The following is a 143619-nucleotide window of genomic DNA, read 5'->3' as shown; positions in this document are numbered from 1 at the left end:
GAGTTAGGACTTAGGAGGAGTGACAGAGCAGCTTGGCAGGTACCTGGTGTCTAGCCAGTGTCAAACCACCACAATTTAGAGTAGGCTTCATTCAATTATCACATAATCACATAATGATTTACCTTTCACATATACATTTGCAAAATTCTAAGGCACTGTGAGTTTAAAGACAAAGTCCAACACAACAAGGAGTGGAACAACACACTGAAAGTCGAAAAGCGGCCACAAGATGTGCTTTCAAAACATGAAACTGCTCAGTCAGAAGGAGAAACTTCAGTTCTTTGCAATTAACCCTACTCTAGTAATCTTTCTGCAAGAAGGCACAGACATCTGTTTGTCTTTCCATGCAACATGTGCTGTGGCAGGATGAAAATCAGAAGCAGAGCTAGTTGCCCTTCCAGAAACTCCCAGATCTGATGTAAGATTAGAATATTGGGATATAGACTCTTTGAGGTGGCACAAATAACAGCAGAGAACAAAACACAACCCAAATGTCCCTAAATTCCAGTACAAAAATTGTAGTTAAACCTCCCTTGATATCCTTTAAAACCAACTTTCATTATTTTCTGTGCTTATTCCTTGTGTTCGGTGCAGGTAATTGACTGCTTCTAGGCTTTGAACTAATTATCATTCCGGAAAGCGCTTTCCAAACCACAACTACTTTATGGGCCAGCTCCTGTTCTCAGTGAATCACAGGAGTTCTGTTGGTGACTTTGGTGGGAGAAGGAGCAGTGCTAATGAAGTAGTCATATAAAAGAAAAAAGCAGGGGGAAAAGTAAACTACTTTCCCAGTGCTTTGAGGTTAAGGTTAGAAGTTTGCTATAGTCATTACAGCAAAATGATTTTTCTATAGCTTTTTCTTTAAAATATAAATGCAGCATTGGCTTATTAAGCACATCCTGATCTCTGCCTGTGTACACACTGTTGCTACATATTCTAATTTTGGCAGGAAGCAAATACTGGAGTCTATTTTGCTTTGTATTTGCTAGAGACAATTTTTTTGTCACAGCTCCATGTGACAGATCAGCTATTTCTCTCCTGCTGTTCTCAAAAGAGTTTATAATATCAACCTTAAAAATCACATTTCTTTGGTAAATTTCTCCATGATAAAGTCAGCCATAAAATGGAAGACAAATGCCTTTGGGCTTATGAATTCTTCTTTCTCTCAAGCAGCAAAATGCTGTTATTTTGAGAAGTGTCTGTGTTCATTGTTTCTCTGAAATCTGAACTTTTTCCACTTGGAGACAGCTAACTCTCTGAGAATCTTGCAGAAATGGTATTAGATGTTGATCTCTTTGTAGCAGAGCGGGGGGAAGCAGACAGCCAGACCACATCGATCCGGGCTGCAGGATGTGTTTATTGAAAAATCTATAGGCTCAGCTTAGGGTGTCAGCTGTCAGTCTGCAGAGCATCTGTCAGAGGAGTATTTGCTGCAGTGCTGCTGAATGTGAGTAATGCTTCCACAATGTGGCAGGACAATGCTATAGATTACAGTGGTAATGGAGCACATCCTGAACAGCTGAGCCTGCTCTCTCTCGCTCATTCAACAGCAAGAGCTGCCTCGCTATAAGAGCTTGGGGGATTATGTACTCCAAACAGCTGTCTATAGCACCGTGGATTTATTTGGGCTAAATGAGAACTTGCTTTCTTTAGCTAAATCAAACTTTATCAGACAGTTTTACTGTTGGCAGTTAAAATAAAATGTGTTTGCTGAACAGTAAACACCTTGTTACTGTTAGGAAGGATTATATAAACAAAAGGCATACACAATGAAGTCTTATGCCAGCTGACTTACTGTCAAAATAATATACTGCTGTTAGCGGAATTGTGCTCACTTGAAGGAAATTATAGGCCTAAAAACACATCGTGAATGACAAAGAAGCCATTTTTCCACAAATAATCTTTAAAAAGTTTAATACACTGTGCCTCGTAGAAGTGGTTTCAGAGACCTAGGATGCTGAATCCTCATACAGGAATGTTAGGAAAAACTGGGTGAACTGCCTGAAAGCTTCAAAGGTTTACTGAATTTGCATAATGCACTGGATCAACTAGATTTAACATTTCCCCCTATGAGATATACGGGAGTTTTTTGTCCAGCAAAACTACAAATCCTCCCTTTCAAAATAGGATACACTGTTCTTCTTTCACTTATTACACTATGTAATTTATGCAACTACAGAATGCTCATGAGCAACAAAATATATGTAGCAATCATATTAGACTACTTATGTAGCATAAATCAGCTTCCTTTTACTCCTTGAGAAATTGAAAGTAAGGCGGGTATTCTCTTTTGTAATCACAAGGGTAAAGGCAGGTCCAGGCCCAGCAGAGTCACTGAAAGGAGTTATGGTAACTACAATGAGTTTTGGATTATTCTTCAGAGAGATTGAAAATTAATTTATTTTCTTTGTGTTGAAAACTAAAGTCCCAATCCAGGAAAACATAAGGCTTATGTTACCTGCACTTTCTCACTCCGTTCTGAATTTCACTGTGCAAAAAAGATTTGCATTTCTTCCTACAAATGTACAAACCATTTCTTTTAATTTAAGAGTTAAAACATCAGAATCCATCTGAAATTACCAGGAAATGTCTTCTGCCTGCAGAACCCACTTTGTGACTGTAATATAGACAGGAAAGATTTCTACACTAGGAAAGATGTGCAGTATCTCAAAACTCAAGAGCTGTAACCTGCATTCCAGCTAATGGCTTCTCAAGCATAATTTGAGGAAAGATTTGTTAAGTCTGCAAATTCTTGAATAAAATTCTGTAATTTACACAAATGTGTGTCGTGAAACCCAAGTGAAGCATTTATTAGTATATTTAGGTTTATTCCTTACTATGTCTATGTTTGGAAGGCTTATTTTTCTAGGAGGAGAACATGCTGGAGGTTGAAAAGGGGAATTTTAATGGTGCCTTATAAATTTTCCTTCAGCAAAAACTGGCTCCAGGTGAAGTTAAGATGAAGCTTTCCACACATTTCCCAACAGAATGTCTTGCTTCCTTAATGTTATGCCTGACCTTAGAAATGCCCCTTTTCCACATTCTTACTGAAAAGCTTATAAAATATTATTTTGTGGACAAATACAGAAATTTCTTTGCAATTACTTCTTCCAGTTCTTTAGGAAAACTTGAGGACCCGGCACTAATCCCTCTGTGCTGTTTGTCATGACCGTAGTGTACTAAAATGAAGAGAGGCTCTTAAATCCACCTTCTTACATCTTAGAAAAAAAGTCACAAATGAAAAGATTTCTTCTATTTCATCTTTCAGTAACAGAAAAAGATATCTGGTTAATAAATATTGCTGCTGTAAATTTTAGGACAAGGTCTAGAACTACCATTTTGTTATGTTAAGCAAAAATGGGCATTTAGGAATCTTTCCAGGGGAAATCAAGGGTAAAGTGACTTCATGAGGATTTGTTATTGGTCTTTTTAAAGTATGTATATAATTTATGCTGGTACACAAGTGATTTGCCTGGGCTAATTAATTAGGGTCAAACCCATTATAGGTCCACACTGTTGACCTTTGACATAAACCTGAAGGATCAGGAAAGATGATCACTTATTTTAATTATTTTCTGAATTCAGGTCTTTTTAAAATGAAATCACAGACAGGATATTTTATGGAGAACACGATACCTTAGAATTTAATCCTTCCTTCAAACCAGGCATTAAATGGCTTACTCTTCCAAGAAAAAGTCATTTATGAAACTGCATGCAAATTTTTAGCATGTATCAAATTGCTTTCTCTGGCATGTGATATGGCACAGGCAGAGAACAGTGACAACAGAAGATGCAAAATTAAAGTCAATTCTCCCATGCACTAACATGCTCCAGTGTGAAGCAATTAAAATTTCCTGAACAAGCTGCTCTGTAAAGAACAGGTCAAATAAGGCACAGCTGCCTTCAGATTTATTTCCTTCTGTCCATTGAATTTCTTGGGTTGTAAAAACTCCTGACACTTAGTGAGGAAGATACAACTATTAGGAGCTACTCAGACCCCAACCATCCACTTGGTTCATGCACACTCTTTGGCCAGATGCCTGCTGCTACACAGAGGGTTTAATTGCACAAGTCTGCCTGCCCTCCTGTCTCAGCTATTGCACTGACCTAGCTACTGATTATCACTGCATTTCTAGGAACTTGGTTATCTCCCTGACCCGTAATCCTTTTTCAAATGTGGTTGACATTTGGGAAAGATTTCCAAAGCTAGAAAGAGATAAAGTGTGTGATTGCACAGGCTCATTTCCTTAGGGAAGAGTAATACACAAATACATCTATATGTATTTGCAGTGATTTATCTGGTAACATATGTATCAAAGCTGTAGGTAATTTGAGATTTTGTGGTAACTATAAATGCTGTGTTCAGAGACTAGCAAAGTGAATTGAACTTTAAAAAGTTGAAACACAAAGGAGCTTGAAAAATTCCTACTTTGGGTCTGCTGCCAGAAACATAAAGTATGTTACCTCTAAAAATAAGAGCCCTGTCTTCCAGATGATGTAAGTTTCACCTTTAAACCAGGATCAAACTCTTTTTTTTGTAAGCAATAAATGCACACCTATACTTTGGTTATTATCTCTCATTAGTCTCCATGGGAATTGGGCTCACAGCCTAAAATTCTCTAGCAGAACTCACCATTGCCTCCAGGTAGCTGCTTTTCTGGACTTTCCTGGCCCGCTTTCACCTAACGTTTAACTGTTAGTTAATTTTAAATTCTCTGCAGGGCTGTCATCAGTCTCAGCCATCTTTCACTACCACACCAATGTCCTCGTTGTCCTTCCTCTTGGTCAACATTAGAGCAATGTCTGGCAGTTTTATTCTGCATTGAAGGGAGTCGGTGGTTTGCAGCTGTTCTGGGTTTCTACCTCTGGCAAGCAGAGGAATGCAGATCTTTATTGCTGTTTGCTTTACTGTGTGTTTGGCTGAGCTGTATCTGGTCCATATACCTGCTGCTGTAGTGCTGCCCCTCACTAACACTGGGGGACTTCTCTTGCAAAGTGGCCTTTTCTGTGATTCAAAGGCCTGGCGGTAAGGCCACTCACTAATTCATCAGGTGATTTTAGCCCTCCTATTGCTGCACCTGCAAAAAACACCACCTTGGCTTTGTTGAAAGCAGCATTTACCTTTCTTTCTTAGGTGGTAAAGTCCACAATTGCTGGTCATAGTCTGGCTCCCTGAAACCAGTGTGAAATCAGGGACAGCAAAACACTCAGTTAGATTTGGTTCTGTTAGTTGACTTGAGGTGTTTGCTTCCAAGAGAAAACTTTAGGAAGAAGTTGCTGGCTTGCACACAGAGGAAGGTTGCCCAAGGAAAGAACGTTTCCATCAAAAGGGTTTTTCAGGAAGGCACACAATATCACTTATATTTTCTTTCTGACATGCAAGCAAATTAAGTCATATCAAAGACACTTTATACGTTTTGAATTGCTAAAAGCTCCATAGCTCTTTAAATAATTGCCAGCCAGAATATGGGTTTGCATGTTTTTGGAAATGCACATTAGTCCTGACTCTCCTCCAACTGTAATCAGTGGGAATTTGGCCAACTATATCAAAGGAAACAGCACTGGGACATGGAAGTTTGATGCAGATGACTGATTATTGAAAAATATGTATTTGTATGCATGTGAAATAGGACAGAATAAACCTAGGAATACAACTCCCATTAGATTTAAAGAAATGTTTGGAGTCAATTTTTTTTTCCAATTCTGCTTCAATAGGTCTCGTTTTAAAACTATGAAAATAGTTGCCCTTCTCCATTTCCCAGTTTTCAAGATGGCAAAAGTTTCAGGCAAACCAGGTTGATCTGAGAGATTACCAGCCCTGTGGAAACTGAGAGCATATCAATATGATTAGGACTTTTCTCATGATTACTGAAATGTCAGACTTTTCCCTTGATTTGGCCTCAGATGTAAACTTTGATCCTGAGCCTAAAATATTTTCTATTCTAATGTAGTTATCTCTAACCTGAACCACAACCGGCATGGTGGAATGTGTGCTCTGGGATCTGCAGTGAGCCCTCTCAGCCACACTATCAGCACAGAAAGGCTTTGAGACTGACTTAAGGCACTGGGAAAGTAGCAGTGCCCTTTGTCTCCCTGTATGTAACATCAAGGAAAACTGGCTAAAAGGGGCTGTGAGCACAGCCTTTGGGCAGTGGGCATCTCTCTGCACTGGAGAACAAGAGCTGAATTAATATCTGGAGGGATTCCTTCATGTGTAGGGAAACTCCACCAGAAAGATGCATGGCTACATGCAGGGGATGCATTCACTTTTCCTTTCTCCCCCTCTGCCTTCCTACAGAAGCCCGAATCACAAACCATGCCATTTTTGTCTGAAATGATTTTGAGGGGAATGCTGTGGATTTATGCAGATTACTTTATGCCACTCTTGGCAGTGTCAGCAGGTTTGTGTATGTTTCTGTTTGCAGTGTTCATAAAACCTGGACTATCTGCAGTTGCAAAAATGCACAAATAGACCTGGAGGTGTTTGATTTACTTTCTGAGTCTTGACATTCTGCTAATATGGTGATTCTCACTACCTGTATCCTTTAAACTGTCACAGACAACCCTCAAGGGTTATTAAAAACCTCTTATTAAAAAAAAAAGAGCCTGCACTGCATTGAAACCCCTTAAAATAAATAGAAAACAACCTTTTTTTCCTTCCAAAGCACTCACATTTGTTCTTTCAAAATTAGGATTCAGCAAATAGTTGGAATACATCTGTACTCAGAGGAATCCACATCAGATCATAAATTTGTTCATGTTAAACACAAACATATGAATGCACTCTTATATCCAAGGACTGTGGAAGGGTTTAGAATTTGCACACTTTACTCTGTGTAATGCCAGGGCAATGTTTCACTCATCTATGTAAATAAAAAGCAGGCTTGTTGCATTAAAGGCATAAGTATCCTTATGCTCTGCATAAACATCACAGGATTCAATTTTAAGAAGGAATCACATAATTTGTCATATCTTTTATTGTGATTGACTTCAGTGACAGGCATACACAAACATGTGATTTTCCACTCAGTGTATCAGTGTATATCTTGGTGTTCATTTGCTGCTGCAATAACAGGAAAAAAGATTAACCTCAGATATGCAAATAAGCTTAATTGAATAAAACAAGACAAATTACCCCTTCACTGGAGCAGTTCCTGGTTTGGCGATGCTGCACACACCACAGGAGCACTGGGAAAGGGCTCGTGTTGCTGCCTCTCATTCCTTCCCTGTTTTTCTGAGGTTCATGGCAGAGCTGTACTGGGGTGACAGTACCTCAGCAAAGTCAAAACTGTAGAATGGCATAAGGGGCCCCAAATGTACTATGTTACCCTGCTGCAGCATAATTTAGAGACATGAATTTGCTCCCAAAAGCCCCAGTTTGGCAACTCAAAAGAAAATAAAATACCAACCACCCCTCCCCACCCAAAAACCCCAACCCCAAAACTTCAGCCTTCGCCCTCAAAGTTTATAACCCTTGTCATTGCAAAGAAGAGGCTAAATGTGAAAACAGCTAACACGCAAGGCCCCGGAATGGAGTCTCTGCTAAGATCATTAACCATGTGTTTGTACATTTTCAATGTTGGCTGTTGTGAGGGGACCTCAGGCTTTTGGCTTGCGTGGGCTGGCAGTGCTGGTGGCATGGGAGGTGCCTTCAGAAGACCTCTCTCATGCCAGCTGGGGCTGCTGGAGGAAGTCAAAAAATCATTTGTAGAGCTTGTCCTCAGGCCCTCTACATTGAGGCTATTTATGTTATACCATAAAAAAGCCCCAACAGGGAATGGTTCAGTATGGTCATACTGTTAAAGAAATGTGTCTTAAAAGCAGCCTCCTACTGATGAGGGAAAGAAATCTAGAGGGTAAAAATCCTTCTTAAAGAAGTATCTTTCATTTGTAACTTTCCCACCCCTGAAGATTCCTTCTTCCTCCCTTCCCTGGTAAAACTGGGGAAAAATAGTGGAGTCTGAAAAAATCAATTCTAAAATGTGTGCCAGATGCATACATATTTTTTTATAGGTTTTGTTAGGCTATCTACTTCTTCTGAGAATTGTCTCCTTTGAGTCTATTATTTATCATCTTTTACTAAACAGATAAAGAGGATTTCCTACTTCAAAAAATGTGCAGCTTAGGGCCCAGTAATAAAAAACCTTCCTTATAAGAGGACTCCCATTGAAGCCAAAGGAAATCCTTGTTTGAAAAGCATTTGCAAGATCAACTGCTAGGAAAAGAAAGCAGTGAACAATAGATAGCTGCAATACTGGGGAAAAAACCCCCAAAATTAAAAGATGAGGGATGGTAATATATGATCATGTAAAATTATGAAAGATAATATCTAGGGTCATGACCTTTAAAAACAATTGTCTCTTTTAATTCAGCACTGTATCTACATATGCTGAAGAAGTAGCTATTGATTTTATTAGCCTTGCTAAAATAGTGTTGGAGAAATTACTACAGGAGAAAATAAACTCTAATCTAATCAAGCTAGGGTGTTGTGATCTTCTGCTATGGAATCTTCAGTCCAGGTCTGACTTTGTTTCAGATGAAAATTGCAGTTTGCCCCGGCAGCCAGGAAGGCCAACCATGTCTGGGAGGGCATCAGGCACAGCATCACCAGCTGGGCAAGGGAGGGGATTGTCCTGCTCTGCTCTGGGCTGGGGTGGCCTCACCTCGAGTGCTGGGAGCAGTTTTGGGCACCACAATACAAGAAAGATATGGAGAATGTCCAAAGGAGGGCAACAAAGATGGTGAAAGGCCTTGAGGGGAAGCCATATGAGGAGTGGCTGAGATGACTTGGTCTGTTCAGCCTGGAAGAGACTGAGGGGAGACCTCATTGCAGTCACAACTTCCCCATGAGGGGAACAGGAGGGGCAGACACTGATCTCTGCTCTGTGGTGGGAGTGGCCTGAAGTTGCGTCAGGGGAGGTTTAGGCTGGATATTAAAGAAAGGTTCTTCACCCAGAGGGTGGTTGGGCACTGGAACAGAATCCCCAGGGAAGTGGTCACAGCACCAAGCCTGACAGAGTTCAAGAAGAGTTTGGATAACACTGGCATGTGATGTGGTTCTTGGGATTGTCCCATGCAGAGCCAGGAATTGGATTCGATGATCCTTGTGGGTCCCTTCCAACTCAGGATATTCTATGACTCTATGATTCCACGTAGCAGTCAGGTAGGGCCAATTCCATTACTTTACGCCAACAGAGATATTGATCTCATCTCATAATTTGTTCTTCAGTTTTACTTGGTAATTGTATGGTCTTTGATCAAGATTGCTTCAAGATTTTCTTAGGTGACATGGATTTACTTGGCCAGGCTGGACAGTGCTTTGGCTCTCTGGGCTGAAGTCGATTGATCGTAGAATCACAGAATGGTTTGGGTTGGAAGGGACTTTAAAGAACATCCAGTTCCAGCCTCCCTGCTGTGGGCTGGGACAACTTTCACTAGACCAGGCTGCTCAAAGCTGCATTCAACCTGGCCTTGGACACTTCCAGGGAACAAAATTACTCATTGAAACAAAATTGAAACCTTGAAGGACAGTTGTTCATGGAAAATCTTTCTAGACTTTTAAAATGCTGAGCTGGTCTTTTGCCATCTCTGCCCTTAAAGCAGTAGTAGCCTGTTGTTGTAGCTCTGTGGTGGGCTGAGCACACACACAGGATTGGTCAGCCTCAGTAGGAAAAAATAGTCTGTCTGTAAGTGGGAAAAAAAGAAGTTTCTGAGTGTACAGTCCTTATTCAAGTGAACAACATAAGTAGGTGAAACTTGGGGCAATTATTCCCAAGCTGTATTTAACTTGACTTTTTTTCTTTTTTTTTAAACTACAAGAAGGGATTTTGTGCTCAAAAGTGTGCCCATTTATTCAATACCAGGCAATCTAACAAGATCTTCTAGAAACCTTACTCAATCTTGAAAGGACAATCACCATCACACAGTATCTCTTAGGCTAAATCTGGTCATAATAATCACTGCAAACTGTTTATTCAATAAGCCCCTTTCCTTGGCTCCTGAACAGTTTCTTTATAATCCTGCTTTTGACATCCATAATTCTTGAGTCTGTGAAGTTTGCAAACATATTTGATCTGGGAACAGCACATACAGTGTTTGTACTTGCTACTCTGAATTTGCTTATCCAACGTTTGTGATTGATCATAACTCCATTTTACTTGTTAACTGGATGATTTATGTGTTTATAAAGTGTATCTGCTTCTCTGCTTCCTATGCATTCAACTCAATTTATTTATTAAGCCAACTTCTGCTACTGGCCCAAGATACATGTTCTACAGATATTTACAGAGAAGAATTTCCTTTGAGACCATGCAGAAAATGAAATGCCACTAGAATTCCCCCAAAGCTATTGGAATACTTTTTCTCCTCCCCCAGTATTTAGACACAGGAAAATCCAAGCACCTGAATTCAAACAGTATTAAATATATGTACTTTTGTTACTTCTGTCTCTGTCCTGTCTGTCAAATTCATGCAGTACTACAATATTCTTAAAATAATTCTAGGTCCCAGGATTATTAGTTTGTAAAATGCGTGTGCAATGGCACATTGTAACTGCTGAAGAAAAGGACACCGAAGAGGTTTGGTCAAGACATTACTCTGAGAGTCATACAGTAATTGCTGCACTATGAGAAATCACTTTATTTTTAAGTATTTGGTGCAAATTTCATGTAACTTTCTTGTGCAAGGTGCCCAATATTTTTATCACCCTTGCTAAATCTAACCTCAAGTTTTTAAGTTGTGAGGACCTATGACATTCTTATTAAAAATATAGTGAATAGAAAACTAACTCTGAAATAGGTGGGGGAGGTTAAGAAAAACCTTTGCATGACTGAATGTATTCAACTTTTTCATTCCAGATCTGTAGAGTCTTCCTAAGGAACTGCATTCATGTGTCTTACTTACAAAGTGCCAGATAAAAACATGTCTGCATTCAAGCTTATGAGTCTTCCCTGGACTGCAGCTGAAAGTGAGTACTGTGTTACTGTCATCCACAGATTTGTTTTGGAATGGTCTCCTCCAAAGGCATATATATAAATATATACTTATTGTTATATGTACATGTACATAAATGTACATATCAGCTCACATGCACTCTCATGCTATGGGAAAAAAGCCCAGGCAGTTAAATAATCAGAAGAGATAGACTTTTTCCTATGCACTACTAGAAATTAGAATAAATGTTATTTTACATTTACTGTGGTCTCCTTCAGTTTCATCCTGGATGGTTCTGTTAGCTAAAATACATCTGTTGTCAGCACTATGAAAAAATAAAATCTATGGTTTAAACTTAAAATGTGATGGGATATTGCCTGGAATGTTTTCTCATATACATGGTGTTATCTGAGTCCTTCCTTGGCAAGAATTTCAATCTGAAGACAGTTCTCAGATGGTTTCAGCAGCTTACTTTGCAATGCCTCTGGAAGCAGCACTCTGTTGTCCTCATAAGGAATTCCCCCTCCCTAACCCTTCGAACTTTTTCATCTTTTGGGAAATTCCCATTTGACCGTGAAATCTCCTTCAACTACTATTAGCAGTTCTGGAAGTCAGTTGTAAAAGTACCTATTTACTATGGCACTAGTGACACAATCCATGCCTAGAGGACCCATGTGCATTTTGTCACCCACTGGCCTTCGCTGGTGGCTGCAGCATCCCAAGGTGCAGCCTGGCTAAGCCCGCAGTGAGCACAGAGATCCTGAGCCCTTGTATTTGTTTGTTGTGCTGGGGGAAGCCACTGCCACGAGTTGTGGCACTTCAATATGTGGGAATAGATGAAGCCTTTCACAACCTATAAAGTGCACCTAAAAATAGACCACAATGAAGAGCTATGTCACAAATTTCAGAAGTTTTAAAATTTTTTTTTTTTTTTTTTTTTTTTTTTTTTTTTTTTTTTTTTTTTTTTGAGACCAGCACTCATAAAGCAGCATTGAGAGGACATTACAGTAAGGAAACAAGCAGTAAATTTGTAGGTTTGCCTCTAACAGCTGGTTTGGGAGGGACCAGCCACTAAGACAGAAAAGGAGGAATGTGGGATGGGGGAGTAAAAGGGAGATTGTAATAATACTCATAATTAAAATACTGCATTCTAGCTGCAGATTGCTGGAAGAAACTTGATTCCAAGAAGTGCAAGAGGCCATGAGTTAAAATTCTTTCATAAGCAGGAAGTGAGAGAGGGAAATATAAGGAAATATTTTGTTTATTTTGGCCATCATTCTAAAAAACCTGGCTAAAAGCAAAGAGAAATGAAAGAAAGAGTACTGAAAAATGATGTGTGAAAAGTACCCAGAATTTCTGGAAACTGTGAAGCCTAATTATGAGCACGAATAATTTATTCATGTGTTGTCCCGGAACTAATCAATATTTTGCACTTTATTAGGAATGGAAATTGCGTTGTCTCTTTCAAACATACGGTAGTTGGCTGATTAATTGAGTGGTTTGTTCAGTAGTATGACCAGCTGTTATAAATGGTTTAGTAATTTTTTGGCACTAAAAGCAAATAGGACTTTTTTTGTCTTTTTGGCTGGGCTAAATAGGAGAGCACATAGCCAATAAAACTAGATCTTGTTTCAAATCCTGAATTTTGTTTTGAATGCATAATAACTGTAAATGTGTTGCTGTGTTTCTAAGCAACCTCTCAAGATGCAAAAATAGGTAGTTATTTTGCTATGATTAGAAGTTCTTTTGATGTTGTATTTTGCTTTACCAGTTCCCCTCCAACTAGCTCTAGCCACAGCTAAAGAGAAATTGAGGCCTCCTTGAGGCCTGGTTTTTGAAGATTCTGACATGTATTTTTAGAATAGACCTCTTTTTCTCCTGGAATTACATCAAGGAGGTAACTGGAAAGTGCTAGAGATGCTGAGTACGAGCCCAAACCCTCCAAGGAATATCCCTGCTAACATTAGAGCTGTGCAGCATGTGAACACTATGGGCATTATAAAATGCATGGTGCAGGCTGAGGAGGTGAGTGGAGGTATATTCAAAAGTAGGGAAGGCTGTGTGGCGAGGGGCATGGGACTGCAGTTTCTTCAAAATACTGGATCATCTAAAAAGTTTGAGAATGGCTTGTGGCCATGAGAAACGTGTTTGTCAAAATGCATCCCCAGCTATGGGATGGCATCATTCAAGTGTCAGACTTCCGTTTCGTTACAAAAAGCTGAAGCCCATCCACATTTGTGCTTGATTCCTTGCTGAGCCTGAAGATGTTGTTGGGCTGAAGAATGGCATTGTGTAGTTTCCATTGTCGGCTGTCACACTGTGTATGTTTTGGGACTGATCTGAAGTTTTGTTTGACATCATGACTTTTATAAGAATCAAAACCCCCAAATCCCTCAGATGAAATCCATATGGCTTTGTTCACAGGCTGAAATAAAATCATGCTCACAGCCTTTACTGCAACTGAGGGATATTTGGTGGGAGTAGTTTTTGCTTAATAAAAGCATAACGTTCAAATGCTTGAAATGTGGATATTATTAAGTACCTGCTCTGTGAGAATAACTCAAATGCTGTTTTATTCTCTGCCCCTTTCGTTAGTTCATATGCACAAGAGTCAGATCTGAGGGTGACATGAAGAATGATCTCCGCAGCCTGGCATGGACCCAGGTCCACTCGAACTCTGTTTTGGATATTATTGGGGGTTTGTCTGCCTTTTGGCTCCTTGCAGCTCAGTGCTGAACATTTGGCATAATGTGTGGTAAGGGTTATTACGATACACAGAGGTGAGGTAATTCCCATAATTTCTGCAGTGTAGGCAAGTTTGCTTGGCTGCTAGAGCGGTTAGAGCAGGAAGCTTCCTGGTGTGCCGAGATGCTGATTACTAAGGGTCAGGCCTGTGCTCACCATGACATCATAAAACACAACCGGGGGCTGATTTATTTAAGAACTGTCATGTCACTGGTTTTGCCAGCAGAAAGCCAGAGGACAGAGAGGGTGAGGGGGAGCAGTAGGCTTGCACAATGCAAGATTTATGTCAAGGAAGAAAACACTGATGGCTCCTTTGCCAGGGATGTAAGAAATGTTTTAGTCACCAGTGGGCCTGAGGTATGGGTGGCACTCTTCTTTCGCTGTGTCATTTCCAAAATAAAGAAAACATTAATAGCAAGTCTGGCTGGCAGGAGAGGAAAGACTGAGACAAAGCTCTGGGCAAATATTTAGACCTCCTTAGCCATTGCATTGGGCATATCCAACACTACTTGTCATGTGGAAACACCTGCAGTGTGCACATGCATAGCAGCTTTGTAGTGCCTTCTTAGGCAGTGCAGTGTGGCACGAGAAAGCATTACCAGGTTGTCTTCCAGAAACAGCCATGGACAAATTATGCTTCCAGTGTCCCACTGCTGGGCTTCTGTGCCACCTGCGCCTATTCCTTGTGCAGGACGTGATATGTGGTGCTAGATTAAGCATGCCAAGACTGCTGGATACTACTGCAAACACTGTTTGAGTGATGCAGAACTGGCATATAGATGGTGTTAACCTGACCGGTTCTGTAATAACTTCTCAGAGAAATATATTCCTTTCTTTGTCCTCACAAAAATTGTGTTTGGGTCTTGAAGATCAACACACAAGACACACCCCCCCAAATTTAAAATTAAATTAATAAGACTCAAGCACTATAAAAGCAATGGAAGTTTCCATTTGAATGAGACTGTAGCATGAGTAAGGGAATATATTTATAAGTGGACAATGCAAATCTCCATACTGATAGGGTACATCTCAGCTTTTCCATACATGCAGTTGTAAAAACATGTGCTGAGTATAGCCGACATCTCACTTTAAGACCATTTTCCTGACTTGATTCACTAGATTTCAGCTTCAGCTCTTTAGCTTGTTGCCTGGAAAATGTATCACTGCTTTTTATGCCAAAGAGTGCTCAGTGTTTGGTTTGATACCCTACTGACTAAGTTATTTTTGTAGTTCTAGTACTTCCTTCATCTGGCTGCCTCAAACCCTTTTCAAATGTGAGTTAGCACTTGCAACAGGCAGGTGGTACTGTTATGAAAACAGATGAGACAGGCAGCTTCACTCATTTCCCTGAAGACCCTGAAATACAGGGCCATAAATGCAAAAAAGGGTAGTCCAGCTTCTCTGCTCTGGTCAGAAGATGGCAAAACCCCTCAATTTCTGTAGTAATCTACAAAGAATCTGTTTTGAAAACCTATGGCTGTTTTGAGAGCCTATGGCTGTTAGAAGGAGAAAATAACAACAAACACCAACTAATTGCAAGTGGGTACAAACCCCCAGATTTTTCAAGTATGTGGGATCTCTCTGGGTCAGTTCAGAGCAGCCCTTTGGGACCTAAGTGCCTAATTAATTAATTAACTTTATGTAGACTTTTACAAGCTATATAGATCACCATATTTCTCCACCTCTTTCCCTTCTCCTCAAGATTTCCTGCATCCAGAGTTGATTAGTTTGGAAAGGTGAAGCTTTCTGGGACTGCAGAGGAAAGCCAATGTTGGCAATATCAGAAGGAGTAATTGATGTACTCTATGTTTTGATTATTTGTTAATGCTCTAAAAGAACAGTTTCACTGTCTATTCATTTAGAGCTTACAAATGGCAGCTCTGCTGCCTGGTAACTTAAATAAGTAGTTCTGCTGAAATGAGCTTGGTAGAAGAAATCTTCCAAAGAGCAAGTCTGAACTGGGTTAATATACACACCTGAGTTTTAGAAGGAGATTTCTGGGGAATAGAGTGAAGAAATTATTCCCCTTAAAGGAGGATTTATCAACCACTCTTGAATTCACTGTTACACATTTTTCATCTTTGAGTTAAAATCCTGCTTCAAGGATAAGGGCTTGCAACAAACATGTATTTTATCCATAGGTTGCTCCTATACTCAGTTAAAGGTAGGGGGCATAACAACTAAATGTTTTTGTTCATTTTGTACTTGAGAAATGGATAGAAGAATTTTGATGAGAGTGCGTTGGTACCTTTCAGCACTGTTACCACAGGGATGCCAGGTAATGTTTTCCTTTCCATACTGCACGCAGCAAAGACAAGTGGACAATATTAGGTAGGTGCTAGAATCCCTTGTTTGCTTTTGTTACTTGTGATGATACCCTGAGCCAGGAAAAGAAACAAATGTGTGGCCTGCATGTTTCCCTTTGGATGTGCTGACAGCAGGCACCTTTTGGGTAAAGGAGAGGAGACATCTCTATCCAGACCCCATTCTGTCAGGGTGTGACATTGCCATTCCCACTCGGGTCCCAGCACCTTTGCTCTGTTTAAAAATGCTTAATCTAAAAACACAGCGTGTGTATTTGTTGCAGAAGGGTTTTTTTCATATATCCTGAAAATTCTCTGGATTGCTCAGAGCAGTTTCCAGCTCTACATCAGAGGAAGGTTTGACTTGAGAGAGGAGCGGACAATTGAGGCTCTAGTTGAAGTTAGTGGGAACTCAAGACATTTATCTTACAAATCAGAATCTACCTGTCTCTAGTGTTAACTCTTTTGATTTGAGAAACATTTAGGCCTTGTCAGGATAGTTTCATTAAAACAGCGAAAAACCACACCCTGTGTAATTTAAACTTTCCTCCTTGTTGCAATCCTGTATTTTTATGGACAGTATATGGGAAATCCTGTGTTTCCACATGCAGTGGGTGGATTTGGGTTTTTTTGTTTTCTTAGCAATAAAAGGCTGCTTTTGCTGGGTACCTTGCTTTTAGCCTTATTCAGGGCTGAAGGACTGGGGCCAAGCTGTGAGCTGGCAGCAGCCAGAGGGTTGTGGCTGGTTAGCAGAGTCACAGCTTGGCTGTGCCTTCCCCTGCTCCTTCCCTGGGGCTGCTCAGTGTCCATTGTGTCCTGGGGGCTGGTAGAGACCAGTGACAAGAGTCCAGGTAGGTACAGTCCTGGTGAGAGAGTGGTAGAGGTTAAAATCAGTCCCCTGTCCTTTCCTCAGAGGACTGGAGGTGTTCAGCACTGGTTGAGCAAATAATTGCTGTGCTGAGAGATGTGGCAGGGTTACTGCCCAGCAGACTATTAAAGAATTTTGTTTCTTCAAATAGAATACACCCTTAGACTCTGTATTTGGGCCAGACAGGAAAGAACACAGGGGCCAGACAGAGAAGGGCTTTTTTTAAAATCTCATTCCTCTGAATTTCTGTGTGGTTTTAGTCGGCAAGCACATATTTAATACATGGGCTATAACGGGCCTCCCTAAGTCAATGCAAAGAAATTGTATCTTAATTAGCATTAGTCATTACAAAATCACCACAAAGGACAAATTTTGCTCAATTTTAGCAGTCCCAATGACAGCCTGTATATAAATCACAGTATTTTCCTTAAATTCACAGTCTTTGTTTCAGGGCTCAGTTGTGTAGTAATGCAACTGGAGAATTGCTCCCTGGATATTAAGTAGATGAAGATATTTTTGTTAATGTGAAAAAAATTTAAAGGATTTATGTCAATGATCCCTGTATCCCTTTTGACCCCAGCTAATTTAAATCTTAGGCTACTGAACTTTATACTGGTAGTATCATTAATTTGCATTATCGCCTTCTTTTTTTCCTTTAAATGAATTGAAGGCCAAGAACTGGCAAACTCACTCACTAAATGGTGACTTGAGTTGGTAGTGACCCTTGGCTGTCTGAAATCAGATGCCCAGAAATACAAGAGGATTTTTCCAATCTTGATCAATGCTGTGTGCAAACCCTGTTTATTTAAATAACAGCAGATAGTTGAATGTTCATCATTCAAAGGGAACTTTTTATAACTTTTTCCTCTAGGTTTGGGCTTGCTTTCTGATCCTACTGCTCAAATAAACAGCAGGGTTTGTTGGTCTTTACATACCAGCAGTTTAAGTTCTAAAGCCACTTCTACTGACCTGAGATCAGATAAATACTCTCCTGGGAAGTTTTAAGTTTTTTTCTGACATTCAGTTGGATTAGGAAGGGTAAAATGTTGAGAAAAACCAGAAAAACGTGGAGATGTTTCTTTCCCTGTGACATGATTGACCCTTGTTCTTTGCCCTGGAAAAAAGGTTGAGTGAGCTTTTTTGCATGGTGTGTAAAAATGGTCGAGCAGCTTTTTTCTTGTGAAGAAGCCTAAACCAATCTACTTCAGTTCTGTGGTCATAGAAGACCCCAGTGTGAGCTTCACTGGAATTACCAGAGAAACCGAGTGAGCTTCAGCAAGTATCAGATAGGTCCAGAAAGCAAAAATTTAGGATAGGGCTTAGGCTTTTAAACCACCCCCAACAACCAAACAAAAAACCCCCAAACACAAAACAACCAAACATAAAAGCCCAACAACTTGCAGATCAGCTACACTGTCTTCCCAAGTCAGCTTGGAAAATATTGGTAATCAGGAAGGATCTCTTGCTTCTAGTTCTCACAGCACAGTAAAAATATAGTCAGTGATTGTAGAGCTAAGGAAAAATAGATCTTCATGCATTTTGGAAAGGATGTGGGTGTGGCTGGAAATGAGGGATACTTCACCAAAACAAAGCTTATTTTGATGTAAATAAAGAGTACTTGAGTGGACTAGACAGAGGGCATCTATGTAGTTTAATGTGCTGCTATATAATTCTTCTTTCTGCCTCCTCCTACTCTTTTACTTCAGTGTTTTCTTGGACAAGTATTTCCTGATCTAAATTAAAGGAATAATATTTTATACTCACTGGAATACTTGCCTGTTTTACATCTCTGGATGAACATTAAAAATGTGCATTACTGCTTTTTTCTTCTTTCTTGCTGTATGTATTTGAGTGCCAGAGTTATCAGTTCTGGTTTTCCCAATGCTGGAAAATGAATTTGCTTCAAATTATAACTGTTTGAATGGGACCAGTGCACAAATGAATGTCATTACTGTGTGTCTATAATAGGGCCAAACCTCTGATCTCAAAATCAGTTTTGAAAATGAAGAGTTGACTCTAATAACTTCAGTCAAATCACCTTGGATTTACACCAGGGGAGAAGAAATCAGAATCTGGACTTTCATGTTTGGTCTGGGAAGCATTTTGAAATTCTTGTGGATGAAGGATACTAAAAATGTATGTTATTATCATGTTATTCTTTTTCCATATCCCACTTCACATCATAGGACTGACCATATATCTTAGGATTGTTCAACCCACACTTTTCCTAAATGTTACCCTTTTAATCTGATGATTATAGCTTGTTCATGTCATAAATCTACAGTTAGGTTAAGCAATCATGAAACCATTCTCTTCAGTAGTGTCCTGGGAAATGTGAATGAAATCTATTCCACCACTTTTTGAACTAGAATATGGGAAGTCAGTGTTTCTTCCTATTTTAAATTTATCCAGCCGTTTCTTGCCAGTAGTTTACTCGAAAACTTCTTAATGCACAGTCTGCAAACTTGGCCTGGGCATCTGAGGAAACTTTGTATATGTTAAACATTTGCTAATAATAGTCCCAAGCAAACTGCAAGAGGAGAAACTGCTGGCTTAATGTATAGTAAATACAATAAACAGCTAGTGGAATAAATGACCTTTGGAAAGATAAGAAACAATGCTGAAGTCAGTGCTCACTATTGTGCAATCCCATGGAGTTGCCTCTTCAGAAACTTTTGGATGATCAACTTAGAACTGTCCTCAGGCTTGCAGCTTCTTTGTTTGGATCTGGCAGTCCATGAATGCATATCTGCAAAGTAAAGCTTAACAATTTAATGGAAAACTGAAGGTTAAAGATTAAATGGATGAAAAGGGGGTTTTAATGTAGATGCATGAAGCTGTGGTTCTGGAGCAAACACACCTGAGCCCAACCCTAAGTCTGGGGGGACCCCACAGCTGGGGGTTATGGGGAGCTGCAGCCTCGGGTATGTAGGGCCTCTGATCCCACCCCTACTGAAATCGGGGGGAAACTGACTGTCAGTTTAGCTTAAATTTCTCTCTATCTGGCCAGGTCCAGGAAAGTATATTTAAAGTACATTTTCAGCCATGGGCTTTGGCCTTTTTGACCAGAACTTGCATTATTCTCCTGCTTGATATATGGACCTCAAATTTTGTCCCAGCAGTGCGGTTTTCAAGCTTTAAAAATAAGTTGACTAGCCCAAAATCTTTTTTTTTTTTTTTTTTTTTTTTTTTTTTTTTTTTTTTTTTTGCATGGCTGAGTTGATCTTAAAGGGATGATCAGAATGAAACTTTGTAGCTCTTTCAAACTTTTTGGGGTTTTATGGCTTTTTGGCTCTTGAGTTAATAGTTCAGAAAAAAACTCTGGAAAACACAAAACATTTCAGCTCTTCTCATACGTAGTTAAATTTTCTGGAATAATGACAAACTGTGTTCATTACTACAACTATCTGAACTCGAACTAAGACAAGCCAGGAATAACAGCACTAAATACCTTTCCAGGAGTAGGGTCTTTTAATATCCCCTGCTAATACATTTGTAACAAAAGGATCATGCCTGAATCTTCTACAGTGCTTTTGCTCTTGGAGTGTTTTACGTAAAAGACTGGTGATGCTAAGCTCCTGTTAAATGAGGAATCACGGTACAGCGTGATGGGAAGGTTATCCAGCAGACTAATGGCAGGAGTGAGACTAAAGCTGACTCTTCTGTGGTGAGTTAGCTGTTACACCAGTGCCTGGCTAGTGCCGTTTATTGTCAGAGACAGACCTCAGTCTGCCCGTGCACACTCTGTTCCTACTGCTCCATCTAAAGGGGGAGGAGCTGCCTCACCTCCTCTTGAGGTTTGTACCATCTCTTGAAATGAAAACTCACTTCTCAATTTAAACTCTGCTCAAGAGAAGACTAAAACTAAAACTATATGACTAAACGTCAAACATGACTGGGGAAGAAGGGAAAGGATCCAATACTAAGAGTGTCTCAATTGGTTGGCAGTTTGTCTAAGACTCCATAAAAAAGAGGGGGTGGGGGGGAAACACCAAACTGTGACCTGTAATTGATAATGGGTATCATTGAAGGCCTTGGAACATAGTGTTCTATGTAAAAACAAGCACAGTTTAGTTTGTTTGATGAGGCATAGAAGCCAAATGGCAATATGTGTGTCTGTGTTCACTAAAGATCAAGTACAACTTCTTGTCTTGCAGACATAGCAAGACAGGCAGAGGAGAGTATTACCTTGAAGGTCCTTAAAAAATGAGCAGCAGCCAAGCAACAGTTTCCTTTACTACTATCGTGTTCAAAAATGATAATTTCTAATGCATAATGAAATGTATATACTTTGCACATAGTCTTTTACAAATAAAGTAGTTGTGATGGGAGATATCTCTACTTGCTTCTAGTAGTGCAGAACAGCTTTCCCACAGGTGACAGCTACAGAAAGCCATCTCTAGCCAGTCCTGGCTATTGAATTCCACATTTAAATCCATCCTTTTACATTCTAAATGGAGGAAACAACAAGTCTAGTTGCATCGGTGGGTATTTCAAATAACCCTTTTAATAAATCTTTTCCAGGCCTATCAGTTTCTTCCAGGCTTTTGCCCTGCAAAAGAGTTGTATTATATAAACAGGAAACATATAGGAACTTGCTAATTGCTGGTTTATTTTTCTGGTTTATTTTTCTTCTGCAGCAATGTAGGCTGCTTTTCTTATTGTCACAGGAGGGATCAAATTACAGCATGGAGCTTGGATGCTAGAGAAAAATGTTAAAGCAGTGACCTCGTTCAGGCTGGAGGAAGTGGGGAAGGTTAGGTCTCTGCTCTGTAGATAAAGCCCATGAGTTGTTTCTTTTAAAACTTCCTTATAAACCTTGTTGAAAAGATAGTCCCAAAAATCAAGAGACAATTGTTTTTTTGGAAAACTGCTTTTATATCACAAGGTGATGCTTAATGCTGTGGGTTTTAAAGATGGTGTTGCCTGTGCTGGCCAGCATATCTGTGAGTGCTGCACAGCATTAAAGATTTTTTTTTCTGGCTGTGCTGGAATCCATATGTAGATGCCACTTTAGCCTTGTTTTCTTGAGATAGATTCTCTCTGAAGCCTTGTGGCAATAATGCTAACACACAAACACAAAAATACCCAGATAATATTAGAGCTGGCTCTTACTTGAAGAAAAGATAGAGGAAAGGCTGGTCATGGATAAAGATACTTGGAGGCAGCCCTGTAAACCACTTGAGGATCTCCTGTTCCCAGATCAGAAAATGTCCCATTCAACCAGGACGAGTCCTTTTGTGTGATCCTTTAATCACGGACCAGGAACAGCTTTTAAACACGTTGTAACCTTTATTTTGGGACTAGGTGCTTGGTACAATTATTCTAGCTTCTGAATTTGACTATTTCAAGGTTCTCTACCACAAGCAGAGGGCTCTCAGCATTTTCTTTTTTTTTTTTTTTTTGGTGGTGTTGTCTGAGGGATTGTGACTGGTTCTTGTGTTGTCCCTTTTTGGCTTTGCTGTTGCTAGCAAGCACTGTGAACCAGCTGGAAAAAATCCTTGATAAACATAACAATCATGTATTGATACAGAGTTTGCTTCCCTGATGCATCACAGAAGATGCTTGCAGAGTTCGTGCTACAGTGGACTGATATATGACTGAATTTAATGTATGCCCCTGGATTCATATCTGAGAAAATATGTAGTGTTATTGCCCTGCTAATAATAGTTTCCTTGTTTGCCAAGAAGGAAAATGATCATTGCTGGGATCTTTAGGAGTCATCATAAATTAGCTGGAAAATAACCCCATATGTGAAGTGCTGGAGTGTTTCTTGGAGCATGCTCAGTCAGTCTCCGCGAGGAAGCACACCCCTCCTTGTAGCTGTTCTAGGAAAACAGAGGTGTGAATATTTTCCTGAGAGAAAGGGGGTTTGTTGTTGATAGGGTACTATCAGTGCCAGAATATCATATGCTTTTGCAATATATTTACTGGCATTTAGAAGGCCTGAGGAGAGAAGTGATTCCAAGGAGAGATGTGTTACAGAAAACAGTCGGTGAATCAAAGTGAAGAAGTGGAGCTAATGAGACAGAGTGATGATACAATGAGGAGTTTACCAGTAATCCTCAGGCAGTGCTTTTTGCTCCCTTCTGAAATTCTGTCAAATTCTCTCACTGTTACAGTAAAACATTTCTGAAATGAAGACCAAGGCTCCATGTAAAATAAAAGTAAATCATGGGCTATAATGAGGAACTCCTCAAACATTTCAAAAAGTAACAACCAAGTAGCAGGGAATTTTATACTAACCTGGTACTTCTGGTTGGTTACAGTTATTGATATAAAAACTTCCTTGGAGGTCTATGGCTCTCTTAGGATGGCCACCTCATATACTGAATTGTGTGTTTCCCAGGCAACAAATGCATTTTGCTTCTGTGCTTCAAGTTTATTTAGGGAGAAATGAGCCCGTCAGGATGTAGGGGACCTAAAAAGGGGAAGGAAGGGAATAGTTGCAATATGAGAATATCAAACAACAAGGAAGAATAGCTGTTTTTCTTGCCCAGAGCTGGGTCCTGCATACCTCAGTCCAGGGCAGCCTCAGTGAAGCTGGTAGAGAAACCCATGCAAGATGAGTGAAGCTGGCTCCAAATTGGAGGTATTTATCTGAAAATGCCTTAGAAGTAGAAAATCTATCAGATTTCAGTTAAAATAACAATTCTTTGCAGCTCTGCCAAATGTCTGCAGGCTTCTGGTGATTTATTGTTCAACCAATTCATGGAGAAAGCTGAGCTCTGCCTTCCCCTCTTTCCATGCCAAACAGAGGAACCTTCACAAGACCTTGGCACTTGTCAGATTTAAATCCTTAGGGCAGTATTTCTCACCTCAAGTGCAAAATTCACCACTTCCCTGTGAAAATCGGTCTGGGTGAGAACTGCACATGGAGCAGAGCTCACTACTGGCGTTTATACAAGATTGATTATGTGGGTTTTGGGTTTGCGCTTGGTAGTGTCAGAAATTGGGGGGAGGAGGGGAAACTGCGAATTATCCTCCACCCCTTTTCCCAATAAACTTAAAATAGCTGTGTTAGAGAGCAATCTGGGCCTGCCTAATCTCAGTACTGGTTTTGAGAAATAATCCCATTCCCACTCTCTCAGCTTCTTTGAAACATAATGAATTGGAATTACATGTAAATGCCAGCAGTAGTTCAAAGGGACACTGAAGCACGTCTGCTTTCTAATTAGTATTGCAGTGTGTGGCCTGTAAACTTGATGATAAATGAAGCAACTGGCCATCAGTGGCTTCAATTAGATGGCAGTAAAAATGGTAACAAAATAGAGTCGCCAGCAAGGAAATTTGCTCTGAAAAGCGCTTGCTGTGGGTGGACTTCAAGCTTTGCAATGAATTGGGGCGAATTGGCTTGTTTGTTCATTGTTTCTCGGGGCAGTGCAACTGCCTAATTAGAGAGAGCTTTCCAGGGCCCAAGGAAAATAGGAAGAGAAGATGTGACATAGTTCATCTCTCAGAGCACCTGTCTCCCCACACCACACAAACCACTGCGGGGAGAGCAGACACTTCTCTTGCTCCTCTTTTTGGAAGAGGACCAACTTGTTTTGTACTGACTAGCAGGTATTTTCTTAAGACTTGGATCACAGAGCATGTCTCAGACATTGATTGACAAACCAAACTTCAGCAGAGCCTTCTCAGACCCTTTTCTTGAAGCAAGAATCAGAAGTCAGGAGCTGGCTTGGAGCTGGCATTGTACTGGGAAGAGAAGTAAAAGGCAGTGAGCCCTGCAACTGCTGAGCCAGCAGTGCTTCCCAGCTATGCCTCACTGTGTAGTGCATGGCTGTGTTGGTTTTGACACTTAAGTGAGGGAAAATAAGAATGGTATGGTACTTTTCCTAATGAGAGATTCACCAATATTTTCCCACTTTGCCCAGACAGTATTTTATTCCAGGACTCTCCCCTCTGTATAAACAGGACAACTTAACTGCTACCAAAAGTACACAACAGGGAAAAGAGCCAGGCTGGTGGTAAAAACTGTTTTCTGTCTGCTATTCTGAATACATTTGTCTGTCACCACCTGTAAAGTCATGCCTCTCAGTGGTGATTATCATTATTTTAGTGGGAGACATAGAGGCTGTCTCACTTTCCATAAATGCTTCTCAAAGATGAGGAAGACACACAAATAAGATAGAAGCAAAGTGTGAAAAAACAAGGGATTTTCAAATTGGGCTTTACGTTTTCAATTAGGCGACTTTGTTATTGAAAACAAGGAGCCAATTTGTCAGAAGCAAAGGCTAATTTGTCTTCACCTCTAAAGACCAGAGGGAAACAATACATCCTGCTCAGTCCAGACCCTCTGGGGAAAACTGAAAGGGCTGCCCAGTGCCAATTCTCCCAATTCAGCCTCTCTAGGAACTACTGTACATTTTTAAGAGGATGATGATTATTCCTTTCCAATTATTATGGTTCCCTAAAATGCATCCTAATTGAAATACAGCAACTAGATGGGGGCAGGGGTGAAGAATAAAGCTATTGTAATATCAACACATGTTATGTGATTCAGGAATAAGCTACGGAGAGCTGGGGTCTGGCCCTCTGAAAAATTCATTTTTGAATGTGTTAAGCCCATCTGCTTCCAGGAAAGATATTGTATTTCAGTACAGATTTTACCAGAATGATACCAAGATGATTTGGATAGTGTCTGTGAAAACTGAAAATTCAGTTTCAAAGTTTAAAAATACTACTGTGACACACTGTAACACTAAATTTCCTTAATTTTTTGGCATCTCAGGGCTGACTGCTCCAGTGGCACTTCACTCCCGGTACATTCATTGCACAGCACGCTTGACATTTTACTTAAAGCAAAACAGAAATTTTACCTGCCTGTCTGTGGTGCCGGATGTGCCTGCCCATGCCTCAAGGAACCCTGTGTATTGGCTCTGCCCGGAGCAGGCTGGGAGGGACTCCTGCTGGCATCAGCCAGCTGTGGTTCAGACCCACACTGGGCTCTGCAAGGACAAGTGGACTCTCAGGAGATAAAAACAAATGTCCTAGAAGGCTGGAAGGGACCACAGTGGCTCATCTGGTCCAACCTTCCTGCTCCAGCAGGGTCATCCCAGAGCACATGGCACAGGATTTCGTCCAGACAGTTCTTGAGTATCTCCAGACAGCTCTTGAGTATCTCCAGTGAGGGCGACTCCACAACCTCTCTGGGCAATCTGTTCCAGTGCTTGGTCACCTGCACAGCAAAAACGTTCTTCCTCATGTTCAGGTGGAACTTCTGTGCATCAGTTTCTGCCCATTGTCTCTTGTCCTTTTGCTCAGCACCACTGAGCAGAGCCTGGATCCATCCTCTGACACTTCCCTTCAGGCACTGACAGACATTGATGAGGGCCCCTCTCAGTCATCTCTTCAAGCTCAGGAGGTCCCTTGGCATTGCTGCTTTTCTCTGGCTAAAGACCAACTATCCTGTGTGCTCAGAATTGTACCTTTTTCAAAATGACACATTTCCAACAGTAACCTGCTTCTTGATTGATTTATTTTCTTCAGAGAGTTGCTTTTAAACTTTCAGTGCTGCTGCCTCAGTTCCCTGTACAGTGGAGCTGTGGTGTTCAGAAAGGCTTTGTGGTATTTCAAAGAACAATCTACCATTTTGCTTCTCTTCAGGGAAGTGTGAACCAATGCAGTGAGCAATCCTGGCTGACATCTAAATTCTTAATGAGAGGAGTATGTTCTTGCAGAGCAGAGAGAAATAACTGAGGCTGCATTGCATCCCCTGCTAGTTGTGGTTATTATCAGTATACATATATTACTAGCAAACTGCTGGGCTGGACGTTTAGCCCATAAACTAAAAATACTTTTATGTTTTGCTCCTCTGTTTGAGGATTTGCAATTGGAAAAAAATAAGGTTGTTATTTAAAAACAGGCTGCTAAAATGAGACACATAAAATACTGCAGTATTTTTATTATATATAAAATGAAGTCTCTGCATTTGTTTTTTATTACTGCGTTACACACAACAAATGAATATGCTCTGAGCCAACAATTTCTACTGTTACACATGTGCACTGTGTTCCTCTGACTGCAGAGGGTTTTGACTAAGCCCTTCTAACCAGTTGAAAGAGTAGGCTGAATGATATTAGCTTAAGCAATGAGAGTCAACAGGAAATGGGGGATTTGGGATCTGAATAGTGAAATGAGTCTTGGAGTGTGTCATTTGCACAATGGCAGTTCTTGGCATCCAGTGGCTTTGTGCTAAACATTAGAGTTTATTCCTTAAAAATCTCCAATTTGGGGAATGTGTGGTGGGCTTGAAAAAGCTCAGAGCCTCTTGCCTGAACGACACCACTGGGGCTGGAGGTCAGATGAAGACTTTAATCACTCCCAGTCATCTGCTTTGAATGGTTCAACAGGAATGAGTTAGAGAGCATTGCAGTGAGCAATGCCAGCCTGCAAGACATTTTGAATCACTGGTACTTTAAGACCGGTAAAATCTTAGAGCCAACAATATAAAAAATATTAGTATGCTCTTACTGTTTTATCTGCAGGGGTGACACAATACCTTGCCTACCCACTCCATAGCTCCCTGTAGGGCAGTAACTGAGTGCCAGCTAAAATTGCCTAGGAAAACAATTTTTTGTTTTGGATTCGTTGCAGAAGGACAATCAAAACAGAAGAAAGAACAAAGTTTCCTCATCTTGAAGTAGCTTCAAGGAAACATGCAAGGTCTGGGACTCCTTTTGCTTAGTTCAATATTAGAGTGTTGCGTCTTTGGAAATATTCCTGATTCATGTCAGTGGAAGCCAGGAAAGATTAAGGTCTGAGAACTTCATTCAGGGGTGCATAATGGAGTAGACCAGCAATCACAAATCTTCCAATATTGGAGGAGAACAAAACTTTTCACTGCAAAACTGTAGCTGGACGCAAGCACAGAGTAGAGGTTTGTCACATCAGAGAGCCTTCAAAAATATGTAAAGCAAACAAAATTAAGATCAAAGAGAAATTTGGAAAGGTGGTTTTCAAAGGATCTGAGCATTCCTTTTTTTCTTCTTCTTCTTTTTAGTGTCCTTATCCACTGACTATGGCAACACCCTAAAGATAGGAAGGAAGTCCATGACCCTTTCCATGTTGGTTCAGAGTGAAGAATTAAACTGTGTAAAGAATAAACCATGTTGTCAAGCAAAAGCTTGACTCATCCTGCATGCCAATATTAAAGTGTACTGATCCCATTTCACTGTGATCTTTATCTATAGCAGTGCCTTGAACCTGCATTAATTTCAATTTGGTTCTGAACCCTTCAGTCCCAGTTCATGATGAGCTTAATTCTCATGTTCCTTCAGTGGGTATTGTCTTCTTGCTGTTACTACTTGCTGAAAGCAACAGGAACAAAGACTGGAAATGCTTCTGCCTGGCCCTGGTTTACCATTCTCCCTGTTTATGCAAGATGGGATGTTCAGGATGAGTCCCTAGTTCTTTGCCATCATGGTGTCTTTCAGAGTGAGTTGTAAATCTGTTATCACTCCAGAGGGATTAGTTATCGTTGTGTCTGATTGCAAGATTAAAGCATGATTAAGAATGTGGCAGGGGGTGTAAAGTTCATAACATGAAGAGAAACCTTATTCCAGGATTAGACTATTACCCACCACAGGCTGTTTCTCCATGGATTCACCGCCAAATGGCTTGGTCAAATGCTCATTCCTTGACTCCCTTTATTCTCCGGACAGGTGAAAATTGAACTTAGTTGTAGAAAATGAACATAGCAGCCAAGGAATTAGTGCATAGAAATTAAAAATGTCTTTCCTGACAGAGTACAAGTTACGAAATCTTTGGATGGGATGCTGTGAAGGAAGATGTGAATATTAATATTCTTCTAGGCCAGGACAAGTATTATGAAGAATGTTTGTCTAAGTCCTAATAGTCATTCATGGATATGGGGTTATTTAAGACAGATTCCTTTCCTAGGTTGCTCAAAAAACAGCTTCCTAGACAGCAAAACGCAAAATGTCTGTTATATCAGCTTACAAAGACAGAGCATATATATATATATATATATATACATACACACACACACACAAACTCAAATACCTTTTAGTCATCCACAGTAATCTTTTCATGTCTGCTCCTCTGCTTCTACAAACGTTGAAGCAAAAATATATGTATTTGCAGCTTATGAATAAGTTTATTCTCTGCATTTATTGGTAACCTACAAATTATGTTAAGATCAATGGAAAAGACCTTCCATTCTTTCAGGGTGGCTCCCCTAAAATTTGGGAGAGAGGAGCATGGACAATCCCTTGATGTTCCAAGGGGAAAACAAAGGGTATCAGAACATACTTCAAAATAGCTACAAATACTGGAAAGATAGGTGTTTGCTTGACCAAATATCTTCTGGTGTCTGTCATGGGCTAATAACTTCTCTGTCTGCATTAAGATAGTGAGGAAGAGTATAAGCCCTGACACCTGCAAGAGAATTTTATTTGTGTGTTTACTGAACATGTTCTGTTTTAAACAAGTTTCAGTAATTTCTCTGGCAGTACTCAAGACACTGGTGTGAATAGTTTTTCAGAATTCAGAGATTTCTTGCTGCTATCCTGACCATTTCCTCTGTGTGATTTGATCTCACCATTCCATTCCAGATGAATTAGGAAATTAATAAATGACAACCAGGAGTTGAGCATTTATTGCTTCTACTTATGTTAAAGAGTTGCCTCACTGAGCAAAGGCAGTGTTGCACTGATAACATTTGCATCAATTTGAAGTCCACTGTTGTAGCAATTGTACAGTTTTGCCTGTTCATAGCATGAAAGGGCGTTTTTCAGGCTGCTTGGAAAAGACCACATTATTGACTTTGTCAAGAAGAAAATTAGATCTACTGGACCAAGTTCTCCTTGCTGTCATTACCTACCAACCAGAAAAGCTGTATTTTTCTGGCCTTTTCAGAGCCCTCTCAGCGTCAAGAATAAGGCCTGACACTGGCTAAAAGACATCACGCTCTGTGAGCAAGAGGCAGCTTGAGGTTTGTTGGGCAAGCTCTTCAGCTCTGCCCTTGAGCACTCTGTTGCTAGTGATGCTGGGCAAAGCCTGAGGGAAGCATCAGACACAGCTGCCAAATGGTTTCAGTAAGGAGCACTGATGTCCAGTTAGAACTGGTACTGAGATACAGAGCTGGAGGCAGCTCAGGAGCAAGAAGCAAGTGACCCGCTGTGGACACCTCTTTGAAGGGGCTACCTAGGAGCCATGCACATGAAGGGCAAATACTATTCAGGACAGTGGTGCTGTAACAAAAATGTCTTCTTTTCTTCTCTACTCTCATTATATTTACTTCCATGTGCTAAGAACTGAATTCCAGTCCTTTGAGGTTTATCTTTAATGAGTGAATACATTGCCTAGCTGAGCAACAGCTGAACACCTTGAGGACCATTCACTGTGTACCGTTCTATAAAAGAAAAAGAAATTTGAAACCAAACCTCTCAGTTATCAGGGAGAATGTGACAAGGAGTAAATAAATGCCAGGCATGAATATTTGCCTGAAAGTTAATAAAAAGGTAGTAGCAAGGAGAGGCTACTCAAAACACCTCTCATCTATGGCAGATGCTGTGTGCGATCGAGATCTGGGACTGGTGTGTGCTGTGGAATGGCAGATGGTTATCTCATTTAAGCTGCAGTGAATAAAACTGTGAGAAGGGCTGCCAGGCTTACTTCTACATCTGTGTTTTCTACAGCCAGATGAAAGTCATTTTCTAAGAGCTGGCAATTGCTAGCAGGGTGTGCACCGATGGGCTCTATCCAGAGGTGAAGGTCTTTTCCACAGGGGCTGAATGCATTTTTGGCAGCTTATGTTGTTCTGAAAAATCAATGGATTTTTGTAACTGTTTGTTATCTAAAGGCTGGGTTATGCTGTGCAGTGGTCTTCAGAGCAAGGTGGATTAGAAGTAGATTAGAGTTGCAGTAAATACGGCTTTGCATCAGGCTCTTGCTGTTTGAACTTTCTGCAGTTTGCAGTGCAGGCCTCCTTATCACTGAGCTTCTCCAAGCCAGGAATCTGAGCAAAAGGAGTGTTTGTAGTTGGGGACCATGTTTTGGTTATGATTTTTCTGTTGGGTTTTTGTTGTTGTTGTTGGGGGTTTTTGTGTGTGTGTGGCTTGTTTTTTGTTTGTTTGCTTTTGCTTTTTGTTTTTTGGGGTTTTTTTTCATATTCTGAGTACTTGTGTTGCAATATGAAGTGATGTCCATAAATCTGACCCCGAATGATTTCCTGGTGTGCTGACATGGTAAAGGCAGTGAGGTAGCCCATACCCTAAGGAAACTTGCAATACAAGCAAATAAATTAAAAAAAAAAAATGGAAGGGCATAATGAGTCATGTGGGGATTATATGGTTTTCTTCTGGCTTTGCAACAGAAGGGAAAGAAGAACTCTGATTTCTCCTGTTGACATGCCAATATTCTGTCCATTAGTCCACATGAAAAGTAAATGATGCTTACGTTCTTTCACACAATTATATGCTGGTTACTGCCAGCTCACAATTTTATTAGGCTATCCATATGTTCTCCTGTTTTTTAAAATCTTAGTCCCTGGCTGTGTAGAATTACATGAGAACCTCTCAGGATTTATTTTTTTCATTCTTGTTTTTATTTTTAACTACATCTAGACCTTAAGGAGGAAAGCTTAAATGTGTTTTGTGAATACAAATTGCTCAAAAACCAGAAGGCAAATAAAAGAATTAGAAGGGGTTGTTGCTTTGCTTTTTTTTCTTAGAGACATTGGGGTAGTTAGGCCAACGTCCTGAATTTTTTAAGACTGATTCAACATTTTTTGAATCCTTTGGCTTTTCTCTACCCTGGTTCTGAGAAGTCTCTGGAAGAGGAGTCCCACAAACCCACAGAACTGGGCCTGTTTTCTCTCTGATTTGATTTTGCTGCATTTCATAGGAATCCTCATTCCCAGCTGGGGAGAATGAAGCACAGTTTGGAGGCTGGAGATGAACTTTGCTCAGGCACCTAATGTTAGAGGCTTAGAAATGCTTCCCTTCTGTCATGAAAAGCAGCATGACAGCAACAGGAATGAGAGAGGAAGAGAGATTTAGGAAAAAAGGAACGAAAAAGTGGTTGTGATACATTCTGAATACCACTATGCTATTCCTTGGCTGCTGTCCTCTAATTATTAAAACATGCTGTTGGCTAATACACGTGTTTTATTCCCAGGGGGTTTGCACAGAATTATTCACATTTATGCGTTTCATGTCTCATAAGCCTGAGTATGAATAACAGCAGCAGACACCTGATTGTCCTGAGCAGCCTCATGTCAGTCAAATAAATTCTCCAATTCAAGCCAACAGGTAGCAGTAGTTTCTGGAAATGGGATTTTGTCATGGAAGTAGCATTATTTAAGTTAGTTGTTTTAAAATATTGATGGTAGTGTGCTCATCACTTTTGCTTCTGGACAGGTATAGTTGTGTGGCAGTTCTAATAACCTAGGGCTCTCACCACTGTTAGCACAGGCAAACAGGGGAATATTAGTCTCTGACTCTGAGCAAGGCATAAGGCAATTCTGACTATGGATGAACTGATGGCCTCTAATGGATCTGAACACCTGCCTGCCTTCCACCAGTTACATTGAGGTTAGAGGCTGGATTAAAAGTACAGCTCCAGGAACCATTCTGCCTGTGAACTTCACAATCATTAGATATGAAGTACATTATTTTCCACGGTGGCTGGCCCTGATCCGTCCTTCTATGCTGTCTTGATATTCCTTGTGGGACTCACCTAACAACAATGCCACTCATTGTTCAGATTTTTAAAAAAATTAAACAATAAACCTCACTAGATTCCCTGTGGACATTTGTCCCCACAAAAATGTCCAAACAGAAGGCATTTACCTTAAGGCCACAGTTAAGCCTCCAATTAACAAGTACCCAGAGCCACACTAGACCAGAGTTATCTTCGTTATCTGGAGCAAGGCAAGGTGGCTCTCATGCATCTCCCTGGCTGAAATGATCCATGTGTTGGGCTTGCTTTGCATTTCTCCAACAGTGCAGGACAGGCAGTCCTTCCTGAGGCAGGCAAGCAGAGCCCTCCTTCCTCTCCTTGCAGAATAACTTAGCCTGGCTCCAGATCTGTCCCCTGGTGCTGCCTGGCTGCCTGCATGGGCTCCTGGGCAGGGCATGAGCTGCTGGTGCACCTTGCTGGCTGCAGCACGAGTTCCTGGGGAAATGCCAGTAAGTGTCTCCTTCCCACTCACTGCATTATAGAATAATTTAGGTTGGAAAAGACCCTTGAGATCCAGACAATGCCAATTCCATCACTAATCCACGTCTCTAAGAACCACATTGACATGTTTTTTAAATAACTCTGGGGATGGTGATGCATCTCACTTCTCCCTCTGCAAGCTGAGGGCTGCCATTGCTTCAGCCTTTACTGGCCTGCTCAGATGGTGGGAGTTTGAGAGCATCACAGCAAGTGGAAGAATTTGTACGCTTTAGAGCCCAGTACCAAGCTGGAGAGGAAGAAACGGTGATAGATGTGGCATCTGATGCTATGGTAATGCACATCCATGTGCAGAGCTAGGGACTAGGAGACAGCAAAAAAAAGTCATATCAAACTTCATTTAGAAGTGGTCAAGGGATGCAACACAAGAGTAAGGAGCTCAAGGTGATACTGGCCAGGTGGTTCCCGGGCTCCTGGGTGGGCATGAGCAGTGCAGGGTGCCAGCCTCATGCTAGGGGTAGCTCTGGGACCCCAGGGGGATGATGGTGATACACCCTTCAGAAGCCTTTGCTCCAAATCTACTCACATTCCTCTGAATGCCAGGATTGGGTGTGCCCAAGACAAATATGCTATTTTACAATCCTACCATGAGGTTTTATGGAAAAAGTCTATCCATTGGTTTAAGCTTAACCAGACTTGGCTGTATGGAGAGCCGGGTGCCATTTCCTGCCAGATGATTTGTCCTGTGACAGCTACAAGAGAGGCTAATGAAAAATGAGAAGAATGTGCTGGCCATCTTAGCAGCTATATTTCACAGTGTAGTTTTGAAACCATTTGTTTTCTTAACTTCCCGAGGTCAATGGTTACGGGAGATGGATGTCACCACATGTGCTCATTTGGAAAAACAGCGATGGTCAGGCTTTAGGTTAGTGAACAGCAGTATGGGAAGGCAAAGAAATTAAAACAAAACAAAACAAATCCCCCCAAAAAGTAATTTATCTGTTTGGGACATGGTCAGGGTTTCAAAAATCTCAATTCGAGATGTTGATTAGGCAAATTCCACAGGCCTTTCAGTTAAGCTATAATTTGTTCTAGATCTGAATAAACAATTCATAAATATCCAGAGTTACTCTAGGCTTTTAAAATTAACATTAAGGCTTTCTTGAATTCGAGTATGACTACAGATGAACTTCTATCTCTTCCAGAAGCCTTTTGATCTCAACTTAGCATGAAAACTCTTATTATTCATCAGATACTGGAAATTGCACTCAGGATACCAATTGAGCACTTGAAGATATGAATTATTAAGGAAAGTATCGCTGCTATTGTTTATGGAAGTCTAAATGCTTGGAGGTTTTAAGTAAAACACATTTTGAATTTAATTGTGAGACTAATTCAAGCAGAGAAAGTGCAACAGTAATGGTTTTCGCACTTACATAAAAGCCTCACTGCCAGCTCCAAACTATTTCCCAAATAAGGACATGCATCCTCATTTTACAAACAAGGAAGGCTGATGTAATTTATTGGTGCTTAAGTGCAGGGCTAAAGACCCCGAGCCAGCTGTTAGCAGGGCCAAGAGGGAGCGTGGGTCTCTGTGCTCCCCAGCCAGTGCCAAGCCCAGGCAGTACTGGGGTGCCTGTGGCTGGCTCAAAGCCCCCGGGACTCCCACAGCTTTTAAGCCCAACATGGCTTAGCCTTGTGACTGCTGGATGGAAGTGCCGCCCGGCTGGATGTGCTCCCTCCCTGTGGTACAAGGCACCACCGGGCTGGGACTGTCCGTGCTGAGCTGGCAGCAGCAGTGCCTCCATTTGAGTCAGTTGTGGGATTTGTCACCCACTGGCTCTTCTGGAAGGGATGTCGGCTGTCTGTCCGACGTAGGGAGCTGGGAATATTCTGCTTCTGGCAATAATAAAGAGCAAGGCAATGCTCCCTCCACTGCTTCAGCTTCCTGGCTGCATCATGCAGCGCATTTGGTGATACTCAGTGCTGGCTAGTGATGAAAAAGAAATGAATTGGAAGGAAAGAGTATGACAAAAACGAATGGTATGGTATAACAGAAACTGGTTACAATGCGTGAGACGCCAGTGCAGAGCAGTTATGCTTAAAAATGCTGAACAGATGGCATAGGACAATGCAAAGATTGTTTAACATTACCCTGAGGTATAGTGAAATATTGTCAGGTGTGGGAATGGAGTGAGATTTTCCAAAGAGGTCTTCTGGGACTGCTCACACACCCCAGTGTGTTGGCAAGCGTTGGGAGACAAATTGAAACTAATAGCTGAGCAGGTGAGACCAACAGGATCTGCACTCCTGTTGTTAAAATGAGTCTTTAATAACACAGGGTGGGACAGTGCCGTGTACTTGATAGCTATTTTTGTTGCCATTACAACTAATTTGTTTTATGTAGACATTGGAAAAGATAGATTACTAGTAACAGAGGTGATTAATATGTTAGGCAGAAACACTGTAGCTCTTCTTTCAGATGCCAGTGTCCATACATAGGAAAATTTACAGGGAGCTGTGAGCTCTGGCAGCCACTTTAGAGTGCCAGAAATGAAGGCACTTAATAGATTTAAACCAAACTTCAACATAATACATTTTAATCAAGAAAAACCCTGAGCAGTCTGCTAATCTTTTTTAAAAAACCATAATTTTTACAATTGGTTAGTTGCACAAGCATTTAAAAAAAGTAATTACACTGGATTTTTAAAATGTTAATTCCTGTATCACATTAAAATAATTAAGAAAAAGTACTACTTCTTTCTTGACTTCTGTTTGAAAGTATGAGACAAAAGTTGTCTAACAGTTGCATGTGGCTTCTGTGGGATCAGCCCAAGAGTGTTTTCAGTTACAAGAAAAAATGCTCTAATTTTTTGAGAATTATATTGGCTTGGGATGTGATGATGATAGAGAAGTGCTTTCTGTTTTATTCATAAAAAGAAAAATTTTTGGAGGTCATATGTCAAACTCGAGTTTTTCCTTTTTTCTACAAAATCAGCAGGTGGTACTTGCATGAAAACTCTATTCTTCTAATTTGCAAAAATTCCCAAGAAGAAAATATATGAGAGAGCTGCAGTTGGTTCCAGTGTGAAACTTGGCAAGAAAACTTTTTGCCTGCAAAAATCAAGGCTTACTTATTACATTTGGCACTTATTCTTTTTCATTATGCAATAAGGACATGAAACATCTACTGGATGCTCCCTAGAGATGGACAAAGTTCTCCCTTGAATTCTTTCTTACAAGAAGTGTATGCTCATAATTTTTTAAAAGGTTTCCATGAAATAAAAAACTGAAAGCTGGAAATGTTGAGAAGTTGTTGGGGATTTTTGGTCATGCCTAAACAAAAACCCAAATAAATAATTTTTTGACAAAATCCCAGAAAAAAATCAAAGACTATTGTTTATTTATTTAATTTCTGCTGAAAGATTTTGGGAGCTGTTTTCTCTCTGCTTGTCAACTCTCCTAACCTCCTCCCTTCTCCTGGAAGCATCTTTTTTTTTGCCAGGACCACTCCATAAGCTTTTGTTATTGTTTACAAATATTAAAATGCTCAGTGGGAATCTACAGTTTCTAGGAGTTGCTTCCTGTATTGTGTTTTGAAAGTCCAGGTTTATAAACTTAGGCACTGTGGCTGTTAAGAGTTTGAATCTGCAGTTTTGGACATGGAAACAGCTTCCCTGTGAATGCCAAATGTTAAGATACAGGGACCAAGCCCAGTTGCTGTTGGCCTAGAATTCCTTGGGGTTTTGATTCCCTAAGAGAAGATGGTTTGGTGGTGGACTCTGGGGAAAGGCCATGCCCTGGAGGGGGATTTCATCCCACTCTGGGCCAGCAGGAGATGACACAGGACACAATAACCCTGTTATGTGCCCTTCTGGGAACCTTTTTTTAGCTTTCAGATGCTGCCTGGAGCTTGAGGAGGCTCCTCTAATCCAGCCTCCAGTAGGCACAGGCCATTAAATACTGCTTCTTGCTATTCCCAAGGAGAACTGTAACCTGCTTTGCTTTATAGGTTGCCCAGCGATGTTGATGCCCCAACCCTGGCAGTGTGCAAGGCCAGGTTGGACATGGTCTTGAGCAACTTGGCCTGGTAGGAGGTGTCCCTGCCCATGGAAAGAGGGGGTTGGGACTGGATGATCTTTAAGGTCCATTCCAACCCCTTAACACTCTATGATTCTATGTTTCTATGATTCTTGCCTTTGAAACTCGCCTTTGAAAGTGATTCTCCTCATGCAGGCACTAGAGCCCAAAAAGCTCTAAGGGTTATTGCAAGCCCTTTCTTAACTTGTGGCACCCTCCAAGAGCTTCGCAGACATCCCCTTTCCTCTGACACCTGATTTACTGCTTTTCCTCCTCCCGCTGTTATTGCAGGTCGACAGCACCCTGGGGCAGTGACAGTGTCCCTGTCAGAGGTGTCGCTGTGTAACACGACTTTCCTCTGGGGGGTTGGTGGCCCAGCTACACCAGTGCCAGGACTGATGCCTGACAGACAGACGAGGATATCAGCTGGATGTACTTTGCATCTTTTTTGCCTTTGTCAGGCTTCCAATTGCTTTTTGAGTGGGGAAAAATGACTGATGTACCATCGTTTTTTCGGAGGGTAAAATAGTCGACTGAAGTGGATGTTGAAAATAAACAGATAAATGACATCAAAATGAAACGTGAATACCTAGGCATAGCTTCGTCACTAAAAGTTTAAGAAAAAATTCACAGGAAGCAAAAGAATACTTTTTCTTTTTTTTTAACACAAGCAACAATAAAGTAAAGAAAGCACAGTGCATCCAGATGAGAAGATCTCGACACTGAAGTTTTATCTTTAGTGCTTTACTTCTCCGTGACTGCAGGTAGTTACATGGTGTCCCTAAAACGAAATTAAGCTTCCAGAAAGAACTCAATGACCCTATATCTGATTCTTCCCTGCCTTATACCTTACTTAATGTAAGTAGCATGGCTGATGTTAACAGGGCTAAAATCCAAAACTGAAGAATAAATTCTTGTGATGCGTTTCTGCATTTACTGAAAAGCACATCTGTCAATATTTTTAAAAATCAAATCATCAAATTAAAATAGCAATTGTTTCTCATAAAATAAAATATACTGCGTGTCCCAGACAATACATATGTGGGAATTAATCTCAACCAGGCAAAGCCTTATTTAATTGATTAAGTTTTAGATACGGTAAGTAACCACATTGGAGTCAAGGCAATAAAGCTAAACATATGCTTTGCCTCTGCAGAGCTGAAGCCTTAAAGCTGTAAAGGTATAAAAGAGCTGCTTGGCTGGAAACCATCAAATTTGTAACCTTTCACTCTTTTACTACATGCAAAAGAAAATACCTTGTATTATCAACAACTTAATTTATGGTGAATTTAAATGCAGTTTCCAGAAAATAGCTCCCATTAGGATCTAATTAGAAGACACTGCCGCTTTTTCTAGCATACGTTACTCAATTCCTCATGAAGTTTGTGGGAGTTAAGGGTAGGGACCATATTGTACCATGAGCAGGATTCAACCTCATACCAAACTGTAAAAATTGCCCCCTGACATTTTGGCCTCAGGTCCTTGCAAATGCTCATTTCAACAAAAAATTTCTACCTAAAACATTTAGCATAGATAGATCTAAAAGTAAAGAGATATTTTGCATTCAAAAATTCTCTCATCCCGCTTCCAGAAGCTGCTTGGATGCAGCTGGTGCCTGTGAGGCATCAAGGACTACTGGCAGCGGAGGAGGGGTGTGAAGGTCGGTGTGGCCATGAAACCCTGGTCGGTCTGATGGGTCCAAGGCTGACAGTGAGCAAGCACCTGCCTTGTAATCTGACTCTGAAACTCTTGTGTGGCCTCTCTGTTGTGGAATATTAGGATCTAGATGTGGTGTTTCAAGGTCTTTAACTTCTCCCTGGTTCTCACCTCACATGCTGAAAATAGCTGGCATCCCAGAGTGATGGCAGTGAAGGATGGTAAGAGATGCTTGCTCTTTCCCCTCACTCCCATTGACCTGTTTAAGTCAGGGTTTCAAAGCCATGCTGATAAAGGTAATTTCAGCCCAATTTTAGGCTAGGTCCCGGGGGGAAAAAAAGAAGTGAAAGCCCTAATTTTTCTATTTGTGGATTTGCAGTGTGCTGCTTATTTTGGATCATCTCTGATGACAGCTCGGAGTTACTCTGTCATTATGTACCGTGCCACAGTCATGATGACATCTTGTAGCGGAGTGCAAATAACATTTATTTTTCAGGCAAAATATAGACCTAGTGGTTTTTAAATGTTTATTTTTTTGTGCTGTTTCTTTTTTTAAGGATTTTTTTAGATTATATTGAACCTATGTCAGGAGTAATATTTGCCTGGTTTATACGATACTGGCGGCAGGGCAGTGAGGCTGCTGTGCCTCAGCTGCGCTCAGGGTATGTCAGGGCTTTTTGTGGAGACCCTTGCATCCCTTCCAGTCCTCACACTGCTCATGTCTGGGCTGGGGCTCTTGGGAGCCTGGGATCTGGCTACTTCTACACTGGTGAAAGTAAGCCATGGTCTGATCCCCCAGCAGGGCAGCCGTATGGGATGCTCGCTGCCCCATGATAAGCACTGAAGCACAACAGGGGATTTTTGGGAGGGATGTGCACTTGTACTGAACATGTGTCACAAATATTTTATGTAAGAGGGTGTGTTTTTTGTTTGAATGTTGAATTCGGGCTCTGCTTTGAGCCGTATAGTTTGAAAAACTCAGAAACCACAGATGTATCAAATAATCATATCAACATTATTCCAGCATCTATTTTATTCATGCATAAGAATGCATGTACATACGTATATGTATATATATATATAAACATATATATATATTTGGACAGGTTATATATAATTGATCTGGAGCAGGTTCTGAATTGGTGCAATATTGGTCTTGTTTCAATGAAAGCTATGCAATTTATATGAAGAATCTGGCTTTCTCAATATTAAACTACCGAAATATATGCTTGGCTTCACACATTCACCAGACCTTCTGCTACATGAAATAAAGTACATACAGGACCAGACCTTCATTCAAATCAAAAGCTTATTTTACTTAGTCCAGAGTGTTCCTTTGTGGACCTTTCCCATTTTTCATAAAAGATGATGTTCTGTTATAAATGCAGCAGTTTCAAAAACAAAGGGAAAAAAAAAAAGATAAAAAAAGGGAGAAGGAAACCAGAGTAAAAATAAAACAACATATTCCTCAAAATTAAAACCAGGATGATATTCGTATGCAGGCTGAGAATGTTTTGGACTGATACATGAGTGTGTATATATATACACACATATAAAACATGCAGACAACTAGATGTTAGTCCAAAACATACACAGTGCTATGTCTGCCAGAAAGGAGTTTTGTTCATTTGTGAATTTGTGAACTCTTATCCGATTAGACAGTTTTAGATAATTTTTATAAATATGTAGGTAGTTTACAGTGGGTAGTGAAGAGCGTAGGAAAAATTTACCTGTATCATCTCTGCATTTAGTCTGATCCAGTGATTAAGAGTTTCACATGGTCAAATATGGAAAATGGTTGGAAAATGTAAAATAAAACTAATAGTAGCTGGTTGTACAGAGCCCCTGGGATGCGATTCTCTGCCTGCAGTGCTTTAGTGCTACAGTACTAAACAAAAGTGTGCCCCTGAAAAGCTGCAGCATAAACTGCCTTGTGTTTGTACCTGCAAAAGCAGGTCTTGTTCCCAACCTTTTCCATTTTACAATTGAATTCTTTTAAGAATAAGATCTGTGCATGGAGAGAAGACGAAATATTTAACAGGGAGGAGGGAGAGCTTGTGACAAAGGAGCACTAGCATCTGGAGGACAGACACTGCAGCTTTTGAGTACATGGATGTAAGAGAGTGGAACAGAGAGCTGAAGGCCAGTGCATTTTCTTTCATTGGGAATCATACAGCATTGCCAGTAATCCTTCCCATCACTTATAGCTGTGCTTCCCTTGACTCTAGACTTTCCTTGTCATCAGGGACAGGCAGAAAACATGAAATCATTTAATTAGCCTTTCAGCTGGAAGCACTTTAATCTGCTGATAACAATCAGTAATTGGGAAGGGTGGAATGAAGCAGCTGTAATACTTCATGATTTTTTGGGGGAAGTGGGTAAATAATTAAATCTCACTTGTCCTTGTTTTGGTTTTTTTTTACTGGTAAAATATTATTCAGGGAATTCAATCAATGTGTTACACATCTTTCAAGGATTTTGATGCTCTTTGTAAACTGCTTCCCTTACAATGACAAATTGCTGATCTGTCACTCCAGTTAGTTGACCCTACACTCTTACACAGTGTGGACAGACAAGGCTTGTAATTTCATTCCTACTTGCTTTGCACACTTTTCCTTGGCCTGCTGGCAAAAGCCCTCTGGTGCCAGGTCTCACATTCCAGCTGTTGTGCATTTATCTTACTAGCGGACAAACACTTTATCATCCCGTAACTTTTTTTTGGAATGGGGCTTCAGGGCAGACAATATTTGTGGGAAAATCTGCAGAGTCTTGCTGTGCCTTCTGACACAGGATGCAGTGGTTTGCCTCCCTGCCATTTAGAAAGGTCCCAGACAGACAGATTTGGCTAAAGAGCACCAAGCCCCCTGTGCTGAGCCTGGTTGCTGCATGTCCCTGTTAGACAGAGCAGCACTGTGTGCTCAGTGCTAGGGATGCTCCTCACCTGTCAGTGCTGTGCTGTTTGCAGTGGCAAGCTGCTCACAACCTCACCTCTCTCTCTGTAATTGCCTCCTGACAGCTACCTGCACTTCCTCAGCCCCTTTTCCAGTGAAACCTTAAACCAGGTGAAACTTGCTCAGTATCAGGTTTCACTTCCAAATTGAAATTCAAAGCTAAAATAAGCCCTGGGTCTTCCAAGGTTCACCAGCCTCTTGTCAGCCTAACACTCAGAGTCATACAGTCTAAGCCAATTTAGGGCAGTGGAAATAATATGGCTGAGACTTTTCTCATTGCTTTTGTCCACACTTGCCTTTAAAAAAAATCATTTACTCAGAATCTTTTTCCTTCCTATTTGCATGTCCTCTATGGAATAGAATGTATTGATTTTGTCATTACATCAAGGGCTTATGTCTTAGGCACAGGACAAATGCTTATTTTTTAATGAGTGACATAGTGTTATAAGTTAAAATGTATGACAGAAAAGTACATAATTCACGACTGTGTCCAAGACCTCTCACTGAACAGAGTTTTGTTTGGGTGAAAATAAACGGGCAAGTGCAATTAGGAACAAAGTCTGTACACAGGGATTATTTTTGGTTATTTTTAAAAAGAATTCTTTTTTTTAAGGAAAAGAAGGAATACCGACTGTAGTTTACTTTGGATAATTCTGCTAAGCAGCTGGGCTTTCAGGAGATTATGTAAGCTGATCTAATTGCCAAACTTCTGATTCTTGTTTCTTGCTAGCCATAATTTAATTCTATATTAAAGTTTCTGGCTTTCACCCGTAGTTACTCATGATTTGTGCTTTGTGTAGGGCCAGGGATGGTGAGTAAACTGTAACTATGGTAATCCTGAAATTCTTCTATTCCTGTGCCAGCCATGCAACCCATCAACGTCCTAGGTGCATATTAGAGCTGCCTTAAGGCTATTCTAACTTATGCCTGCTCAACTCCCACAGGAATATCCACACAGCTGGGAGGAACAAAATTGTCATTGCTGCACAGATTTTATTTATTGTTCCAGGGTAGTATTTATGCCAGCTATATTTCACATTTATTTTGAAATCAAAGGTTTTTAAAAGTGGTAATGTCATAAAGAACTCAGACAGTTAAAAACATGGGAGCTACAAAACTTGTCAGAGCCGAGTATATTGCAGATATCCAATTCTATACTTAAGCTGCATTAAATATAGCAATGGGAAAAGTGGGGAAAGCATCCATGTGATAAGGCACCAGCTGTGAACAGTTTGGTGGTCTGCAAAAATGCTCCTACTGTTGCAACTGCTGGAGGAGTGACCTGGGGGCAGGAGGGGTGAGGGAGTCCTGGTAAGAAATCAGAACAAAAATGCAAACACAGGCCCAGCCACAGAGGCAAGTTTATCCCTGACTGAGACTGTGATCTTTCTCCAGCGCATAGAAATGACCATCCGACACTGTTCTGGTGAGATCTACTCTGAAAGTTCAACATTTTAACAGCCCCAGAAGGTCTCTCCTGGTGACTGTGGTGGGTGTGGAAGTATGAGAGCAGTTAGGTTACTGTATCAAATCTGAGAAAAGTTGTTGATAGGAGAAAAGAACTCTGTTCTTGATTCCCATTGCTATTCTTAGAGAAACTAGTGTTCTGGTCACAGCTGGGGCTTGACTTCTTTCTTTGCTTGACCCTTGGGAGGTCACAGATAGGTCCTGAGGCAGTGTGCTGACATCCATGGGGCACTTTAGCCTAACAAACTGCGGGGATAGACATGGCAGAATGATGGCCTGTGTTTCTTGCTCTCCTCTGAGGAGCTCAGCCAGACTCCTAGCCCTGCCCTGTGTTATCTGTGCTGTCTTTAGCACTGAGCAAGGCTGGTGCCTTTCATTTCTGCCCACAGTTTCTAGTGTAGCCTTGGGGGTGCTTCTTCTGCCTCTCCCCATCCTTCTGCCACCCTTTAAGTGGACTAACTTAGTACTGTGGTCTCCTTTCTGATCCTAGGAGAGATTAAGGTGTTGCCACTACTCCTGAAAGAGTGTGGTGTGTGGATTGTGTCACAGATGGGGTCACACGTGTTTCCTCCAAGCATATCCTGCCAAGGGGAAAACTGAAACTGAGCCTCTGGTCTCATCCATCCTGTGGCTGAGTGATTCCCTAAGGGATACAGTGACCTCCCCTCTGCCTAGTAAAAGCCCATATTCAGCTTGGAGGCCTTCTACTCTTACCTTTCCCATCTCCACCTCTTCTCTAAAACCATGAAATATGAGGCTGTGGTGTCCTGAAGCATGGAGGACATGAACCCTAGGATCTCTCTGCTGTAACTGGATGTAGCAGGAGTCTCAGCATGGGTACAAGTCAGCTTAAAGGACTATATGATTAGCATATCCTATGCATATATTCAGGGATGTGAGATGTGATTTTCAGCACCCCAAAGAAATTCCATAATCTGCAAATATTCCTGTCTACTCCTTATCCTGTCTTTCCTACTAACAGTTGGTTATTAGAATTTGAAAGTCTCTTTCAAGAAACACTTGTGAGAAATCAAAAAGAGATTCTGGGAGTCTTGTCTATGGCTTGGGTATTTTCCCCTTAGCTTGATTTACAATCACTCATTGTGCATGAAAAAAAATCATTTGGGAAAAATCACAGTAAAGGACAGGCTACCAAACTTCCCCCTCTGTGTGATAATTCATGTTTATTGCTCTGTTTTTTTTCTACTGATTCTATATTATTCACTAGAAACTTGTTTGCCATTAATTATTAACAGGATCATTAAAAGGCTGAACAAGGACTACAGAAGGAATCCTTGCATTGAATACTGGAGCACATCTCCACCTGCTTTGACAACCAGGTATCTTGCCTCTGAATTCCATTGCAGGCTGCATCAGAGCCACCAGCACCTTGGTCTGACTGCATCAGCCTTGTCCCATGTCCCATGTCTGCAGTGAGCAAACCTTTGTAAGGCATCAGGTTCAGAAGAAAAGCAGTGCAATTGCTGACTTACCCATGGGAAACCCCTTACTCTCACCTCCAGGAAAGATGCTCTTCCTGGAGTTCTCAAACTGATGCATTCCTACTCACAGGGACTGCAGTAAGCAACTGTGTGGTGCACATTTGCACTAGTAAATACAAATTCTTTTAAGCAGAAAATGATAATAGGTAATATGATTTGAAACAACAACCTCCTTGAATTCAAACTACTTCTTTATCAACAGGCTAGTTAATTTGTTTACCAATTATCTAGAGGACTCCCTCTCACATTTTGACCAAAATGTGTCAGTAAGGTGTCCCTGCTTCTCCTTTATTCATGAATTAGCTTTTCATGCACCTGCCATTACTGTTGGGTTTCACTGACAATCAGAGGCAAAGCTTTTCTCTTCTGGAGAATTATTGAATTACATTTATTTTCTCATGCTTTTTACTTGTCTCTCTGGAAGAGATCTCAGGTTCACAGGCTTAATGCCTGAGTGATCCACAGAGCCCCATTTCCTGCACATTTCAGTGCTCCAGGTAACAAAAGTCATCTCTCTCTGGTCTCTGAAGTGGAAAAGCTAACTGTTCCCTTCAGAATGAAAGGGGACTTTTGTTCCTACTTTATTACTTATGACTAATGATGTTATGAAGGGTTTGCTGTTGTACCTCTGTTCTTGCTGCTGCTGCTGGGGTGTCTCACAGCGTGCATTCATTGGCTCTTTTCTACACTTCCAGTGAATGTGCTCTTCCCAGCATCACGCTGGACTGCCTGGCACATGCCATGGTTCAGGCAAAATCCTCACTACTTTGGTGAGAGTGTGTGTCCTTCATATTCCAGATGACCCTTTCCTGCTCAGGGAGGATGACTTCCACAGCCTCAAGTGTGGGTTTTAGAAAGCAAAAGGTGCAGCTATGGTCTCTGCATCTGCCTAGGGCCAGAGTTACCTTCAATTCACCAGTGTCTGGAATTGCTTGTTATTGGTTCCTGTAAATTGTCTTATTTGTCTGAGGGCTGCCCAGATGAGCAGCAGACGCTTGAGAACTCTAAATATGAGTCAGCCACAGAGTTCAGAGATTAATCTGTCCCTTTGAGGTGCTGAGCAGCCAGCAATCCAAACAGCTTGTTGTAGGAGGCTTAACAATGCAGAACAGCTGATTTCAGATTCATCCATTGAAAACATACATTCATGTTGCTGGATGTTGGAATAATGCTAAATCACTTTAATCTAAACCACATTTGAATACAACTCCCACAGTTTAAAGGGCACTGAATTAATCTTGGAGTAACAGAGTTGCCTTGTAAAATGAATTTGTGTGATGTTATAAGAAACTTATAAGGAACTTGACTGTGAAGGGGACAGCTCTTTGAACTTGTAAACCCTCACTGTTTAGAAATATATAGCTGGTTGAACACAAGACTAAATGCAGCAGAATTCAAACAAACTATTCCTCTGCTTTCCCATATTTTAATGTGCTCATCAGTGAATATTTATGTACAAACCCTGTAGCAGAGCACAGTCGGCATTTCTCAGCTGTCTCCAATTGGCAGATGGATGAAGAATTTGGTGCGCTCCCATTCAATTGAAAAAAGTAACTAACAGCCTGCTAGGTCGTTTTCTCTCAACATTAATCCATCATTATCACCTGAAGTGCAGTACTTTGAAGACTGAGGAAGGTCCATATTTCAATTTAAATAATGCCTAACAGATATAAGCTTGACATTTTCAGTTCCCACTAAAGCTTAAAGAGCTGACAACATTTTATTTTGTTGAGAATATATCTTTTCCTCCTCAAGGATTTTTGTACAAAGACTTAGCCATAGGTATGCTTTTATGGTAACCAGAGAAGAACCTAGTTATTCAGAAATGCCTTTATTTCATAGGGCTTTTAATTATCATTGTGTTAGAATATCTTTTTGCTGTTAATTTATAGGGGTTTTTTTTGTAGGGTTGTTCAATTGTTTTTGTTGTTTTTGTAGGGTTTTTTTGAGGATGGGGTTTGGGGGGGCATTTTTTTGGTTTCTTTTTTTTTTGTTGTAATCAAAACCTTCATGATCTTGGAAAAGGAGAATGCTGGTAGATACCTGATTTGTTCTGGAAGGAAATGCAGGAATCTGGTTTTGCAGCAGCCAGATGGGTTTCAGCCTGGATTTGTCATCCAGCAGAGGTAAAGGGAGGCAGTAGCCTCTTTTGGGTAAAAGGGAAGAAATTATCTCTGTGGAAATCCTTTTGGAAGTATAACATGGATTCTTCAAACCTGTTGAGCGAGTCCTGCTCTGTGTGGACATCAGGACTGTCACAAACAAAGGGACTGGGATATTGCTGGTACTCTATACCCAGCAGGAGTTTGGAGAGGGATCCCATTGTACCGGGATGCACTCAGCCCTTCCTTGCCTCTCCCCCAAGGCACACGTATGCACAAATGCATGCCAGGCGTAACACAGTTGCCAAAGGTTGAGAATGTCAGGTTCAGTCAGGTCTCAAGAACCTGCAGATGTTTCAAATCAAAATGTTACCTTAATAAGAGTAATTAGGTGTTTGAGAGAATATTTTGGTCTGGGCCGTTTGAATGGGAAAAACTATCTTTTCTCTAGCCTAGGCATTCTGTTCATCTGAGCATCCTCAGCTCAAGCTTCTTCCCATAAGTCATCTGGAGAAGAAAGCTGGTGATTTTTCCCTGCAGCAATGATGGGTAGAATTTACTACCTTAGAAATGTCCAGATACAGAGTAAGGTGTTCCGAACAAATGTTGAGCAGCCTGTTTGCAGTGCTGCTGGGCCAGGGTGCAGGCGCTGCCCATGACATGTACTCCCCAGTGCCAGGCAGCAGGTGCAGAGCCACCCACGGCAGGAGGAAGTCCGGGGAAACAAAATCCCAGATGTACTTCATTTCACCTTGGGCATGACAAAAGCATGTCTTGCAGCAGCCACATGGACTCCAGTCTGAATCTCTCATGGAGGGAAGATGGTAGCTCCTTTTCGGAGGAAGGAAGGAGCTGCAGCTGTTAGAGACCTGCTGCCTGAAAAGCCATGGGAGAAAGGGGAAAGCATTTCTACACAGCTTCCCACTCTTCCTGGGAGAGTCCTTGGAGCCCCAGCCACTTCTGCTGCATGTAATTCACTGTTTAGCTTTGAGGATTTTTTCCTCCTTACTCTACCATTCCTTAGAGAATCTACCTCATGCTGAGCAGTTTTGCATAGTCAATTATTAACTATGCATTATTTCAAAAAAGTGCTTTGAAATAATTTCCTTTCATTTATTTTAGGGAAAAAAGGCGAAAAAAAACTTTTCCCACCAATTGTAGTTTCCTTTACTAACATATTTTGCATGAGATTGTTGTTTTATGGGATATTACACAGCTCATTAACTTTTGGTATAATTGGTATCCAACAGTGTAATCAAATCACAGGCTATAAATAAAAGGAAATTTAAGGTACAAAATATTCACCAAGCCTGTCTCCTAAAACATCCAGTTTTTTGATGCATCTTGCCAGCTCTGCAAATTCTAGTTTATCTGCTTTGGTTGAAATGATTACCTGTCAGAAGAACCTATTCCTATGGATAGCAGAATATAAAACGTTTTTAAACACACTGTGTTAATATCTTATGAACACACTGACCTCTTAAAGGATATTCTCAAAAGTATGAAGACAAACACAACAATAACATTTATAAGTAGAAAGGCTCAAAGAAGACAGGCAATTGAGCAAGAGTGCCAGTGTTTGAACCTGGAACTTCATACAGCTTTTTTAGAAGTTACTGTTGTGTATTTTTCTGTCTTCCACAAGATGTAAAACATCACTAATCTGACTGTTTTTTCTACCCATCTAGATTTATACTGCATTCCTCAGCGTGGTAGCTTAACCTTACTATCTCAAAGCTTTATATCTATTCAGATATATCATCATTAGGTGATAGGTGGCCTATAAAATAAAATTCAGTAGGATGAATTTGTAGCTCCATATATAATTATCTGATCCTTATGAGACATTATCAATTTATTTCCACCATCTCTGTTGGAGGTGCACATCAGCTAAAGAGCTGACAGTAAGCACTTCAGACAATTTAAATATATTTATATGGAGAGAGACACAGAGAGACTTATATATATACATATTGGGAGACATAAATATGTACATGTTCAGATGCTGTCCTGAAGAAAAATGTTTCAGAGGAGTTGTTGGGCTCTCAGAGAATGAAGGAGAGGGCCTATTAAAAGGGTCAAGCCTAGGCTTGAAAACCAATATTTTATCCAGAAGGAAACCCATGGATTTATCATATGTACATGTATGTATAAACACGTATGCATGTGTATCTTTAGATCAAAATATATCTTTATTTCCATGCACTGAAGGCAGAAGACACATCCAGGCAGGTAACATTGGCCAGACATGTACTGACGCCCCGAGTGTCTGCCAAGCGAAAACCTGCCGAGACTCCAAGAGTGTAAGCCTGCTGCTCTATCTCTGCCTCCCTCAGCCTCCTTGCCAGAAAGGACACACTGCCTGGAGTGTCTCCTGGTGGTGTTAGAGTTGAGACCTCTGAGGGAGTATCCACAGATATATCATTTCTATGCTTCCCACATGTTTTAAAGTCCACACTCCAAACCCTTGTGCATTGTCTGTTGCTGTCCGTCATTCACAACCGAGAGAAATGAAGGACTATGAATAATGATAATGTAAAAAGCAGCAGGCAAAGGTAATCTACAGCAATGCTAGGTGGGGAGCAACATCTCTGACTGGACTTGGCTTGTGTTTATATGGGCTGCTATTAATAATAAACAAGTCTCTATTCCTTTGCCATATGATAAGCATCATGTTCAGTATAGAGTTTCAAGATTTGGATCTGTCATTGAAACCTCTGAAACAATATGTACATGACCAGATCTGAACTGTTTGGATTGTTAAAAATCCAACTGTTCTGGCAAAGTCCACTACAGAGCCAGGTGCTGCTGCTGTGAGAGCAGCTTTTTACAGGCGCTCCAGGGAAAAAAGGTCACACTGGGCCAGGGTGGTTTTCAGTGCTCAGCTTCCCTTTGGTAATATTGTTAGACATGGAGAATATTTAAACAGGGTTTATGGCAACTGGCAAATCAATTGCCTTGAAATGATATGTATAACAAGGGAACTAAGGGAAGACTAAAAATATAATCCCTAATCTAAAGCATTTGACATGTTTCCTGGACAGTAGTTTGGTATTACCCAGATGTATGCTCACAGAGATGTCTGTGCAAATCAAAAACATCCATCATACTGAAATGAGCTTAATTATGGAAGTTTTGCTTTTCTAGTCAAGCTTTAATTTCAGTTATTCTTGATTTGCCATTACTTAGCTTCTCCTTTTACATTACATTCTGCTGCACATCCATCACACTAAGGCTGTTGGAATGACAAACGCAAAAAACCACAAAGCTGATTGCAAAAGATGGAGATGAAAATCTTCATCCCCCTGCATTTATAGTGGAATGCACTCCTTAATCGTTGCAATATTTTTAATTTTTAAATTTATTGGATTTGAGTATGACTAGGGTGGTGTATGTGTTGTCAGATCCTGAGGACACCTGAGACCTACCATCACCCAAGCCTGCAGTGAGCTTGGACAGACTGGCCTTCGTGTCTCTGGTCAGGACAAAATACTGATCCTCCTGAGGTGAGAACTGAGATTCAGTAACCCACGTACAACCCCAAGAAGCTGGTGGCAAGATTATCTTTACCCACAGTAATTTCTTTTGTGCGCTAATTTGTTGCCCTGTGTGGGGACCACACCTGTGCTGCAAAGAGGTTTGGGGTCAAACTCTTGCTCCTGCATCCTGGGACCCTGCACCTCAGAGCTCTTGGGCTCTGTGGGAAGACATCTGTGTGTTAGGAAGCTTCACTACAGGTTGAAATAGTCCCCAAAGGCTACCCCTGGTTTAAAACTTGGAAACAGTGTCATGCTGACTTTCTATAATGCATGAGGAGTAAAAGTAGATAATTTCATGCTGATTACTCAAAATTTTTCAGTTGCACAATTTAGCTTGATACAACGTATGTTTATCTGAAGCCCTGCTCATCTGAGACATTCAGAAGGACTTGATTCATCCGCAGAAAACCTTGAAGGCTGTTGCACATGGCTGAAATCTGTGCTCCTATAATAGAAAAGTTCCTTAATGGTACCCTCATTCTTTAAACAAATTATAATTAGAACACCAGTAACCTCTTTTAAAATAGCTGTATCACTTCTGTATCCATTTATTTCAAATTCAAGATGCTGCTGAAAACTCCCTTTGGGAATTCTGGGTTAAAAAAATCCCTTGCCATGAAGTGAAGAATATGATAAAATCAGTTTTAAGCAGCTCTGTCATGCTTGCAAGCAACATTTTGCAGTGCCAGTTTGGGGTGTTAGTGCCCAGGATGCCAGCCTGGCTGGCACTGGACTGCCCATCCCTACAGAAGCTGCAGGGAGTGGCATATTGCCTGTGACAGGGAACAACCACAGACGGTGGCCACAGTGACCTGTACAAAAAAATAGTGAAATATCATCACTTGCTTGCTCCCCTCCCAAGTTTGGGAGGTCTTTGGCAAAGTCCTTGTCAAATGCCATGTTAGTTAATGTGAAAAAAATGTGTAAGGACAAAGAACAGTCTAAGTAAGTGTGTGCATATGTATATATATGTATATATATATATTTATATATACACACACACACCCACACAAGATACTATTATTGTCGGCAAATCATGCAGATACTCAGATTCTCCTCAGAGTGATGTCCTTGATGAGCCTTTCTAAATTTTTTTGCAAGTGTGACCTCCTAGGAGCATACCTCTGCTCAGGTGAACCTCATCATTACTGTTGGCCAGTAGCTTGCTGTTTTTACTGCTATAGAGGAAATAGGAAGCAGCTGTAATTAACAGATATGAATTTATACACCTCCTGCAGAGTCTTCAAGGAGCTGGGATTTACTACTGGTTAAAGAAAAGTGGTTATGCCCTGGTTAGTTAGTGTAAGATTTCAATTTAGTTTACTATTTCTAAGTCTCGTTTGGGCAGTAATCATTCTGCCCGTGATACTTGCAAAGGCATTTTTTTCCCTTCCTGTTAATATTCAATTAAGTTTATTTTTAGAGTACTTCTTTTGTTTTGTTTTGTGAAAATGTAAATAAAGTAGGATGGACATAGTTTTCCATTCCCAAAAGCCACATGGAGCATTTATTTCACACATCACAGCAATTTGAGGCAAAATCTTATTATTGTAATGAAAATACAGTTACTACACCAAGCAAGGGGGAATGGTGCAGCTACTCTGATGGGCTTCAGGCTAAGTGGATTCTTAATGTTCACTTTAATTAATTCCCATGAATAGTTAAACAGAGCTCAAGGTAGCTTTAAAGTAGTGTGGTGTCATATTTGCTGTGAAACCTTCTAAATGAGAACCTGTGTCCGTCAGGACAGTAAAGGGAAGGCACCAGCCTGCTTGCCACTCTGACACCTTATTTGTAACATAATTATTTTAATTAATTTTTAATTTTATTTTCTGCTCTTGTTTAGAGCTAGCCACGGTAACTTAATATGTATGGTTTTATTACTAGTGCTAAACTTCCCCTGCCCAATAAAAGCTGGACAGGTGGCTAGTCACCATTTTATGAGCAGTTAAACCATTTAGCACATCGCCACTGGTTTTGCATTAGCACCAACCCTGGGATTCATTACATGGTTCAGCAGTACAGAAACCTAATGCATTATGGCCCAGCAGGGTTCACCTCAGGCTGAGTTCTGCTTGATTTCTTGCTCTTGGTATGGACGCAAAAAGTCAACAGTCTTGCAAGGGACATGGTTGCAGCAGACTGCTTGTCTTTGGACCATCTCTGTACATTTGCAATGAATCCGGTTGGTGGAAAGTGCTAAATGACATAAAACCAGAGTCCACCATCCACTCCGTGAAGGTGCAGATGCAGCCTGGGTGTCTGATGTGCAGCCCTTGCTGGGAGGCTGCTTCCCATTCTGGACTAGTTTAGGGGAGGGGGAAAAAAAACAACTAAGCAACAGAAACCCAACAAAACCCCTCAAAAAACCACAGAAGGGGAAAAAAAAAAAGACAAGAAAGTTTTGATGTTCTCTTAATCATTTGCTCCTCTCACACACGCGATGAAGCTTCCAGCACTTACTGCTAACCTCCGAGATGGTGTTTGTCATGTAGATACGCAGCCATTAGAAATATGAGAACCATCTGGTTCCTTTCTCCTTGGAGAGCAAACAGCTATCTGCCAAGGTGGGCTGAAGTCAGATGGATTATTTCAAGATAAAAGGCTTGCTTTTTTTCTGTAGTTTCTCTCAGCCACACGAAATAACTGCACCTATTTATTTTTTTTGCCCTGCCGTTACTAAGTATATCTATATGAGGGTCCCCCTTTCCGCTCTGTTTACCCTTTTCACCCCCTCCCTTCTCTTTCACCCTTTCCATTTCATTTCAGCTCAGTCCAATATTTCCCTCTGAGAAAAGCAGCAAAATACTCTTGTGGTCAAATTGAGAGTAAAGGTTAATCTCTGAATTGAATTTTAAAGAGTATTTCCTATATGTCTGTAAGAATGGTTGGGATTTTCAAAGAGATTTGTACCTCACAAATGAGGTAAAAAAGAAGTGGGCAGAATTCTGGAATGGATGCTGCTTTCTGATAATTTTTTACCCTGAAGAAAGAGGAGTTTTCTCAGAAATAAGACAACTTTTCAACGGTCTTGCTCTTCAAGATGACTATACGGATACTCAGGTATGCAAATATGGTCTAACAAATAATTTTGTCTTAGCTTTTTCCAAGGGGAAGTTCTGAAATTTGCAGAATTTCCTTTGGGATGTTGGGGTTGTATCTGCTCCCCCTGAGGCTCCTTTGTCTGGTGTTGCTGTGTTTCTTCATCCCCTGGCAGCCCCATTTTCAGAGAAGCTCAGCCAAGGGCACAGGACTGTGGGACAGCAGCAATGTCCTCCTGGTAACCCTGTTTTCTGGAGAAACAAACAACACAATGCCAAACTTCCAAGAAATTTTCAAAAAAGATAATTCTCTCTGGCAAGCAGAGAACAACAGCTTGCAAGTTGGAAATATATGTATTGACATTTGATTTCTTGCTGCTCAAACATACTTTGGGGTTTCGTTTAGCCTGAGCTCAACTGCTGGTTGTTTATACAGGCTACTGGCTGTTTACATTAGGTCAATACACAGGACAGGCTGTTTATACCGGACCAGCAACAAATTCCACAGCATGGTCTGTGCCTAGCACTGCTGCTTTTTGTATGTGCAGAGCTGGAAAGAAATAGAAAATCAGCTCTGGAAATCAGCAAGCGACAAACCCTCCTCGGTATGGAGTATTCCTTCTTGCCTCTGAAGTGACCAGCACCATCACTTTTTAGTGTTCTTTTCAAAAATATCCAGTGCTGGGAATAAGATCAGCACATCAAGAATGGCAAATGAAGGGGAAGAGCCAAGAAGAAAGTAAAAGGTCCCAGTTGATGTTTGTCTCCATCTATAGGGTCACAGAACACACATTTGTAAGCACTCGGTGCAGTTGCACACACAGGTTTGCAGTGTACTTTGCTCACAGTGTAGCTGGTTCCAGCTCCACAAATGCAAAGCCTCCTATGTTTAATTTGAATGTTTCTCTTCCGAATGACTTCATGGGCTGCTCTGCCAGAGCTATGTACAGAACTCGGTTCTCCTGTCCTGGGTGAGCAATGCTGTTTGTACCTTTCACATTAATGATAAACATTGGCAATGCTACTAAAAAGCTTCTTGGCTACAGATCAGTGGGGTCCTGTCAGGCTGTGGGACAAGGTAGGTTTATGTCCTGCTGCTTTCAGCAACGCTCCGCTGATGTGAGCTGCCAGAGTGCATCCCTCTGGGATTCACCCAAAATTAAGGATGTTGAACTTGGTGATCTTAAAGGTCTTTTCCCACCTAAATTATTCAGTGTTTCTCTTTCTTGAGCCCCAGCTCCCCACAGAACACTATGACATTCCCCCTCTGCTCCTGCACTTTCCGAGGAAGGGTGCTGCCAGTTGGAGGGAAGACAAGGGGGAAAGCCCATCCTTAACTTGCTTATCTTGCTGGTCCGAGTAAACTTGTTAAGAGAGGTGCTTACTGTCCAATGCTGCTGGGGACCTTAATTCCGTGCTGAGTATGTGTGGATCCTGGAAGATGAGAAATATCTCTTTATTTCTGGGAAATGCAAGCTTGATGTGCATTTTTTTGCACACCTCAGCAGTTTTGCTCTCATTTGACATTTAACTCCAAATGCATTTTGACTTCCTTTTGATTCAGGGCCTGTGGCTGCCTGTGTGCTTTCCCAGCTGTGGCCCTCAGGAAGAACACAATGAGAAAGGGCATAAGATTGAGTGATACCCACCCAAAAGGGAATGGTGTCACCTCCTGCTAGTCAGGTCTGGGCCCTTAACAGCTGGTGAAGAGAATTTCCCATGGGTGATTCTTCCAAGTAAATCCAGAAATAAGGAAAGAGCACATGACCAGGGTCTCATCCCACCTCATCTGTGGGCTATTGATTACAGAGGAAGCGTAGATGTGTAGTGGATTACGTATCTGGCTTCTCAGTGCCTAGGAAGGAAGGGGATTTTCATCCTGCCTCTCCCAGTCCTTTGGAAGTGCACATGTCCCACATGCACCAGTCTCATCAGGGCTGCCAAGGAGGGTAACAGCAACTGAGTTTTGTGAGGATGCATGCAGAATTTCCATGAGTTATAATGTTAAGCCAGATTTTATTAATAAATAAATAAATAGCTCCAGGAGGGTGCAACTGGTTTAGCATCACTTACTATTTCCATCAGGAACTGGAAGCCTGTTGAGGCTCCCCACGCCTCCCCTTGAGCTGAGAGATGATTTAATGGACTGTCTCCTCTCAGGGTTGGCTCACACTTAATTCTGAACAAGAAGTTATTGCCATGCTAGTTTTTCTGCTTTTCCTGCAGTAATACTCTCAGGATGAATTTAATACAATATCAAGGTTGTGATGAGGTTTTATGTTTCAAGCATGCCTTCCTCCAATGCCCCATTACTATAGTGATGGGTGAAAAGGCACCTTATTTGGCAGATCTCTCCAAGTAAAATAGTTTTTCTTTACCTACTCTTCTTGTGGTCATTGCTAATAGTCTGAAAACTCACCATCTTGTGTCTTTGAAATCTTCCAGTTAAATGATAAAAGGAGGTTGCTCATGAAATAGGCAATGTTGGACATATTCCTGACAGTTGCACAAGAAGGAACTGAAGCTTGCAGACAAACAGAAGCTCTTAAATTTTGGCAGCATTCAGTAAACTGCCTCCCATTAATAAATAACTGACATAATTTCCAACTTTTTACTCCTTTACAGATGCTTTTCACTTGGCAGCTGGCCTCATCCCAACCAAGTCAGGAGTAAAAATTCACGATGATTTCAGCTGTCCAAAGCGTCAGGAGGCTGAGGATGGATATCTGGATGCTGCAGCACTCTGGGGAGAGCAGGGAGCAGCAGCCTCTCCAAGAAGCCTCTGTGAGTAAAAAGCTTCAGTCTGATGTTCTTTAAAAGTTTTTCTCTGCTTTTTAATCTTGGGCATAGATGCACTCTATGAGAATCTGCTTCCAGCACTGCTTCACAGACTCCCTTTGCTCATATTTCATGCTAAGGAAAACGAGCTCCATGGTACGTGGAAGCTGTATGGGTGAGGTTTGGAGGGCTGAAGAGTGTGCATCCAGGCAAACCAATACTTGCCAGAGGGGATAAGGCAACTGTACCTTTCTTTCCCTTGCCCCTAACTGAACCCCCTCAGCCCAGGAACAGGCAGGCTCACACACTGGGAGGTGATGCTGCATTTGCACTGGGGCTGCATCCATCTCTCAAGCCCTGCTGCCATCAGTGAGGAAGAGGTGTGCTCCTTGTAGCTTGTAGACTTATAGCTGTGTGGAGCACAGAGTAAAAATCCCACTCCAGTTTTTAAGGGGGTTCAAATTGTAGGCCTGGTGATGTTTGTCCCGGTGGTAGAAGGCAGGCAGGAGCAGCACACAGGCTTGTGGAGGGTCCCTGCTTTTCCCTGAAATTCAGAGCTCATCTCAGCAGTGTGGCACTCACTGGTACTGACCCCAGGGGATCTCCTCTGTGCTGTGCAGGAATGGGCCTGAGCTTTCTTGCTGCCCCATTATTCAGAGAGTTTGGGGTAACTCAGGATTTGAAGCACTGTAGGCTGAAGCAGAACTTTGCCTTTAGCAAAGGCACTGCTGCTTGATAGGGCTCTGTGCCTGCTTGTGTAATCCAACTGCTGCACTGGTTTTCCAGCAACAACTTTAAATGCCATTCATCAATAAATCCATTGGGCTGCTCGGCTTGTATTACATACCACTGATTAACTACCATTAAATTAGCAATTAATGTAATCAGATATAAACATTCCTTTGTGGCTAAGCTGTTAAACTTTTTTCCCTTTTTACAATTGCGTGTAACACATGTCGGCACGAGACAGGCTCAGTAATTTCACATTACTGCAGCTAAATTATGTTTGTGGGCTCCAGAAACGCTTCTAGTGCTACCAGGCTCGTAAACACCTACCTGGCAGGGAAAAGCTACAACTTCTGCCCCAGAGCATTTGGGGTTTAACAGGATTTGACGTAGTACAGTGAGTGGATTTATTACATAAATATGTTCCTGGGCTATGGGCAAGCGATTGATAGGAGTTCAGAATTTGATTTCCTGACACTGACTGCTGACTTTCACCCTGGGTCACATTATTAATTGGTGTAAGTCAGCTTTACAGGGAGACATGAAAGAAAGGTAGGTGGTAGCGGTTTAAAAGGAGAGGGGTGTGACTCCATGTGGCTTTCAGCTCTGGGAGCTCCAGGCTGTTGTAGTCAAAAGTGGATTTTCATTTTACAAAAGGAGACATTTCACAGGTATTGATCTGTGTTTTATGTGTAGCTCTGTACTCTTTCCATTGCTATGTTTTCTTGTAACTCATAAAAACAGAAATTAAACACACAGCTGGAGTTAGTCTTATGCACCAGTGCAATACAGAACATAATGAAATTATTGCAGGAAGCTGCTATCTCAGTGCCAGAGTTAAACCACGAAAAAATACCCACCAGCATCCATATCCTTGTCATAGTCTTCTGTGCCCTCACAGTGCAAGAAAATACCTAGAACTTGCAGCCCACACAGAGCACAGGTAATCTTCAGATGAAAAAAGCCTGTGGAACATAATTTTTTCAAATGTTTTGGTGGTGGTATTTGTTGTTGTTTTGAGGGTTTTTTTCCTATATTAATCTGATGATGTTTTTATTGTTTAGATATCACTAAACACTAGTTTAGTGGCTTTTAGAAAAATTCTTATGTACTTTAAATTAAATGTGTGCATGGTCATAGGTGAAAGTTTACACTAACAGTCTAAATAACTTGGCAGCTGGAAATTGAACTACTAGATGAGCTGTTTTAAAAATTCAGTCTTGTATCTTTAAAAAACCACATTCAAAGCATTTAATCCAAGTTGTTGAGAATTATTTTCCTTTTTTATTTTTAGTTGTACTGTTTGGAAGTACTGTGTGGATTGTTACACTTGGATAATATGTTGTGTTTTGCTCTCATGGAAACCTGTAATTTCTCCAACTATGTTCAGACAGCTTTCCTGAGTCTTGGAGTGGGAAAGCAAGAGAATTAAGCTTAACTGCCTGTGTTGTCTTACATTATGTTTGACTATTTGAGAAACTTATGACTTGGGTCTCTAAAACCTAATAGTGGGCTACCCTTCAAATGTATTCTCCCTCACTCTGACTATGAGAAATGGAAATTTATATGGCTGCTCTTAATATTTTCTTCAGGGGTGCAAACCTGTAGAAACTGAATTAGTGTGTTGACTCCCTCAATTAACTTTAATCTAATATCCTGCCTATTTAAATTAGTGTAAACATTGGTGTATAGGGCTAAGGGAAAGAGTTGAACTGAAAAAGATTTATTTAAGGATTAGTGTAGTAGCTAAATTAGAATTAAATCCAGGAAGTAAACATCCCAGCAATGCAAGTTGTGGGAAACAAGAGACCACAGCAAAGATCAGTGGTTTGAAACAATAATGTGCCACCATGGGAAGAGAAAGGAAGAAGGGGAGAAACAAGGAAATCAAGCATTACTGTACAAATAAGACTCTAAGCCTATTACTGCCACACAGGTTGTGGGGAAACTCCCAATTAAATGCAATGGAAAGAAACTTTTATCCTTTTCAGCTTTCTCCTTGATTTGCTCGGTTGAATTACACTGTGGACTGAAATACAGCAATTAGAATAAAAAGATAAATTTGTAGAAGAATCCCTGAAGGTACAGAAATTATCACATTTTCTGGCGTCAGATTTGCTACAACATCTACCGTGGGTTTGTTAGACCCTTTGGATAAGAAAACGAGCAAAAAAAGCAGTTCACTCTCTGTTAGGCTGCACTGGGAACCAGATTTGCCTGGGACATAAAAGCATGAATGCTTTCCCAGGCCTAGCAGAGATTTTATCTCTGTTCTGTCCAGCACTGCCATGGCAATTGCTCTCAGGGCCACCAGCACGCAGCCAGCCAGGACTGGCTCAGCAATACCACACTCTGCTGTAGCGAGGTGGGGGTCAGTCTCCTCTCCCAGGTAACAAGTGATAGAACCAGAGGAAATGGCCTCAAGTTGTGCCAGGGAGGTTTAAGCCGGATATTAGGGAAATTTTCTTCACCAAACGGGTTTTCAGTGATAGGAGCAGGCTGCCCAGGGAAATGGTGGAGTCATCATCTCTGAAGGAATGTAAAAGACATGTAGATGTTGCACTTAGGGACATGGTTTAGTGGTGGACTTAGCCGTGCTGGATTAAGGGCTGGACTCAGTTTTGGAGGTTTTTTCCAACCTTAGCAATTCCATGGTTCCATGAAGCATCTCAGACTCCAGGAGTCCTTTGTGTGCCAAAGGCTGAAAGGAGATGACTGTGTTCTCAGACTTGAAAGCTGCCTTCCAGATTTCAAATAAAAGCACTTAGCCTGCTCTTGATATATATTTACTTGTATTTATTTGGATGGAAGCATGCCATCTACTGAATTACCACTTTTGGACCTGAACTATTTTTGCAGTTTGACTTGCATGTGTCAGTTTGATCAAATCCTACTGAACTGGTGATGAAAACCTGACAAAAATTCAGCCTGGGATAATAGGACTGGAAGATGCTCTGGCTGACTGACTTGCAAATCAGATAAGAGCTTGTTTTTTCACTAAATACAGTTTAAACTGGTTTTCTTCCTATATACCCAAGAGCCTTAGCAAATGTCAGATATTCCCTTTTACCATTGGCCTTTACTAGCAGAAAAATTAGGCCACTGCTGCAGTGCTGCCAAGGAGCACAGGAGCCCTGTGCTAAATGATGCTCTGCCCATCAGGAGCCAAGGCCCACAGCACTCCAGCACAAGGAGGAGGAAGGCTTGGATCTGCATGTGCCCAGCATGTGTGGGCCAGCCTCTTCCAGCAGAACATACAGATTGCTTCCCAGCCACGTATAGAACTCATTTTTTTAAAGTTGTTTTGGCAGTTTCTTTGCGCTTTATACCCGCAAAAGACTGAAATGACCCAGCCAGCTTATTCCAAAGGATAATGTCTGAATTTCAGCTCCTATGAGCGATTGTCTTGTAAAGGCAGGCAGCTTAGTGTTTCATCTTTTTGACTAAAGCAGCTTTTAACAAGCTTGTTCTTGGCAGAGGGTTTTGGACTTAAACATGACTGAAATACATCATGTGCCTTAAGAGCATGCTTTGTGTGAACTGCCACCCTGCTTGGCAGGGGATGTAAAGAAACACTGGTTCAGGGGTGACCTGGACCCTCATAGTGTGTCTTCTGAGGCGTCGGCAGGGAGGAGTAAAAGAGTGCTGCATCACTCCTCATGGGACATCTGCTTGCTGGGCAGGGGAGAGAGTTTTTGGGGCTGTTACTTCACAGGACACAAAAAAACATCACTCCACAAATTTGTTATTCTTGGTCTAATCCTCTTTGCCTCAGAAGAGGAACATCCTGAACACCCTGCCAGGCAAACCTTCCACAGTTCCTTCTGGGTGGATGTGGATGGCAAACACAAATGCAACAACTCCGTGTTCCTCACTCACCTTAAAAGGCACAGCTGCATCAGCAGTAGTAAACATGAAGTAACAAGATTTCTGGGTAAATGCTCAACCTAAGAGTGTGCTAATAAACCTCCCCTGCCACATGATTCAAGCTTTCTTCTGCCTGACACCTGTTCCAGCTGAGCTGCTTGGGTTTAAATCTTCATTATATTTTTAATAATGTTGCTTGACTGGCCCTTAGTTAAAGGGTGCCACTGTGGTTCTGGGGTATTTAAGCAGACAAATTGAGTGATGGAAGTGGTGTGTTGGGGCCAGAGGGTTCAGTACTCACCCTCAGGGCTGGGAAGGCCTCCTGCCTTCCCTGCCCTGCAAAGGCTGTGCTGGCCCAGCCTGATGCTGTGAGACACCGACTGCCCTCATGTCCTGCCACGCGCGTGCGAGAGAAAGCAGCGCGGACGGAGAGGGTGGAGGATGGGGCATAAGGCTGACCCTAATCACCACCTGCTTTAGGGTTTTGTTGCTCTTTTTCCCAGTGCCAGGTGAAGTACCTCACTTTGGGAGTAGTGCCCCTGGGTCAGCAATTGATATCTTCTTCAAGCTAAGCAGGTTCATACTTTTCTGACAGTGTAGGAGGACTTGCGTCTTTTATGAGAATTCTTTCATCAGATGCTGGTGAAGAGAGGTCATAACATAAGCATGAAGTGGACCCAGTCTGTGCAGAAAGGGCAAAAATCTGTCCATAGATCAACTTTCAATAAGTAATGGAACTAATTTCAGTCTGCTTTATTGTGCTACCTTTGAGTTCTAAAAAGTTCCAAGAGGCCCCTTAGTTTCAAATGGGGTATAAAGAGAGAGTAGAGAGTGCCATTTCAAGGCTAAATCCTCTATGCTTGTCTCTGAAAAGTCAGACCTGAAGAGGTCTCAGATGGAGTATTAACTCTGAGACGTTCACTGGGCACACTGGGCCAGTCGGGACCCATTTGTTGGTGTCCCAACAGGTCCCCCAAGAACATACACATTGGGAATTTGTATTATCCAGACTAACAAGAGTTTGCTGCCTCTACTAGTGTCTGCCATCTCACCAACTTCACAGTAGCCTGGCAAGGGGGACCTTTTGACTTGCAGAAACTTTGGGCTAAGCTGGGGCTGCCAGCCCTGGTTGGTATTTGCCAGTGTTGATTCTCTGTGCGGCCCCACCTACGCTCGTGCTGGTGGGGAGAGCAGCAGTGAAGTAGGGTGGCTGAGGCAGGAGAAGAAATCGCTGCCTCAGTGGCTGGGCTCACCTGTGCTCATTCACAGAGCTTACAGACATGCTGCCTTGATGCAGCTTGGTGGAGTTTTTTCCATTGACAAAAGGTTTTTGGAACAGGTCTTTGTCCAGGATCAGCTGGGAAAATTCCAATTTACTTGTGATATCTTACTGCCCATTGCATGAATCCTGCATATAAAAGAGAGGTCACATCCGAGTAGTGGTTTCCTCCTCTTGTTTAAATGAATTCATCTGCTCAGCTTCCAATTTCTCCATCAGAGCTCCACATCAGCCAGCCCTGTTTGTGGAAAAGCCAGCAAGCATGTTTCAGCCAGCGTGGGATATTAATGCACGAAGCCAGCACTGGGTTGGTTCTCCTTGTTCCTCTTGCTATAGAGTTTCACAGCCTGGGATATTAGTAAATATTTATGTTTAATTACTTTCACTTAAGAAGAACGGCCACAGCCAAGAAAACTACAGAGCAATTTAATGGGTTTTAACTTGCCACACTAAGCTGCCTTCTTAAACATAATGAATTATATGAAGTCATCCGGTTTCAGACTCTCTTAAAGAGGTAATTTAATTCAAATAAGGTTGCGTATTACTAGCTTCAGTGTCTGAAAACATTTACAGTGCCAGTAACTGTTCCATTGCCCTGAGTTATTCTGCAGACTGAGAGACAATATCAAGCTAAGCTTAGAAAAGCATGCTGTGGTTTGGTGTAACTGATAGATGAAATTGCTACGTTCATTGCCTCAGGCGAGAAGTGCTGGCTGAGTGTGGTGGAGTCTCCTTTTACGTAAGACAGTCTGTGTTAAAACAAAAACAGGAAAGTAAATATGGCATTAGCTGCTCAACAGCATTATTTTTAAAATCTTTTCCATGAGAAAACATCTTACAGAAGGACTTCTTCCCCCTGGCTCCTAGATACAAGGCTGCCTTTCTCACATATGGTAATCAGATTCTGGTGTATGTCCTTTGGTCCATTGTTGCAATATAACATAAAGATGCTTCTGTTCCCTAGCAGCACTGCAGAGCTCATATTCAGGGAGAGAAGAAAGGGAACATTGGGTTACCTATACAACTAGGTTTTTTCCCTGACAGGTAACTAATAGAAGGAATTAAGGAAATACCTGTACTATTCCACCTGTAGATCCCCAGCTGCTGAACTATGTGTAGGATTAGAAACACCCACCAGGGCATTTTTCCCCTCAGGAGACAAATGGTTATTATTGGATTGAGTTTGGCAATTAAGAGTCAGAAGGTCTTGCCACAAAAGCTGTAAAAGTTTGTGAGGCTTTCAGTGTCCTTTAAATGGTCGTCCTTTAAAGTAATTGCATACTCTAAAGCTCCTTATGGGGCTTAAGGACTTTATTTGCCAGGACAATTGCACACCTTGTGAAAAAACTGTAATCCAAATCCCAGGCTTGGTTCTGCCAACTTTCCAGATGTTGATAGCTAAGCTTGCAAAAGCTGCTAGATGTTGATTGCCAAGTATGTAGCCTGCATGTATGTCTGTCAATATGGTAGACAGAAGATACTCAGGGAGAGCCCCTGTATTCCTGATATATCTCCAAAGCTGGATACACAACTCACACTTCACAACTTTGCTCCTCTGTTAAAAGCACGTGTAATGGCTGCAACTCTGAGCAAAGATTACTGTAGTAGAAAGTGCTGCAAGTGTAACAGTCCCCACACAAAAACATTGCCATCATCCTTCAGCTGCCCACCACGACCAGCTGTGGAGATAATACTTTGCCAGCTTTTGAACAGGGCTGTGAGCACACACAACATTCAGTGGGACCAGCCTTGGCTTCAGAGCTTATGAGGTCCCAGGGAGATCACACTATGTTTTCCAGTCATCTCCTAGTTCAGATATCATTTCCCATCTATGAAAGCCTTATCTGAGAACACACTAATTCCTCTTGATTCATACTCCAGCCTTGGAGCAATTCCATGCCTTTCAAGTCAGCTGATTGAAGAGTGAACCACTGATCAGTATTCGTATGGGTAATAACATCAGCTTCTGGATTGCTTAAAATCCTTGAAGATCCCTTCACAGAATGGCACAGACTTTCCTTCCAATACTTGTGGGATAGGGACTGTATCCTTCTTGGAGTCATGCAGCATCTGGCTGAACAGAACTGCAAGTTTGCAGGGACTGCAACTACGTGACTGTTTGTTCTGTCTGCAAGCTCTTCATGCCCATTCACATTCAGCTAGCTCTGACTGCTAATTAATTATGTGCTTAAAAGTTTTACTCTCATAACACAAAAGTCGCCCCTGGGAGAACATTGCTGAACATGCTTGCTGAATGTACGATCTCTTCTTTAAAAGAAGCCATGTTTGAAGTTGCTCAGGTTCTCTTACAGAAGGCTTCTGATAGGGTTATAAGTGAACATACAGCAATGGAAAAAAAATATTCATTAGAAGGGATTACATTTAAACCTTTCAAGATGACTGATATATTTTCCCTTTTAACTTTGACTTGAGTGAGCTGTTGAATGGAGCTCAGAGATTATTTCTTGTCAGAACATATCAAAAAACCCTGAGATCACTAAAGCATTTGAGCACGTTGAGCATGAAAATTTCATTTCCCTCTATGGTGCATTTTAACTGTGTCTAAGAACCAGTATTCACTGCTAAGGGTACTTAGTCATCTTTTAAGAGAACTAATTTCATTTAAGCTCATGGTCAGTAATCAGTCTGGAAATGAAGCCATTAATTTTAATGCAGTAAGTGCATGTATACATTAAATTTTATTGTTTTGTCTGAATTTAAAAGGGCAAAAGTAGGGCAATTTCAGGTTAGTGTAAAGTTGCAGGTGCCTGTAATTTACTGCTCACCTCTTAAGAAAGGAGAGCTCAGTGTTTCAAACTTTTAGCTCTGCATATCAGTGAAATAAACTTCCATGCTGTATGTTTCAGGAAGATTTGGATCAAGCTTTTGGACTATACCATTGGTGTGTGTGGACCCTCTCACCTAAAGACACAACATGTGTAAAGTGCACAACAGACTCAACTGTGTGCTGCCATTACAACCAGGAACAACACAGATTCCATGAGTCCTGAAACTTGCTACCCAAGTTTGATATATGTAGAAATCTATTGAGCCAACTATAAATGCATTAAAGAAAGCATAATAATAAGAGTGCAACCAAAGCCAAGAATATTTCCGTTTTTTCAAAGGCTTCCAAACATTTTATACGCCACAAGATCATGTGCAGACTCAAGGCATCAAATTTCAAGTTAAAGTCAGACATTCATCTGTAACTTTGAATATATGGGTTGGAATCAAACACAATATTTTCACGTTACTTGAGTTTAGGCTTTCTTTGAGTTTTTATGTTCCTGTTCAAAAGAAAGGAAATCCCTGATACCAAGACAAGTAATCTGTGTTCTGAGCCAATAAATCCTCAGGGAATTTGAAGCAGGTAGATTTTAAGAGGCCCTTTTTGCAGTCTGAAAAGCAATGGGTGACATTAGACCGATCTTAATGAGAGTTGCAGGTGCTCAGCTTTTAGGAAGAGGTCATTTCCTGTGTGTTGGCACAATGACAAAGATGGAAGATTGAATGGTTCTTCTGACTCACAACTCAGTAATACGGAGTTCTTAACTGGAAACGGCTGGATAGATACCCTTGGAACACTCTTGGTGCCCTAACATGTCCTAAACACTTCAGGCACATCTCAATATCATTAAAATAATAGATGCAAATAAGAACCTGCTAGCTGGTAATCAACAACAGCTCCTTTCCCAGTCCTTCTTGTTTGGTTTCATGTTCAATACAGATGTCGTGTGGCTTTGTTGTCATCCTGACTGCCGGAAGAAAAAGAAACAAACCCAAAAACCCCAACCACCAGTGCCAATGCATGTCTTTGTATCTAATTTTAACATGAACAATTGATCAGGTGGAGACTGGAGAGCCTGAGATGTTAGCCTGCTGGGAAAGCACAATTTTGACAACATGTCCAGCCATGGGCTGGGCCTAAAACACCATCTAAAATCACCTAAACTTTCTTGTTTGTCTCTTGATGTCTGTTTTCAGTCACAGCCAAGTGATTCAATACAAATTTCCTTGAATAAACATGCAAATAAAACCAGGTATTTACATTTGAAGTGGGTCGTCATTTTCAAGGCGTCAATAGGACCAGCACAAGAAAATGTTATTATTAGACCTGAAAGTCTTCAAGGGAATGTATGAGAAGAAAGGCTAATATCAGGGGACCAGTAATCTGTTCCTAGCTGGCTTTTAATTCCACTTAGCAAACATGAATGATTTTGAGTGTTGAATGAAGAAGCAAGCTACAGAACCTGCACCAGGCATTTAAACTACAGCTGGCTGGAACACGATTTGCCTGAAGGCAACATTTTTAAGTTCAAAGGTAAACATTTGGCTTTTTATAGAGAAAATTAGTTGTACAGCATATTTGATTTAGTATACTGCTACCCAGTCCAACTTTTAATTGAAATGTATTTAAAAAATAACCCCACTTTCACTGACAGTGTGCAGTTTCCTAGACAGCCACATACTTGCTAGTAAACATCAGTTCTCTGGGCCAGGTCTAGAAGACAGAGGTCAGAATTTCTATAACTTAATATTTTCCAAGGCACCCTAAAGATTTCCTATTACCTTCCCATGTAAATTGTTTACAGCCAGCTCCAAAGAGCAGCCCTGCTGCAGGACTTTGACCGTGCCTGTAAACTGATAAAAAACCTCCCTCTGGAAACTACCCCTGGTGAACCTCATCATAATATTTTATTGTCTTCGATCCTAAGCATATACACAGGGATCCTTTCTGGTAAAAACACAGGCAATAAATAATGCTGAGCAAGGAGAGCTCTATACATTGACTCTTATTAAGCAGTGATGTGGCATTTTGTAGCTCTTCTTGCTGTTGGACTACGTGGAGCTTTCTTAGGCTGCTCCAGTGTCAGCACACACCTTCCTGCAAAGCTGTCACATAGCATTTGCATGCAATTTTGGACATTTTAGTATGGCCTGCTTAGGTTTTATTTCTCATAATTTTGAGGTTTTTTTTGTTTAAGTAAACTTTTTTAAAGTGAGGAAAGCCTATGCTGCACAATGAGGTATTGAGGACCATGTGTTCCATGGTACAGAAAGATATGTTATGATTCTTATCTTTGTGAGACTGTGAAAAAATAGTTCTTTGTCCTCAAACTCATTAAAAAGTTATTTAATAAAGAACTTGAAACCATTATCAATATTTACAAAAGAAATGCTTGAGAGCTGAGTTATGTGTTTTGAAATTCACAGAAGGCTCAGTGCATTGAAGCAACAATATACGTGATAGGAAGTATAGCTGACATTTTCCAAATATAAAAACCAGATGATGGAAGGTTTAATTTCTGTGAATTGGAGCAGTAGCTGAGAGCCTAATAATCTCTCAGGAATATTTTCAACCCATTGGGGTGCTCAAAGAATATAAAATTATCAGCATTTCTGTCAAAACAGTCGAGATCAATGTGATTTTGCTAGACAGAGAGGTGGGTCCAGAATTAACCTAGATTTGAGGATTAAAACAATTTTAATTTTTTTTTTTTTGGGGGGGGGGGGGTATTTTTTCCCCTAAATAACAGTACATAACCTGAAGAATCCTCAGAAATCCCTTTAACCCTTGACCCAGGGGTGCCCAATCCCTGTTGGCAGGTCAGTCTCCACCAGTCAAGGCAGCAGGGTGCTCCTGTTCCCGTGGCCATGTGCTGAGCCATGCAGGTGTGAACATCCTGACTCTGCAGTCAATTCAGGGCTTGGCTGGCCTGGAAGAAACCCACTGGGCATCTCCCCCCATCTGTGAGTCAGTGCATTAACTCTCCTAAAGTTGACACCAGAAAAATGGGCTTTAAATCCACCTTCTGTGTTGTTAAACCTGCCCCAGCTGCTGGAAATGCGTGTGCTGTGTGTTTCCTTCATTCATATTTGAAGCAGGGACTGACTCAATGCTTTTATGCAGCAGCTGATAAAAACCACTGCAGTACAGCATAACTTCTGTAATAGTTTTTAATACTCAGCCTTCTATGAGTATTCATGGTGGAGGGAAACCTATCATGTAGTCTCCTGCCAGAGTACTCCTGTAAGAGATGAGGGACAAGGGATGAACTCTGGTCCCTCTGGGACTCAGATATGTAGGTCTCCTGGACTGCAGGGCAATCCTAACCACCAGGATTGGAACCAGGACCAAAACCACTAAGCACCAAGTTAGGCAGTAATAATTACAGCCTCGGGCATCAGGTCTGCACAGGTGATCCCCTTACCCATATACTCACTATTACTGAAGGCGTACTTAAGTCTGAGAAATTCCCATCCAGGGTCCAACCACACACACAAGTATGCAACTAGAAAAGTCGTTTTGTGAGGTATTCCCCACATGGTGTACAAAAATCCCAAACTGTTTGTGAAGTTGTTTAACATGATGCAATTGGTTTTTATCAATGATGCAGTGTTCATGTGAGTGTACTCCACTGCACATGCTAACAGGGCTATATGTTCCCTAAACTATGCCAACAGTTGGTTTAAAAATATTCAGGCAAAAGACAAAAAAAACCCCACATAATTTATTTTTCATTTTTAATTACACAGCAGGGACTTTTAATTTATACTTTATCAGGCTTGAAAATGGTCTAATTGGAATGAAGAGATAGCAAAAGGGTCACAGAGTAGATGCAGTGACCAATATCATATCCAAAGGCAGGAGCCTGACCACTGAGTGCTTTAGTTTCCCCAGAAGTTTCCAACTTGGTCAATGTATACACTAAGGCTGAGCTTTAAGCAGTAGTTGGATGAAATGTAATTCATACATCTGGAAACAGCCTGTGTATCACAGCAAATACGTGCAGATGGGGCTGCTCTTGTATTTGTGTCCCATGTGTTTGCTTTTATTTGATTTTGTATTTGGGTGGGAAAGGGAAAGAGGAAATTCTCTGACATTTTCACATGCCTTTTTTTTTTTAAGTGACTCTGAGAAACAATTCAAACATCTTGTCTATTCAAAGGAAAGGCTGTAAAGGGAACTGACATCTTTCCTTTTCTTTCATAGAAAGTACCGCATTCCCATCTCTAAGAACCACTACTGCAATCATCCTGCTTCCCAGCATCCTTGGAGGTAGATACCAAAGGCACAGGAATAAAACACTGATCTAGGTCTTCCTCTTTGCCATGTCTTTGTGAACTGGTAGATAGCAAGAAATCATCTTCTGAGTATAAAATACTCTGCTGCTGCTCCTTTCCATTGTTCTGTGCTGCTGGAACAGCTAACATTCAGACAACCTCCTCTGTACCTCTCCAGTCTAACCCTTCTATTTCTGTGCTGATTTTAATCCAAAAATGTTTAAGCCCTCTAAAAAGCTACTACTGCTGCAAAGGATTTTATGGCCCGGCAAAACATCTGCCCCCATCTTCTACAATCATGCATAAAAGCTCACAGCTCCTAAACCTCTTCAACACTGTGTAAACAGATGAATTAAAATAAAAACATTGGTGGTGATTAATTACGCCTGGTTTAACAAAATGCCAGCCTTTGCTTATTGTTCTGGGAGTAAGGAGGAGAGGAACTAGCACGGCCCTGCTAGAAGTGGCTTGGTCACTGTGTGCAGTCATTGCAGTCTGCAAAAGGGCAGAGGAGGAGGAGGAGGCTGAGAAACTGCCATTTTCTCAGTTGACAGGAGGAAGAATCAGAAGGGATGACTGGAGGGGCTGCATGAAGGAAAAAGGGAGTGTGGTGGGAGAAGGAGACTCAGTGGTGAAGATGGGAAAGACAAGAAGACCTCAAGCAGAGCCTGAAGAGATAAGTGGTGAAGACACAGTGGAAGCAGCTGTACCTCCCCCCAGACCAGGGCAGTGAGGCAGGCAGAGGGCAGCCACTTCCAAGGAATGCTAGGGCTCTGCCTCAGTGGTTTGAAGTCACACACTTGAGTTTCAGTCGTTCGTGCTTTAACACTGCAGCTGCCCAGGGCCACAGGTTGCCCTAGACTCTGGCCTATCCTGATTCCCAGAACAAGCTCCCAAAGCTTATCTTTGCATGGAGAAAAGTGACGGTGCTTATGGTGAAATGTACTGGTTTTAAGCCATAAATCCAAAAACATTTACTGACCTTCAAGTTTGCATGACTGCACACTATGCTCGTGTAATATCATAGTTACTGCAAATATTACCATGATGGTGCCTGAACATTTTGCCTCCCGTAACAACTGCGTGAGCCATGGCCACACAGAATTGCACCTGAGGCTCAGCAGCACAGACAGCACCCATCCCTGGCCAGTAAAATTGCTCCTTTCCAGCCTGATGCTCAGCAGAACCCCTGGTTCACATGCTGAGTGATTAGAACAGTGCTGCTGAAGCTGTTTCTTCACTTCTGAGCAGGTCCTCATTTGATGTCAATTCATAAAGCTCCACAAATGAAGCCTATTCACACCAAGAGCCCACCCCCTGCATTAAAGTATTAGGTTATTGTTTATCAGGCTGACCAGATGTTATGTGCATGTGTGCGTGGTTTTGCATTTCAGACTATGAAGAACAAGCAGTAAAGGTGAGAATCCCTAGAGTGCCTACAAGCCATGGAGAGCTTGGATTGAACTACAAATGTGGGGACAAGGCATTGATGATTCACTGAGAGAGGAGAGCCTTGAGTTGTCTCCTGGCTGCTGCAGGATCAGAGGTAAGTCACTTCCCATGTGCATGTGGACTTCCCCCTTTCCACCTGGGGTGTGATGCCTTCCAGTTCCCCTTGAGTATAGAGCCCCGGCTACTCCTCTGGGGTTCCAGTGCTGGGGACATAGGGCATTTCTAATGTAATAGAAATCATCAGATGAAAGGGGGGATTTAAAAACAATTTCTTTTGTTGCTGGTACTTCAAAATACTTTACAAGTCATATCAAGAGGATTTTTAAAAATCTTTCTTTATGAGTTGCTTTCTTTTCCAGAATAGTATCCTTGGAAATGACCCACTGGGTAAAAACAAAACAATCCTAAATCCCTGTGAAAACCAGCCGTTTGGATTTCCATGGATGTCATTACCTTCAAGAGCCCGCACTGTGTTTGGGTGGCACTGCGGAGACAGAACACAGGTGGGTCTGAGGACTGGCAGCACGGAGATGACAGAAGGTACCATCGATCGTCGTGCAGAGTGCTGGTGAGTACATCTGTCTGTGCACCAGGCTCACACACAGACCTTGCAATGTGAGTTCTGGCCTGTGCCAGCTCATGCTGCTGCATTTCACATGAGCACGGGTCAGTTAAGACACAGCCACACCGCCAACGTGAAATCAGTGGGAAGAAGAAGCCACAGAGTAAACAACTCACCTAAACAACCCATCCAGTAGTTCAGGCAGCTGCCTGTGCCTTTACCCCATTATGCACCAGATAATGTGACCCCTATGCTCATATAGATATTTGCACCCCAGCTGTGCTGGCAGGTTCTGTTTTTCCAGGTGCCAGGCACCACTCAGAAGCTTACATCCTCAGACTAAGTGGACTTGAGGTTTGTTACCATGCTCATCAGACGAACACATAATTTTTGAAATGCCTGTGAGAGGTGACCTCCAGAGTTTTTGGCATGTCCTCAGGGAATGATCAGCTACAGAAACTCACACTGGCTTTTTAAAACAATTACTGGAGGAGCTCATGGAGATATTACTCAGAGACTGGTAGAGGGGCTGTGTGGGAGCTCAGTCTTTGCTCCTGGCACAATGAACTAAGGGAGCAAAACAGCAGCTGAGAGGAGTGAAAAAGTACTTGAGATTGTTGGAAGTATCTGCCTGTCCTCTGACTACCTACCCCCAGCTTTGTGGAGACACACCCATGCGCCAGAAGGAGCAGGAGAGCTGCTGTAGGTTTTGAAGGCACTTCCCAAGCTGCCCTCATACTTCTACATATGGTCCTGCCATTTTATTAAATTCTTCTGGAGTTGCTCCTGACCTAAGCTAAGTACTTTTCTATTGACATCAACTTTTGCCACTTCACTATTCACCCCCAGGTTATTAATAAAGCATTAAACAATATTGGTCTGAGTCTCGCTCTCTAGGGCACCTCATTATTAATCTCTTTCCCTACTAGAATTGGCCATTTATTCCACACCCATTTATAACCAGATTTTAATCCATGACAGGGCTTTACCTCTCACTTTGTGGTTACCAAGTTTCCTTAACAGTTTCTTGTATGGATGTTTATCAAAAGGCTTTTGAATGTCCAAATAAATTATTTTCTCTGGTTTTTCTTTACTCACTATTTTATTAACTCTTAAAAGTGTAAAAGGTCTGACTGGCAAGATTTATTCTTATAGCAGCTATGCTTCTTTTCGTCTTTTGCCTGAGACTTGATATTTCCCTGCAGACTGTAAATTATTTAAAAGAGTGACTCTCTGAATCTAGTGGCTTGAAGCAGCACCAGATGTGTTGTCAATGTTTAATTAAAAAAAAAAAGTGAATGTAATATACTGTTGACTTTTTCAACTACTTCCTTGTAATGAAGTTAAGCTAATAATGTAAAATTTCCATGAGCTCCTCTGTCTGTGTAAATATTTACAGGGTCTTTATCGCTGCAGTACCAGATTTCCACATACATTAATGGAGTTATCCTTATAACACCTCTCTGATACAGGGAAGCTTTAATCCCAACTGCCTGAAGAATCAGGACACACTGACATCTGGCACATAAAACCTGAACTGCTGTGCTTTGAGAATAACAGGTTAGGAGATAAAACACTTTCTCCCACTTACAGATGCTGTATTCACAAAAAATGCAAGAATCATCACAATTCACAAATGTCATGAAAAAGGTTCAGTGCCCCAGCATCTCTTCCCAAGCTCTCTAAACTCCAAAGTTCATTTTTCCCTTTGGAAAAATGCAGAGCACTGCAGGTAAAATCCAAGCTTTTCCTTTTTCACAGGCTATCTGAGTAGGTTTTTGCTGGCTCTGCTAGTGACCATTTATTTTGGACTCATACCACACATCCAGTGTTTCATTATGCATTTTTGCTCCAGCCAGAACTAATACAATTGGCTGCATCTCAGCTTGCTTCAAATATACAAGGGAGTGGGTTTCCTCAGAGAAAAGAAAGAAAGAACATCAGAAAAAGAGATCCTGTTTAAAGTAAAAAGCACTATAGAGATTGCAAGAAAACTTAAAAAAGGCTACAAAATGTACATGTGCAAGGGTTCACTGCTGGCCCCACATCTCTAAGAGAGGCTTTCCACCCTGCCCTGAAAGCTGACAAGTCCTTGGCAAAGCAGGGAATGACGAAGAGGTTGGACATGGAAGACCCCTCAGTGAAAAGGCATGCAGTCCATAGACTCTGTTTTCAAGAGACTTCTGGCCTCATGTCTTGAGGATGGACTTTCCAAAAAAGCTCACCTTCTGCATAAGAAGCCATAGCAGGTGGCCAGGAATTCAAGAGGTTATGAAGTAATCTAAAATAAAAAAAAAAAAATTAAAAATTAATTCCTTAAGTGTCAAAGGGGAATCATGTAAGCACAGGACAGTTCTGGAAGAACAAACTGCCTCAGCAGAAACTCTGAATATTCCAGCTGCAAGTTTCCATTTGTGGTTTTTAAGTTAGATCTTGAAGCTACCGATGCTTGAAAATGTGGGATTTTTTGGGGGGGCCTGGAGTCAAAATCCTTTGAGACCAACAAAGGACTTGCTTGAAGATGCCTGCTTGTGAGAATAAAACAGGGATAATGGAGGGATAAAACAGGTATAAAATTTAGCAAATTTTATGGACTCCATAGAGTAGTGATGCCCAAGTAGTTGGGCTGGGAGCAGAAGGGTACAGGAGCACGGGCATTTGAGGTGGCTCCTGGCTGGGTTTGGAGGCTGACTCCCGACTGTCTTTTCCATCACCCATTCCTGAAACACAAACTTTGCCTCCGGGATGGCCCTGGCTCCTGCAGCAACAAAATTATTTCCCCAAGGAGCAGCCAATGTATTGCCATGATCTTAATCTTATTTAGTGTGGTAGCATGGTTTTAATTTTTCTGTGTTTGATCCCTCAGCTTTAGGAATATTGATAGAAATAGGGGCTGTGAGGATTAAATAAAGAGCAGCTTGTTGCATATGAAAAAAATACCCCTCAGTCCTCACTTTCTCCGTGGTGATTCAGCTTTTCCAAGAGCGCTGCGGAGATAAAAGGCTTGCATATGAGCAGAAGTGTTAGCAAGGGCTGTAATGCTTTCAGCGCAGCCTCTTGCAAAAGGGCCTTGGCTGCGGGAGCAGATCCCGCCTGCTCCCAAATCTCCTCCCGCGGCGGAGAGGCGCTGGGGATGCAGCAAAGGCTGCTCCCCCTTCTCATGCCAGCACGGGCTGATCGCCGCGGCTCGCTGCTGGCTTCAGTGCATCTGCTGATGCAGCCATGCCGTTCTCCCTGGCCGGCGGATGGAGGAGGCGGATCGCCCCTCCCCGCCCAGCCGGGCCGAGCTGTGCCCCCGCGGGCCGCCCGCCTCGGCATCACCCCGGCACCGCCGCCCTAATCAGTGGCAGGCCCCGGGCGCGGGGTAATTAGAAACATCGAAGGGGCTTTCTATCTTTTGAAATCTGTCTCTCAACATCAAAGTGCTCCGTGCAAGTCGTCCTCCAGAGGCCGGCTCCCATATCTAAATGAGTGATGTATTTCATGGTATCTGTCGGGAAGGATATAATGAAGAAAACCGGCTTTGAGACGGAGCATGATGTCAAAAACAGGTGGCCCGCTGTTGCGGAGCATCTGTTTTGCAGTCCGGTTGTGTTCCTGTAAACGGCGCAAACACGGTGAGCGCGCAGCCTCCGCGGGCGCGCAACCTCCGGGCCGCCCGAGGATGCTCACGGGCGAACCCCCGTGTTGCTGCGGACCCTACTCCTCCCGTCCTGCAAGAAAAGCGGGCACTGCCCCCGCCTCGGGGATGTGTGCACCTCCTCCAAACACCCAGGGCTGCGAGGTACCTGGCAAAGCAAGACCTCTCTTCTCTCCGCCCTGGCTCTACCGGGGCCCTCAGCCACCCCCACGGGGCCACAGCATCCCCAGGGCCACACTCCGCTCTCGTGGTGGGCACGGCCCCTCGGAGAAGCCGGCTCCCCGCTCCATGAGCCCGTTGGCCTCGGGTCACCGTCGGCCTGGCCTGTAAACAATATTCCGCTGAGCTCACACCGCTCGCTGGTAGCGATTCCAGGACCGCCCCCTCCGTGGGCTTGCACAACCGCCCCGACTGAGCGTGGCTATATTCTGACTCTTATCTGCAATAATAAAAAGTGTTGGCTTGTATCAACCAAGCCGTAAATCCAGCCGAGCGTGCACGTTTCAAAGGCACAGGCAAATCGCCGTGATTTCCCCGGCGGACGCGCAGGACGGCGGGCAGCGGGGAGAGCGCACCGCTGGCCCCTCCGCGCTGGCTTGGCCTGCAAGGCACGGCTTGGGATGACCGGCTGGGTAATAATGGACCGTGTCCCTCCAAGAGCCCTCTGCCCTGCCAGGGACCGGCGGAGGAAGGGCTCCGTAGCGGGGGAGGTCAGCTGCGTTCAGATCTCCCACACCTACCGCGGGAACGCAACCCGAGCCTCCCGTCGCCTGCGGGGGCTGGGGGCATCCCACTCAAAACAAGGAGGGCTGCAGGTGTCACTACATCTTTGGAAATGCACTTCCTACCATTATGAACGCCTTTACGTTGAAAAAAAATTAAAACTCCCGGCCTACAACCCGTCGTCTACACCCGTGAAAATCCCACTTAGTGCGGCGGGAACGGGCTGCCTCTGGAAGGTAAAACGCTGCTCCCGATAGATCAGAAAAGAAATGATGAAGGAAAAGAAAAAAACCCCAAACCCCAAAAAGAAACAAAAGAAGACCCGAACCCCCAACCAACCAAAAAACCCACCCCATCCATAAAAGCTTCCCCCCGAGCCGTGGTCCCCTCGCCCGCGGGGAGGGCAGGTGGCACCGTCCCGGCGGGAGGAGCGAGTACCGCGGGGCGGCGCGCAGCGGGCTGCGGGAGCGGCGCGCCCGCGGAGGCTGGGCTGGGCGCCCGGGAGCCTGCTGTCCCTTCGGGGGCAGAGAATCCCCCCCCCCCGCCCCCCCTCCAGTTGTTATTTTTATTTTAATTGGTGATTACGCGCCCTCCCGTCACTTTTCTGCGGTGGTTGGTGCCAGGCTCGAGAGTCCCGCGGGGATGGGGCGCCTGGTCCGGCAGCAGTGCGAGCCTCTGCCCGCCCCGTGTGCGGAGCCGCGGGTGGGCCATGCTCCCGGTGCCTGCGGAGGGCTCTCGGGAAGCAGCGACAGAAAGGCTCCGAGGCTGCTGGGAGAGACGGTCGGTCTGCACATCCCCTGCCGAGGCTGCCTCCTCCCGCCTCCTCCGGGTTTCGCCTCTGCCTCCGGTCCCCGGGCGCTTCACTGCGGGTCTGGGCGCCGGCAGCGGACGGGCGGGGTCTGGGGGCTGAGTTTCCCCGAGCTCCGTTTTCTGTCAGTGCTGGAGGAAACGCTGACGATCACTTATCGCTGGTTCCCGGGAACCGCGGCTGCGGGGTTTTTTTTTGGTTTGGTTTTTTTTTTTTTTTTTTTGTTGTTGTTGTTGTTTTTTTCCCCGTATAGTCTGTCCGATGTGTATTACCGAAATGTCTCGTCCCTTTCCCTTATTGGAAATGATTTCCCACTTCTATTGTGGTGAACTTTGCCTCGCCTGACTCTTTACGGCTTTTCTCTTGCTGATGGTCTCTCCTTTGTGGAAGTTTCGCGGGCTGATTGTATTTGTTAATTAGTTGCTAACAGCATCGTAATGTGGGCTTGATGGATAACCATGTCATTAGCACTCACCCCTGCAATTCACATTTCCAACAGGGCAGGGGCTACCCCCTGCCGAGCCCGTGATTTGTGGCTGTTCTTTCCAGTGGGTGACACGCACCCCCATCCCCTCTCTGCTCTCCTCCGCGCCCGCGCTGTGCCGCGGCTGGAGGGGGCGCGACCGCTGCAATTTTCACTCCGAATGACGAACTCGCAGCTCCCGGCTGCAGCCGCCTCCTTTCGCTTTATTTTGGTGGGGAAAAGACATCGTACCCCTCTCCTTTGTGTGGCTCTGTGGGTACGTGGGTGCTCGTATAACACACCCCCACAAGCCCTGTGGCTGCCGGGGAGGGGAATAAGGGCATCCCGCCCAAACCACTGCCGGCGCGACTTTCCCCGAGCTGCGCGGCCACGCGTGGGAAGAACCACAGCCACGCAGCTCCCTCCCCGCCCGGCGGCAGCGCCCAGGGCTCGCCCCGCCCGGTAGCGCCCGTCGGGGGGGTCTGCCCGCCCGTCCCGCCCTCTCCGCGCCTTCCCCGCCGGGGGGCTCAGCCGAGCCTGGGAGATGTAGTCCCGGCTCCCGGGCTCGCCGGCGGCCGGCGGGGCTGCTGCGGGGGGACTACGTTTCCCAGGCCCCCCTGCTGCTCGGCCGGGCCGCGGGAAGGGCCGGGCTGTCAATCAGCGCGCGTCGGCGGGGGCAGCGGGACGGGGATCCCCCCGCCCGCCCCGTGTCCCGCTAATAATAAGTGCTTCAGAGCCTTAAAAGCAGGGAGGCAAGTGTCATGCGGGCGCGTCGTAAGGGGCCGAGCTCCGGCTGAGCGCCCGGGTCCGTTCTGCCGCCGGCATAGCCGGGAGGGGAAAAAAAAAAAAAAGGGCAGAAAAAAAAGGAGAAAAAAAAAAGCCTCGGAGCTGGTTCTCGGGGAAGGGGCGAGAGGAGAGAAGCCCGAAAGGCTGGACAAGCCGCCAGAGAAGTGGCGATGAGGCGCAGGAAGACGGCGGTGGCGGCCGGCTGCTGCCTCGCCTTCCTCCTGGGCACCCTGCTCAACCTCCTCTTCATCCCCGGCTCCGAGCACCCGCCGCCGCCCCGCGAGGAGCTGCCCCCCTCCCCGCCCGGCGCCCCCCTCTACCCGCCGGAGGAGGAGATCGGCGGCGGCCAGGCCGCCCTGGCGCGGCAGATCCGCGAGCGCTACGAGGAGGTGCTGCGCTACCGGCAGCACCGGGCGGCGGCGGCGGGGCGGCGGCCGCTGCGGCCGCGGGAGCGGCGCCTGATGGACCTGGCGCCGCCGCGCACCTCGGCGGAGCAGCCGCGGCCGCCGGGGCCGCGGGGCCGAGCGGCGGCGGGGCCGTGGGCCGGCGCCTCGGCCGAACTCTCGCTGGAGCCGCCGCTGCTGGGCTGCCGCGACATCCGCGATGTCAGCGGCGTGCAGTACCTGGGCTCGGGGTACACCAAGGCGGTCTACAAGGCGGTTCTCAACCGCACGCTAGCCGTGGCCCTGAAGGCGGTGGACTTCGGCGGGCACGACATCGCCCACTGCGTGCGGCAATTCTCCGCCCTGGGGGACTGCTACCGCCTGGCCGCCTACAAGATCGTCAAAGAGATGATCCTGCTGCAGCGGCTGCGCCACGCCAACGTCCTGCAGGTACGCGGGTGCGGCCGCGGAGCCCCGCCGGGGCGGGTGGGTCGCGCTGCTGTTCCCCGGCTTTCTCTGTCCCGCTGCGGGCAACCTGTCGGAGCTACCGCCGCCGGTCACGGTGTGCGGGGGGAGCGGGCCGGGACCGTGCCGCGGAGCTCCCGGGAGTTCGCGCACACACCCCCGTCCCCTGTTCCGTGGGTAGCCGCACCCCCTTCGGCAGGCGCGGTGGGGGTGGCGGTCGCCGAAGCAGATGTCCCTGGCACGGCGGCTCCGTACCTCCTCTCCCCATCGCGTGTCCGCGGGAAGGCGCATCGATGGGCGCTTTCCGCTGGCAGCGGCGGTGCTTACTCCCCGGCGACAAATGAATCGCCCCGGCGGGGCGCGCCGGGCCCGGGGCGCGGCCGGGAGCGGTGCGGGATGCGGCGCGTTCCCCCTCCTGCCCGGCATCCTCCCGCGGCGGCCGGCCCGGCGGCTCGCGCTCTGATCCCTCTTCCTCGTAAACAAAATGAATACTGAGGTGAGCAAGGGGGCGAGGGAGAGGCTGAGGAAGGACTCGGAAATCCAAAAGCACTCCCCGAATGCGGGAAATAAAGGCCGGCCTGAATGCAAGCGCCGCTGGCTCCCGGAGAGAAGGCGGCGGCGGGGTCACCGCTGGCAGCCTCTGCTGGGACTCCCGGCGGGCTCAGCTGGATCCGCGCAGCCCCGGCACACGGGTCAGCCCAGGGGGGCTCACCCAGGACAGGCTGGGTGGGAGTCCTGCTGGCCGGTGCGCCGGCACCGCGGCACTTGCCAGAAGGGGCTGCATTGTAGGGCTGTTACACATCAGCATGAATCTCAGCGGGTCCATTTGGATGTAAATGCTGGTATGGAAATTCCTATTGCGTTTCGCATAGCATGAGCGTTGCAGTAGAATAAAAAATGAACGTTAGACCAGACGGTCTCACAGTAGGTGCTTTTTGAACTGAACCGGGTAAAGGAGTTTTGTGTTTCTTCTTTAGCAGCTGCAGCAGGAGTACCAGCTCCCCCACGAGAACTTCAGATCCCAGCGATCAAAGCTCTCGAGTTTCATATACTGTTCAAAGAAAGGCTAGTCATGATTTACCCACGACAAGAAATAGATATTAACCTTCCTTCCCTTCCTTCCCTTCCTTCTCTTCCATCTTCCATACTCTGCTCTGTGAGGCCAGGTCTAACTATAATGCATAGGGAGAACAACATCTTGCAAACCACAAAAACCTGTGCTCCTAGGAAGAATATTAGTTGCTCCTCTTACTCTGTGATGAATTCTTTTTGGAAAAGCCCTGCTTGGGTGCAGCCATCGTTACTGGTTGCATTGACAGCAGGAAAGCTCTGAGAGGATTTTGTTTTCCCCTCAAGATTTTTTTTTGTTTGTTTATTTTTTTCTCAGTGTGAACGAGTTGGCCAGGTTGAACTTGAAGCATGTGTTTTTTAAAGCTGAGTCATTTTGGTAGGCACTAGCGTTTCTTTCCCGTGTTACTTGTGCGTAGTTTTCTTCTCTGGAAGGATTAATTTGGCATTAATTTGGAACCATCCCCTTCACAAAAAGGAAGGGGGGTGCGCTGTCTGTCCGCGCAGGTGCGGGCGGGGGGTCCTCTGGCAGCTCTGCCGAAGTTGCCCGGCGCCCCGCTCCCCCCCACCTTGGAGGAGCCGCAGTTATTGACTTCTCCGCTCCGGGATGCTGTGGAGGAACCACAGTAATTCACTTCTCCGGGCCGGGATGTCACGTGGACTCTGAAGGGGGAAGTGCAGGCGAGATGCGGGGTGTCCCATGGCGGGGGAGCCGGGGCAGGAGCAGCTGGAGGATGAGCAGGCACTTCCACCAGCGCCAGGAGAAACACGCCCAGCCTCCGTGCTGGGAAAATGCTCTCATGGGCAAAAATCCCACCTGTCAGTTAGGGCTTCATATTTACATGCCACCCCATTTAAAAACAGATTACACTTAAATCAGACACACGTTTTCAGATTCGTTCCGATTTTGTCATTGTGTTTTCTTTTGCCTGGCCTCCTGCTGTATCAGCCCCAGCGGTGCTGCCAGGCCCGGAGAGGAGACCCCCGCGCCCCCCGGCCGTCACCCCCCTTGGTTGTTGAACACACCGCGCTGTAGGGGCGCACGGGACCAGGGTGCTGCGGCCTCAGTGAGGGCCAAACGTGTGATAAGGCATTACCTTGAAAGGAGGCGGTAAATATCGACCAGACAGGAGCTATCTGGACACTGTCGGGACAGCGCCGTGGGCCACCAGCAAGTCTCTGGTGTCATGCAGGAGTCGTACAGCCGATGTGGAAAATGGGCACCGGTGAACATGAAATATATTGATTATGCCTCTGTTAAAATGTCAGGACAGGATCGGCTGGCTTCATGATTTTTAACTTGTTTTCAGCAGAAGCCGGTCCAGGGCATAGAATTCACTGTCCGGAGTTTGCTGCCGAGGCAGAGGAATCAGTTCAAAAGCCAGCGTCTCCTCCCTCCTCTGGCTTTTGACAGGCGCTTCAGCTCCCATTGGAGCAGGAGGACCGCACTGGTTACAGATGCCAAAGGCACGACACCACATCTGGGCCAGCGAGGGCCGGGAGCTTTCCTGCCTTTGCTTCTTACCTCGGTTTCGCTCCTTCCCCCCGCACCCCGGCGGCTCCCGGCATACCCAAATACGAGCCGGCTGCTATAAATAGCAGGAAGGACGTGCCACCCTCCTGTCACCCTGCCGTGCCGGGGGAGGGCAGGGCTGGCGGGCAGCCCCGGCTGGGGCAGGCGGGGGAACCGGGAGGGACTGGGCAGGGCGGCGGCACCCAGCGGGTCGCCCCTCCGGCGGCCGCCCGCGGCTGGAGGCGAAGCGGGGCCGCTTGAGGCGAGCGGGAGCTCTTCCTCCGCCTCCCCACGCCGCGGGCGTGGCACGGAGCGACCCCGGGGACGCATCCACGCAGGCGGCCGGCAGCCGCCCGGCCTCAGCTGGAACCCTCCCGGCCGCTCCCGAGCATCCCCGGCCCCGGTCAGGGACTGGTGGCAGGGAGCGCGTTCATGAGTTTCTTCTGCTGATAATAAAGTTTCGTGTCGGTCCAGTCCTAGGAAAGGGGGTTTTCCTGTAAATCTCTGGCAGCTGACAGCCTGAAGTGTAGTTTGTAAGATAACAGGCTTGTTCTTTACTGTCTCAGCAGTTCTCATTCTGGCCTGTCTCTTGTCAAAATCAGCTTTTTTTTTTTTTTCTTTTTTTAAAGCCATCCTTTTAAAAAGACTTGATTGTTGTACAATATATGATAGAGAGGGAAAGAGCTCTTTCCAGAAAGTACCAGTGCCTTCAGACAACATGCTGACATATCCACCGTGCCCTCCGCCCGGGGAAGGAGCCAGATGTGTCAGCTCTGGCAGATGTAGAGAATCAAGTCTAGCAAAAGAAACACGGAAAACCAGCAAGAGGGAGACTGGTTTCGCATTAGGCAATGCTGAGCCGAAGGCAACTTTCCTTCCTGTTTTTATTTCCATGCTCTGCCCGTCACTTGCACGAAGGGCCAGCGCTGGGCCATCGCCCCCCCTTGCCCCCGTCGTCTGAGGCTGCCCGAGGCTCCCTGGGGCGGCAGCCGCTGGGAAGGGCAGGTGCAGGCTGCAGTGGAAATATATTTGCTTTGGAGTGGAGAAGAGAGGGGTAGTTCATTAAAGTTGATTTTATAATGAAGGGCACCGAGGAAGAGGGGGAACTGGGTCACTGATTTATTGTAACAGAGGATTTAGCGGCCCGCTAATTGCTTTGCAGTCGCTGTGTGTCAAACGCGGTGCCCGATCTCTTCCTTTCACTCCGTGCTGCGATTTCTTTTCTTGCAGAGTTCAAATGCTGCTGTCTGAATCCTGGCTTTCTGTGCATTTTAGTGGGGAAGATGATTTAGTGTGCTTTAATTCCTCCCTGCCCATATTGGAGGAAGAAAAGAAAATCAAACCATTTGCAGTTAATTTCAAACAACGAGCACAATTGTAGTGACACAAAGGCAATGTTTGATTTAGTGTAATAATGTAATTATAGCTCTGGAGTATCAGAATTAAGGGTGGTGCCATTCTTTCTTCGTTTGCATTGCTGAAGAGAAGGGAGGGAAGGTCTGAAACTGCAGACGTTTGGAAAAGTGTAAGTTTAGTTCTGTGACAGATATTTATCAGCACTTCCAGTGTGAGCTCACAATGATTCATTTAAGAAGGAGCTACCGCTTTCCTAAAAACACACACAAAAGCTCAGGGAAAAGGGTTGGCTTTGTGTGAAGTTGATGGAAGACGCTAGCTGCTAACAGCACCAGTGACTTGCTGGCTGCCCAGACAAGGCCGGTTCATTTGGCTTATTTAGCTTTAGTGTAAAGTTAGAACGTGTAGATGAAATACTGAGATGGCATCCACACTAGAAAAGTCACCATCCAAACATTAAAGCAGTTTCTGTCTGAATTGGTTCAGTTAGCTCTACTGTATTTGTAGCTGATTTTTTTAAGATGGTCACGATTACAGGGAGAATATTTGTGTCTTGCAAAATTAATCGATTAAAATAGACTGCAAATAATACATCATTTGCTGTTGACAAGTAGACTTAAAATGTGCTAGCCGATCACAATATTTTTAAATACCTATTTTTAAACAGGATTTTCTTTCCTTTACATGTGATAATTAAGAGATTTTTTTTCCCTGATGGTTTCCCTATACATATGCATAGCCAACAGGATAGGGCAGTTTTAATTTTAATGTGACAATTAAAATAATAAAGCTTTGTATAGGTCTGCTTATTCCAGGTGGAAGTAGACAATCTTTCCAAGTCTGAAGAAAGTCAATATACAATTAATTTCCAGTGTAAACTCATTTGCATAGGGAATGTATCGACTCCTTCACCATCCTTTTTGCAGGAATCCACTGTTGTTTTCACAGAAGGCAGGGGGGAAGGGGAGGTTGTGCTACAGTGGAAACAGCTACGCAGGGACCTCTTCCCTTTTGCCAGCGGGTGGGCATTGAGTCCCTTTAATCGTGGCCGTGGTGCAGGACTCCCAGCAACAAGTGTTATCTGTGTCTGGCTGGAGTTTGGGCATCAGAACTTTGGGAACTACTGACAGGAGAAAAGTGCTGCAATTGCTGATAGCAGCTGGTAGGTGTCTATATGGAGAATTTGTCATTCTTAATTTTTGGGTGGGGCAGCAGAGGTTCCCAGCTCTTGGGGATCAAACCTTTCAAAACCAAGTGCCTAATGAGAATTAACCTTTGAGGCTGGGGCTGGGGCTGGATGGGCTCTGCCTATGCACCCCACCTGCAGGATTGCTGCATTAGGAAGGTCATGTTAGGCTGGGAGTGTTTACTAATGTTTTCCTAAATTACCTCAGTTGAGCTGCTCTTGGGGCAGGTTTGTTAAAGATGAAAGAGGCCACCACATGGTGCAAGAGCAGGCTGATACTGGCTGTTTCACTGGTGTTGGGATCAGAGGAACCTCAGCTCCCAGACAGATGAACCTGCCATATCTTGTCAGTGGCAGGGCAGGTTGGCACCTCTTGCTGGCCACCTCCTCCCTCTGGAAATTGCTACCACCACCACTGCCTGGGGAGCAGTGATGGAGCTGCATCTTTGTCCCAGTCAGTCCATTGCTTGACATTACTGTAGGTGCACCTTGAAGGAGGTGAGGCATCTGAGTCTCATATTTGAGATGGTTTGTGGTGGTCGGCACAAGGTGTTGGGGATGGACATTGATGTGGCGAGAGAAAAAAGCAGGCAGTGCCACCTACTGATGGCTCGGCAGAGACAGCCCGCTGCTGCTAACAGATGTCCCCACAGCCCCAAGGAGCTCGGGCTGGAGTGGAGAAGGGCAGGGGGAGCAGACAGATGGCGAGGAAAGAAGAATTACACAAAGTGCTTCTTTATTGTGAGACTGCTTCCCAAAAGGCCCAGATGTTATCCTGCACTTTTAAGAGTGAAGAAAGGATCTGTTAACAAGAACTCCAGAGCTGCTGGAAGCACAGAGCTGATACAGTTGCAAACCCACTCTTAACTGTTCCTGTCCCTGGAAGGCAAGCTGCACATCCTGATGCTGAAGTCACCAAGTAGTATTTTTTTCCCATTGAATTCCTTGGGATGGCAGAGGGTGTTCAACTTGCAAAGCTGCTGGCAGGAATGGTTTTCCATAAGGCACATGTCATCACATAAGTTAGAAGGGCTACATTGTCCCTCCTTTTGAAAGTAGCATTCATAAAACTAATCCCAGTCATTTGTTGAATGATTTCTATGGTTGCTTCTCAGTTTTATGTACCACATAAATCATTCCAGAAGACTGGTTTGAATTTCTGCCGCCTTTATGGGAGTTGATGACTTGCAACCCCATCCAGTTTCTTTGAGGAGAGCCCAGCACTGCTTCTTCTGCTCAGTGGCTTGGAGAGATCAGTGGTCACCACAGGATGCTGTGGGTATGATCAAGTTCTCCCTTGCTGCTTGCCTTTTTTCATGGGAGCAACAATGAATGAACAAGGTCATTCTGGGCCGTCAATATCCTGGCCTGGAATTAGTTATGACCAGGCCAGAATTGCAAGGGGAAGCACATGGGTTTTATAACTTATCCTTTCATTCCTCCTGCCCCCCAGTGTGGGATAGCTAGGTAAATCTTTTCTCCCTGGTATCCATTGATAAGACACATGGGAATTGTTCAAAGCTGCACTAGGGAAGATTGAGACCTGACATTAGGAAGAGTGGTCAAACACTGGAACAGGCTTCCTCGAGAGGTGGTCAATGCCCCAAGCCCATCATTGTGAAGGAAGCACTTGAACAATGCCCTCAGTAACATCCTTTAACTTTTAGTCAGCCCTGAAATGGTCAGGAAGATGGACTAGATGATCATTTCCTGTCCCTTCCAACTGAACAGCTGAAAAGCTCTATCCAAGCCTATCCCTGAATCAGATCATTGTGGCCCTTTTGCACATGCTCTGTCTTCTAGTTGCAGCCATGTTCGGGAGGGGCAGGCAGGGATGTGGTGGATGGCCAGGGAGGAGGAGAGGACCCCTGGAAGGAGACGCCAGCAGACATCGCTCTGCTCCTCTGCCTTTCTGCTCTCTGCAGGGACACAGTGTTGGTGGATTCAGGCATCAGCTCGGGCTGTGTTTGGAAGTGTTGCAGGCCTGGTTTGTGAAGTATCTGTGTCAAATATGCAAGCTGGGCTTTTTAAAAGATGTTTTTTATGGATTTTTGCACCAATACAGTCATCTGGGGGTTCAGGTAGATGCCCCATGACATCTAACTTCTGTTGCCATTTTTCATTTGAGTGATGGCCATGAAAAAGCTGACAAGAACTAGTTCTCACAGGCACTGTGCTAATACTAATATTGACTCTAGACTAATTTTAAAGGACTTGTTGTTTTTCATCACACTCAGCTGAACTTCTCAGTTTAGGTAATAGGCACCAAACATGGGTATTTTATATTGTTTTAGGCCAAATTTGGAACAACTTAGTTTGGAAAGACTTGCCTTTTTCTTGGACTGTGCAGCTGCAGATAGACTCCAAAATTATTTTAAAGCTTGCCATGATAAAGTTCAAAATTATATGACTCATACCTAAGAAAGAAAAGTTATACAGATGGACTTATTGTAATGAATCCAAGACAAGCTTTTCTGAACATATGATGCACAGAGGTTATTTGACAGTTTTGTAATGCAAAATCATGTCATGACAAAGGGTTAAACTTGTGGTGCAGTGGAACTGAATGCCAGTGGCTGGGGATGGAGGTCAGGGGAGCTTCTGATCTGGCTATTTACAAGATAATGAACTATGCCTCCAATGATATCAGCCTGTTTCCATTGAAATCATGGTTGTATGAGTGATCTATTTGTCTTCACTGGAAGACTTTACAAGACCAGGCTGCTTGTGTGACTAAATATTTGCAGGGTTGGGCCTTGAGCTTGTGCAGTGCAATGCAAATTCAAAGTGCTGTAAATGTTTTTAGTAGAAGAATTTTCCACTTCAGATTATAAGAAAAGCAGGGAGAGTGGAAGGGAGATAACGTTACTAAATCATAAGATTATAGCCAACATAATATGTGTCAGAGCAGCAGGTATGTATGGATATGCATACACACATATACCTCTAAAATATATGGAGATATCTGTGGACCTTTATGGATGTAGCTACAGATATGGGTAAATGCACATAATGTCTGTTTCTCAGTACTACATTCCAATTTTTTTATTAATGAAAATGTTTAGTAACATGTTTTGTAACAGTGCCAGGAATGAGATTCTCGTGCCTTTTAGTTCTCCTGGAGTTTAGTGCTAATCATAATAATACATTTATAAATAAAACCTAGGCAGGACTGTGAATTTAGGGTTTAATACTTGAATTAGCCACTGCTTGCTCTCGGTTCCAATATCCATCAGCAGACAAAATCCTGCCTCACAGCTGTCAGCACACAGTTTGGGTCCCACTCTCAAAAGGTTGTGGGGTGCTGGGGATGCTCTGTGTGAGTCTTTTTCCAGTGAAACTCAGCACTTTGCAGGGCTTGATTGCTAGATTTCAATGGCAGAAAATCAATTCACTTCTCATGTGCCATCTCAATACATTCTGTAGGAGGAAAGCTGGCATTGGATTGATCTGTAGTAAGTTTAGGCATTGAGGTCCTTGCATTTTTCCAGGTTCCCTGCATGTTACAGGTTTGCACATGCTTTTGAGCTGATGGGCAATCTGTAAAAATATTTTAGTATATATTTTAAAAAATATATAAAACATTTTAAAATATAAATGCAAATATTGTGTGTATACATTAGATATCAGAACAGCCATATACATATATGTCATATATTAAAGAACCATATGTATATATGTGCTTGTGTGTATGTGTATTTATATATGTATATACCGTCAGCAGTGAAGAGAAATTTTTAAAACACAAGTGATTAACAAATCTTAAAGTGACAGAAATGTCTCACATCAGGTATTGGTAAATCGTAGCTGTATCAGGCTGTGCTGGGGATTTCTGCTCTTGCAGAGATGGACTGTCTGAGTGCTTCAAGGATGGAAGGTGAATCCAAGGGCTGGTTGCCTAAAAATATGACATTAACTTAGCAATAAAATAGCGAGAGCTTCTCAAAGACGCTGTTCTGGTTTTGAAACATAGGAGCTCAAGCAAATGGCTCATCAAAAGGCCAGTAGGAGCTTTTTACTTCCCCCAGGCACCAAAATGCTGCAAAATACAATCTTGACAAAACCAGTTTTGATTAAGCAACTCTGTGTCTGTGTATTTCTGAAAAGAAAGGCTGTGTCAGGTGTTGACTACTGTCACTCTTCATACGTGTGAGTCTGTATTTAATTGCACTTTTCTATTGTGGGCAGCAGTTGGGTTCCACTGTAGTCACATTTAAATGAGAATAGCCGTCCAAATTAAAAGAGAAGAGAGTTAGGTTTCTGAAATTTACTTCTGGTGTAATGCAGTTGAGCCTGTCACTTACATTACAGCTGGTAACAGTGTGCTTGAAGTTCATGTTCCTGGACTCACAGAAATCTCATGTTAAAGAAAAAAAGGGGGGAAATGCCAGTTTTTGTGGTGGTAGAGAAAGAAAAATGTTCATGATGTGTTGTAATTTTTAGGGAAATGGTATGATCTGTACAGGGGCATTTTGCCCTCCAGCAATCCTGCCACTGCCTGGCAGCAGAGCTGAGCTGAGCCAGCAGAGCCCCAGTTGGGGAAAGTGGCTGGAGACCTGTCTGGAAAAGGTGGGTCCTCCTGTTTGTGACTGAACAACCTCCATAAAGGAAATGTAACACTTTGGCAATGGTTCTGATTTGACATTATTTTTCTGCAAGTCCAGCCAGGGTGTCTATCCCAAAGCAGGAGGGCTCATCGTTCGCCCAGACTTACCCTGCTGATGACAGCTTAATAAGCTTCTTTATTTTGCGTTTTTATTCAGTAAGCTTGTTGGCTTTTGTGTAGAGGCTGACCTCTGCTTTTGCCCTCCCCTGCTGCCCCAGCTCCTCTGAAAGGGGCACCTCTGTCCCCATAATTTGTAGTAAAAGGGAATTGTAAAGGGAGGTGAACTGGCTGGCTGTAGGGACACGGGCTCGTACAATGCAATATAACTTTCACAGGGGCCGACCCTGTAAGTCCAGCATGCCTAAGAACTGTTGGGAGTCAGTGGGAATTTTGGGTGCAGAAAGACTAATGCAGGACTGAGCCTTTATGACCGAGAAAATCGGTGAGGGAATAATTTGGTAAACAGGGCTGCCCGAAAGAAATGAATTATGGCACATGATGTGAGAACAGGTCAACATTTCATATCTGGCATACATTTTTCTAAACAGACAGAAAGGCATCCCAGTGTCGTGACTGTTTGCTATTAGATTCTACACAAAAATATATTGGGGTGGCATTTAAATGCAGTGACTCGAGATAGCAAAAAGATGTGGGGCTGTATTTCTTTCCATTCATTTAATTGGAACCATACTGAAAAAGCGTATGAAAACCATCACCCTTCAATATGTCTGAAGTGTAGCTTTGTGACGCTGAGAATGATGTCCAACCTAATAGAATTTCAGATAGAGGAGATATTTTGGCTCATCTTTTGCTTCCAGCTATATTCAGTTCCCCCGTGTGGTTATTTTTCTTGTTAGTGTATGCACCAGCTATCTGTTTCTTACTTCACTGTCTGGGAATACAAACCGTTCTGTCTCATTTCTGACCTTAAAATGGATTGGATGAAAACAAAAGGAAGTTGAAAAAAAAGTGGTTTGGGTAGTACCCTTGTACTTGTTTCTTGTGTTGTATAAGTCAGCTTTTTAAACGAAAGGCCTCAGTATTGCTGCCTGGGAATGTTTTTCATCTATATATACTCTGTGTTTTGTAACATCTGTGTGCTGGGTGGTGGTTCATCAGGAGGGGATGAATGTAGCCATTTCAGATGCTTAACTGGCTGTTGGGACTTGCCCAGTTTGTAATCATGGTAATTGCACATACAAATATGGCCATGTAATTACATGTGCATTTTTGCATTTAGTTTCAGGAGTTCATTTAGAAAAGTATAAATGCGGCCCAATAAATCCTTTATATATCAGACTTTGGTGCTTTTATAACTCTATATAATTATGCAGTAACACTGTATCTGGAGAGGTTTCACTTAAGTAAAATCAGTAAAGAGCTCAGGTTAGGTTACAGGTGTAGTCAGATACTTGGGCAGTGAAGACTTTTGCCAAGGTACAAACTGGACACTAAAATGAAAGACTTAAGAGCAAAGTTCCAGCTCTCTGGAAGCAAACCTAACTTGTTATTATTACTATTGACATTCATGGATTGAGATAGACACAAAGAGGTACTTATTTAATTTTTACTCGTGTGTTCATATGCACATAAATAGACAGTGAGATTAATTTTTCAATATTTTTTGTGTAAATATATGTATGTTTTGTATAATCAGAAGGAATGGATAATTGTTGTTCGTCTTCTGTGTTTCTATTCCTGGAGTTGTTTTCACAAATGTTGACAATGTCTGATGGAGACTGATACCTTTTTTTGTATTCAGTGTTACTGTGAACCAACAGTTACTGCAATACTGTCATTTCCCAGTCTGGATTGCTTGCTAATTTCCCTTACAGCTTTTTTCCCAGTGGATAGTATTACTGTGCTAAAGACAAGAGCTGAATTCTGCAGATGATACAGAAACAGATGCTAGATTTTGACAATCAGAAGTGAGGGTTTTCAAACCTGCCGAGCTTCATCCTGTCTCCTTAGTCCACAGAGGAGAGGTGGGAAGTAGCTGGTAAGGACTGCAGAATCCAACCTTCCCTGAGAAAATAATATATATTGTAGTAAATATTTTCATTTAATTTTACTTTTGGTTAGCATGGATAGTTTAAACAGTTGTGCTGATGTGATCCTCTAAGATTTAACTCCTGGCATTAAACTGCACAAAAATGGTGTCATGGATAAGGAACAAACCCAAGTCTGGTCTGAACGGCTCTAGATGGAGAAATTATTGCTGTTGATATGTTTGGCATGGTTGTGGCAGCAAAGACAAAGGTCGGTTTTCCTACTTCAAATGTTCATTTCGGCATCTATCACGAATCCTCTTTTTGGCATGTTTTAAAATAAAATCTTCTAGCTCTTTTTTTTTTGTTTAGGTTAATGTCCGTGTTTAAGCAGCTGTTTTGAAACACAGTGCTGTTTTTACACCAAAAAGAAAAATTGTTTACTTCTTTTACATTTTTTGGCACCCTTTTTTCCTTTAAATGTAGACAGCTACAGTCAAAACTAGCAGCATGGTTCATAACAAATCCAGTATTTGCTGACTTTAGCCTGGTCTTTGCTTTTCTGCCTGGGGAGGTCACAAGCTGTAAGAATGTGCTGGATGCTGGGATCTGCTTGCAGGGGCTGTGTGCAGCCTCAGCTGCTCCCTCTGGCCATGGCACTCTGCTTTCCTCATGATTTGGGATCAGTCCCTGTTCTGGGCTGCCCGAGCCTGACTTCCTCTGCAGGGCCATATCCAAGTGCCCTCAGCACGGAGGAACCCCCTTCCCTGAGCTTTTTAAAATGAAAAGAGGTTTGAAAAATCAAATTGCTCAGGGCAAGGCAGTAGAGGAATAGCAGCAGGGCATTTTTTTAATGCTGCATTTTCACACTGACCCTTTTACTGTACGTTTTATTTGACTGGGGGCAGAGATTACATTTAATTTTATTTCATGTGCATGCTGTTCTGGCTGGAAAGTTGTGATCAGATCCTTATCTGGCTCATTTAACATCCTCTCTGCCAGGGCTTGGCAGGGAGTTCATAAAAGCCTGTCCCCCAGCCTGTCAGACATTGTCCCACTCCATATAAAGCAAGACAATCTCTCCTCCACAGTCTTTAAATATTCTTCTTGTGCAATTATTTGTGCAAGTGGAAATCATTCAAATATCCTTGGAAAGCAAATAAAAGAAGAAGCTGGAGTATGGCTGAAATTGCCATTTAAATGCTTTTAAATTGTAGAAGCTACTGGCAAATAGTATTTTCGAGTATTTGCCCTGCTTTAATGATACTGTACACAGAAATTCATCAAGTATAGTGAGAGGCAGTTTCTGGCTGGGGAAAGATAAATGTTGGCTTTTCAATTGCTTTTCAAGGTGCTGTGTCATTGAAATACACATTACCACTCAAGGCACAAACAGAAGTCCTATGGAAAATGTCATTAAAACTATTTTACAGTTTTTTAAGCATAAAATCAGTATTATTTAGTCAGGTATCGCATAGGCTAAATTACCTTTCCTCAGATAATTTTCTGTTTCTGCATTCATAGATATTTTAAATTATTGTTACTATTATTGTTATTTTTTGTCTTATACATTTGTCATGGGTTTGCCCTGTCTGGGTGCCAGGTACCCACCAAAGCTGTTCTCTCACTCCTTTCCTCAGCTGGAGAGGGGAGAGAAAATACAACAAAAGGCTTGTGGTAGAGATAAGGAGCAGGAGAGATCACTCAGTAATTACTGTCATGGGCAAAACACTTGACTTGGGGGAAAAATTAATTTAGTTTTATCAAATCATAGTAGAGTAATGAAAGATAGAACCAAATCTTAAAAACACCTTCCCCCACTCCTTCCTGGGCTCCACTTCACTCTGGATTTCCCTGCCTCCTTTCCTGAGCAGTGCAAGGGGATGGGAATGAGGGTTGTGGTCAGTTCATCATATGTTGTTTCTCTTTGCTCCTCAGGGGAGGACTCCTGAGAGTCTTCCCCTGCTCCAGTGTGGGGTCCCTCCCACAGGAGACAGTCCTACATGAGCACTCCGGTGTTGAGTCCTTCCCACGGGTTACAGTTCTTCATTAACTGCTCCAGAGTGGGTTGCTTGCACTGGACACAGTCCTCCAGGACCAGGCTGTTCCAGCGTGGGTTCCCTGCAGGGTCACAATTGCTGCCAGAAAACCTGCTCAGAGCCTCCTTTGGGAACCCACATGCCAAGGTGCATTACACTGACGTTGTGTGGTTGTGATTGTTTTCAGCTCTACGGCTACTGCTACCAAGACAGCAATGACATCCCAGACACCCTGACAACCATCACTGAACTGGGCTCGCCTTTAGAGATGATTCAGCTTTTACAGACTTCCTGGGAAGACAGGTTTCGGGTGAGTAACAACTGTTTTATAAGGACTTTTAGGAGAGTGAGAAATAAATAATGTTATGAAGCAGGGGTTGTGTACTCTTCAGCGCAATTCACATTGATTAAATGTTTGTTTTGCATATGATTACATCTTGGTTTAGAAGCAGTATTTAGCACTCCCCTTCGGTAGTGTTTAAGATACTGTGTTATTTTGTCTGTTGATGTTATCTAATTGTAACCAGTTATATGGTTTTTACATGATATCTTGAAACATTTCTTACTTGTTAAAGCTTGAGGCCCAGGATTTTTGGCATTGTGCTCTGCAACTGGGATTTAAACAATAGAAGGATGTTACATTTCTCTCCTGATCCTTATCATAGGTTTGTTTTATAATTGTTTTCTACTGCTTCCTGCTCTGTTCATTTTTTCCTGGGGAAAGAGTGAAACAAATGTACACAAATCTCAAACCCAGTTTGTCCACCGCACTGGCAGTTTACCAGGAGCACGAAGGTCACACTTAATTTGTCCAAAATGAAGCCAGACTGCATCAATGCTTTGATCAAGACAGTGCTGTCTCACTTGGTGTATATGGGGATGTGTTGTTGTCTGAGGTTAGGTCCCTAGGACGTTGAAAGGCAGCAGCAGTTTCCATCTGAAACACTTTGGATTGCTTGACTACATCTGTGCCAGAAAATTAAAAGTGCGCCTGAGTGAGCTCTGAGTCGAAAGAGCAAGGTGCAGCCCAGGGCTGTGCTGTTGCATTCCTGCACTCTCTGAAGGCTGCAAGCAGGATTCCTGTTGGAAACAGTCCCCAGGCCATGCTGCCTTTGGGATCGTGCCTGAGGACAGAACTGTGCCTGGGGACGGTGCGGGAGAACAGCCTCGGTCCTGGTCAGACCCGGCCAGAGACCATGCTAGCCAGTGTGCAAGTGGGATTAAGTTTCTGTGCCCAGGAATGTTCTCTGACAGAGTTTATTTTACTCATACAGCTGCAGCAAGTGTGTTACCTGCACTAAGCTTTAGCTCCCTTTTCCTGAAAGAAGTGCAGTCTTGATAAGCAGTGGAGGTACTCAGCAGGGTTCCCAAAACACAGGACCACCTGCCTTTAGCTCATCTCATCCAGGGAATGCAAATAATGTACTGTGACAGCAATTATGTACAAAATAAATGACCAAGAGATATGTTAGATTATGGGTAATGAACAGAGAAGTTCCCTTCCAGTGTGGATGTTTCTGAGCGAGCAGTTGCAAAGGGAGATAAAGGAGATTTAGATGAAGATGCTGAGCTGGTTCACAGAGTTAGAATTACAGGTGAAACATTCCTGTGATCACTGTAATGAAGCCTTAAATAATGTCATGCTCATTAGTTTGTCTAGGATGCAACTAACACAGAAAGCAAGGAAATAAAATTGTGTCTTCTTGATATGTGAGACTTGTTTGTGATCCAGTCCTGAAAATGACTGCATAAATCCATGGGGTTATTCCTACAAATGATAATTTCCTTGTGTGGAGGGACTCAGCAGTAAGCTGAGTAAGCCAGAGGTGTGTGACACAGAGCAAAGCCTTTATCTGTGTGCTTAAAGCTTGTTGTAAGGGGGTATTTGCAGTCCCAGCCTGCAGCAGGTCTGCAGGGCAGAGGCTGTTGGGGCTGCTCACAGAGGTTGCTGGTGCAGGAGCAGGGGCTTTTTGGCATTTAAGAAAAGACAATAATTCTGGATGACAACCTGTGGGTTTATTCAAGCTAAATTCTGGGTTTGTTGGCATTTGAAGATACCTATATTAGAGGCTAGCTTGGGCTGGATGTGCTTTTTCTCTACTGTATATTGTGGGATAACACACACATGCGTTCTATGTCCTTCGAGGGGAGGTAAGGGTGGTCAAGTTTAGCATCCCATAACCAGGCCTATCACCACCTACAAATATCTCCATGTGAACTATGGTATCCTGTAACTAGGAGAAAAATATTCTTGTCAACCAGGAGAAGAATTATGTAGAAGCATGAGATGGTTCTAATGTCTCACAAGTGGAGGGTCTGTGAAGGATAACTTCAGCTATGCTCAGCTTTCTTATCAAGTATGCCTTGAGGTGCACCCTTGAGTGTATTGTTTATGCCCCAAGATTGAATTTGAATTTGACTACTTCAATGCACATGCCCTTTACATTGTATTTTAATAGAAAACAAAGATTATATATAAACAGTAAAAAGCCTGCTAAACTGAACAAGACCTGTCATTTATTTAATTTATAAAATAAAAATTCCAGTATTTAACTGTGTTCGCATTACTGCTACATTTGGATTAATAGGTTACATAGTGGACTCTGAAAGAATGCATAAATTGAAAACAGGACTTTGGTAAGGGGGCTGAATTCAGTGTTCATCTGGGTTGCTGTCTAGTAAGAGTTACTCAAGTTTCTAACTTCCAGTGGAAAAGTGAAACATCAGCACAGAGCTCCCACCTCAGGCCCAAAGTGGTGCATGAGGATCCACCAAGGCAGACCCACTAAGGCAGACAGACAAATGCACTTGCCTTGAGGCATGGTGAAGAGTTACAGAGGACCTGGGGAGCTCTTCTTCCTGGGAATTTGCTTCCTTCTGCCCTGGAAAAGGGAAAACTTCAGAGGAAACAATGGAAAAAAAATTATAAAAACAGTCAAAAGACAGGATCAGTACAGAGGCAATATAGACACTGTCTGCAGTTGGAGCTCCAGGCACGGGTGCAGGGCGGTCCAGCCAAAATTTCCAGACCTGGAGTTTGTAAAAGAGCAGGATCAGACTGTGTGGTCAACGCCTGTGTGTAATGTGTTATTAAAAGTTAATGCTTTTATTTCTGTTAAAAGTAAGAATAGCAACAATGAGCCCTGCTTCAAGAGTAGTGTGGGAAAGCACTTGTAAAGAAACTTACTGTTATTTCAAGTCTCTCAGGATTTTACAATCAGCTATGTTAATCCTGTGAAAAATACCTTGGTTGCAACATTCAGTTTTGAGGGTAAGTTATAATGCTTATATTAAGTCATACATTTATGAACATATCTTCAGCTAAAGTGGATTTGTTGTATACTTTGCACTGAGAAAGTAATGTGAGGTAGCCATGTTTTTGTGTTTCAGATATGTCTCAGCTTAGTTCGGCTTCTGCATTATTTGGCTCACTCTCCTCTTGGCTCGGTGACATTACTGGATTTTCGCCCTCGCCAGTTTGTGATCGTGGATGGGGAGCTGAAGGTGACAGATCTGGATGATGCCAGCATTGAGGAGAGCTCTTGCACTAGTAACAGTGACTGCTTCATGGAATTCCCTGCGAGGAACTTCACCCTGCCCTGCTCGGTTGAGGGACGGTGTCAGAGCATGAACGAAAAGAGGAATCTCTACAATGCCTACAGGTCTGTGATCAGATAAAATAGTAGAGAATTAAGAGTGGGCCTAGAGCTCCAGCATCCTTTATAGTTATTCACATCAATGAGCACATGCGATCTCAGAGCCAAAACCCAGGAGAAGTGAAGCCATGAATTATTGTTTCATTTGTGAAAATACATGGCATCTGTAACTTCTGAAGTGTTTTGCATACTCTGACTGTGATTTACCACTCAGTCTAATTCTGTGTTGGTTGAAGCCCACTGAATCCTTCACTCAAGTAGAGATTTTCGTAGGAGTGAAGCAGAAGCACCTGCGGAGCTGGGGGCCCGCAAGCTCTGTGGTGAGACAATTCCAGCAGCACTTTGGTGTGAGTTAAGAGGGGTCATCATGTGTTTTGCACCAGCAGCTGAGCAAAGGGCTTGCTTCAGAGGCAGAGTTAGAGCTCAGTTCATATCTTGCCCTCTGGCTCAATGCTCCCTGCCTTGCTGGAGCCCGCCATGGTAGGGTGAAAACAGCCCTGGGGCTGCCAGAACCACCCTTAGTTGCTGACAATCTGGGTCTAAGCCCAAACCTTTTAAACAAGGGGTGGTTTTTACACCCTCCCCGCCCAGCCCCTGGTCTGTGTGAGCAGGTGCTGGGGGACTTGCTCCCAGTGCCGTGCCCACAGTGGGGGACACGTGGCTGGTGGGCCATGCTGGACCAGTTGGCCATTCTGAAGGAAGTGTTCAGCTATTGCAGCCATCTTCCAAATTTGATTCTAAAGGTGTCTCCAGATTTACAGCTGGGTTGCTCTGGGTGATGGCTTTGTGTTTGTGGTCTTGGCAGTCCCCCATCAGCCATCACTCCCCCGCAGGGCTTTGTGGGGTGCTGGGGGAGCCACATCACTGCTTTCCAGGGAGCCAGTAGCAGATGCTCAGTGCCGTGCTCATCCTGCCATTGCCACTCCGTCTGATGTGTGCTGCTGGGACAGGCGGCCCGCCTTGGGTGATCCAGATAGGAGGATGCAGATCTCAGAGCGGTGCCATAATGGTGTGCTCATTTCTTAGGCTTCCCTTTCAAGTACCATGCCATTCACTGCCTTCCAGACCACAGCGAGGAGAGGCTGCTCCAAAGAGAGCCTTCTGCTTTGGTCGCAGGGCGCTCACCAGCATGTGTGTCGCATTACCTGACCACACTGAAATGGGCTGCGCCACATGACAGCCATCTGCAGTTGTGCGGTGCAGTATTTAGTGTGTCCTGCAAGATTTTCCATTTCCATTTGCTTGGCTTAAAGATCTTGCTTAGCTTGCTAGCTTTTGGTTAAGACTGTTTTGCTGTTTCTGGGTAAGAAACCTTTAATAGGCACTCATCCGTCTCGGTCGTAAGTGGGGACATGTCTGTGGTGTGGTGGGCTTGTGGCAGGTTGCTGGTCACACTGGAGGAAGTGGTCTTTTTCTAATACAGTTTTTAGTATTGCCTATTTCATGCACAGTGCCCCAGTGTTCTCAGCCCCTGCTTTGCCTTAATCCCATAGAGACAGTGGGGTTCTGTTGAACAGTGGATTCATGGTGTGGGAGGCTGTGACCACCCGTGCTAAGGTGTTACAACAAACCCTATGCACTTGTCTTGGAAGGTGAAATCCTCACTTCATTAGGGATAGGCTGCTAAATTTGTTATTTTCATAGGTGCGCTCTGATGCTGTTAGATAGAAGTCAAAAGCAGCAATAAGTCAAACAGCACATAGACCCCTTGTAATTTTAAAACATAGCACACCCTAGCCTTGAAAGCATACTTAAATCTATCTAGCTGGTTTCTTTATGAGGTAAATAATTAAAGGAGAGAAAACATTTGGGAGAAACCTCTACAAGAACTGGCCCATCTTAACTTTCAGGTGGTTACATCCTGTCACAAATGTGTCTCACTGTGTTTTCCTCCAAATATTTGGGGGAACAGTTTTCAAAGCACTGGACAGTTTTGAAAGTAAACATAACTAATATTTTGAACTGTTAACCAATGGCTGAGATGAATTCTCCATCACTGAGAATTCTTAAATTAGGATCAGATAGTTCTCAAAAAGAAACAATTTGTAGGAACGAATGTAAAAGGATCTGACATTCTGTGTTGCGTAGATCACAGAGGATGCCACTGGCCCTGGAATCGATGAGTAACAAATGTTCTGCAATTAAGTTGTGCAGACTCCAGTATCTGTACATGTCAGGATTTCACATGTGGGTGTTTGCAGTAGAACAGTCATATGTTTCTGTAGCCCTGTAGCTACGGAAAAACAATAACCTCCGTGACTTGCTTCCAGCCAGCATTGAGCAAACGTAGTGACAGCTACTGAATTTTTACAAAGAACTATTCACAATCAGTTGGACTCTGCTTTAGGGATAATCTCTAACCAAAACCAGTGAGGTAAAACTTACCAGACAAATTATTTGTTACAATGTTATGGTACTCTTCAGATTTCTGTATGTATTTATATTGTCTGTTCCATACTCATCCTTAAGAAAACCTACCAGTGGATTATCCCACTTGGGAAAATCGTAAACACTATTTTTGTTGGGGATGAAGAAGGGAGTTACATTCTCAAAGAAATATTCACTGTGTAAGTAGAGTGTTAGCTCAATAATACCTGCATCTTTGATCAATTTTTGGTATCAGTAACTGAATTTTCTAATTTGCACTTATGTAAAGCATCTGCTGGTCTCCCTCCTGAGCATGAGTCCCTAGGGTTTCCATTTGACAATGTGGTCTCTGTATATGAAAAATTATTTACTTTGCAAGTTAGATGTGAAGCAGGGGAATATCCCAGTTGTGTTCCTGTTCTTTTCATTAGCTAATATTTATGTCCAATAGTTCTGTTTATATTGTCAGATCCTGACCTGCTCATCTCCATCTTAGGTTTCTGTGATGCTGAGTTTGTTGCAGTAGGTAGTAGTATTGGCAGAGTAATAGATCTCTAAAGGAAGAATATGAAAATTAAATGTACTTCAAGAGGTGATAATGGCATATTGTTTTTTCTTCTGCAATTAAACTTATTAAAATGGAGTTGTGGAATCCCCTTCTCTGTAGATATTCAGAAGCCGTGTGGACACAATCCTGAGTAAAGTGTTCTAGGGGATCCTGCTTGAGCAGGGAGGCTGGACTAGCTGACTTCCAGTGGTGCTTTCCAACCTCACCCATTCTGTGTCTCTACATCCATCAATGAATACCTACAAGAATGCAACTTGAATATAGATAAATGATAGGAACAGAGAGGACATTCTCTATTCCAGAACCATTAAAACAATAGAAGGTGGCTTGCTCCTGGCAATTAATTTGAAAGTCTAAGAAAAGCATAGTAAAGAAAATAGTGATTTCATTTATTAGAAATGGGCAGAAATTTAATTTATGAACTTTCAAGGTTTGAAAAATAATGAAGCCCAAGACTTACAGGGTTGATGGCATCCTTTTAGTTTGTTGAAGTACAGACAGCTTTGCAAATAGTCACAATCCATGGGGCTTCACAGCAAATTGCTGTATTAATGGAACGTTTACGTGTAGGTACAAGGCAGCCTTGTATGTAGCAGCGTGGTCTGGGTATGCCAGACAGCTGTGTGAATAGTCTCAGCTATGTATTTATTTGAGTATAGAATACCATTATATTTCCTGAATAGGTCAGTGGCATATAAGCAATAGGAATTTTATTCCTTATGATGTTCAGGAGTTACCAGACATTTGTAAACTCTTGGAAAAAAAAAAAAAATTCAATATTGGTTACTTTTCTATTGCAGGTTTTTTTTTACCTATCTTCTTCCACACAGTGCTCCATCCTCACTGAGACCATTACTGGATAAGATAGTCAATGCAACAGGTAATCACAATAAACATGGCAATGCCAAGTATTTGCTTTTTTAGTGTAACTGTCATGTTTGGGAGGGGAGGGTACAGTTCTTGTGCTCACTGCAATAGAACCAGATTGTTTTTCTATCCAGGATAAAATTGCTCCCGTATCAAGAAGGCAAGAATGGGCTCATACACCAGAGAAATCCCAATTTTAGATTTTATCTAGGCTTCATAGAGGTATTTGTTTCATCCTGACACCTCAGCACTGAGGTGAACTGCATCAGAACACAATTTCTTGGGGGATCTGGAAGAACTTCTGTCCCTGAAAAGGGAAATTTTTATGGTAAAACCCAGGATAATTTCTCATTATCAATGATACCAGCGGCAGAGAAGCCAGAGGCACAAATGACATTTCCATAGATCTTTACTGATTACCAGGGTAGTGCCTTTGAGACAAGAGTAGGTGGCTGTAAAACTGATTTGAGGGTTTTTCAGTGCCTTGCCCCAGTGTGCATCCAAGGGGGAAATGATTGATGCTGGGCTATAGCTAATGAGCAAGCAAAGCTTTGGAGTTCCCTGTATTGGCTGACCCTGATCCCTTGTGGGGAGTTCTCCTCAGTGTTTTCTGCCTGCAGGCCTGGGGCTACCAGCTGGACAAGCCAGCCTCTGGAATGCCTGGGTCATGTCAGGTGTGAAACTGGACTTGTAGGAACTCAGGGATTTCCTGCCCATGTCACAACCCTGCCACGGAGCAGGGCACCACGGGGCTCCCATGCTCAGGGCTTTGTTCAAATGAAACCTCATTTTGCCCTGTGCAGGATGCTCCTCATCTAAGTCATTCTTTTGCTCTACTTTTAAAGGAGAACTTCACTGGGGAATAGATGAGACAGCTGCTCAGCTGGAGAGAGTTTTGAGCCTGTATAAGAGTGGGGAGTACCTGCAGAACACAACCCGGATGCCGAAAGCTGGTAAAGTTGTCTTTCTTGAAACTTAAAATCCGAGACTTTGTCATTGTTTTGAGGTTTGCAAGGGCAAATGTGCAGAAAATAAGGCTCAGTGGTCCTTGAAATCGTGCATGTGATAGTATTTTATCTGCTTTTTGCTTCCTGGGAGCCTCCTGTAACCCTCCTCATTAAGTGATGTAGCTGGACATCCATAAGTGTGAGCAGGCTGTAATAGGAATAAGGAAATCCAAAGGGAGTTCTCCATGACAGACTGATGGAAAATGTGTTTCATCACATCCACACACTGCTGTTGTAGTATCAGAACCTGCCTGAACATGTACTGGGGAGAATCCAGTCATGAGACTGTAAACCTCCATGGGTTTCCTGGGACTTAAAGGGATTTCTTGTAACATAAGCACTTGTAGATTGGAAGAATAAAATTTTTACTTCCTTTGCAAGGGGAAAATAGTATGTCCCTCAGCTTCTGCTAGCAATAGAACAGAAAATAGAGAAAGGGACAGGGTGAAAACAAGGCTGAATAATAGTATCTTTTTCATAATGTGTCTGTATGCTATTCAAGCTGTGGTATGAAGTGGTGCATGCTCTTCCTGGAAGGATAGCTGTGGAATTGTACGCGTCAAAGAATATTATGTGTGCTGGAAATGACTGTTAAGTCCAACAATTGTAAAAGCTGTTTTGCAAATTATTTTTATGTATGTACAATGTTCATGTCAAACTGTCAACATAATTGACTGCAAGTTGATGGGAAAATTATAGCTTTGCTGCAAAAGCTCAGTAAAGAGGGAAAGATGGGTTCTAAATGAAGATGAATGTTGGCACAGGGGGTTTGAAAAGGTAGGTGAAGCATTTGCTCAGTGAAAGAGACACAGGAGCCAAATTCATTCTGGTTGTAGCTCTGTTAACCTCAAAGAGCCATGATACCAGGGATGAATTTGACCCACTTATCAGAATAATTCAATATTTATTTTGTTGTAGAATTGGCAGGAAAATTGTTGCAGGTGTTCATTTAACTTTCTAATTTTCAGCTTTTCATCACAATCTGTGCTGAGTGATACCTGTCAACACAGCGAAATTATTTTCAGCAGTACAATCAATAGTACAAACATGTCCTTTGTTGAAGAAGTGCCAGGAGATCTGAGGTTGCTCCATGATGCTGGTTGATTCCAGATCAGGACGAGGTGAAGTTTTTGAATTTTAGAGGTCTGTCATGTTTATAAAGACTCTCAAGGAGAGAAGCCTTGGACAGCAGTAGTCAATATAACAGTGCAGGTTTCCACTGATATGGAGCAGAGCTCTGTGTATATTTAGCTACTGTAATAATTACACATCTTTGTGTTCATTTAATTGTGTAGACTCCGAGATAATATAACACAGAATCCACTGCCCATGTTCATGGTTAGTAATACCCTGCTCTGCAAGGAGCCTTTTTTATTTGCAGGGCACTGTTCATGGGCTTAGGCACTTTACAGTGTGACCAAAGATGTTGAAAATCTGTAGATGCTTTGTGTAGCATATTGGATAATGTGCATTAAATACCATGAGTGTAATACTGAGTTCCTTGATAGGAAAACGTTCTCAACCAGGGGCAAGCTTGAGGAACTGGGTATCTTACTGGAAATTACACTTAGATGACATGTGTTCTCAGACTTAGCTGCCATGCCTTTAAGATGTGCAGGCCTGTTTCTTGTTTGTTCTAAGCCTACTTTAACCAAACAGAAAAGGTGTTGTAATTTCTTTCTCTTTTAAGACTCCCTTTCCTTGCCAGACAGATACGAAGTCATATCATGAGGGTTAAAATATGCCTACACACCCACTTGTATCATTTTAACTCCAACCATAATCTTTCCTCAACTGATATGTGACTGATACTTGATATTAATACCATGCTGGAATTAATTTTTAATATTTTTCAATCCAATCTAATAACAGAATTAGAAATTACTAATTAGAATTTATTCAGAGATAATGGTACGAGGAATTCTCCTGTGCTACAGTGAAGTTGCAGGAGAGGGTGACAGGTGTCCTGGAAGGGAGTGGTGTCCAGGCAATCAGCCTCTTCCACTGGCAGGATGTTACAGCTGAGGTGGCATCCTGACCACCGAAACCAAGGCTGAACAGCTGAGCAGATTGAATATTTTGTATAAGTCTTGGTAGACAGGGATGGAAAGGAACAACTGTGATATTTTCCCAAGCTGTCAGCTGAGGTTCTGCTTTGGTCCTGTTTGGACAAAAAAATATTTTTAAGATTGTGTGATTTTGTAAAATGTTTTCTGTGTTGCTCTTCAGCATAGAAAAAGTTCAACAAGGGTGTTTTTCATCCAGTGCTAAGTTGAGATAAAATTAGAGATGATCATTTGGTTCTCAGGCCAGATTGGAGTTAACCAGCTTTGCATTCATATCCCAATGTGTGCCAAGATGGCACAAGTTTTTATCCATTTTGCTCCAGAAGATAGAAATCTCACAAGGTGATTCACTCCTGGGACTTTTGCTCTTACAAATAGTAGAAATTACAAGAATTTGTGATGCCAGTCCCCTGGCATCTAAAGGTTTGTGACAAAATAAGTCCTTTCTGGTGCACGATCTGTTTTGAAATCCTAAAAGAGCAGGAGGAAAATTCAGATCCAAGAAGTGTAAAGTTTTTTTCAGTTTGGTTTTGAAAATAAACTACAGAAGGTTCAGGTAATGGTGCTTCAGAATTTGTCTTAGGTCTTAAATGCTTGGAATTATGCACTATCTTGGATAGAGCATTGTAAATTCATACTAGGAAAGACGAGATCATGGTCTTGAGCAAGTCATGTAAGGCCATAACTAAAACATTAGCATTCAGGAGACAGTGTGTTATCTATGTGAACTTATGTTTTTGAAAGGAAGACCTCCTCCTATGAACACCACGAAGTGAGAAAGGTGATATTGATAAGCAGGGGGGAAGTGACACGAAGAAAGTTCTTGTCAGCCCTAGTGTTCCCATAAGTAAAGTTTAACAAGATGACATAGTCATATTACAGAAGGTCTTGGATATTAAGCTTTCACTGTGCTTCAGTTGTAAAGATTTTATAGTGCTGTAAATTATATTGTGCTCTGGACTTTGGTTTAGTATCCTAGAGTAGAGGCGTGGGAGACATTCGATAGCTGTGTATGTGTTCTGCAATCATAAATCACACTGCTGTTCATGTTGATATGGGAACATTGCAGTGTTTAAAACAACACCAGGAACAAATACTTTATATTCTATTGGCTGTTGGCCTCTCTTGCTGGAACCCAGAAGAATGTGAATTAAAATAGGAACCATGTATTTCTTCTGACATATGTTATCTAAAAATGATTAAATCATTCCATTAATTATCCAGATTAAGGAGACTATAAAAAACCTACTGATGTTCATCAGTAAAGTCATGCCCCAGTATCAACATTTTTATTACTTTAATCAAGTGACAGTGATTTGTACCGAGTATCTGGCCCTTGAGCTAAGCCCCAGCCCTTCAGTTAACTCAGAATTCACTCAGAAATGCGTGAAATCAGCTAACACTAGTAAATCGGATAGCTTTGTTATTCATTAAAGCTAATAGATGACCCATTATTAGGTCTGGGGGTGTGCAAGCCAACAGAAAGCTGTAATTAGCTGCTGTTGTTAGCTGAAAGCACATTCTCAAAGCTAAAAAAGCTGGAAGGCTGGACATAAAGCAAAGACACGTTGTGTTTTCCTTTGTCTCAAGACAATTTGGCAGGATTATGCTGTATGTAAATATTTACAGTACAACAATGTTTTGAAAAAAATATTCTGCAGGGTCACTATAGCAACCTGCTTAGGAAATTGTAAATCCACCCAAGGATTATTGAAATCAGGAACAAACTGCAGCCCGGATTCCTGCTCTATCTTAATATATTATAATAAATCTTACTAATCTTATATTTTTAAAAATTATTTTTATACATGTGCCTTTGGTGTCCCTTTCCCAGAGCCCTCAGGGGGAGAGGTGCACAGGGCAGAAAGTCTCCCTTTGTACCCTGCCTTGCTTGGAGGGCTCTCCCATCAGGAGCCAGGCAATCCCAGCACGCAGGAATACAGGAGCAGGTTCCTTTGCACCCGTGTGGCACTGGCAGCGCAGTGGGTCTGTGCAGCTGTGCAGGGACCACAACCAGGCGGTTGTTGCTCACTCCTATCTCCGCCACCCTGCAAACCATTTGTTCTGTTCCCTGAGCAATGTGTTCTGCTATTGCTAAACTTCTTCCTGTCCAATTTGGCAGTGCACAGGAAAATACTTTCTGCTGAGGTCCTCAGTTCCCTTCCAGCACACTAAAGAGGTCGCTGAGTGTCTTTTATAAATCCTGTGGGCTTCTGTCTTCAGGCTTAAATGCCCCAACACGTGACTGTAGGCAACTTCTGGCTTGTCCATCATCAGCATCATTGTTTTTATGACTGAGCGGGCCACATGCAATTTTTAAGTGTCTGTAGGACGATTTTGGGCTTGTTGCCTTCAGTAAATTGGTGTGTGCCACAGAGGTGGCTGTGGGTATGGAGCAGCTCCCTGGGATGTGGGGCATGAGGCAGGAAAAATGCTCCAGCTGTGTCATGTTAACAGGAATAAAATGTAAGGGAGCATGTCGTTCCTCTCGTTATTTATTTGTGTTTTGGTGACAGCCTGCATACCGATTTAAATATGGCTCTACTGCCAGCACAATGGAAGTGCATAAAAAGAGACAAGGCTCGCCTCGCTCCCAGCCCATGCGCAGGAAACTGACAGAGGATGGAAGCACTCCCCAAAGGAGCAGGGCCATCTCCTGCTCTGATGGCAAAGCTGTGTCCTGCCAGGCCGGCCTGTCTTTCCAAACAGTTGGGATGTGTCAGGACTGATTGAAAGTAGAGGCCTGCGGGATAGGCCTGCCCTCACGTTTCCTCAGGCATACCAAAAAGTCGCTTTCCGTAGCAAACTGTACAGGGTGCTTTGCAGGGCCTGTTGTCAGAAGCATGTTTGAATGTGAGGTACTGGAACATGAGGAAAAGTTCAGCATAAAATGAAGCGTACTAAAAACATCAGTGTATTATTGTCTATTTTGGATCCAATACTGCTCTCCAAAAGCTCCCTGGGCATTGGAGGGGACTGTTTGTAGAGAAGAACACTGCTCAGTACCACTTCTTGCTGATATTGGCAAGATCAAGCTTTTTCTGCTTACTCACAAGCAAAGCAAAAGCAATTCCAGAGTCGACTGCCAGTGTTCCTCTTGAGACTAGGGGAAAAAAGGAGGGAGAAAAAGGAGCAACATGATTTTTCTCTCAAGGATGGACGTGGCTTCTTCTCTGTCATTGACCCACAGTGTATTGGCAGGTGATAAGAGAACTGGGCAAATCTCCAACAAGTAGCTGTAGTTGGTAGTAAAAATGCAGTCTGGCTGCTGTGGCTGAAAGAAACGGTCATTAGGACTGATTAACGTCAGATTTAGGGTGATTCAGACAGGCTAAAAGGGGGAAACCACAGGCGGTTTCACATAGTTTATTATATACTTGTGCAGCTCTTTATATGATTCAGTCTAGTACAGTGAAAATGAGTATGTTTATAGATTGCACTCGGCTTTGGGACAATGCAGGTGGTTTTTGATGGAAAAAAAATTAGAATAAGAATTTAAAGCATTGGCTTTCTTTTATAGCTGTTGCACTGCTCAGTGATGCTGCAGATTTCTTTTAAAGATGCCTCTCTTACTTGTCACAACAAGTAAGTGATCTTGGTTTCGGGATCACTGTGGCCATCATGGGGATGTGGCTAACATGCTAAGGAGCTTCTGAGATTTTGACCTGGTCAAAGCAGCATGTTTTGATTGATCAGAACAACCTTGCAAAAAATATTGTAGAAATAGAAAAACTATCACAAAACACAACTTCTGAGGATTGCCCGGATTCAGCATAGCAAGATATCTTGAAGTTCCAAAATGTTTACAAGAAAAAATACTTTGTAGTAGGATTTATCTGTGTAATTGTGAGCTCCTGTATTACCTCCTGTGTGCTAAACTGGAGTAAATGCATTGTAAATGACATCAAGATCAGGCTTACAGCATTGCATTTATTTGCTTCAATCCTCACAAAATTAGTAGATGGAGGAAAGGATTCTTTTTCTGCTGATACCAGTAGGAATGCCTTGCATTTCTCTGATGTATTCCTTGCCATTACCTTGATAGACTTTATGTACTCTCTGTCAAGCTATGTGTATGTACGTAGAAGTGTAAATTTATGGCTGCATTTATAGTATTAGGCAAGCATTTATTGGTTTTAAACACCATTAGTCTGGAAATGGACCAGAACTTTGACCTTTTTATGATGTGATTTACTGCTGTGAGCCTTCAAATTCCAAGGACTCCATTTAAGCACGTTTCAGGTCTTGGCAGGACAAAAACTTGAGCTGGAGCTGTCTTTAAGCCATTGGGGTACTGCTTAATTGAGTAACTTCCCTGTGGTGTTCAAGGTGATCATTTAAAGGTGTAAGGGAAGCCCAGCTCTCCTGAGGGCTGGACCTAATGTCATTGCTGGGACACATCTCAGTGGAGGAGCATCCTTCAGGAGGGTCCTTCTAGTTCATGTGAGAGAAGTGCATTTCTTCACAACTCTTACAAGTAAGGGCTAAAGTGCAAGCTCCCTAAATTGACACTATGCAAGCAAGAGATTCCAGGGACACGTGCCTTTACTATGCAAATTTGCAAGGCAGCTGCCTTGCTCTGCTGGAGATGGAGTGAATTTTGAAAAGAAATGCAGTTTGCTTAGACCACCACTTGGTTGGTGTTGCAATGAGTTTCTGAGCAGTTCTGAGTGTAACAGTTTAAGAGGAGATCCCATGTTGGCTTCCCAGGGCAAGCAGGAGTGCCTGGCTGGTGTGGGAGCAGGAACCAGGGTGCTGGGCCATCACGTGTCCCTCTCCCTACTCCTCGTGGCTGCCTTCCCATTGGGATGCTCCTAAGGGAAGGCACTCCCAGGCAGCCATCACTGCTGCTTGCCATGCAAGGGGGAAGAGGAGCTGCCTTCCTGCTTTTCCCCCTCACTGCATCCCACTCGCCTCCCTGCGGGCAGTGTAGGATCAGTTCCCCAGCCTGCAGGTATCCATGGCCCGTGCCAGTTGGAGGCCCTGCCAGAAGCTGCCCCTGTGGAGCCCATGTGACTGTGTGCTCTCAGTTAGACTGCAGTGTTTTCACCTGTGTGGTGCTCAGTGATGTCCCAGCCAAAGGAAAGTGCTCTTTGCTTGTGTGTCACACTGCCATGTACCTGTTACCTGTTCCCGTTGGAGATGGTTGTGGCTTTCCCTCGTGTAGGAACTGGCAGGGAGCAGCGAGGAGAGAAGGGACAGCCATAGGGCTGTTCTGCTTGGTGAGACCACCCTGGCATGGCTGTTTCCATCCTCACTCGCACACTCAAACCAGGACCTTGCCATTCCCATCGCAGTTACTGCTGGCCCAGTTGATTAATGTGTCTGAGCTGCCCAGATGATTTACCAGGCTTGGTCACCTTGAAAAAGTTGATGGAAAGGGAGAACTTTATCTCCTACCTCTGACAGAGCCTCAGGTCATGTAAATCACTGCAGCTCTTTTGAAGTCTTCGTGTGGCAGCCGAGAGCCTAACCCCTGACAGCTGTACCGGGAGCAGTGCTGAGGAGAAGGGAACTGCTATAGGCCTATTAAGAAGCACATCTGTGCTCAGAGGAATTTAAATATTGGATGATAATTCAAAATAAGGGTCTTCAAGTTGGGCTTCTCCCTTGCTTGAAGTAAAATACTTGACATGACGTGAGGCTCAGTGCTGTGACGGTGTGCTGAGGGATGCTGCAGCTTCCTCCCAGCCCCAGCGTGGAGCCCATCTGACTCTCAGAGTGCCCTTGAGAAGGGCCAGGACACGCTGATGTGGAGAATCAGGCAGAAGCTTCATCTCCTGCTGCCGCAGCAAGGACCATCCTTCTGTGAATGCCCTCTGTGGCGTGGGCCTTGGCACAGTGCAGTGTGAGTGTGCAAAGAGGAGCTGTGGATAATCACATTTTATGTCCAGTCATCATGGCATGTATGCTGATATGAATGATTACATATGGTGCTAACTACAGGGAATTGATTTTTTTTTTTGCTTTTAATTTGTGCACATCATTTTACTGATCTAGGCTGTGAGCTACAAATCAATACTCAGCAGTTGCCATGTGGAGATAAGAGAATATTCTGTTACATTCAATTATTGTTACACTACTGTTGATACAGAAACTGGGGAAAAAGGGACTTCTACCTATCCAGCACTTTGATTTATGCTCTGACTTCTCTTCAGAAGAAATGCATAAATATTTTTGATGGAGAAATGACCAGTCATAATGCGGAACTACATTTTGATTTTTTTTTTCTTCTTGTGCATGAATCTGCATTTCCTGAATTAAGAAAACTTTTTTGCTTTTGATTTAACTGGGACCATGATCAGCTCTGATTTTGCTTCTTGTTTGGGAATGTTTCTTATGAAACTTTTAATGAGCTAAGGCTTAAAATAGAATGCATTTACTACATTTGTTTCCCACTATTTCAGACTGTGTGCTGAGAACCAGCACTTGTGAACGTGCATTTCTTTTCCCAGTTGAAATACTGACAGTTTGGAGTAGCAGACACGCTTGCCTTTGACTTGGTGGTGTTCCTACAATGTGCTGTTTGAAATATTAGCAGGCTGAATCAGCAGAGCCAGGCAGAAAATGCCTGAACCAAAGTGACTTAAGAATAGGCTGTGAGTCAGGACAGGCAGCTCTGGTTTCCATAATAGATACAATTAGAAGAAATATAGAATGTATTTAGTTTTTTGAATAGGACGTGGGGAGGAGAGACAGGAGGGAACCATTAATTTGTGCGTCTGGAGGCTAAATAGAAATGTTTATAAATGATCAGTTGAATTTGCTGATGCATTCATTAGAGAAACCCCCGTTAGTGGCTGGGAAAGTGAGAGGAGCTGTGAACAGAGAACAAGAGGCAGCTCATAAAGGCAAGTGAGACTGAACGGCAGCCAAGGGAGAGGAGCAGTCGGCGGGGCAGCGCGGGGGCGCTGGGCGAGGACCACGCTGACACCCTCCCGCTACTTTTTTCCCCCCCTTCTCTTCAGAGGCCCATCAAGCGACTCCTCTTTTGTCCTAATCTTAGCAAGCAAAAAAAGTTTGCTTAATTAAAAGCCTGTCTTTTCTTCCTTCTCTAAAGGAGCTGGAGAAAAATAGCATGCTCTTCTGAGGGAGAGGGAGGGCTGGGAACGCCTGGTCAGGTCTCACCCCGACAATCCTGCTCACTGTTGAGAAGTAGGACAGTGAGTCAGTTCATTCAAGTGGATGCTGTTTATTCAATGGGACATTCTTCCTGTAAAACTCCTAATAAAACCAAAGCCTTGCCTCCGCAGTGGGGAAGGGGAAGGGGTTTTGTGCACAGACTGTTTATTTACAGACGCTTTCTGCAGAAAAAGGTGAGAAGAAGAAAGGAGGAAAGGAAAAGGAAAGTAAGGTGCAGAGCTATAAACACGTTAGAGAGTAAACCAGGGCTGGTACAGTCTAACCCGTCAGCTTTTCCATCATATATCCTGCTCCTAAGCTGTTCTAATAAACCTTGCCTGTTAAAAACAACCAGTTTACTGGAGCTTTCAAACCATTGCTTTGCTCTGATTTGCAGAGTACAGACGGGTGCCTGAAGCCTTTATTCCTGATGAGAACTACAGATGCTGGCCATCTTACCACCACAAGGGCTGCCTCCTCTCTGTGTTCGATGTCAACGAAGCCATCGAGATCTGTGACAGCTACTCCCAGTGCAAAGCTTTTGTCTTAACTAACCAGACGACTTGGACAGGTAGGTCCTGGATGCTGTGGAGAGGAAGCAGCAACGGAGTCACCTGTTCTGGCTGCTCTAAGTGTTTTAATACAGCTTGGGGAGTGTGTTGTGCTGAGCTGTGGGAGCCACCAGTAGCATCTAGAAGTGAAGTAGTTTTTGAAGGTTCAGCTGATGCAGCTTCTTTTTTGGTGAGGCTTCTCTTTGCCAGCTGTCAGGGGAGCAGAAGCCTACAGACAGCTCACAGGGGCTGCCACTACAGAGCTAAGCACATGGACCCCAGGTTACCAAACCACAGGGTCTGAAATGGGGGTTTTTTTCATTTTTATGCTTCTGGGAGGTGTGAACAGGCACTTCCATGGAACCAAGAAAAAAATAATTCCTGTTAACCTTGCCTATGGCTAACCAGTGGCTATGCCATCATGTCAGCCTATCTGTAGTTGAAATATTGAAGTTAATTAATATACTAAAAAAGTATTTATTCTGGCACAGGGAAATTCATAGGAAGTTTAGAGCAGCTCTTATCTCAGGTTACAGTATTAGAAGCAAATGGGACTTAGTAGCAATATTTGTAGTCTTATTTGTCATTCCCTTTGCCATATCATGCCTGATGCATGAGCACTTGAATTTCTGCAGCTCAGAAATTTGCTCAGTGGTTGAGGCATCCCGTTTACTTTTAAAGAAAATGGTGTTATGGGAGCCCCCTAGAGAGGCAGGCTGGGAGCAAATAGCATTTGATTTTCTGAAGTTTAGAGAGGGAAGGCAGAAGTACATATGGAGTGTGTATCTCTGTGGTCTATGCTGCAAGGAAAGGCAATGATTTTGCAGTTCTGTGGGGCAGCAGGAGCTCACTGGGAGGCAGGGATGTGAATAAGGTGCCAGGCCAGTGAGTGTGGGGAGATAAAACTGTGCTGTGGCTCTCACAAACACCAAACAAAGAAATTGCCAAATTCAGCCCCCACTGGCCTTGGATACATATGCAGCAGGTGTCTTATGCTACCCAGGTTGTTGTCACTTGCTGCTGCTTTTTGTCTGAGGACTAGAAGCCTTGTTCCAGCTTGTTTAGAGCCCAGAGCTACAAAGTGATCAGCAAGAACTGTTTCAGAGAAAGTCATGTTTAATATACATTGCACTGATGAGTTTTGGAAAGATTCAAGCGTGCAAATATGATTCTGCTCCTGTACAATTGAACAAATGTCCTTCATGCAAGCCCTGAACTCAATCCTGTTTTTATCAGAGGGAGTCTCAAAATACTTCTCTAAAGATCACACGGGATTTGTATTAAAATCTTCAGACCTTTCCTTTATCTACTGTGTTAGCTGTGCACAGCTGTACCTTGACCATAATTAGGTAAGAGTAAAGATATTGAAACCAGGGGAAATTTGGTGTCATTTTAGGCAAAACCTGTTCAGATTTATACCAGCTCAAGTTAGGAGAGAGTTCAGTCTTGCATGGCCTGGAAAATGCATAGGTTGAAGTAGAATTTGAAATGTCACTATTTTAAGGTAGGCAACCTTTTGCTCATCACTTCTAAATATTTTTCCCTTCCCCCCCTTTCCTATTCAATGCAGGTCGGCAGCTTGTTTTCTTCAAGATGGCCTCAAATCATATTGTGCCTGATCCTGACAAGATAACATATGTGAAGGTGACAGACTGACACCTAAAGAGGCTCAGTCTGACACGTGAGTGATAAGAGCTGTTTGTGTATAAATATAGGCAGCTGTTAGGTAGAAGGCGGCTGTGGCCGGAGAAATAATTGCACTATTACTCATTCTAATCTATAGAGTGCTAAAGGAAACTTTAAAGAAGTAACCTGCATGACCAGGATGAATGTGCAATAAAACAAGATTTTGAAAATGTGATTTCAAAACAGAACAAAACAACCCAAAGCAAAGTACAAGAGACGATACACTGTTAGAGTATAATTTTGGTTATAAATCAGCTGGCAGCTCTGGCTTTTCTAACCAAGGTCAGGATAACATTTCTCACCTATACATGTGTGTCCAGGGATGAATCTCTGGGAAGCCTGTATCCTCCACACTGATATTTATTTGGGCACGTACAATCACAACAGAGGAACTGAAGCATATCAGTTTGTCTGCTGAACAGCAAATGTTACTGAGGACAATCAGCGTTTGTGTTAAAGCTATGGAATACGCAATGCCGGCATATTTGTCAAACGGAAGGAATTGCTTATGTTTAGAATTGCAAGACTGCAACTAATTTTCATTTTTGCTTCCAGTGTTATCATAAAGTTTCATTTTTAATTTGAAAGAGCCATTTTGTAAATCTAGCAAATCACATAAGCATATGAATAGTCCCACTGAAAGGGCAGGGACTTACCCAAGTGCCAAGTGCTTTGCTGGATAGCCCTAAGCATATGCTTACAATTAAGCCTGTGCTTAAGACTTTTGTTGAATCAGTTTGAATTGTTCAGGAAGCCACATCTTTGACAGACTGGCAAAGCAGTCCAGCTGGCTGAACAGTACTAATTTAACGACTATCTTGCAGTTATTCCTACCTTTTATCATCAGGTCCTTGGTTTTCTTAGGCATCGCTTGCTAATTCTTAGAGTGGATGAAGTAAATGACCGTAATGATGTCAAATGAATGCTAGCCTTAATTCTATATAAAATGCATCTTAAAGGCAGGGTGTGTCTAGAGAATTTGCTTTCAGTGAAAGCAATGAAGTAAATGCTAAAGTGACCAATGTCATACTGTTTTGTAGTTTGTACAGTCAGGAAAAAATGTGCTTTTGTTTCTCAAATTGTTTATTTTTGTAAAAAAGATAAAAATAAAAGATAAATAAAATTTCTTTTATTCTTGATTTTTGTGTGTTTGCGTTTCAAATAAATGCCTAAATCCAGTGTATTGTATGTAAACTTAGACTTGGGATATTTTTTCCAGAAAGGACTGAAGTTGTTCCAGTGGCTCCCAGGGATGGGTCTGTTGGTGCCTGGAGTACTTGGTGGCTTTGTCTGTGGTTGCCTGTCACAAAGTGAGTCATGGTTAGAAGACAGTGGTTGAGCAGCCTTTGCTGCTCTGTGCTTTGCATTATGTTGGTATCAGTCTTTTAGCACTTGGAAGGGGCAATGGTGAGAGCAGGACTTGATGAAATTGGGCCAAAGGTGTGTTTTTGCTGCCAGGGAGGGGCAGGGAAGGAGAGCAGGCGAGTCAGGGAAGCCGGGCAGCAGTGTGGCCGTGCAGGAGAGAAGGTCCGACAATGACACCCCCGGCAGCGGGTCTTGTCTCACCGCGGTTTCTCTGAGGTCACTGATGCCCTAATGGCTCTGGCAACTGGCTGAAGTGATGTCTTCTAATGGCTGTAACTCCCAAATTATCAAACTCCCAGCCGTAATAGCTCAGCGGATTGTGTCGCCGTGCACTTAGGAACCCATCAATCATACTGTGGTAATAAACAAACACTACGGATTCTTTTAAAATTGCTGCATAAATCATGCCAACACATACTGCACAGTTCATTGAAGTGATAGGGGTTGTTGGCACTGAGGTGCTGGTATGTATTTTGAAAGTCTTTAACCTCCTGTGATTTCCTTCCCATTAAGCACTGCACAGTTCCAAAAATACTCAGCATTTAAAAACATTCTTTAAATTTAAATTCTTTAGTTGCATTCCTATGTAAAAAATGCCAACATTTAAAAGAAAAAAAAAGCATCCAGGGTAATACTTTAATGTTGTAGTAGGTAACTTCAATAATTTCATTCCTTCACTTTCTGCACACGAGAAAAAAATTGCCTCTTAAGTCAGGAATTGTTTATCCCTAGAATTAAACAAAGTTGCCAAACCAATTTACATCAGCTTTTGCAAACAGAGATCAAGTAAGCAAGAAAGAAATATAGCTGTGAGCCAAGAAGCTAGATTTTAAATTTCAGTGGTAATCAACTTTACACAGGCAGGTTTTATAACTCTGAGAGTAAGGCTTTCCAGTGGAAATGCTGATTAAAATCTTAGTAAGAGAGGTGTGATACTACAATAAGGGAATTTAACAGCTGTAATAAGCACTGCTAAAATTCTGAATTTATGTGGAGAAAGAGATTTTTGCAGCAGTGGGTCTGATTCAGCAAAGTGCCTGACTGGCATTCATGGCATGGAAACCCTTGAGAAGCCACAGAGGAAGAGGAAGAGGAGGAAAAGACACAAAGCAAGTTGGCAGGTCTGGGCCGGTCAGCCCGGGACCTGCTTCATGTTTTCTGTGGAAAAGGCATTTCTATCTGTTTTTATCCCTAACTTTTTGGCTGCTTTTTACATTTCCTGGCTTCCTCAAGCCACAAAGTAGAACTATGAAAGAAGACACCCACAGGGCTTTAAACGGCTGCTGTCCGTGTGTGCACATGCACGTGTGTCTATGTGTATACGTATTTATGTACGTGTCACGCTGAACAGGGAGAGCTTATTTCCTTAGTGAAAAACCAATTGCCTGTGTACAAAATGAAGTGCTAAACAGGATGTTGAGTTCATCTGGAGAAGTGAGAGCTGTGTGAGGCAATGGGTGCTGCAGCTCTGCAAGGGGCTGTGCTGAGGGTTTGGCTCAGTCCAGCGCCACATCACCCTGGCTGGTCTGAGGCTCAGAGCATCTCCAAGAACTGCCCACTGTCTCGTGATGGTTTGATGAGGAGGTGATTCTAGTCCCACCACTGGGAACAGGCTCCAGGCAATGAAACAAGCACTGACCAGCATCACCTCTGGCCTGATATCCTGAGGGTTGCAGGGGAGACGTGCTGAGAGCTTTTGTCTTTGCTTAGACCAAAATAAAAATGTGTTCTTCTACTTTTTTCTGTCTTGTCTGAGCCTACTGCTTTATCTGCTCATTTTTCAGAGCTTTCTCCCCAACTTCAGTGTGTCTTTTTAAGTAGAAAGCTGAGGTGTCCTTAATCAGCTTCAAACAGGTGGTCACAGCTCACATCACATCTGGGAGAAATCTATGGTGAAATTACTAATACTGCCACAAGCATTCATTGCCATGAGACAGAGCCTGAAAAAAAGTGGGCCCTGTTTCCGGCTGAGAAGCTCAGGTAAGTTTGTATAAGGAGTGAAAGGGGTTGAATGGGCAGTGGGATGCTGGCGAAGAATCTCAGAGAGATATTCTTTCAACATGAGATAAAGGAGTTTAAGTGTAGTGCAACTATTTGTGATTTGCCCTGCCTCCCACTGCTACATTGAGGCATTTTGCTTAGTCCTTCTCCCAGCCATAATCAAGTTTCCCATAAGATTTGTGAGATTTGTGGGAATGGCAGAGTGGGGTGCAGGGAGGACAGCAACTTGGCATGAAGGCAGTTCTCCCTGTTGCCAATTCTGTGTGTGGTGCAGCAACCACAGGGGACACTCTCCTGGGGCAAGACCTGACCATGGCACGTCCACAGTGGAGATCTTGTCCCTGCCTCTGAAATTCACCTTATCAGCTTGTACTGAGAGGATTTGTAATTCAAAACATATGGAAGGTGGCAGTGAATATCCAGAGATCATATTATGTTGCCTGGCAGGAAATAATAATATGAACCATGATGATATGAACAGTGATGTTCAAATTTAGCAGAGAGAGCCTTATCTTGTATTCTTTAGCTCTAAATTCTGTGAAGGCTTAACTACAACCTACTATTGGGGGAAAAAAAAGGAAAAATTGAGTGGCAAGACTGTTCACAAGTTTTTTTGAGGAAAACATATCCCTAACCTTTTGGTCAAAATGTGAAATGGTGTTGAAAGGAGTCAAACAGACTCGGCTTGAAAAGACTCATCTGAAGTTTTCATCAATCAACTGCAGAAAAAAAAATGGGACTCAAAGAAGAAGAGGAACATTTGAGGAAAGCAGGCAGTATATAAAGACTTCACAGTCATACTATGCTTAATGTTTTTTGAGATGTGATCATTGAATCCTTCTTTTTTGTCAAGAAATGATATCTTTTCTCTCTCTCTGTGTTTTAAGCAGGAGCAAGACATGTTGGGCTGCCCTCCTCTAGAGCTCCTGAGGCATGCAGAGTCCCTGTCCTTCCTTCAACACAGACATGGGCCTTGGCATTTGAATTCTTAACAAGTAAGGCTCTTGCAAGTAAGTACAAGGGATTTTTTTCTGATTGGAATGGATGCTTTTAAGAGGTACATTTAAAAAATGTGAAGGAAACAAGATGTAGTGTCTCTTCCCTTTGTAGTTGTGTACAGTCAACAATTGCCTTTGTGTAATAGGTGCCTCACTTCTCTGCAAACTGATGGGAAATATAATTCAGTAGAAGCCACCCTCATTATGAAACTGTCTTTGATGTCAAGCCAGAGGGAAAACAACACATTTATTGGAAATTGTGGCTTTTAAACAAAAAGTCCCTGCTAACTACAGTTTTTCAGCAAAAGACTGGGAGGCTGAGAAGGAAGACTAAACTATCCAGTGGCTACTTGAAATGATAAAGCCAGAATCTGATCTTACTTAGCTTGATTTTGCCAGTGTAGATCAGTTAATTCTTGATTAATGGTCACGTAAAACAGAACCAGACTGTTCAATTTTAAAGTATCTATGGAGGAGGAACTCAGTAGAACCTACCTCTTGGACCTAAATGTTTGAGCCATATAAGTGAGGAAAAATACACTGATTTTCCCATATATACATGTCCGTGTGAGCACGTGTAGGTTCCTGTGACATTTAAACAATGACAATGTGAAGACTTATCTTACTTTTAGATGGAAGCTTTAGCAAGATGCAGAAAATTAAAGACATATTATTTAATAAGTAATGCCAGGAGGGGAATATGAATTCTGCACATTTACACTCACTGTTTAATAGGAATAATGCCATTCCTGTTTATCATCCTTCTGCCAACTTCAAGTATGCCCTAAGAACAATTTCCAGTTTTCAACAATACAAGTACCTGGCATGTATGAAGATAATGGTACAAATTGGTATTTATGAATTACAGCTTTCTATAAATAGACTAGAAGGAATGCAGAGCAGCCAGTCAGACAAATAGATGACCAGGGGCACAGTGGCACTTTTAGAAGACGGTGTATTTAATGTTTTATACAAGACCTTGGGTTTGTGCAAGTTCATGACCTGTTAAAAACCTCATATGACTTACTGGCAGGTATTGCCTCATTCTTGGGCACAAACTCTTGATCAGCATGCATGCTGCTCTTTCTAAATGTTTTACCATCCTGTCCTTTAAGCCCCAAGAGTTATGAACCCAAAGCCTGTTTAAAGAATGGAAACACTTCAATTAAATGTCAAGTTTTCATCTGTACATGGTTCTAATTTGTGATTCCTTATAGAACTTTGGTCAATGACAGCTCTTAAGCAGAAAGAATGTTGCAGAGGCAAAAAATAATGCACATTTTATCATACAGGCAGTGAATTTTTGAACAGACTGCACTGTCCACCTGGAGAATTGAAAAGTTTAATGACTTGGATTATGGGTCAAAGTGGCAGATGTGAAAAGAAATCACCATTTTGCTGCTTTATATTGCAACATATGCTCCCTGGCCTATAATTATTCTGATATACAGTCCATTTCTTAGAGATTGAGCTCCTAGAATTGTGTATTCATAGGTGAACAAACTCCTCTTTGCCTCTTTTTACCAACTACTAAATAGTAGGAGTAAAAGAGAGCTCTATGAGCATGATAATACTCTTGCAATTCAGAAACCAGTGTAGGTGTGGTGCAGTTGATTCTGCATGACTCCTGTGCAGTAACAATCAAGGGACAAGAGTCGGCGGCTAAAGTTAACAGTAATTCCAAAGTGGATGTTGATGCCAACCAAAAATATCACTGGATGGCAAACATGTCTCATTCTAAAAGTAATAGGAAAGGGACATGAGGACTGTATAGTAAAAAAGGTGTAAGAAAAACAGAAATACCATTTGTATAATAATTGTAAAATTTGCTGTGGGGGAAAAACAAATACGCAGTCCAAAAATTTCACCCTACATCTCAGGGAGAGATTAACTCTTACCTCTCTGAAGTCACCAACCCTTGTAATACCAGTTCACAGTTCCTTCAGTACCTTTTGCAATTTATTTCTCTCCAGATTTCAGTCCTCCCATTCTTGCTCAGAGATGGTAGACTCCTTGTGTGTGACAGAAGGAAACTGCAGCAATGCTGAGGCTGCCCAGCCAGCCTTGGTTCTTGCCTCATGTTGCAATTCCCTCACCACAGAACATGCCCTCAGCTTGCTTGGGATAAATTCACTGTGTTAACTTAGTGTTCCTAATAAAAACTACTACAGACTGTTTTCTTATGATGAGATGAAGCACCCTCCAATGCCATCTAGTGATGCTGATAGAATCTTATTTAAAACCCCAAACCTTGTGTATTCCAAATAAATGTTATGTGTGTGTATACTACAAAGTAGTTATGCTTTCAGAGCAAACCCAGAACAGTTTTTCTTCAATTAATTTCAGCAGTTCTTACTAATTTACTCAGGTAATTTACTATATACTTGTATATGGCCTTTTTTTTTTCCTTCTAAATTGCTTGGTGATGTAAGAGGCAGCTGAATCTGCTCCAGCTGTCACCTGGGACCTTGGTGCCATATGCCATGTTGATTGCCCTTAATTCAAACTCTACCACAGGGCAATGTGAAGCTGCCTGTTCTGTACCTTCCAGGGGGCACAAAGCTTGCTTTAAAGCAGAGCTCCAAATGGAGAATCCTACAGAAAAATGCTAATAATTAAAAAAATTCACATTGTTTATTGCAGCAAACCATACATGAATGGCATCACATTTCTGTTGCCATGTCCTCTCAAAGCTGTTGAGGCTGGTAAGATTTCATACAGCCACAGAAAATCTGGGGAAGGGAACACAGAAGGGATGGAGAAGGGAATGGCAAATTTGCTGTGTTTAATGTATTGGACACCATCTGTATTTTATTCAAATAGGGTTATATATTTTGTGAAAATAAAAACCAGCCTCATGAGTCAGTGTGTGCAAGGCAGTCACTTGAATATATATAATGGGAAACATGTTTTAGGTTGGAAGTTGCAAAGGGAAATCAAATGTTTGAAGTGTCAAAGTTGGAAAAATATAAAATACGCCTGACACCGTAGCTATTGAAGCCAAAAGGAATAAATCATCATCTCAGGAAAGAAAACCCCACCAAGTTCTTGGCTATAACCTTCATTTTCCTACACTCAAAATTACATACAACCTGATAATTTAACCAGACTTGTCAATAAGAACTGATGGCTTCAGCAGACACTATCACTTCATGCTTCAGTGTAGACTTCAGAAGCATCCAGTAATTTATCCAAGAAATAAATTTAATGTCAAACTTGTCTCTTCAAGTTGATAGATAGAAGAACCTTACGCAGTGGAGCTGATGTGAAATATGCCATATTGCAGAACACTAGAGTAAAATTAAATTAATGCCAGCTCAGTAGTTTATTCCCCACGTAGAGCTTTTCCTGAGCAGTTATGTAAGAAGTATTTTAGTATCTTTCTAAGTAGTGCAAGCATGACTTCCAAGAAGGAATTAGAGAGAAACTTTGAGGTTACAATAATAGGAGCCTGAGTTTAGACTCCAATTTCAGTTGCAGTCCCAGTATTGATTCTGGTGAACGTTAGGCTCAGTGTCAGAAATGCGATTTGCAAACATGGTAACACCTATCTGTGCCTGTCTGGGGAGAATTACTGGGATGTGAGGTATTCTGGCTTTGTGTGCATCAAGGTTTTAGGGATAAACAATTCCTGACTTAAGAGATATTTTAGCTGCAATTTGACACGCACTTATTTGGGCAAACTGAGGCCATTAATTTACTGTTTTAGATGCATACATACCTGTTTATTTATTTGTCAGAAGGAATAGTCCCTGGAAATTGCAAATCAAGATCGTGATTCATTTTTATGTACTGAAAATAACCTAGCTGGCCTTTTACTTGTTAAAAATATGTTAGTTGGCCTAAAGCTTCTGCTTTGTAAAGCCTGAACTGAATGCACCAGCGAGGGAGTGATCAGCATTGGACATGGCATCCCAAATCTCCCTTTCCCTCTGGCCCTACACACCAGTTGCAAAAGTCTTTCCTTACCTGTTTAGGCTCTGTACAGGTCTCAGAGGACCATGGTCCCCTGTGGAACTGTCACAGTGCTCCACCTGCTCTGTTCTCTCTAAATTCTGTTCTTTTCCCAGCTGTGACCCACAGTGAGCAGTGCAGCTTCTTGGCCATGGCTTCACAGTGTGAGAACAGCCCAGCCTTGCCTCATGGTTTACATGTAGGTGTGTGTTGGACTTGTCCTGCATGGTACCAGGTAAGCAAACTGGGCAGATGGCACAAACTCCAGTTCCTTCCCCTGCACTAAGCAGCAACAGGGTTTCAAAAGGTCACGTGAAGTTTGATATCCAAAGCTGTGGTGACACTAAGAGTCTGTCATGCAGGCAACTTTCATCTGCTCCAAAATGGCCTTGCTGGGGCTGGCTAATCAGCCAGTAACCCCAGCAGTGTCTGACAGTGTCCAGCAATTGACCTTGAGGGAAAGAGTAAGTACAGACCTGACCTTTCCTCTCACAGTCTCCTCCTCTCTGTCAAGCAGCCGATCAGGATTTCCACCAGCTTAAATTATTAAACCATCTCCAGACATTGTTTCTAAGAGTGTTATATCACTTGTCTTGCCAGCTGTGGCAGGACCAGTAACTCCTACTTTGAAAATAAGCTCTTCAGCTTAGTCTTGGTGCATACACAGCAGCAGAAAATTATTGTTCTGCGACTAAGCACTTTCTATTGGCATGATATCTTAATTAAATCTACAAATGGAGCACGCCTTTGGTGTTTTCAGCAGTTTCTGTTCCTCTTTGAATTACTTTCAAAATTTGTTTGTTTGTCAGCCAGAAATGCTGTCCAAGGGAAGTCGGAAACAATACTCAGCTTAGAATCTTGATACTAGCACGTACAGTCCACAGAAGGCCATTTAAAACATTTGTTAGCAAAACCTTACTCCCCTCCCAAAGAAGGTTGGGTTTTTCACCATTCTGGAAGATTAGTTTTAATGTCTACCAGTGGATATTTCTACAGGCAGATTGGAATTTCTCATTGCTCCCCCCTATAACGGTTCAGAAAGTTTCTGAAAGCACCTCTGCTAATGGAACTAAAAAAGGGTGCAATACTGCAATCTTTTTGGCATATATTAGTATTATATAGACCTGAACTAAGCAGTGAGTTTCTGGTTTTTATGGGCACAGTTTGTAAAAACAGTTGAGGCAGAATTCAGTGTGATCCGATCCTGTAGTGCAGCATCTCCTATCTCAGTTTTCGAGTTCTTTTCCACAATTACCTTGTTGAATGAATGGCTTATAGGTTCAACTAATTCAGGAATTATGGTGAAGTAACTGAACACTGAATTTGGGCTATTAACTTTAGATGACTGTGTGGAAATGAGATATCTGTTGTGTATATTTTTTTACAATAATACCGTTACGTTCCCTGTTGGAAGGCAAGTTTTAAAGCATGTCCAAAAATTTCTCTTTTGAGGTCACCTGTTATTTAAATGTACTTACTAGAAGATATTTATATGCATGAAATTGTTTTCCAATCTCTAGTTGCACTTAATGTGATAAACTTGAGAAGCTCAGCAATCAGAGGTATTAGTTACCCTGCTTCATGTGCTGAATACCTCTGCTGTAAATGAACATGAGATCTGATCCTCTTTTCAATCTGGGTGAAGATTTTCTGAATGACTCTTTATCTCCAAATGTCTAGGTTTCACAGATATAGTTATCCAGCTTTCTGGTAAATGTGGAAGATTACTAACAACTAAATACAAAGGAATTGGACAAGATGAGATACCCTTACTCTTGAAAGCAACTCTTGAGAACAACTTGCATCCTACCTCCAAACCAGTAAAATAATTGTAAAAAAGTGTGGGAGTGCAGAAAGAGATGAAGAGGAGCGAGCAAAGCCTGCCAACTTTCCCTAAACTGTTGTGCTCACTCGTGGAACTCAACTCACAAAGCTTATTTCTGTCACATGAGGTGCATGAGAGGGCAAAGGAGGCTTAAGACATTTACATTCCAGCTTCTTTAACTTGCCTTTCTTCCTCCTTTTGGTTTCTTAGTCTCTATCTATTCTTAATTAACACTATAATTTTTATACAGCAGTTGTACGTGAATTGATGACTTAAATTGGTTTTGTCATGGAAAGGTCAAATTCCTCCTGCCAGTCCACCCTTTCTGAACAGGACTGCAAAATGCAGGCTCCTCAAGCAGCCTTTGCTCTCAGGCAAGTCCCAGCCCAATACAAACAAAGCTATTGACTTCAATGTGCCTGCTCGTATGAAAAAGGCCTGCAAGATACAGCCTGTACATTCCAAATTGCCTCTTTTTTTGTGCCATTCACACCAGGGATTAATATCTATGGGAGGCTTTTGTGAAGCCTTCACCCTCTTGCCCTTCCACAGCCCAGCAGTAGCTATGATTTCAAGGATGCAGATAGATTTTTTTCTCTGCACTGCCATGTAAAGGTATCTTTTCAGCTTTATACCGGCTAGCGCTTGTATTTCAATGCCTTTACTTGATCTGGGGGAAACTGAAAATTTGCTTCCAGCCTGTAATTTAAAATCCTAAATTGCCTTTATTGGAATACTGATGGAAGGTTGGAGAGCCAGTGCTTTTCAGTTCCCACTGCCTGTTGATACTTCTCTGCCCTCTGTCAAAATTTCAAAATTAGAGAATGGCACTGGAATACAAGCTGTCCATTAGCTCACCTAAGAAATGATGCATTGAATATTCATTGTTCCCTCTTGCAAAATGTCATTTTTCCATGAGTACTTCTTAAAGCGGTTCAGAGAATACATTTGCATAAACCATTTGTCAGAAACAGAAGACTCTTTGTGAGGAACTATTAAGAAACCACATAATCTACTTTTCTGTTCTTATGCAAGTTCCAGGGAGAAGACAGAGCTCCTTTGTAAACAGAATCTAAATACAAGTGCTGGGTATGTTTTTTCTGCAATCAAAATTCCATAAATAACAAAAGTGGAGTTCAAAACCAGAAGTACCTGAAATTGTTAAATGTAATGTTAATGATTTCCTGGCAGTATATGAGATTCAGAAAGTTTAACACCATTAATATCCATGCTATTTTGATTGAGCCAAACTCCCCCTCTGCAGTTCTGCTAAATAAAGCTGTAATTAATCTGCAATACAAATTTGGATATCTCCAGTTCCTGGGGAAAAGCATTTTTATAATACATCAGGGGAAGCTGATTCTGTAAATTCAGTTGTGGGTTTTAATAGCCTTCATAATTCAATGCTGTCTCAATGATTTTCTGCATTTATTGCCTGTCTGGGCCCTTTTGTCAAGATAGGTGGCCTTGAAGGTTGCTTTTTTAATAGTACCACCTTTCCTCCTTAACGTTTCATTGCCCTTCTCCAGTAGCTGATCTCGTGCACACTTAAAGAGGCCCTCCAGCACCTCCATGATCACACGGATTGGGGTAAGTAAGCCAGATAAGTCAAGGCAAACAAAGCCCAAGTGTGGCACACTGAGCAGCCAAAGAGATTACTGCTCATGCGATTAACATCTTTTCATGCCCCTTCTCCCACTGCAAGATGGTCTTGTTTCCTTTTCACTGGACAACACAGTTCAAGTATTTACTTGTTGCATTTCCCCATAGTGAATTACTCAGGCGTTTCTACCATTCCCTGGGAGCCCCTCCCGGGCCTGGCTGTGCTGCAGAAGGAGGCGTAGGGGCAGTGCTGCTCAGCGGGGAGGCACTGCCAGAAAAGCTCTGCATGTGCTCTGCTAGGCAGTCTTGGCAGGGAGCACATTCGTGTAATCGCCTTCTGTTTTTATTAATGGATAACTCCTTGCTTGAAATGAAATACGAAACCTTTGCAGATAACATGTGCCCTTGGCGCATGGTGACAGTCATTTGGACCAGCAGAATGCAGCCAGTTACCTGCAATTATTATCAACAAAAGTCATATGGACTAATTATATGTCACCTTTACTCCCAGAGTATGGGTCTCCTGCCAGCATTCATTTACACTGGCCAGCTGTGTAGGTGCTGAGTGCCTCCTGATACCAGGCAAAGTCACGGTGCCCTGGTGTTTCCTGGGGCACTGCTGGACCTGGCTGGAAGCCCCACAACACTGTTTTCTCTGCGCCTGGTTTTCCAGCTGATTACATTCCAGAAGCCAAATAGAAAATAAATAAATTGAAAAAGTTAAAAAGAAGAAAAAAAGGAAGGGAGCAATATTGGAACAACCCAGCGCAGGAGGTCTAGTTTAAATTCCCCACATTTCAATGACTATATGATATTTTATAATTATGTAACAGTTCTAGATCCAGCACAACACCCATACTGCACTGCAGGCTAAACCCAAGCTTAAGCAGATAGAAATATTCCTCACTACTCACTCCTTACAGTATATCCCAGATTTGGGCCTCAAATCCTTGATCCATCAAATTCTTAGTTAATTGCACCAAATAACACGCATTCAGCAAAGGAACTGAGGTATCTTTTTCTTGGGAGCTAAGGATAATGGTTCCTATTGAATTCTGCAAATGTACTCCCTGGATTTGAAATTGTTTATTTGGCTCACAGCTGTTTGGTGTTTGCTTTCCATAACGTTTGTATGATCAGACTTTACCATCTGAAATATTTGCAGAAAGTGGATTACTGGAAAACTTGAGGAAACTCATTTCGACTTACACTGTAAATGATACCTTCTGGATGTATTGGTTCACAGATACAGTGCCAAAGCACAGCCAAATCAACCCTAGGCCTTTCCACCAGCCTCTACACAACAAAACACAACCAAATGCACTTGTCAGTGACTCCAGTAAAAAATTAAAAGTGTACCTGAGAGAGTGGACTGAGTTGTGATTGACACACGTGCATTGAGAAAAAAGGCAAATTTCATCCAAGTCTTATGGGCTTGCTGCAATCCTGACTGAGGTTGCAGGTGATTTTTCCTGCGGGATTTTGCACTCCAGGATGTGGTATGCGTGCCATGCCTTCTTCTGTCTCTGTCCTCCACTTCCTGTGCTCCCTCACTTTGCTACTGCCCCTGGTGGGATGTGCCAGTGTGTGGTGAGGACAGATTTAAAACTATCCACCAACCTCATTTACCAAGACAACCAAGGAAAAAAACAATGCAAATCAGAATAGCATTTCGTGGAAATAGGAAGTCTTTAGCTCACATTGTTTGACATCTTTGTTGGCAACATGGAGAGTGGGATTGAGTGTACCCTCAGAAAGTTTCCCAACACCACCAAGCTGTGTGGTGTGGTCAGCATGCTGGAGGAAAGGGATGCCATCAAGAAAGACCTGGACAGGCTTGAGAGGTGGGCCCACGAGAACTCCGTGAAGTTCAGCAAGGCCCAGTGCAAGGTCCTGCCCCTGGGTGGGCAAAAATCCCAAGTGTAATACAGGCTGGGCAGAAAAAGGATTAAGAGCAGCACGTTGGTTGGTAAGAAGCTCAACATGACCCAGCAATGTGCACTTGCAGCCCAGAAAGTCAACTGTGTTCTGGCTGCACCAAATTCAGTGTGGGCAGTGGGGTGAGGGAGGGGATTCACCTCATGCTCTGAGGGTTTTCAGCATCAGATGAGTCTTAAGCACACAATTTCTCTTATCATCTCTTAATACCTCTCTTTTGAGCTGTGGTACATAACAACTCTTCCAGTTCTAGTCAACAAAGTTGGTTTGCTAATTGATGGTGCAGGTAGAAAACTGAACAATTAACCCTCAGGTTAATAATAAAAGTGTATCCCACATAGATGTATTCTGTCCATAAACCTGAGAGCTTCAAAACAGCTGCGGGCTTTAAGCAGATTATTTACTTTTGATTAGTAACAATGTTTAGCTTAGCATCCATGGATTCAACAGTTAGTACCCTTGCTGGAATGCAGAATTGTGCCAGGTAATAATCTTTTCTTGTACAGTGTTAATGCTCATGGCTGGGGTGGATCAGGTGGCTTCAAACTGGGTTGCTCTGTGGTGGTGTGTGAGCTTTATGTTTGAAAATTTATGAAATAAACTGGCTGGACGTCAGAGTACTCACTTTCATCAACAGCAAAGTTTTGTTCTGTTTCTAAATGTTCCTTAGCTGTGGTTTTCTGGCTGCCTCTGCAAAGTCCCAGCAAGAATACAGTTTTCCTGCTAGATTCTTGAACTGATAGTTATCACATGGGATTTTTGGGCTGTAATTTTTTAAAGAGATTATTGCAGCCAGACAATAACTGTCACCTATATTTAGCAAAAGTTAATCCCTAAACTCTTCTGAGAATCTCAGCCTTTCCAATAAAGTTGAAATTTGGGTTTCTGAACCATCCAGCTGAAATTATTTTACAGAGTAACTGTGCATGACAATGTATAAAGGGCAAATCTATGTACATTTTTTGCACTATTGCTCTTCTGGGTGCAGAAGCATGGCATTGGTACAAAGAATTTGGGCAAGGCAACTGGAAAATTTAATCCTGTATATTTTTCTAAAAATAAATTATTGTTCTTTAAAGACATAGGATGAAACAGTATGAAAAAAATTCTTATGTTGAAAGTATGTCCCTCTATGCCCCTTTTCAGGGATTTTCTTCTGATTTTTACGTTCCTTACATTCTATACTTATATTGATTTAAAATTGTACTTGCATATTCCTCCTCTCATAAATATGTTAATTGGACCGAAATTCGTACTGAGTCACCAGAGAACAAACACTCCAAATGAATGGTCTGTTTTGTGGCTTGCTGCAGAGAGGGGTGATTAATATGGCCTCCAAATGCAAGAGGTTCTTGCAAACAGGATTACAAAATCCAAACTGGTTGCATTGAAGTTTTTTGCAGAATGAAGGCCTGCCCAGAACCACAGGTTTTTGCAAGGTCTTGCACCCATTCTCTCTTTCTAGTCTGACTTGTGTCCAAAATAAGGTGCCAGCAGTCAGCAAGTTCCTTGTATCTTGCAGAAGCACTAACTTGTTGGCTGAGTGATGACTCCAGACTCAGCATTCCCTCAGCTCTCACTTGTGACAGGGATTGCCAAAGCTAGTGGGGAACCAGATAAGGTCGGAGGAACAAGCACCAAGTACTCCTTTGGATTCCTTTTGAATTTTTAAATAGTGACACATCATTTGGCCTTGTGTTCCTTAGATAGCCGAAGGCTGTGCCTTTGCTGAGGAAGAATGCAGAGTCATTATTTCTCACTCTGTTTTCAAGCATGAAATTAAAAACTACATATTGTGCCAGAATTTAAGAGTTTGTTACTGTAGCAGGAATCAGGATTACCAAGATCACATTTTTTCAGGACCTGGTGGAAGACTAGGTTAGCAGAGTGGCTACAGCCTGGGGATCTCCTGGATTTAAAAGGAAAAGGCAGGATGAGAGTGGCAGGACTGTGGTCCTGTTTTTTAGAGAAGGTTAAGACATTGCTCTGGCACATAGGGAGGGACCATGATCACCTGGAGACACTCTGGCCAAGCACTTATGGGGGCAATTGCTTAGGTGTTGCTTGAGCCTCCCCGTTTCTGCTGGCTCGCTGTGTTTATGCTGATGCCACAGGGAAGCGTGTAAAGCTGGATCCAAACCAGCCAGGTCAGCTGGGGTTGTGGATGAAGGCTTGGGAAAAAGCAACCCACTTTAAACAAATTCCTCCATGACAGATGCAGGGTGGGTGGAAGCATCCCAGGAAAGTGGTAGATACATTTGTTTGGCAAGAATTCATTCAAATAGTCCCAAGACACCCATGATACTTAAAATCCAAACAGAAGAGTAACTGCCACATGTAATACCATCACCTTGATTTTAGGTCATCCCTCCTACCTGCTAAATTTACTGCTTCTCCGGTCATTGATCTATCTGGGAATCCTTTTCAAATTCACATGCGTTTTATAAAAAGTTGGGTAATATGTGACCCCATCAAGTGAATGCAGTGTCCACTTGGGAGACTTTTGTTCTATTCAAACCTTTGTTGACAATCAGCGAGCTCTGCTCCGGGCTGCCAGGGGGGCGGGCAGCCGGGGCCGAGCGCGCTTTGATTGATTTGCCCAATAGGAACGAAAATATTCCTGAAACTCTTGAGATCACTCAACTCTTCCTGCCAGACTTCCATGAAATATAACATGCAATCAATTTAGCTTACAGCCAAATTCTCCCCTTTCGGCCCCCTCTTTCCTTTGGTGTGTCAGTGAAGATAAATGGAAGAAGCAATAAGGAGTACAAACAGCAGTAGCCACGAAAGCAGCAATTGCTTGTGTAGGGGGGACTCATGGTGCCAGGCCAGAGCAGAACCCACAACAACTTGACCAAACACAGCAATGAATGAAAGGTCCTTTTGAAAGGGCAAAAGAAAGACCGCGTTGACCTCTTTGCAGAAAGAGGAAACTTCAAAGGCTTTACAACAGTTAAAAGACCCAGTTACACGCAGCAAAAATGACTTGCATTGGATGCTAACGCAGTGAAACTAAACAACCTCACAGTAAGAGATAGAGCAGAAGGTGGGGTGGAGGGGGTATATTTCCCCTAGACACTGGGAAAATGTGGAAAAGGCTAATTCTGTCCGTTTGGTGTTAGGTGTAAGGTTCTTTTGAAAGCCATACTTGGGAGGAAAACAGAAATTTAGACAGAATTTCTAACAGGCTTTGGAAAAGTTAAGCACAGGTTTTCTTCTCATTTTTCTCATCAAGTAACGTTCTCATCATGTGCTTCTTTTGGAAACATTCAGCAGTTCCTTAGGTATGACAGAAAATGTGTCTGAGGAAGTTAGAACTAATGAAACTGGGTATTTAACAGAGAAAGCTTCTGAATGATCTGAGTGTTGCATATGATTTATGAAAAGTGTATTGAAAGGGGCAAAAAAGTGCTAATTGCCTGAGATAGTTGCATTCTGCTGTTTTTCTTCAGGTTTTTTACTTGCTCAACACAGCTTGGAAGATATTTGGTCACACGTGTAGTTTTAAGTGAGAGAGAGGGCTGCTGGCTGCAGTGACATTGTTTGCGCTCGGGGTTAAGCAAGTGCATAAAACCTTTTGCTAGACAGCAAGGTCTGTCTCTGAATTCCAAGGATTTGAGAGCAAGTAAGTCACAGCACTTCAATGAACAAAGACTTTCCTCTTTAATCTGCTCTAGTTGGGAAAGATAAGACCTCAAATGGAATCTACTTCAAGACTAGATTACACATTAAGATAAGCATAATATGATAAGGACCAACTGACACAGCTTCTGTAAGGGCAAATTATGCTGCTCTATCTTTCAAGAATTCCGTGCAAAAAGTGCATGAAGTAAGAGATGAAATGTATCTTTCGAACATAATTTACGTGGAATTTCAAGAGACTTCTGACAGGACTCTTTGTGAGAGGTTTTGAAATAAAATAAATAGCAAGCCATGTTGCCAACCTACAGGGGGCTTGGAATTCATAGCAAATAGCTGATTTTAAATTAAAAGACTGATGAGAAAACATATCGGATTTCTGTTTATTATTTGAATTACTTTGAAAAAAGAGTTTTAATGCAATTTATTAACAAATTATTCTGGTTCAGTAACAACAAAAGAGGACCATTAGACGCTCCTAAAAATACTTGTATTTGCCCAAAACATGCATTCTTCCATCCATCTATCAGCATTCTGGCAGCTGAAAAGTACTATGTGTTAGAAAATAAAATAAAAGTCCATTATCTTAATGGACTTTGATACAACATGGTTCCCTGAGGAAGCAGATATGAATCATTGAGAGTATTACAGCTTAATTAATATGCCTTTCCAAAATAAACTAACAAAGAGACAGATTAGAGAAATACTATACAAAAGTAGTATCTCACTGTAATAATGATTTCATAGAAAACTACAAGTGACATGCACCAGTTGCACCACAGTTCAGTTTTGGATTCCTCAATTTAAATAAACGTGCTACTCAGAGAAAGCCTCTGGAGAAGAATGATAAACCCAGTCAAAGTTACGTAAAGATTCCCTTGAATGATTACTCCAGCTATGGGCACTTGACATATAAAGACGAGGTTAGCAAAATAGCAGGCAAAATACACTTTCTTAAATTAATCTTTGGAGTGCCCACATTCAGAACTGTGGGTTACCAGATGCAGGGTCAATTGTTTTCAGCATGAGAGATGGGAACCAATTTTCTTGAGAGCCACTGATGTTGTCCTTTGCAGTTACCTTCTGCAGACTTTTTACAAAGTAGTCCACGTATCCCTTTATCCACAGCCCACAAGCTGAAAACAACTGACCTAAGTGAGACTAAAATGTGATTTCAAACACAAAATAATGAATGTCAAGGAGAAGAGTAGCCATCCATTTCTTTCTTCTTTGCCCCAGTGTATAAACATTTCAAGGCATCTGATTGAACTCAGATTCAATACATTCAGGACATCCCAGTTAAAGAAAATACAACTTTATTTAGTTTTAAGAGTAGCCAATTTGTAATTCATTGACGCATGTCCTCTGTGGCTCCTGTGTAGAAGAAGGTTTTGATTCAGTTTTTCAAATCTACTTAGGAACTTTTCATTTTTAGGACAATTTCTCAGTTTGGTAAGGATTCAACCTTTTTTGTTTTTTTAATTTTTCTAAGTGCCAAATAAAAAGGAATTTTCTCTAAATCTCTATACATATAAAAACCATGTCCTTAAATATTTTACCAGGGATAGTAATTCCATAACATTATTTAGCAGAACTTTGTCCTTTGGTCACCAGTGTATATGCCCTGAGGAATTTATACTCTGGTCTTTACTGATATATAAGACAACATGTTTGGAATAAAATATCTGCTTATAAATCACCATTTTTACAGAATGGAAAAAAAGTCCAGAACTACTAAGACATTAATGCACTATTGTCTGTCGGCATGGTTTCATTTTTCTCTGAATATATCACACCAATAAAGTGAGATGAAAGGCTTTGTGATTGCCCTGTATTAAACTACTGTATTTGTATTAAATATGGCATGAAAATAAGAGGCCACTGCCTTCTTTTCTGCCTTGGAGAGCTGTTATTTTGGTACTTCCAAGTGGATAGGAATAAATGGTACATGCTTCAGCCTGTTGACTCACAGTCACTGACTATTCTTATGTGGATAACTGCAGTAGCATGAAGATTGATTGCCCTGGCTCATAGGCAGCAGCTGCCATTTACAAATGTCAGCCAGTGCTCCTCGTGGGGATTTGTGATAGAATACAGAAATAAGCCAGAATTGCTTCCATTAGCCAAATACATGCTTTTTTCCCTTATTTTGCAGTCACACTGTGTGTCCCTACAATAATCTTTTTTAAAACACCAGCTGATTTTAAGTAAATTTGACAGAGGCAGCTGATATTTAAGAGACAATTAAGTTCTTACAAATAGCGTCAAAATCAGTGATCAAGTAGAAGAGAGAGAAAGAGGTTTTTCAAGTGTCCTGTCTAAAGGAGAGGCTGTCACATATATTTATTATACATCAAGGGATGTATGCAACCAAGAAATCTAAATGCTCAAAAAACCCCAGGGTTTTGTAATTGTCAGATGCAAGCAATGCTTTCTCTAGCCAGCCTGGCATATGTGTGTCAAGTCTTGTCACGTATTATCTTGTGATCACAGAGTTGTGCTATTTTTGTGGCAGCTTGGCACTGAAGAGGCAAGCCATAAACAAATTTCTCTCTTTTCGTACAGTTGCAGTTCACTTGATTTAAAATTAACAGTGAAATAATAACTTGGTGTTTTATTTAACAAGGTGAGGTCATGCTGGAACCATCACCCAAGTAGTTCTGTTTAGTTTGGAACCTGCTGCAGGGTTTTTAACAGTGTGGGCATCTGTGTGCCTATTGATATATGCGTGTGTATATATGTGCATACATTTTATGTGGTGTATATCCTTTAACCAAGACTCTCAGGTTGGGAACTTTCCTCAGCATGTTTTGTTATAAACAGCACATATTTTTGCCAGCTTTACTCGCAGTGAATGCTATCCATTGGTGACTTACTCCATTGGTTTTATATCAGATTGTTCATAGATTAAAGAGCTAATCAGCAGGAGGCAAAAGTGCTTCCAAGTTTTTCAGTTTTATCACAAAGTCTTGAGATATTTGTTCTTTTCTGTGCCCTAGCTGCTGGGACAGTGAAAGTTTGTGAGAATCTAAGTTTCCATTAAAACGAGGGACTCTTAATGGCAACTTAGACTTGCTAGCCTTCCAGGCTGTGGATCTAGGTTGAAAATATGAAGCAAATAACCTCAGAGGGTCAAGATATGAGAAGTCAAATGTAAACATTTTTCTTTCTTGAGACATTCTCATAATATCTCATAATTTTCCAGTGTCAGTGATGAATGAATAGGAATGTCAGAATTTCTTCCTCAACTTTAAAATGCTATGGGGTGACTTCAGCAAAGATGAAATATAGACATTTGGTTTTCTTCATGAAGAGATGGATCAGCATAAACAATATGTGGGGCTGAAACAACAACAAAAAGTACTTTTATGGATTGAGCAGAAAAACAGCCCTTCATCTACGACACTTGTCAGAACTATTAATCTCCTGCCTGGAATCAGATTGCTGAAACTGTATCAGTATCCTTAGCCAGTACAAGCACATGTCTCTGCTCATTCAAGACAAGCTTTGGTGTATGGTTTTCCTGATGGTGGTTTTACACAACTTTGTGTTTCAATGAAAGAGAGAAAAAGATTGAAAAGTTAGAAGTATCTAAAAAACAAAGAGATACCTTGTGTGCAGCCCAGGGAATAATAAAATGGAAAAGCACTGATGGGAAAAGGGATTCATAACTTTGAAAGGAGTTCTTCTGTTCTTTGGGATTAGGGAAGGTCTAATCAAATTGTACAACAAATAGAGTTGCATCAGACAAACTTTACTCCATCAAGTGGAAACAGTAGAAAAAAAAAAGTCAAAATCTTTGTTTTAATGGTTAATATACCCTCAAAATCCTATGTGAGTGGTAGTTGTTTGCTAAACAATTCACTGTTTTATTTTTCTGTTCTTGTTTGTGTGTACTCCTGTTCCTCATGAAATTAAGAGGACACAGTAAACTTTAAGAAACAGTGTAATAAATTGCAGCAATCTAAGAACATTCAGGACTGTGCCACGAGAAGTAATGGCCTAAGAGAAACAATACATATTTTAAGAAACACAATTAATCAAAATCACAGACAGAAAACCAAGTTTAATGGACTCAGCTTTAACTTTCCAGGAGTAACAGTTTTTCTCTCCTGTGAAGGGTATTCTGGACGAAGCCACCTAAAAAAAGTTGGAGCCAAACCATTAAACAGAAAGTAATCAGCTAGTGAAAAATTCCCCAGAAACTCTCCGTCATTTCCCTCTCATTTGTTATTCTGCCTTTGGCTCGTCCCCAAAATAAGCCATGTTTCCTGAGATATAGCTCTCCATGGCTCCTGATGCTGTCTCTCTCTCTCTCCCCCATGGATACCCTCCCCAGTGAGAGTATCACATGGATATCCTCTTTTGCATTTTTTATAGTGTTCGCATCTCTAGCTGTAAAAGATTAAATTAAAAGGCTATTTGACCTGCCTTTTGTGGTCAGTGCCACTCTAGCAAGCAATACATCACTGGAGGAATGTCAACTTCATGACCCATTACTCAAATGAGGCGCCAACTAGGAAGAGTGAGCTGAGAGATCCAAGAGTTTTAAATTTATTGTCATGATACAGCTAAAAATAAAAAACCCCACCCCTCTTATATTATGTGGAGTGGGAGGCAGAGGAAAGAAAGAGTAGGAAGTCTCTCAGGTCAATCAAAAGCTTTAAATTATGTGACTCTGGCAAGCAGGGCTTCTTTGCACATGAGATAGTTAATTCTGCTAATTTGATTCTCCTACTGAAAAGACAAAATGTTTTATATCCTCTCTTAGTGCAGCCTTTAGATTTCTGGGCAGATTTGCAGCATCAGATTGGATTTGGATGGATGAGGATATACCATCCACTCCACTTTTGTGTGATAAATTGTTAGGAAAAAGTTCTTCACCCAGAGGCTGGCTGGGCACTGGAACAGGCCATCCAGGAATGTGGTCACAGCACCAAGACTGACAGAGTTCAGAAAATGTTTGGACAATGCTCTCAGGCATGTGGTGTGACTCCTGGGGTGCAGGACCAGGAGTTAGACTCAATGATTCTTGTGGGTCACTTCCAACACAGAATATTCTGTGATTCTGTGCTTATCCTGAAGCAAGGACCAGTTTGTGACTCAGCTGCCAACTTGCTGCAGTTTCTCAGGACAGATTTTTTAAGATGGCTCTCATTTAGGGGAAACATTTGGGGTGACATTAGCTTCAGAAGTTTAATTTGACTGTCCTGTACCTAGCACAGTGAGGCCATTCTTCCTGCTTCCATACTCTTTTCAACCTCAGGTCTTCCTCATGTCTTTCCTGCAGCCTCACTCTCCCTTGCCATGTGGCCTTCCTCTGTTCCTCTTTCATTCTTATTTCCATTTGGCTTTTCCATAAAGATTTCCCTTTTTTCTCCTTTTTAAAATTGCATATTCAACTGACTCATCTCTTCTGGGCCACTCCTCCAGGTATTCATATTCCTGAAACAAATCTGGGAAAGGAAAGAAAGAAGTCTGTTGTGGACATGCGCTCTGCTGTCTCTGCTGGCACGCTTTAACTCTATTGCCCCACTCAGTCTGATACATCCTCATAAACTTCATAGTCCTGCAGAATGGGTATTTTTGAGGATTTCTGTAGCCAGTTGTGAGTGAAATGGGTATTAACAGAGCCCCAAAACTGACATGTGCTTCAGGATGCTACTAGAAGATATACAGGGTGGAGGGGAGACTAATATCTATAAGCCAGGGCACAGCGTTTCAAGCTTTAATGTCGAACCTGAAGCATCTGGTTCTGATGAAGAAAGACTGAAATACAACTTTTGATGTAGTCAGAGGTAGATCTGCTTGTGCCGTTGACAATCCTCTTTTGTGGGGCCTGATGAAAAAAGTACAACCACAGGAGACTCAAAGGTAAGGCATTAAACGGATGGGCAAAGGACGAGATTTCAGCCCATTCTCTGGCATGACATGAAATGTTATGGAGTGTTCTAGTATTAAAAAAAATTAAGTGTTCAGAGATGCTCTGTGTTACAATAATCTCTTCTAAGTATGTAGAGTTTCACAGCTTCTGCAGTGCCAAAGATTCTTTTAATAAACTTTGCATTTGATCTTACGAAGTTATAACAATGTATTATCTCACTTAATCATTAATACAGGATAATATTGCTACACAAGGCATTCATGAATTAACTGATCAGACTTTTGAGGGGACCCCAGCCCTGTGGAATGGAGAAACACACTGTCTGTGCCAAATTCTGCCATAAATTATATCCGTATGACTCCACTGCTGCCTGCAGCAGTTTTGATAGGATTTTGAGGGTAGGAGTAAACTGAATTCAGACTGTTGATATAAATGTGTCCTTGTACGTGTGTAAGGGCTCCCATCTCTTCTTCCTCATCAATTCTCCTATGGCCCTTACTTGGATCACAGTCCCAATGCAGCCATTGCTGGGCCATTCTCCTGAGCTGCCAAGGACCCCTCTGTGCTCATTTGGGATTTGCCTGCATGGAGTTTCCTGTAAGACTGAGGCTTTTGCTGCTTGGGAAAAAAAGAATCCAATTCATTATGTTTGACTGGCATCTAGAAAACTTTAAGTATGAGAGTACTATTCTACTAGAAATAATGGTAATAGTAATGATAATATTATTGGTAGTACATTTTCCTATTACATTATAGTACTAAAATATGTTATTATATTTTTATTATTACAATAATTTACATAGTTTCACTGCACTGAAACCAATTCATATATAAATGTATGTAAAGAGGGAAACACTTTTTAAAACCTATTTTCATAGCTGCTGAAAATGGCTGATTTTTCCAGGCTCTGGTTTTTTGGAGGGATAATCCCCAGCACAGTAGTAAGCCAAGACACCGTAGGCTGGAAACAAAAGTATATGACTCAAAAGAAAGGCTCTCATTCATGGCAGAATTACTGCAGCAGCTCACACTTCTGTGCTGGGACAAAGCAATCTCCAGAAGGGTGTGATCTTGGCTGAGGAGAAACAGTTTAAGTCCAGTCCTCCCCCAGGTTTGGTTTGGGGTGTCTCAGGGGCTGACAGGAAGGTCAGTCCCTATGCAATAGCTCACCCTTCCCCAAGGAGCTGTGAAAAGCTGTGCAGGGATCACTCCCCCAGCCACAGCCACAGAGGAATGGGCTGTTCACACACAGGCTCACTAAGGTAGAGCTCCCAAAGCAGCTGCCAGAGCTCCTTGCTATTTTGGCACCTAGAATCCACTTTTTTTAACAGTACCCTGTAGCAGGTATGAAGTGTATCTGAGCATTGAAATTTATGCCACTGAAGGGGAAAAAAACCCTTAAAAATGATGGCAAGCAGTGGAATACTTAGCTTAAACCTTAGCAAAATAATTGTCTTTATGCAATATATGTCATGCGATTTATAGGATGGCTTCATGAGAGACTAAATGAAACCCTGGGGTGAATTTCACTCAAAAAGATCAAAAGTAAGATTAATGAACTCGAATTCTTTACCTATACAATTTATAGGATTCCACTGGACAGAGAGGTCCCTTTTGATGCTAGGAGTCCAACCTATATATTTATATTTTAATTCACTGTTTTTTACATGTTTTGTATCATGCAATTTGCATATATATATATATACACGATTATTAATATGATTTATTACAGTGCCCCCCAAACATGCCAGATGCTTTAGGTACAGTTCCACTTACACATAATTCTCTGTTTCAAAGAGTTTAGTAGCTGGAAACTTAAGCTTGGAAATGTCTGCACTCAGGTATGGCTTTCCTCACTTTATGTGCAGAAGTGTTTGGAGGGTTGGGTCCTGTGCAAACAGCTAGAATATGGATATTGCAGTCCTGAAAATCGTGACTCTCAGACTTACTTCAAGGCCATTTTTGTTACCATTTTGGAATCAAAAATCAATAGGTTTAATACTCTTCAAATCTAACTTTGCTTGGAGAATACACCGGGATGTAAATTTGAGGGGGAGTACTCTGGGAATATCTTAATTTTTCCTCTCCAAAAGCCATATTAAAATGCAGTGGTATGAAGGGGTCCTGGTACCCCTTGTGAAAGAAATTGCTTTGGCAGGAGAGTGGCTAAATGGCCCTATGTTTCTGTAGGGAGCCTTCTCTGTGGAGGTTGTGGCAGGACTGAGCAAAGATTTACAAGGAATTCCCATTAGTCCTTTGATCGATACGTCTGGGGCAAAAGGGGGGTTTCTCCAGTCCCAAGGTAATTTTGGGGGCAATCATCTTCAATTTATCTTCCTCAGAGTGTGATGTGGCTCCACAAAATGCAGCACCAACAACCACAAGCCATTTTTCACACCAAACCCCCCGCTTTGTTCCCCACCCAGAGAGCCAAGACCCACCATGTGCTGTCCACAGAGGCCACCCATCCCTTCACTGCCCAACTGACTGACTGACTGGCTCAGTCCTCTCCAAGAGTGCCACTAGACCAAAGCTGGTGCTCTTGTACACCATAATTGCTCTCCAAAAATGTTGTTTAGGTAGGCCTAATGGGTTTTTGAGGGAGGGCACAGCTGGTCCCCTGGGCAGCGGCGCGCGCGGTCCTGCGATGGCAGCCGGTGATTGCAGGGGCACCCCTGTCCCGCCCTGCCCACCCTCACTGGCCCTTTCTAAACGTTCCTTTTTCCCCAACGCTAAGCCAAATAAACACAAGTATCCATAATGATGATGAATGCCCACCAAAGGCTAAAATAATGTGCAAGTTTCTAATTTGTTTTTAAATATAGTGATTTTATTTGTGAGGTTTTTTGTTCAAGCCTCTCAAACACCATTAAACTCATACTCAAATATTTACAATGTGTTTATACTTACCGTGTTCACCTCTGAACAAATTGTTTGACCTTATTTGCAAATGTGTTACAAGAGCCCCCAATGACAGATGATCTTTCATAGGAAATCACAACATGTAAGTGAAATTGAAGCTATGCTGCTGCCCTGTGCAGTATATCAAAGCGCTCCGATCTCCCCAAAACATAAATTTGCAGCGCAGCCACCCTGGCAGAGCCTGGGTGGGGATGGAGGAGGGCCCTCCTTTAACCTCTGGTGCACAGACCTGCACTTCAGGGGTCAGTTTACGCCATGCGAGATGAGGGCATTCGGCGTCCAAAACCTGCGGGGCTGATGCTACCCAGTCACTCAAATCACATAATTAATGTGCTTCTGGGTTCCAATAATAAACAATTCTTGATGCCTACTCGCTACAGCCAAACTTCCCGGCCTAAATAAACAGCTTTTGGCTTAAAAATGGCTCTTATCCAAAATGAAGTTTTCCATTGATCAACCAATCCTGCTGTGAGTTTGTACTTTCATGATTGGTGGGGGGACAGAAACAGGTTTAGTTTCCCACTGATTATGTTAAGATTGAGAGGACTTATTAAAGAATTATTTGTTTCTGTACCTGTAAATTTTATGACGATGCTTGCTCACATTATCTCCAGACACAGTAGTCACACTTAAACCATGTCATTTCAGCTAACTAAATATTATCCTACTTATAGAAATAATGGAAAATATGAAAAACATGAAGTAAGAATTAAAGGAAAATTAGGATAATTCAAATTACATCTTATTATAACTGAATGGCTAAAAAACAGTCATCAAAGAGCAAAAGGGGGCAAACTCACCATCATGTGAGTGTCTTACCCCACTGAGGAACTGGAAGGAACATTAACAAAAAGTTTCCCATTTGCCAATAAAATGGTTTTGTTCAGAAGACTCTTCTTTTGTTGCTCAACAGCTCTACCAGCTGAGCTCTTAATAAGAGGGATGCATTGCAGGGAAGTGTCTTCTTCCTCAGGTGACACTGAGGCAACATATCGGGTGAGAAAAATGGTGAAGTGTTCCTTCTAACCCCATGACCCAACCGAATCCTCCCACCACAAATTTTATGTTGAACTCTTTCTGTGGATATCACTGAAGCTGCTGTAAATCAGCAATCTTGATTTGCAATATCTGTGTCCAATAAAAGAATCAGGGCAATTACAGCTCTTCGAACAGGAGTCTAAGCAATGTCTGTTCCCAGTTTAGACACAGTCTAGACATCATTCCTCAGCCATCCTAAGGCCCTTCTGGAAGGACAATATTTCATAGTCATGTAATCATCGGCCCTTTGTTGACACGACCAATAAGAAAGTCAATTGGTGTCAGCTGTAGTGGTGATTTTGTGATGGGAACATCTGTCCTTTTTATTCCTGATGAGACTTAGTCTTGGTCACTGTTAATTGGGTGAGGATGAAATCTCAAGATCCTGTTACAAGTCCTTTGAGTAAACTAGTTACTCATAATTTTTTCACATAGTTTATCTCCTTTGATTTGTAAAATTGTTTCCACTTGATGCTTTGGGCCCAGGTGCCTTTTGAGTAATAATAAAACTTTGCAGCAAACCCCTGACAAATCCAAGTGTTCCTTTCTACCTATCCTGGTAGTTTAGATGGTGCTATATCTGCCTCAGCCCTTCACGGTCCTTTAATTTTTCATGTCTGTTAATTAATCATTCTGACACACAGTTCTGCCACACCAAAAAATGTTGTAAATATCCTATATATAGATCTCAACTAGGACTAGCAACTAGGGATTTCTGCTTTGTTCTTTTATCGCACATATGTTTTACTTTGATGTAAACATTGTTTCAAAAACAGTAAAAAGAGCTTTTTCATGTCATGCATAGATTATTCCATAAACATATGCATCCTGTCAGACACAGTAATAATTAGAAATAGCTGCAGTTTCATTGCTAACTCCATAATACTTCAAACTGCTTAGACTTTTAAAAACTAAAAATCAGATGCACATCTTTGATTCTGGGTAGAAACTGTTTAAATTTCCACTCCTTTCCCTATCACTAGGACTCATTTAATATTTTTAAGAAATAAATAGCAAACTCAGTAAACTCACTGCAATTTTATAATTTTACAACAGTAAAATTTCACATACAAAATTCATCTGGGTAGAGGACTTGAAGTTGTTTTAAGAGTGAAATTCAGAAATGTTCTTACAACATAATTGATTTTTTTGTTGTTCATGAATATCTTTTACTATCCAGACAAACTGATGACATATGTAAACCTTTGTTGTACCCTACAGTTGCAGTCAAAGAAGAATTTAATAATTAAAAAAATGAAATTAAAAACCTTTCAGAGAGAGGGTGCATTTAAATGAGTCTTGTATCCCCTGCAGATAGCTCTGGGGATAACAAGATTAGAGATCTCTGTTAACCACTGACACATTTATTTTTAATTAAACATCTCTCAGGCTGTACTAGATGGTTTCTTGATAATAAAGGCAAAGTTTAAAGGTATTATTTGCTCTTACACCTGTTCATGCATTGAATTTGACTCATCTTTCCACCTTAGCTAGGAAGTACTGTAATGGCACTAATCAAGAAGTGAAAAAGTGAGGTTTATTTAAACTTGGCTGTCACAGGCAGCAGCAGCAGATTAATTTTCATGATATTTAATGGATTGGACTCAAAACTCAATGAAATCAAGAAAAATATCCACAATTCATGCAAGATGGATTGCGCATTTGTATAGTCTGGCGTTACAGTTCAGTCTGGCTGCAGGAAAATCCTCTTGGGCACCCTTGAGACCCCTGTGAGACGCTGCAGGGCCACATTGCACTTGTCACTTTTGGCTGCCCAGCTCAGGGAAGGGTTGTGCCTCAGCACGAAGCCAGGCAGAGTCTCCTGGCCCTAAACTGGCTGGCTTCACCCAGAGGTACCATGGCTGCTCGGTGTAGGAGGGCCCTGTCAATGGGCAATTGTGCCGGCCAGAGTCCTTCACTTTCAGCCCCCCATTTTCCCCCCACCTCTTCTATAAACAAGCTTTTCAGGAAAGTTCTGCTTTGCGAGGAGCGGTGCCAAGTGACATGCTTAGTGAACTGTGTTACCCTGGATAATTAAGAAGAGCTAAACCCCAGGTTTGTTACAGCAGCTTTAGCTACAGAGCTATTACTGACGCTGTGTAAGTATCAACAAAGTCATTGCCCACCGATCATACTTCAACCTTTATTTTTGAAATACATTAAATGAACTATTGCTAATGCTAATGTCTCTGAAGATTAATTAAGAGTGTTGGAGAGGAAATTTTTTTAAAATACAGATTGAGAAGTAACCTTTTCCACCAGATGTTTCCAATGTAACTCTAGGAAACCAAGTGTCACATCATCTAAAAATTAGATTTGGCTCAGTGGGAATTTCCAATACAATTTTGTTTTCTCCAAAATTATACCAGTCAGTAAAGAACACACAAAAAAAGTTTTTCTTTGATGGCAATGTGGCTACAGTTTTCAAAAGCATTTAGATAGATAGCAGATAATCTGACTTTTATGAATCTCACAGTGTGCCTTTGACTTGGGTGTATTTGAGATAACATCACATCCATCACAAAGAGCCTGGCAGAGACGCTTTCTCTTTAATTCTGCCTTGACAAACACAGGATCAGATCTACTTCCTCTTCTCTCCTCTGAGGCCAAGTAAATTCCTTTTGTTCGCTATTCTATCTTTCAAGTAAAAAAAAAAAAAAAAAAGTATTTCTGCTATCAGGTATGCACTGACATTCCCCTGAATCAGCATTTTGTGCTAGAAAAATTAAATATTGCTAAAATGAGTAGTGATCCCAGGATTCCTTCTGCTGCTTAGCCCTCCACTGCAAGTGGTGCCAAGCCTGAAAGGGTAAACTAGAGTTTTCCCAGCTTGCTAAGCTCTCTGAGTCCTCTGACCTCCGGTATTCGAGGCAGTGGGATAAAGAGTACTCTACCTCTCCAAACTCTTGTGTTTTTATGGCCAAATGGAGTTGTGATTCAAATACAAACAGGCAACGGGACCCCAAAATTTAACTAAGTATCTTAATAGATAAGTGGATAAACCCCTGATTACACATTGCCCACGGCCCATTGTTCATTGTTCAGAAATAAATGCCCCTAGCAATCCTTCAGCAGTAATGATATCAGCAATAGTTATCAGAAGCAGACTGATGCCTTTGTACAAATGGTGCTGATAAAGGACTCGCAGAGCAGAGAACAATTGAAACAAGTGGAATGAACAAAGAAGTGTATGGCTTATCTTTTGTGGCATTTTCCATGGCTTCAGAGTATCTGACAGCAGAGCCAATGGGAATATATATTTTCCATGATAACAGTTACATATGTGGCTTGCACTTTCGATGTCTCTGCTGGAGCACGCTCAGTCTCTTGTCTACTGACGCAGGGCAGGGCAAGGCAGCTCTGGCACATGGGATCAGCCACCACTTCAGCTATCCTGGCCCCAGAGTGCCAGGTGATTTAAGGTGCTCTTTTAGGATGGGTGTTTTCCACAGCTGCATCTCTTTGTCTCCAGATAAATCTCCTTTTTTTTTTTTTTTTTTTGTAAAGAAACAATTCCCACTGTTGCCAGTCCCAAAATAGGAGCCATGCCAGAAACTGCTCCCAGGATCACCATTTGTCAGAATTCTGTTTGCTAGACAATTGTTTTACTTCATTTGCACCATACTGTGGATTTCCTGTAAGAAATACTAGACTTTATTTTAATCTTCATTTTTATGTGATAGCCCCCATATAATGTGCATCAATACCCCTCTGCCTGCCCTTCCATCACCAGTTTGTAAAGATGGATTTGGGACTAAAGCCTTTATTGCTGAAGCCTTAAATAATCCTGCCTCATTTTCTTTGTTTATAAAATAACATTGAGATCACTGGGAATGATTCTTCCTTCAGTTACACTACCTGAAAACAGCAGAGCTTGTTTATCAAAACCTATTCTTTCTCTTTCTCCCTCTACCTTTGCTGCATTCTTTCCCACTCTCTTTTACTTTTTGTCACTGCAGGCTCTTTGCTGTGCTCAGAACACCATATCTGAACCTGTGATGACTTGCTTTTTCTGCCTTCAAAATAATTGAATCAAATTTACTGTTAATGCTCTCCGAATTTAAGTTTGTGTCAACTCCAGAAGGAGCTTTCTGGGTTTTACATTGTGGTAAGGCAGTTTCAGAAGCACAAAGACAGCAGAGTGCAAAGCCAAGAAGCATCCTATAGGAGAGTCTGGACTGAAAAAAAAATGATTCTTTGCTCTTAGCTGTAATGCTTTATAACAAAACACTGAAAAAAAATATTGCAACACAAGGAACAGCCTTCCAGTGTTCATTGGGTGGCCTCTTGTGAAAGAAAGTTAAAAAATTGGGAGTACTTTGGGAATATCTTAATTTTTCCTCTCCAAAAGCCATATCAAAATGCAGTGGTATGAAGGGGTCCTGATACCCCTTGTGAAAGGAATTGCTTTGGCAGGAGTGTGCTGGAATATGGCCATATGTGTTTCTGTAGGGAGCCTTCTCTGTGGAGCT

At 42.5% G+C, this 143619-nt stretch overlaps 1 protein-coding gene and 1 long non-coding RNA gene across 2 annotated transcripts; one reads left to right on the top strand and one right to left on the bottom strand.

Annotated features, from left to right (window-relative positions):
- Positions 1–72888: 72888 nt before the first annotated feature.
- Positions 72889–75748, bottom strand: LOC125323314. Its single transcript, XR_007202477.1, has 2 exons — positions 74853–75748; positions 72889–73345 (listed from the first exon to the last, which is right to left on the bottom strand). It is a non-coding gene; the product is annotated as an uncharacterized LOC125323314 (long non-coding RNA).
- A 1570-nt stretch (positions 75749–77318) lies between these two features.
- On the top strand, positions 77319–113105 carry PKDCC (protein kinase domain containing, cytoplasmic). Its single transcript, XM_048298150.1, has 7 exons — positions 77319–78317; positions 92276–92398; positions 95479–95750; positions 99480–99559; positions 100392–100499; positions 110139–110312; positions 111863–113105. The coding sequence occupies exons 1-7, from the start codon at positions 77655–77657 to the stop codon at positions 111946–111948; spliced, it is 1506 nt and encodes a 501-aa protein (XP_048154107.1). The 5' UTR covers positions 77319–77654; the 3' UTR covers positions 111949–113105.
- The last annotated feature ends 30514 nt before the right edge of the window (positions 113106–143619 follow it).

This window comes from Corvus hawaiiensis, chromosome 3, assembly GCF_020740725.1.
Source record: "Corvus hawaiiensis isolate bCorHaw1 chromosome 3, bCorHaw1.pri.cur, whole genome shotgun sequence".
NCBI lineage: Eukaryota > Metazoa > Chordata > Aves > Passeriformes > Corvidae > Corvus > Corvus hawaiiensis.
Note: the sequence above shows the minus strand (reverse complement) of the source record. Positions and strands in the feature narration are given on the sequence as shown.

What these genes read in the sequence shown, in the direction of transcription:
- PKDCC (XM_048298150.1), top strand. Translation starts at nt 77,655, where the DNA reads ATGAGGCGCAGGAAGACGGCGGTGGCGGCCGGCTGCTGCCTCGCCTTC. An exon ending in CCTGGGAAGACAGGTTTCGG is followed by an intron (nt 92,399 to 95,478) that starts GTGAGTAACAAC and finishes TTTGTGTTTCAG; the next exon opens with ATATGTCTCAGCTTAGTTCG. An exon ending in AATCTCTACAATGCCTACAG is followed by an intron (nt 95,751 to 99,479) that starts GTCTGTGATCAG and finishes TTTCTATTGCAG; the next exon opens with GTTTTTTTTTACCTATCTTC.